This window comes from Loxodonta africana, chromosome 5 (assembly GCF_030014295.1).
Source record: "Loxodonta africana isolate mLoxAfr1 chromosome 5, mLoxAfr1.hap2, whole genome shotgun sequence".
NCBI lineage: Eukaryota > Metazoa > Chordata > Mammalia > Proboscidea > Elephantidae > Loxodonta > Loxodonta africana.
In genome coordinates, this window is record NC_087346.1 from 160,133,342 (window position 1) to 160,264,268 (window position 130,927).

The following is a 130,927-nucleotide window of genomic DNA, read 5'->3' on the forward strand; positions in this document are numbered from 1 at the left end:
GAAACCCTGTGGTGCAGTTCTATTCTTGTCCTGTGGGGCCGCTGCGAGTCGGAATCGACTCCATGGCGCACAACAGCAACAACAGCAATGAAACCATTTTTTTTTTCTGCTTGCATTCTGATTTGCTTTCTTTTGTGGGAGAGTTACAGCGAGGTGCATTCCTCTGCCTGGGCACTGCCACGGGTGTTCCTTAGCCCTGAAAGTCGCCTGTCCCCTGTGGGTCCCCAGGACGAGCAGAGACAGTTAACCAGTTGCCATCAAGACGATTCCAACTCATGACGTTGCTGGGTGGCATAATCAGTTAAGCACTTGTCTACTAACCAGAAGGTTGGTGGGTTGAATCCACCTAGAGCTGCCTCGGAAGAAAGGTCCGATCTTCCAAAAGGTCACAGCTATGAAAACCCTGTGGAGCCGTTTTGCATTATGAAAGGGTAATGTGGGTAAAACGTCAAAGATTCCTCCTTCCTTCATTTTGTCCTGCAGTCCCTCGGCTGGGATTTGCCATTCTCTAAAATGGGAGCAGTGGTGATTCAGTGGTAGGGTTCTCACCTTCCATGTGGAAGACCCAGCTTCAATTCCCAGCCAGAGTACCTCACGCACAGGCACTGCCAGTCTGTCATTGGAGGCCTGCGTGGTGCTGTGATGCTGAACAGAGTTCAGCTGAGCTTCCTGACTAAGAGGGACTAGGATGAAAGACCTGACAATCTACTTCAGAAAATCAGCCAGGGAAAACCCCCTGGATCTGTATAAACGGCGAGGGGACAGCGTCTGAACTCCTGTAACTTCACAAGGGGAAAAGAAAAAAGATCAGAGAAGTAGGGCTGATCGCTGTGAGGTAGGGGTCAGACACACCCTTTCTCTCTGCCATTTTTACCAATCCTGACCCCAGCCATCCCTCCTGCATCACTCTCTGCTTTGTTCGATAATTCGTTGCAATGGCTGCACAGAACTCACAGACCATGCTTACAATTACGGGGTTTATTAGGGAAGTAACAGTTACAATTCAGGCTCAGAAAGGCTCAGGGTACAGTGCCTTCCCAGCTGTGCCCGCAGGCACGTCTCTCCCTGGCCCTGGGCTTGTGCCCAAAGACACTTAGCTTTCTCCTTCCGTGGGCCAGGAAACCCACGATGCCGTCTCCTGCTGCCAGGTGTCTCCTGCTGGTCTCTCCTTCCTTGGGGGTGGTGAGCTTTTTCCTGCCTTTGGGGTGCTTCATTTCAAGCCCAGCCGGATGACAAAACTGACCAGTCCCCTTGGTGGGTCACGATTACTCTGTCACATAGGTGCTCCCAGTCACCTGGGTGGGAGTTACAAGACCATGGCTAGAAAGGCCACACTAAACTAGTTAATCGCACCACAGGATCACGTCAGTCTGATCCACAGCGATCATGGAGATGGCGCAGGACCAGGCAGCGTTCTATTCCGTTGTGCGTGAGCGTCGTCATGAGTTGAGGATTGACTCAATAGCAGCTAACAGAGCAACAACATAAAGCTGCTCTCACAACCAAAAAGAAGTGAAAACTAACTCATCAAGTGACTTATCAGAGAGAAGCTCCTCAGTCAAATATCTGTGGAATTAAGTAAAAGATAAATGAATGGTATAACCTCACAGAGGAGCCCTGGTGGTGCAGCGCTCAGCTGCTAACCGAAAGGTCAGCGGTTCGAACCCACCAGCCACTGTGTGGGAGAAAGACGTGGCAGTTTGCTTCCGTAAAGATTTATAGCCCAGGAAGCCCTGTGGGGTATTTCTACTCTGTCCAATAAGGTCTCTACGAGTTGGAATCGACTCTCTGACGGTGGGTTTGGTTTTTGGTTTGGATAACCTCACAGGTGCACGGGTTTTCTCCAGCCCATGCAGTCTTTCACACTGTGGTTGGTTTTTATGCTCTCTAACGGTGTTTGGACAACCCAGAGCACACCAGTCACCACCACAAATCTGTCTAAGCCTCTAGTGTGTACGGGGACCTGGACTTCGGGCCACTGGGGGAGGAAGCCACATGAACAAGACGGTGGCTGTGGAATGTGGTTAAGTGCAGCATTTAAGGTGTGCGCAGGGTTCAGAGGTCAAAGCAGCATTGGGGGGAGTTGTTTACTCTGTAGGGCCCTTGATATCTTGAAGCAAAGGTGCTGCGAACAGAGAACTCAGTGACAATTCAGTTAAATAGAAATGATGTTTTAAAAGAACTTGCAGAGGAGTCCAGGCTTCAGAAAAACTTGTTGTCCAAATACAAGGAAGGCGCAGCAGGTTATTTACTGAAAAACAAAAAGAAAAAAAAAAAAACAAACCTACTCCGACTCAGTGACCCTATAGGACACAGTAGAACCCCACGGGGTTTCCGAGGCTGTAATCTTTACAGAAGCAGACTGCTACATCTTTCTCCCTCCGAGCAGCTGGTGGGTTCACACCACTGACCTTCCAGTTAGCAGCTGAGTGTTTAACCACTGTGCCACCAGGGCTCCTCTTGACAGGAAATAGAACAAGCAACAGTTCCCAAGATTATAGTAGTTTGTTGGCAGTGGAAAAAAAACAAGTTCTTCTCCCATGATTCTCGTGCCTACAAAGGCTGTCACATGTCTGCACTTGTCAGGATTGTAAAAGTCAAGGGCAAAGTTTGCCAACTACAGGGAAAGCATGGTGTCCACGTTGATTTCTCAGCTATGGCAGCAGTGCTCCTTCTTTTAAATGTGGCTCAGTCCCTCATAGCTCTTGTTCTCTGGGCTCTGCTCTCCTGTCTCCGGGCTCGCTGTGGCTCTGAGGCTTTACCACATCCTGGCCCTGGCTAATGTAACCCCGACTGTGGGGGCACTGGTGGTTCAGGGTTAGAATTCTTACCTTCCATGCAGGAGACTTGGGTTCAATTTCCGGCCAATGTACCTCAAGTCTGTCAGTGAAAATGAACACACTGCTGTGATGCTGAACAGGCTTCAGCGGACCTTCCGGACTAACATGGACTAGGAAGAAAGGCCTGGAAATCTACTTCTAAAAATTAGTCACTGAAAACCCTGTGGGTCACAACGACCTGATCTCCAGCACCTCATGGGGATGATGCTGGACTGGGCAACACTTTGTTCTGCTGTGCCTGGGGCCGCCATAAGTCGGGGGCTGACTTGACGGTGGCTGACAACAATGGGCTCTGCTGCATGTCACGTTCACAGGGCACAAAGGCATCGCAGAGAGAGGCTGGGGAGCAGAGACCTGTGGGCCTTTGGAGCGAAGGGTCGAAAGTCCAGAGGCTGATGTTTGGGAGGGAGGTGGGAAATCCAGTGCCATGTGTGCTGGTACCCTCGCACAGGGTCATGTCAATTCTGTGCTGGAAATCCTATTGAACTAAAAATACAATTAACCTGCCTCCTGCCTCCAGCAGTCCACAGGGTCTGGCTCCCTTTCCAACCTCGTTTCCCAGCCCTCTCCCCACCCACTGAGCCCCTGCGACAATGATCTGTTTGATCTCTGAATTTGCCAATCTCGTTTCCACCTTCGGGCCTTCCTACCAGGTACTCCCTCTGCCTGGAATTCTCATGCCCAGGTCTTCTCTCCATTCACAAGTCACTTTAAATGCCGTCTCCTAGGAGGGGGTTTCCCTGACCACCCAGACAAATAACCCCAAATGCTTTGTATCTTTTTGCCCTGTACTGTTTTCTTCTAGTTATTCAAACTTTGTTGTTTGTGGTCTCCACCCTCGAGAACATACGCTTCTAAGGTTGGGAGCTCTGTCTGGCTTGATTATCACCACTGGTGTTGCCCAACTCACAGTGACCCCATGCACAAGGGAATGAAATGCCTAGTCCTGCACCATTCCTGTGATCACCTGTGGACTGGACTATTGTGATCCACAGGGTTTTCACTGGCTGATTTTCAGAAGTAGATTGCCAGGCCTTTCTTCCTAGTCTGTCACAGTCTGGAAGGTCTGCTGAAACACGTTCAGCATCATTGCAACAGGCAGGCCTTCACAGAAACACAGGTGGTGGCTGGGCGTGTCCCTAGCATAATTTTCAGCACTTAGGAAATGCTCAGTGAATAATTGCTGAATGAGAAGGTCACCGAGTGAAGGCGTGGCAGGAGCAGCACAGAGGGAAGGCTGTCCAGGAGGGCCTTTCACAGTTGTTGGGCTTAGAGAGCAAGGAGACAGCTGGTAAGAGCCAGGCTTAGGTCAAGGTTCCAACCCACTGCCTGGGCTTGGGAGTCAGTGCTATCCTATGGGATTGTCTGCGATGTTGGAGAAGTTCTGTCTGCGTTACCTAATGCGGTAGCCACTTCTCACATGCAAACCCTCGTGGCACAGTGGTTAAGTGCTATGGCTGCTAACTAAGGTGTTGGCAGTTCTGAATCCATCAGCCGCTCCTTGGAAACTCTATGGGGCAGTTCTACCCTGCCCTATAGGGCCAATAGGAGTTGGAATCGACTCGATGGCAATGTGTTTTTGTTTTTTTTTTTTTTTGCAGCTGCTGCTTCTCATTTTGAGTCGGGCCACATCAGCAAATGAAGGCCCCAGAGGCTTAACTCCACCCATGTCATTAAGGTTGACTCTACTTTGAGGAGTCAGCTCTTCCCCAGTCATATTTTGAGTGCCTTCCAGCCTGAAGGGCTCATCTTCCAGCAGTTCAAAGAGGAAGACCCTCAAGGAGATGGACTGACACAGCGGCTGCAACGACGGGCTTGAGCATAACAAGGACTGTGAGGATGGTGCAGGACTGGGCAGTGTTTCGTTCTGTTGTGCACAGGGTCACTATGCGTCAGAACCCACAATGACACCTAACAACAACAACAGTCACACGTGGCTACTGAGCACTTGAAATATAGCTACCGTCACTAAGGCACTGATGTTAAATTTGTAGTTGTCAGTTGCTGTCTGCAACCGTATGACCTCACACACGACAGAAGGGAACGTTGCCCGGTCCTGTGCCATCTTCATGGTCGTTGGTATGTTTGAGTCCGTTATTGAAGCTAGTGTGTCAATCCATCTCACGGAGGGTTTTCCTCATTTTTGTTAGCTCTCTACTTTGCCAAACGTGATGTCCTTTTCGAGGGACTGGTCTTTCCTGATGGTATGTTTGAAGCAAGCGAGCCAAAGTCTTGCGGTCCTCACTTCTAAGGAGCGTCCTGGTTGTATTTCTTCCAAGACTGATTTGTTTGTTCTTCTGGCAGTCCACGGTGTATTCATTATTCTTTGCCGACAGCACAATTTGGTTGCATCAGTTTTTCTGTCTTCCTTTTTCACTGTTCAAATGTTTCACATGTATGTGAAGCGACTGGGTCAGGCATGCCTTAGTCATCAAAGTGACATGTTTCGTTTTTAAAACTTTAAAGAAGTTTTATCTGTATCCTAGGTGTTACCCTGGTGCTGTAGCGGTTAAGAGCTCAGCTGCTAACCAAAAGGTTGCCAGTTCGAATCCACCAGGCTGTCCTTGGGGCAGCTCCAGTCTGTCCGATAGGGTCGCTATGAGTCAGAATTGACTCGACAGCAACGGGTCTAGTTTTTTTGTTAGCTGTTAGTGAGCTGAAATGACCGTTTTGAATCTGACAGTCATCTGGTCTACTCTGCTGGGAATGACAAAGTGGAAAGGTACAGCATTGCATTCACAGTAAAGAAGAACATTTCAATATCTATCCTGAAATACAACACTGTCAGTGGTAGGTCAGTATCCATACACCTACAAGGAAGATCACTCAATACGACCACCCATTATTCCAAGTTACGCACCAACCACAAATGCCAAAGATGAAGCAACTGAAGACTGTTACGAACTGCTGCAGCCTGAAATTGATTGAACGTGCAGTCAAGATGTTAAATTTCCTTAATTTTAATTAATGTAAATTTAAATTCCAATAGCCACTAGAGGCTGGTGGCTGATATGTTGGAGAGACCCAACTGGGCTGCCTACAGAACCTCTGTGCTGGGCCCCTATCCTCGAAGTGCTGGAAGCCAATGGAGCTCCGGAAAGAAGTGGCCAAGGCTCCCCTAGGGCCTGGGTGCTCTGAGCACCCCAGGTGCAGCCCCCTCCTGTTGCTCAGAGCATGGGCTCCGGCCAGTCTCACTAAAGCCCCAGCCCTTTGTGTGCATCTTATACAGATCCCCGGGTCTCCCCGTTAGCCCGCCCTCCAGTGCCCGCTGACAGACATCTGCTCCCACCCTCTCACCCCTGCAATGGACCTGAATGATTTCAAGGAGGAAAGATGTTTTTCTGATGTCGACACAGTGCGTGACCTTGACTTCCTAGTAGTTGTGATTTTGGTAGTAATTGTGACCTAATCACCCCGCCCCGCCAAAAAAAAAAAAAGCCCATTGCCGTCAAGTCAATTCTGACTTATAGCAACTCTGTAGGACAGAATAGAACTGCCCCATACAGTTTCCAAGGAGTGCCTGGTGGATGTGAACTGCCGGCATTTTGGTTAGCAGCCATAGCTCTTAACCACTACACCACCAGGGTTTCCACTGTAACCTACAGGAAGTGTGAATTCTGTAGAAAGTGAGTGTTTTATTCACCTCATCATCACCTCCAAACGTGAAAACAGCAGCATATTTTTCTAGTAGACCACTATTTGCAAGGTGTATAGGCAATCCTGGATGCTCCTATGGACTCAGGGACCCCATCCGACAGCCCCACAGACCTCTGGCTGGAACGCTGGCCTAGATGGAGGATCAGATCCAACTGCTCGCCACGGCACGTGTGGGGTCTGCTGTACGGAAAAAACTACGAGGCTGTTAACAAGTAAATACAAAAAGTTTTATTACAGCAAAAAGGCATTTTGCAAAACGGGGAGACACAGAGTCAAGAAGCCCTCAACAAAGTGTTCCAGTGCCTGCAGCATCACAGAGGTTCATGAAGAAAACCCTACAGGTCACAAGGGAGCAGCTGGAGCATTTCTGATTGGTTAACATTTACAACATTGCATGTGGCAACGTCCTGGTCCACGGACTTTGCAGGAGTTGACCTCCTTTGCAAGGGTGCCTCCAGGTGACAGGATCTGGCTGACCGTAGGTTTCCCGGAACATTTAAAAATATAGTTATTCTTAAGTACAGAATATTGTAAAACAGGGCCAGAAAAATATTTAATAGGGGGGTTTACGGGTATGGCTTAGCCATTAAAGTCACATCTTTAACCCCAGGTCTAACACCTGTATAAGGCTGAATAATCTGTTCTTAGTATCCGCCATCTCTAACCACAAATTTGAAATAAGCAGAACAAGGTGGGCAAAACTGCATTTTTCTGTAGAACTGCTGGGATCTGGGTCAGAGGTGCAGTGGAAAGTTTTACAAAAGTGGAAGGTTGCATTATAAAATTTAAAATGCAGTCTCTTAGGTCATAGTCCCAGATTACATAATTGTGCTCACGAGGAAACTGTACTTAGACCAAGAGGCAGTTGTTCAAACAGAACAACGGGATACTTCGAGGTTGAAAGTCAGGAAAGGTGTGCGTCAGGGTTGTATCGTTTCACTGCACCTATTCAATCTGTATGCTGAGCAAATAATCCAAGAAGCTGGACTATATGAAGAAGAATGGGCATCAGGATTGGAGGAAGACTCATTAACAACCTGCGTTATGCAGATGACACAGCCTTCCTTGCTGAAAGTGAAGAGGACTTGAAGCACTTACTGATGAAGATCAAAGACCACAGCCTTCAGTGTGGATTACAGCTCAACGTAAAGAAAACAAAAATCCTCACAACTGGACCAACGAGCAACATCATGATAAAGGGAGAAAAGACTGATGTTCTCCAGGATTTCACTTTATTTGGATCCACAATCAACACCCATGGAAGCAGCAGTCAAGAAACATAAAGATGCATTGCACTGGGCAAATCTGCTGCAAAAGTCCTCTTTAAAGTGTTAAATAGCAAAGGTATCTCATTAAGGACTAAGGTGCAACTGACCCAAGCCATGGTGTTTTCAGTTGCTTCATACCCAGGTGAAAGTTGGATGATGAATAAGCCAGATCGAAGAAGAATTGACGCCTTTGAATTATGGTGTAGGGCAAAGAATATTGAATATACTGTGGACCGCCAGAAGAATGAACAAGTCTGTCTTGGAGGAATTCAGCCAGAATGCTCATTGGAAGCAAAGGATGGTGAGACTTTGTCTCACATACTTTTGACGTTATATCAGGATTGACCAGTCCCTGGGAAGGACATCATGCTTGGTAGAGTAGAGGGTCAATGAAAAAGAGGAAGACTCTCAACAAGATGGACTGACACAGTGGCTTCAACGCTGGGCTCAAACATAGGAACAATTGTGAGGATGGCGCAGGACCGGGCAGTGTTCCGTTCTGTTGTACATGGGGTTGCTAAGAGTTGGAACCAACTCAATGGCACCTAACAGCATCAGGGCAAAATGGAGTAAGTTCGGTTCACAATTTGGTTAGAGGCCTTAGTTCTGTCAAATGCCTTAAATTTTTAATACTCTTTATCAGGCCCTAGGTCATCCCTCAGACTTTTCCTTCTGCTCTTGCAACAGGAAGGTCACACTAATGCCCATAGCTATAAGTCCACTTTGAATAAGTGTGATATGCATGAAGGTAAATGTCATCATGGGAGGAAGCAGACTGTCTTAGGCTGGGTTCTCTAGAGAAGCAAAACCAATAAAGTGCATAAACATATATGTATAGAGAGATTCATATCAAAGAAACGACTCACGAGGTTGTAGGGGCTGGAATGTCCTAAGTCCGTGTGTCAGGACAGAAGCTTCTCCTGATTCAGGTAGCCCCAGGGGCTGGCGGACCCAAGATCAACAGGCCAGAGAACAGAACTCTTACGCACAGGCCCTGAAGATCGACGAATCCCAAGATCAGCAAGCAAGACCAAAGGGAAGCTGCTAGCTCAACTCCCAAAAACCAGAGGTCAGCTGCAGGATCCAGAAGAGGCAAAAGCCAGAACGTCTGCTTATATTCAGATACAGGCCACGCTCCCAAGGAAACGCCCTTTCAACTAATTGGCTACTCACAGCCGATCCCATCACGAGGGTGATCACATATCAAGTCTCAAAAGGAAAGTGATGACAACATTACGCAACTGCCAGAACGCTGATAATCACGGTCCAGCCAGGTTGACCCACGACCTTAACCATCACACAGAGTGGAAGAGGGGTTGTTGATAGTTGCCGTTGAGCTGGCTCCGACTCATAGAGACCAAACGTACAACACAACACAGTGTTGCCTCGTCCTGCGCCATCCTCACGATCGTTGCTACGCTTGAGCCAATTGTTGCAGCCACTGTGTCAATCCCACTCGTTGAGTTGTTGCTGTTGTTGTTAGGTGCCATTGAGTCGGTTCCGATTCATGGTGACCCTGTGCACAACAGAACTAAACACTGCCCGGTCCTGAGCCATCCTCACAATAGATGTTATGCTTGAGCTCATTGTTGCAGCCACCGTGTCAATCCACCTCATTGAGGGTCTTCCTCTTTTCCGCTGACCCTGTACTCTGCCAAGCATGATGTCCTTCTCCAGGGACTGATCCCTCCTGACAACATGTCCAAAGTATGTAAGACGCAGTCTTGCCATCCTTGCCTCTAAGGAGCATTCTGGTCGCACTTCTTGCAAGACAGATTTGTTCATTCTTTTGGCAGTATATTCAATATTCTTCGCCAACAACACAATTCAAAGGCATCAACTCTTCCTTGGTCTTCCTTATTCATTGTCCAGCTTTCACATGCATAAGATGTGATTGAAAATACCGTGGCTTGGGTCAGGCGCACCTTAGTCTTCAGGGTGACATCTTTGCTCTTCAACACTTTGAAGAGGTCCTTTGCAGCAGATTTACCCAATGCAATGTGTCTTTTGATTTCTTGACTGCTGCTTCCATGGGTGTTGATTGTGGATCCCAGAAAAATGAAATCCTTGACAACTTCAGTCTTCTCTCCATTTATCATGATGTTGCTCATTGGTCCAGTTGTGAGGATTTTTGTTTCTTTATGTTGAGGTGTAATCCATACTGAAGGCTGTGGTCTTTGATCTTCATTAGTAAGTGCTTCAAATCCTCTTCACTTTCAGCAAGCAAGGTTGTGTCATCTGCATAACGCAGGTTGTTAATGAGTCTTCCTCCAATCCTGATGCCCCGTTCTTCTTCGTACAGTCCAGCTTCTCGTATTATTTGTTTAGCATACAGATTAAATAGGTATGGTGAAAGAATACAACCCTGATGCACACCTTTCCTGTGTTTAAACCAATCAGTATCTCCTTGTTCTGTCCAAACAAGTGCCTCTTGATCTATGTAAAGTTTCCTCATGAGCACGATTAAGTATTCTGGAATTCCCATTCTTTGCAGTGTTACCCACAGTTTGTTATGATCCACAGAGTTGAATGCCTTTGCATAGTCCATAAAATACAGGTAAACATCCTTCTGATATTCTTTGCTTTCAGCCAGGATCCATCTGACATCAGCAGTGATATCCCTGGTTCCACGTCCTCTTCTGAAACCAGCCTGAATTTCTGGCAGTTCCCTGTCGATACACTGCTGCAGCCGTTTTTGAATGATCTTCAGGAAAATATTGCTTGTGTGTGATATTAATGATATTGTTCTATAACTTCCACATTTAATTGGATCACCTTTCTTGGGAACAGGCATAAATATGGATCTCTTCCAGTCAGTGTCTGTCAGTTTGTCATACTATGGGGTCTTGTGTGTTGCTGTGATGCTGGAGGCTATGCCACTGGTATTCAGGTACCAGCAGGGTCACCCATGGAGGACAGGTTTCAGCTGAGCTTCCAGACTAAGACAGACTAGGAAGAAGGACCCGACAGTCTACTTCTGAAAAGCATTAGCCAGTGAAAACCTTATGAATAGCAGCGGAACACTGTCTGATATAGTGCTGGAAGGTGAGCCCCCCAGGTTGGAAGGCACTCAAAAGATGACTGGGGAAGAGCTGCCTCCTCAAAATAGAGTCGACCTTGAATGACGTGGCTAGAGTAAAGCTTTGGGACCTTCATTTGCTGATGTGGCATGATTCAAAATGAGAAGAGACAGCTGCAAACATCTGTTAATAATTAGAACCTGGAATGTATGAAGTATGAATCTAGGAAAATTAGAAATCATCAAAAATGAAAAGGAACGCATAAACATCGATATCCTAGGCATTAGTGAGGTGAAATGGACTGGTATTGGCCATTTTGAATCAGACAATCATATAGTCTACTATGCTGGGAATGACAACTCGAAGAGAAACGGTGTTGCATTCATCGTCAAAAAGAATGTTTCAAGATCTATCCTGAAGTACAACGCTGTCAGTGATAGGATAATATCCTATACGCCTACAAGGAAGACCAGTTAGTACAACTATTATTCAAATTTACAGACCAATCACTAGGGCCAAAGATGAAGAAATAGGAGATTTTTATCAGCTGCTAAAGTCTGAAATTGATCTAACATGCAATCAAGATGCATTGATAATTACTGGCGATTGGAATGCAAAAGTTGGAAACAAAGAAGGATCAGTAGTTGGAAAATATGGCCTTGGTGATAGAAACAATGCCGGAGATCGAATGATAGAATTTTGCAAGACCAATGACTTCTTCATTGCAAATACCTTCTTTCACCAATATAAACGGCCACTATACACATGGACCTCACCAGATGGAACACACAGAAATCAAACTGACTACATCTGTGGAAAAGGATGGTGGAAAAGCTCAATATCATCAGTCAGAACAAGGCCAGGGGCCGACTGTGGGACAGACCATCAATTGCTCATATGCAAGTTCAAGCTGAAACTGAAGAAAATCAGGGCAAGTCCACAAGAGCCAAAATATGACCTTGAGTATATCCCACCTGAATTTAGAGACCATCTCAAGAATAGGCTGATGCATTGAACACTAGTGACCGAAACCAGACGAGTTGTGGAATGACATCAAGGACATCATATGTGAAGAAAGCAAGAGGTCACTGAAAAGACAGTGAAGAAAAAAAAGACCAAGATGGGTGTCAGAGGAGACTCTGAAACTTGCTCTTGAGCGTCGAGCAGCTAAAGCAAAAGGAAGAATTGATGAAGTAAAAGAACTGAACAGAAGATTTCAAAGCGCATCTCGAGAAGACAAAGTAAAGTATTATAATGACATGTGCAAAGTGCTGGAGATGGAAAACCAAAAGGGAAGAACATGCTCGGCGTTTCTCAAGCTGAAAGAACTGAAGAAAAAATTCAAGCCTCGAGTTGCAATAGTGAAGGATTCTATGGGGAAAACATTAAACAACTCAGGAAGCATCAAAAGAAGATGGAAGGAATATACAGAGTCATTATACCAAAAAGAATTAGTCGATGTTCAGCCATTTCAAGAGGGAGCAAATGATCAGGAACCGATGGTACTGAGGGAAGAAGTCCAAGCTGCTCTGAAGGCATTGGCGAAAAACAAGGCTCCAGGAATGGATGGAATATCAATTGAGATGTTTCAACAAACAGATACAACCCTGGAGGTGCTCACTGGTCTATGCCAAGAAATATGGAAGACAGCTTCCTGGCTAACTGACTGGAAGAGATCCCTCATTGAGAGCCTCCCTCTTTTCTGCTGACCCTCTACTTTACCAAGCATGATGTTCTTCTCCAGGGACTGGTCCCTCCCGCTGATGTGGACAGCAGAGTAGAGGGAGAATTATCGAACATCATCTGAGGATCTCCATGCAGATTTCCTACCCTTGACTTAAATTTCCCGCATCTCTAGAATTGAACCTGTTTTCTTCCCCTCCCCATAACTGTGCTGCCTACCTTCCTGTTTCCTTGAAATGCAAGCCTTTTGACTTCTCCTTCTTTCTTGATCTTTGCACCTGAGAGACTGAATATACAAATGAACAGTAGCCAGACCATATGTAAAAATAGAACTTGATACACAATCTGCAGCAACCAGCCCAGGAAGCCAAATCACAATGTCTGTAGCAACAGCCCGCAAATGACCCAGATTTGATTAGTCGCTGACAGCTTCCCTAATTTTTGTCCCTGCTTCCAACTTAGGACAAACCAGAGAAAGCCGAATAAGTCCCCTAGTCAATCACATATGTTGTCCTGGTTCTAGCTACCCTGCCTGCAGCTTCCCCATGCCGACAGCTTCCGATCAAGGCACACCTGGAACCTTCTTTTTTTCTATTATAAAACTTTTCAGTTCCTCTGCCTGCTTTGAGTCTCTGCCAAATGCAAGTGGCGGTGGCAGACTGTCCGTTTTAGCAGACTCTGGATAAATAGCCTTTGTTTGTTCTCATTGGAGCCCTGGTGGCACAGTGGTTAAGAGCTTAGCTGCCCACCAAATCGAATTCACCAGCCACTCCTCGGAAACCCTATGGAGGCAGTTCTTCTCTGTCCTAAAGGGTTGTTATGAGTTGGAATTTACTCGAAAGCAAGGGGTTTGTTTTTTGGTTTTGTTCTTAATCTTCATTTATTTCCACAAATGGTAGGTCGCCAAGTTCTGTACACTGTATCTCTGTAAATATACTATGACACAAACTGTGTGTTTTTGTTTGGATTCCCTCTGTGATGGTTAAGGTATGTGCCAACTTGTCGAGGCCACGAGTCTCAGTGGTTTGGCAGACATTGTGTAATCATCCTCCATTCTGTGATCCGACGTGAGCAGCCAATCAGTTGAAAGGGGACTTTCCTTGGAGGTGTCACCTGTACCCAATATGTACGGATGTTCTGGCAAAGTTCTTTCCTGCATCCGATTCATCGTTCTCTGACCTTTGGTTCTCGGGACGTGAGCCAGTAGCCTACCGTCTAAGCTGCTGATTTGGGGTTAGTCAGCCTCTGCCACCACGTGAGTCAGGAGAAGCCTCCAGCCTGATGTCTGACCCGTTTGAGATTTGCCCCCACAATTGCAAGAGCCATTTCCTTGAAATAAATCTCTGTCTACATATATTTACACATACACGCTTCACTGGTTTTGCTCCTCTAGAGAACCCAGCCTAAGACACCCCCCAACAGAGCCTAAGGCATGGATTTGGGTGCGGGTATTCAAATCTGACCACCACCTGTCTGTCAGTTTGTTGTACTGTGGTACCTTGCAAGTTTATGTGAGGCTGGAAGCTACGCCACCAGTATTTCAAATACCAGCAGGGTCACCCATGGAGGACAAGTTACAGTCGAGCTTCCAGATTAAAATAGACTAGGAAGAAAGGCCTGACGATCTACGTCCAAAATCACCCAGTGAAAAACTTACAGATAAAAAGCAACAGAATATTGTCCAATATTGTCATGGATTGAACTGTGTCCCCCCAGAATGTGTGTTGTAAACCCTAACTCCTAGTATCTGTGGATGTGGTCCCATTTGGGACTAGGGTTTTCTTTGTTATGAGGCCATGTCAGTGTAGAGTGTGTTTTAAGCCAATCACCTTTGAGATATAAAAACAGCGGATTAGGCACAGAGAAGGAAGCACATATGGAGGGCAGATACATGCCACACGAAGATTCCCAAGGAGCCAAGGAACAGAAGAAAGCAACTGAAACCAAGGAACTGAAAAAAGACAAGGACCTTCCCCTCTAGAGCCAGTTGAAAGAGTGAAAGCCTTCCCCTAGAGTCGGTGCCCTGAGTTCAGACTTCTAGCCTCCCAAACTGTGAGAAAATAAATTTCTGTTCGTGCAAGCCACACACTTGTGGGATTTCTGTTATAGCGGCACTAGATAACTAAGACAGATATAGTGCTAAAAGATGACCCCTTAGGTTGGAAGGCACGCAAAATACACAGTGGCTGCAACAATGGACTCAAGCATACCAAGGATCATGAAGATGGCACAGGATGGAGCGGTGTTTTGTTCTGGGAAGTAACAACAACCATTAAATTGGGAGATAATCCTAGGAGGCAGGAGTGAGGAACTGGGAAGTGTGAAGCATTAAGGAAGGAAAACTAAGGAAGGATGAATTGTTGAGTTGGCTACTGCTAGGGGCACCTAGAACCCAATCCCACTGGGGGTCCTCCGTGGAACTGAGGAGAGTCACGCTGCTCAAACGTTAGTGAGCACTTGGCCGTGCTATTAATTTGGTTCAGGTTCAGCAGCTCTGGTCTGGGCCCCAGGAATCTACTTGGAAACAAACATCCCAGGGACTGTCATGCAGGTATGTCCACGGATCACACTTTGAGAAACTCTGGAGTGAAATGACATCCAGAGTCTCTGAGCCAGGACTGGGAGACCAGGCGCACGAAGAGCGCGGAGCGCGGGCGCCTCTAGGGAGAAGAGTTGGCCCGGTCGCCACCCTGGCTCCGAGCGCGGACGCGTCCTGCGTTTCCCAGGCGACGAGGTGGGCCGCGCAGCTCGATGACGTTAAGGGCGGGACGGCTAGCGCGGCCCCGCCCACAGGACGGACGGAGGCCGAGACGGGGCGATCCGCGCGCTAGGCACGTCCCAGCTCTCCAGGGTCGGTCCTGAGATCGACGGGCTTCCCTCGAGCGCCTGCTGTGTGCGCTGAGCGGTGCGAGACGCCGGGAGGACGAGATCCCGAGGAAGAGCCTAAGGTAGCCGGGGGACGTGGGGTGCGGGGAGTGTGTGCCAGCGGGGCAGGGGCTCCGCAGGTGCAAAGGCCCGGGGGGCGTGCGGGGAGGCGGGGGCTCCGCAAGTACAAAGGCCCGGGGGGCGTGCGGGGAGGCGGGGACTCCGCAGGTACAAAGGCCCGGGGGGGACGGGGAAGCGGGGGCTCCGCAGGTGTAAAGGCCCGGGGCGCGCGGGGAAGCAGGGGCTCCGCAGATACGAAGGCCCGGGGGGACGGGGAAGCGGGGGCTCCGCAGGTGCAAAGGCCCGGGGCGCGCGGGGAAGCAGGGGCTCCGCAGATACGAAGGCCCGGGGGGACGGGGAAGCGGGGGCTCCGCAGGCGCAAAGGCCCGGGGCGCGCGGGGAAGCAGGGGCTCCGCAGATACGAAGGCCCGGGGGGACGGGGAAGCGGGGGCTCCGCAGGCGCAAAGGCCCGGGGCGCGCGGGGAAGCAGGGGCTCCGCAGGTACAAAGGCCCGGGGGGGACGGGGAAGCGGGGGCTCCGCAGGCGCAAAGGCCCGGGGCGCGCGGGGAAGCAGGGGCTCCGCAGATACGAAGGCCCGGGGGGGACGGGGAAGCGGGGGCTCCGCAGGTGCAAAGGCCCGGGGCGCGCGGGGAAGCAGGGGCTCCGCAGGTAAAAAGGCCCGGGGGGGACGGGGAAGCGGGGGCTCCGCAGGCGCAAAGGCCCGGGGGGGACGGGGAAGCGGGGGCTCCGCAGGCGCAAAGGCCCGGGGCGCGCGGGGAAGCAGGGGCTCCGCAGGTACAAAGGCCCGGGGGGGACGGGGAAGCGGGGGCTCCGCAGGCGCAAAGGCCCGGGGCGCGCGGGGAAGCAGGGGCTCCGCAGATACGAAGGCCCGGGGGGACGGGGAAGCGGGGGCTCCGCAGGTGCAAAGGCCCGGGGCGCGCGGGGAAGCAGGGGCTCCGCAGGTAAAAAGGCCCGGGGGGGACGGGGAAGCGGGGGCTCCGCAGGCGCAAAGGCCCGGGGGGGACGGGGAAGCGGGGGCTCCGCAGGCGCAAAGGCCCGGGGGGGACGGGGAAGCCGGGGCTCCGCAGGCGCAAAGGCCCGGGGGGGGACGGGGAAGCGGGGGCTCCGCAGGTGCAAAGGCCCGGGGCGCGCGGGGAAGCAGGGGCTCCGCAGGTACAAAGGCCCGGGGGGGGACGGGGAAGCGGGGGCTCCGCAGGCGCAAAGGCCCGGGGCGCGCGGGGAAGCAGGGGCTCCGCAGATACGAAGGCCCGGGGGGACGGGGAGGCAGGGGCTCCGCAGGTACAAAGGCCCGGGGGGGACGGGGAAGCGGGGGCTCCGCAGGCGCAAAGGCCCGGGGGGGACGGGGAAGCGGGGGCTCCGCAGGTACAAAGGCCCGGGGGGGGACCGGGAAGCGGGGACTCCGCAGGCGCAAAGGCCCGGGGGGGGACGGGGAAGCGGGGGCTCCGCAGGTGCAAAGGCCCGGGGGGAACGGGGAGGCAGGGGCTCCGCAGGTGCAAAGGCCCGGGGGGAACGGGGAGGCAGGGGCTCCGCAGGTGCAAAGGCCCGGGGGGACGGGGAAGCGGGGGCTCCGCAGGTGCAAAGGCCCGGGGCGCGCGGGGAAGCAGGGGCTCCGCAGGTACAAAGGCCCGGGGGGACGGGGAAGCGGGGGCTCCGCAGGCGCAAAGGCCCGGGGCGCGCGGGGAAGCAGGGGCTCCGCAGATACGAAGGCCCGGGGGGACGGGGAGGCAGGGGCTCCGCAGGTACAAAGGCCCGGGGGGGACGGGGAAGCGGGGGCTCCGCAGGCGCAAAGGCCCGGGGGGGACGGGGAAGCGGGGGCTCCGCAGGTACAAAGGCCCGGGGGGGACGGGGAAGCGGGGGCTCCGCAGGCGCAAAGGCCCGGGGGGGACGGGGAAGCGGGGGCTCCGCAGGTGCAAAGGCCCGGGGGGAACGGGGAAGCAGGGGCTCCGCAGGTGCAAAGGCCCGGGGGCGTGGGGAGGCAGGGGCTCCGCAGGTACAAAGGCCCGGGGGGGGACCGGGAGGCGGGGGCTCCGCAGGCGCAAAGGCCCGGGGGGGACGGGGAAGCGGGGGCTCCGCAGGTGCAAAGGTCCGGGGGGGACGGGGAGGCGGGGGCTCCGCAGGTACAAAGGCCCGGGGGCGCGGGGAGGCGGGGGCTCCGCAGGTACAAAGGCCCGGGGGGGGACCGGGAAGCGGGGGCTCCGCAGGCGCAAAGGCCCGGGGGGGATGGGGAAGCGCGGGCTCCGCAGGTGCAAAGGCCCGGGGGGACAGGGAGGCAGGGGCTCCGCAGGTACAAAGGCCCGGGGGGGGACCGGGAAGCGGGGGCTCCGCAGGCGCAAAGGCCCGGGGGGGACGGGGAAGCGGGGGCTCCGCAGGCGCAAAGGCCCGGGGGGAACGGGGAGGCAGGGGCTCCGCAGGCGCAAAGGCCCGGGGGGAACGGGGAGGCAGGGGCTCCGCAGGCGCAAAGGCCCGGGGGGGACGGGGAAGCGGGGGCTCCGCAGGCGCAAAGGCCCGGGGGGGACGGGGAAGCGGGGGCTCCGCAGGTGCAAAGGCCCGGGGGGAACGGGGAGGCGGGGGCTCCGCAGGTGCAAAGGCCCGGGGGCGTGGGGAGGCAGGGGCTCCGCAGGTACAAAGGCCCCGGGGGGGGGACCGGGAAGCGGGGGCTCCGCAGGCGCAAAGGCCCGGGGGGGACGGGGAAGCGGGGGCTCCGCAGGTGCAAAGGCCCGGGGGAACGGGGAGGCGGGGGCTCCGCAGGTACAAAGGCCCGGGGGCGCGGGGAGGCAGGGGCTCCGCAGGTACAAAGGCCCGGGGGGGGGACCGGGAAGCGGGGGCTCCGCAGGCGCAAAGGCCCGGGGGGGACGGGGAAGCGGGGGCTCCGCAGGTGCAAAGGCCCGGGGGGACGGGGAAGCGGGGGCTCCGCAGGCGCAAAGGCCCGGGGCGGGGGGGGACGGGGAGGCAGGGGATCCGCAGGTGCAAAGGCCGGGGGTGGGGGGATGGGGAAGTGGGGGCTCCGCAGGCACGAAGGCCCGGGGGGCGCGTGGGGAGGCGGGGGCTCCGCAGGTGCAAAGGCCCGGGGGGAACGGGGAAGCGGAGGCTCCGCAGGCGCAAAGGCCCGGGGGGGACGGGGAGGAAGGGGCTCCGCAGACGCAAAGGCCCGGGAGGACAGGGAAGCGGGGGCTCCGCAGGTGCAAGGGCCCGGGAGGCGAGCGGGGAGGCGGGCGCTCCGCAGGTACAAAGGCCCGGGGCGCGGGGAGGCAGGGGCTCCGCAGGTACAAAGGCCTGGGGGGGGACGGGGAAACGGGGGCTCCACAGGTGCAAAGGCTCGGGGGGGACGAGGAAGCGGGGGCTCCGCAGGTGCAAAGGCCCGGGGCGCGCAGGGAAGCGGGGGCTCCGCAGGTGCAAAGACTTGGGGGGCACGGGGAGGCAATGACTGTGCCAAGCATTCAAACTGTTAGACTCTATCCTGGGGTCTCTAGGCAGCTGCTAACTAAGGGGCGAGTTATCAGGTCTGCATTTTAGAATCATCTATCCGTTGCCATAATAATGCTATTGGTAGCTATGCGGGTGCCAGAAGCTGTTTCGGATACGGAAGTGGATTGATTGGCCGATTGAATCATCCCAACAGCCTAGGTATGTACTAAAACCAAAACCAAACCCATTGCCATTGAGTAGATTTCGGCTGATAGCGACCCTATGGGACAGAGTGGACCTGCCCCACAAGGTTTCCAAGGAGTGGCTGGTGGATTTGAACTGCCGACCTTTTGGTTAGCAGCTCTAGTTCTTAACCACTGTTCCACCAGGTGTGTACTGGATAAGCCTTATCATGTTATTATTGGCTCTGAGGATAGAAAGGAGAAGTAACTTGCTTAGTCTGCCAGCTAGTAAACTTTGACGTTGGAATTTGAGCCCAGGAAGCCTGACTTCAGAATCTTTGATCTTCATCAGTAAGTGCTTCAAGTCCTCTTCACTTTCAGCAGGTTGTTAGTGAGTCTTCCTCCAATCCCCACGCCCGATTCTTCTTCATATAGTCCAGGTTCTCAGACTATGTGCTCAGCATACAGACTGAAAAATTTGGTGAAAGGATACAAGCCTGGAGCATGCTTTTCCTGACTTTAAACCAGGCAGTGTCCCCTTGTTCTGTCTGAGCAACTTCTTCTTGGTCTATGTGCAGGTTCCTCATGAGCACAATTAAGTGTTCCGGAACTCCCATTCTTCGCAACGTTATCCATAATTTGTTAGGATCTACACAGTCGAATGCTGGCCTACTTCCTGTGTTTATAGCTTTGCCTTTTCTAGACATCTCATATAAATGGAATAACACGTGGTCTTTTGAGAATGGTTTCTGTTACTTAGCAAAATATTTTCAAGGTTCATCTGTGTTGTAGCAGGTATCACCCGTGTTGTGGCGTGTATCAGAACATCCTTACTTTCTGTGGGTGAATAATACTGCGTTGTGTGGAGAGACCACACTTCACCCACCCATTCATCCAACGACGACCTTCTGGGCTGTTTCTCCTTTTTGGCTATTATGAATAACCCTGCTGTGAACAGTCACGCTACAGGTTCTCTGTGGGTGTACGTTTTCATTTCTCTTCGGTATAGACTTAGGAGTGGAATTACTGGGTGATGTAGTAACTCTAGGTTTAATCTTTTGAGGGACTCTCAGACTGGTTTCCACGGCGACTGCACCTTTCTACGTTCCCACCAGCGGTGGATGAGATTCCAGTTTCCCTGTGGCCTCAGCAGTGCTTGTTACCTGTCTTCAATTGCAGAACCCTAGTAGGTGTGAGGTGGTATTGCATTGTGGTTTTGATTTGCATCTTCCCAATGACCAGTGATGTTGAACACCTTTTCATGTGCATGTTGGCCGTTTGGTGATCTTCTTTGGAGAAATGTCTGTTCGAGTCATTTGCCCATCTTTTAACTGGTTTATTTGTCTTTTTATTATTGAGTTACGAGAGTCTTTGTTTTGGCATATAAGAACAGAAGCTTGTTGTCTTACACTTCTGGAAGCTAGAAGTCTGAATGCAGGGTGTTGGCAGGGCCATGCTCTCTCCAAAGGCTCTAGGGGAAGACCCTTTCTTGTCTTCCCTGGCTCCTGGTCACCCCAAGCATTCCTTGACTTGCAGACATGTGGCCGCCTTTCCCCTGCCTTGTAAGATTCTTTGTGTGGTCTGGATAAAATCCCTTATTGATATGTGATTTGCAAGTATTTTCTCCCATTGTCTGGGTTGTCTTTTCGCCTCCTGGATGTTGTTTGTTGAAGCACAAACGTTTTGAATTTTGATGAAATCCCATTTGCCCATTTTATCTTTTGTTGCTTGTGTTTTTGATGTCATATCTCAGAGAGCTTTGCCACACTCCAGATTACAAGAATTTACTTCTATATTTTCTTCTAATAGTTTAAAAGTTTTAGCTCTTACGCTTAGGCCTGCGTTCCACTTTGAGTTAATTTTCATGTCTGTTGTGTGGAAGGGGTTCAGCTTCATTTGTTTCCATGTGGAGATCCAGTTACCCCAGCAGCATTTGTTGTGTTGTACGGTAAAAACATCACAAAGGTTAGTAAAGCAAAAAGAAAATTTCATTTGGTATACATTCAAAAAGGCAAAAGTTGAGAAGCAGAGAAGCATGGTGCCAGAGCCGTGTCTGCCCGAGTCCAAGGAAATATTACAGAATAGGCAAGAATGGGAAAACAGACAAGCATGCTGCCACAGCCATGTCTGTCTGAGTCCAAGAAGCATCACAGAGTCATCAGTCTATATTAACGCTACAAAATGGACAAAACCATTGAAAGGTTCGCTTTTTCACAGATTGGCTGGAAACTGTGATCCTGTATTTTGAATTGTTCCTCTCAACAATCACTGGTACAGTCAGGAGGGTCTTCACTGGTCCAGCAAATTTCTATTCACTAAATGTTAACAGAAAAAGATAAGAGTGGAAAGTCTTTTCTGTCCTGGCTTCTGTGAAAGGTTCCCTAAAGATATTTTCCAACATTATCTTAGCTCTTGTCTTTATGTCCATATCAATCGATATCCCATCAATTCCTGGAGCCTTGTTTTTCGCCAATGCCTTCAGAGCAGCTTGGACTTCTTCCTTCAGTACCATCGGTTCCTGATCATGTGCCACCTCTTGAAATGGTTGAACGTCGACTAATTCTTTTTGGTATAATGACTCTGTGTATTCCTTCCATATTCTTTTGATACTACCTGCATTGTTTAATATTTTCCCCATAGAATCCTTCACTGTTACAGCTTGAGGCTTGAATTTTGTCTTCAGTTCTTTCAGCTTGAGAAATGCTGAGCGTGTTCTTCCCTTTTGGTTTTCCATCTCCAGCACTTTGCACATGTCATTATAATACTTTACTTTGTCTTCTCGAGAGGCCCTTTGAAATCTTCTGTTCAGTTCTTTTACTTCATCAATTCTTCCTTTTGCTTTAGCTGCTCAACATTCGAGTGCAAGTTTCAGAGTCTCCTCTGACATCCATGGTGGTCTTTTTTTTTCTTTCCTGTCTTTTCAATGACCTCTTACTTTCTTCATGGATGATGCCCTTGATGTCATTCCACAACTCGTGTGGTCTTCGGTCACTAGTGTTCAATGCGTCAAATCTATTCTTGAGATGGTCTCTAAACTCAGGTGGGATATATTCAAGGTCATATTTTGGCTCTCATGGACTTGCTCTGATTTTCTTCAGTTTCAGCTTGAACTTGCATGTGAGCAATTGATAGTCTATTCCACAGTCGGCCCCTGGCCTTGTTCTGATTGATGATATTGAGCTTTTCCACCATCCTTTCCCACAGATGTAGTCAATTTGATTTCTGTGTATTCCATCTGGCAAGATCCATGTGTATAGTGGCCGTTTATATTGGTGAAAGAAGGTATTTGCAATGAAGAAGTCATTGGTCTTGCAAAATTCTATCATTCGATCTCCGGCATTGTTTCTATCACCAAGGCCATATTTTCCAACTACTGATGCTTCTTCTTTGTTTCCAACTTTCACATTCCAGCTGCTAGTAATAGTTAATAAGGAAGACTGAAGAAGAATTGACGCCTTTGAACTGTGGTGTTGTCGAAGAATATTGAATATACCATGGACTGCCAAAAGAACGAACAAATCTGTCTTGGAAGAAGTACAACCAGAATGCTCCTTAGAAGCAAGGATGGCGAGACTGCGTCTTACATACTTTGGACATGTTGTCAGGAGGGATCAGTCCCTGGAGAAGGACATCATGCTTGGCAGAGTACAGGTTCAGCAGAAAAGAGGAAGACTCTCAACAAGGTGGATTGACACAGTGGCTGCAACAATGAGCTCAAGCGTAACAATGACTGTAAGGCTGGCTCAGGACCAGGCAGTGTTTCGTTCTGTTGTGCACAGGGTCGCTATGAGTCGGAGCCAACTCAACGGCACCTGACAGCAACAACAACATTGTCTTTATACCTCAGGGCCCAGTTGATGTGTCCTTGTGAGTACTTGTGAGCCCTTGTGAGCCCAGCTCCAGCTGGGTCACATTCTCTATGCTCAAGGACAGCGAATAATGACCCCAATATTATTTCCTAAATCATTCCCTCTTTTTGATCGGAGATTGGAGATAACACATTGATGATCAATACCTGGACTTAGTCTCACTCCTACATAGTGGCCATTGCGGGCTCTTTAAACTCACAGTGCTAGTTTTCCACTGGATACTATCTGGTTCTTCACCAGGTTAGTAAAATGTTCTTATCAGTCACATTGCCGGGAGTGAGGAGACTCGGTGGGCATCAACATTTTAGCCCAAGGCTTTTCTTTTGCCTTTTAGGTGTGTAAGACAATAGAGGATAAATTTTATTATGCCTAATACTATCAGGACGCAGACTAAGAATGTTACTTGCAGTAGTGATCTAGCCCATGTACTTATTCCTGATGGTAGCCAACCAAGTAAATCTGGTATTTGTAAGGGCGTTGTAGTATGTAACCAAGTAGCTTGCTGTCTAATGTTATATATATCTTGTTCTATTCCTGTGTTATTTATCCAAATGCAGGAAGAGGTACTTGCTGTAGCACAGACTATACTTTTCTTGGGCTAATAAAAAAAAATCTTAAGGCTATTGTATTATCACGTCACCTTGGCTGATGAGGTCAGAGATCACTGTTGTGCTTCCATCCTTCTAGCAAATTCATCTGCTATTTGTCCTGTAGTAATGGATAGATTTCTTAGAGATTTCTCTCATTCAACTCTACCATAAGTAGGAATTAAAGCTACCAACCATACCCTGAGTGTTGGACCAATGGGCTTTCTTCTGACTCTCCTTTTACAATGGGTAACAAATTAACATGACCTTTTTAATATTTACTGTGAATATCTAAAGATAATTTTAAGGTTCCCAAAGGGCATTGCCTACACATTAGCCAGGAATCTGAACAAGAGATTGCCCAAGTAAATTTACTGTCAGTTGGAACAGGTAAACTAGTTTAGACGAATCTACCACACAAAAACATATATCCGTAAAGCACACGTGTTGTCTAGAGAAAACTGAAGGTATAGAAGAATATACATGTGACAAACTAGTTTCCGTTAGAGAATTCATGATTAGCAAGATAGTACAGGATGGACTCCTGTTGGAGGTCTCCAGTTAATCTGTGTAAAACATGCCAAGTGTTCTCCCTGAGGGCAAGTGGTCCCTCCTTGGTTTACCTAGTAACAGTCGTGGGTCACTTTCTCAGAAGCAGAAGTGGAATCTAGGACAAAATGGAGTCTGAGCCATGAGGTCAATCTCTTTTGAGAACCTGGTTTCTTTAAGATACATAATTTTCTATATAGCAGTCGGGTGAGAGTTGGATTACAAACACTAGACAGGTATTTCATACAACATTGTCTTGATGACTGAGTAAACTGATTGCTGATTTACCCTAAACATGTAACTCTCAGTCAGATATTTGGAGTCAATTTCTCAAAAAAGACTGAATTCTTAAAAAAAAAAAAAAAAAAGCACAATGCTTAGAGCAAAAGGGTCTTGCTAGTTTATCTGGACAATTGTTTGACTCGAACTGGCTTCAGGAATCAGTTTTTTTCTCAAAGTTTGAGGTTTAAAAGGACACCCAAAGGCGATGGCCCTTGTGGGTTTCCCCAGTCTCCATGAAACCCAGAAATCTGCATTCCAGGAGAGTCATATACAACTCGGTCATGGCTCCCTCCTTGGGATCATGATCTTGTTATAGAATCTTTGATCAAAAATGCTCAATAAATGGTAATCAGGCACTATTTGGTTTTTAAGACCCCAGACACCATACAGCAAATCAGGAGGTAGAATGGAAACACTAAAAATAATATTAGGCCAATTGTCTGAAATAACCAATGAAGCCATGACTGTAAGGTCATGGAAACAAATCTCACGAGGTGTTCGTTTAGCTTAAGCAGCGTCACCAACTGCCTCAGCAGCGGCTGTGTTCTGCAGAACCTCAGCTTGTGTGTTCATATCAACACAGCAACAACTACCTATCAAGGTAAAAACTATCCCTTGAGAGAACTAATAGGAAATCTAATGCTATTCTCATTTGTAAAATCATGGCTCAAATTTCAGACACTTCTCGGTTACGATATTTACAGCTTTGCTAAGTTTAACAGCAAGGACTTCTAAATCGAGAGTTAAAATATCTAAACCCATTAGGTAATTCAGGAGAAAAGAGGAAAATGGTTTTCTTATATCCAGAAAGTAGAACCTTAAAGCATTTCTTATATCCAGAAAGACAGACCTTAAAACACCAGCAATATTCTCATGAAAACCCATAGGATCTTTGGTTCCTTCGTCTTGTGTAGTCAGTTTCTGTCCCGTGTGATTCTGCATTGATTGCAGTCTATGAAACCATCAACTTCTGCATGAGAGCTCCGGAAATTCTGACTGAGTGTCGTCACAGTCTTTTTTGCAAGTCCAACATAGTCCATCTTTTTGTCGAGATATGCTGGTCAAATGTTTTTAGAAAATCAGCAAAGAAAAAACTTAACCTGTGGTTGACAAAACTTAATATGGCCGTGATTAATTTATAAAAATAATCTCAATAGTGAAAGACCTGATAGAAATTAATTACAAAATAAAGGCCAAATAAAATCAATTAAAAAAAACTTTAGATAAAAATATTTCTAAATATAACCTTTAACCGTATTTTTAAAAACCTTCAGATATAACACATAATCTTGAGACATAATAAAAGTCAGGATATACTGAGAACATAGCAAGATTATCAAGCCTCTAAATACCTGAATAGTAATAAAAACAACTTCATAGGAAATATTTGAATTCCCCAGTTAAACTATTGGCTTTAATGATGCTAGATTAAAAATAAATAAATAAATAAAGTTTCAACCAAGTTAACAATAAAGAAGTAATAATAAAATTATGACAGAATATTACACATTTGCTGTCTAATATTAGGCAAAAACACAAGAGGAAATACTAACATATAAATCGTAACCCAACGAGAATGAGACACTTGTCTTGATTTAACAACACATTCCATGTAATTTATAACATGTTACGTAAACATTTTTAGCAGTTTTCCTTTATAAAAATTTTGTGACTTTCCATGAACTTTCAAACTTGTCAGGAGTTTATTATAGGTCACCATGAAGCAACACTTATTTAACCAAAGATCTCAAAATAAAAAACTTAGCTCTTTTTCCTGAAACTATGTTTTTTTTTTGTTTTTTTTTTATGTGGCATGGTTTCTGACTCAGGAATCTCTAATGAGAGACCGAAACTTTGTCTTCGAGGCAGATTACACAAAAAATAGATTAACTCTTCAACTCAGTAATCAAAGAAAATTTTGTTATTTTAACGGTGAGAAACCTAATTCTTTGTAGTATGTACTATTTAACATTAAAGTCCCTAAAAGTCTCATAAATTAAACTGCTAAACTTCAGTCAGGCAGATAAAACTTTTGACCATATCAAATAAAAGTTTTTTTTTTTTTAAATAAACTTCTTAAACATTAGTTGCATATCTCTTGGAGTACATGCCTTTAAAATGGCAAAAATGAATTGACTCATTTGCAGATGTAAATATACACATATATATACCCTTGTGGCATGAAAAGCCAAAGTATATAAATAAACTTAAATAATGATGAATATCTGTTAGCTCAATTTAACATCGATAACCTGCCATCGAGTCGATTCCGACTCATAGCCACCATATAAGACAGAGCAGAGCTGCCTCATACAGTTTCCAAGGAGCACCTGGTGGATTCGAACTGCTGACCTTTTGGTTAGCAGCCGTAGCGCTTAACCACTACACCATCAGGGTTTCCTTAACATCAATAAGTTACCTAAAAGGTCTTAGAAATTACTTTAAGCCTATATACCATAAAACATGAATAATTGAAATAAAGTTTCTTTAAATATTCCAAACTTTTACTTGACTTTTTCTATTTTTCATATTTTTTCCAATCTAATTTTAGCCCTTAAATATTTTGTCACCTGGCTTTGGAAATGACAAAGTCTCCGCTCAGCTGACCAGTTCTCTGATGTGAATATATCCTTAAGTGTCTGGCTAGGGTTGGAAACATTCTTCCAGGCCATTGCAGGTGCGTCTCATTGTGATTTCTGTTTTTTTTGCTTCTTAAAGTTCCCGTACAATAGAGAGAACTTGTTTACGGTTCTTTTATGATTGGGATTCACCCAACAACGTCTGATAACTATAGCAAAGCAACACCCTTTCTTACCTTTTTGTCTTAAAGGTGTCTCCACCTACTTGGAAAGGGTCTTTCAAAAATCTTCCCTGGAGCTATATGACCTTGGAGACTAGGGACTCGGGGCTGAGGAGCCCTGATCTCACCCCACCCTACCTACCTTTTAACTCCAGGTAGAAGATAAGATTAGGTCACTCCAATTTATTTATATATGTTTAAGTCCACCTAGGAAGTTTAAGTGACCTAGGAATTTTGAAGGCAAAAGATAACGAATTTCTTTCCCTTTTACTGTTCTGTAACTGTTACTTTTACTTTAAGACAAAACTATCCTTTTTCCTTAAATAAAATATGTTTCGTATAATATCTAGCTTAAGTTACTTAGAAAGGTTTCACTTCTAAGATTGACATACTGAACAAAAAGATCTTGGTATACTTTTCAAATAGACTGATTTATATCAAAGTTTCTCCAAGTAGCTACTAAAAGCCTAAATCAAAAGACAGACACAAAACAGTTTTTCTGGACAAGGAAAGAACTGAGGTTCTAAGACAGCCTTAAAAAACCCAACAACTATCAGCCATAGCCTCTAACCTGATACAAGACAGAAGCTTAGACACAACGCTTGCTCTAAGAGCAGAAGCAAGCTCTTAGGACAAAAGGAGACGCTGGGCAACACCACACGGAACAGGAATACGGGGATCCATGTTTCTAAAAGTGTTTAGCAATTTTTGGTAAGATTGACTCAATTCGACAGAAAGAGAAGGTTCTAAATAAAACTTATTAACTTGCCAGGGCTTCAGATGGAGGAATATTAGCCTTTTTGACAAAACCCAAGCATCAGGCAAATTTCCCTAAAGAGGAAAAGACAACACAAACGAAATTTTATTTTCCCAAAATGGTCACCAATCTTCCAAATTACTTCTCATATATTCGGTTTATGAAAAAACCAAAACCCAGTGCTGTCGAGTTGATTCCGACTCATGGTGACCCTATAGAACAGAGTAGAACTGCCCTTCAGAGTTTCCAAGAGCGCCTGGTGGATTCCAACTGCCGACCTTTTGGTCAGTAGCCGTAGCACTCAACCACGACGCCACCAGGGTTCTCATTCGGTTTATAGTGTTTTTAAATATGAACCCTAAACTGGGGTCTCAGTAGTAGGGGGAAGTCCAGGCTCATTTATCAATGATATTAAACTCTAAGCTTCAAGCTTGTGGTTTCCTTCATTTTTTTTTTACTTAATTCATTCTGCTAGCTAGAGACCTAGTTACTTATTTTAGACCTTAACTATACTAGTTCTTCCCATTGAAAAGTACTTTACAATAGCTACTGATGATTTTAATTTTAACATTGTGATTTTTCACAGAGGAACTATATCATAAAAAAGATACAGAACTACCACTCTGAATTGCATAGCACAGGCCAAGGGCTGCCACCTCCCCCTGAGAATTTCATAGCACAGGTCAGGAGCTGTCACCTCCCCCTGAGGATTTCATAGCACAGGTCAGGGGCTGTCACGTCCCCTGAGAATTTCATAGCACAGGTCAGGAGCTGTCACCTCCCCCTGAGGATTTCATAGCACAGGTCAGGAGCTGTCACGTCCCCTGAGAATTTCATAGCACAGGTCAGGAGCTGTCACGTCCCCTGAGAATTTCATAGCACAGGTCAGGAGCTGTCACGTCCCCTGAGAATTTCATAGCACAGGTCAGGAGCTGTCACCTCCCCTGAGAATCTGGCAAAATGGAGCACTGTTTTCCAGATTTTCTGAGTCACAAAAAGGCCTGAACTTTGCAGCTTATAGTGACCCAAAGCCTTTTGAAAATAAAATTACCTCTTTAACGTTTCAAACGCCCGAATCTGGACCTAAACTACAGTTCACCTAAAGAGTTACTGAATGTCACTCTTAGCCAAACAATCAAGCAAAAGTCTAAGGAATATTCTCCTTAATTAAACAACTGGTTCTTCAAACAAATATGCCGAGCAAAGAAAACATGAGAATGAGAACAAAAAAGAGTGAGCAAAGTTTTGTTTTCCGAGAGCACTCACCCTCTTGGTGTTGGAGTGACGTGGAGTGGGAACATGTGGGTCCGGAAGACAGGACCTCTCTGCAGGCTTCTGCTCTGCAGTCCAGGTCTCCTCAAGTTCGACTGGATTCGTAGCTTCAGAAATCCTTGATGGCTATGCTGTTAACTGTTGTAGGGTAAAAACATCACAAAGTTTATTGAAGCAAAAGAAAGTTTTATTCAGCATATATTCAAAAAGGCAAAAGCTATGAATTTTACAAGCATGCTGCCAGAGCCATGCCTGTCTGAGTCTAAGGAAATATTACAGAATAAACAAGAATGGGAAAATGGGCAAGCATGCTGCCACAGCCATGTCTGTCCAAGCCCAAGGAACGTTACAGAATAAACAAGAATGGGAATGAATTACTAACTTCTTCTTTGTGTTTTTCTAGTTCCCTCCTCCTTTACAGGCTCTGGCACGCACAGAAGAACAAAGTGTGACAGCTGTTTAACGTTCCTTAGCCCTCTGAAGATGGTGAGGTAGTGCCAAAGATCAGTGCGTTTGCACTATATCCCATAATAAGTGATGCCAAGGGCTGCTGAGAGGACTCCATCTTGAATATCAGCAGGCTCCATCTTGGATTCCAGATAAGCACAACCTAATTAACATGCACCGCCATTCTGAGAAGTACCCGTCCCTTGAAAGAAGCCCACTAAGTATTCACTACTCTGTTGTCTCCACTGAACCCACACAAGCCCTAGCCATGCTTCCCTTTTCGAGTCAGTCTTTTGGAGAGGCTCAGTCCCCCGCTAACTCCCTTTGCGTGACTCAAAATAAAGCTTGCTGAAGATAAACTTTGTCTTTCGCATGTATTCTTACTCAGGAAAAGACGAGGACCCTTTGTGTCAGATTGGCGATTGGTAACGGTTTTTAGAGTATAAGTTTTGCACATCTTTAATTTATTCTGAAGTATTTTATTCTTTTTGATGCTATTATAAATAGAATTTTTTCTTAATTTTATTTTTAAATTGTTTATAGTATCTGAGATATACCGTCTTTTCCATTCCTAATATATTTTTTTTTTGTGCGGCGTCCATTTTATTTTAATTTTTGTCCATTATTTTTGACTCTTAAACAACGAACTTTTGGCCTCATTGATCCTATTTTTTTTCCTTTTGGCTTTTATCTTTATTTCTTTAGACTTATTTTTTGTTTGTTTGTTTCTTTTATAATTTATTAAATGACTGCTTGACTTATTATCTTTGCCTTTTCTAACATGGGCATTCAAGACTACACATTTACTTCTAAGTACTGCTTTAGCTGTTTCACATACGTGTGAAATGTACAGTTGTTGTTCAGCACCCGTTTCTAAGCGTGTTCCAAATTCCATTCTGATTTCTTGTTTTGATCCATGAGTTCTTTGGAAGTCTGTTTCTTAATTTCCAAACGTATGGTGTTTTTGCAATTAATGTCTAATTCAGTATACAGTGTATTAGAAACTGCTCATTTGCCACGCCCCCTGCCTGCACCCATGCTCTTTACTGACCAGGAGACAGAAATGGGGAAAGTCTGGAGTCAAAGGACAGAAGAGAGGAGAGTAAATAGGGAAATAGGGAGACAGAGGGAGGACAGCAAAGAACCTAAAGAGCAATAAGCCAAAGGGAAGTATGTGTTTATGCGGGGGGCGGGGGGGGGGGAGGAGAGCTGTCCACACCCAAAGTCTCCAGTCCTCTTTCTATGTTGACCCCCATCTGCAGCCACCAATCCACTCAAAGGCCAGCCCCTGCCCCAACTGCACGTCCATTTCTGCACCTGTAAAACTGGGGTGGTCATAGATCTCCTTCTCTGCGGGGCACCGGGTAGACAGCATGAGGAAGTCCTTGTCAAAGAGCTTAGCATACTGCAGAGCATCTCAGTAGCAGGACAGTGGTCGTGCAGGGATGATGTCACTGCTATGGTTAAAAAGACTTCAGAATAGGGAAAGTTGATCACTTTTGTATTTTAGGTCAGGGGTCAGCAGAATGGCCCATGGGCCAAATCCACTGTCCACAGACAGCCTGTCTTTGTAAACAAACTGGTATTGAAGCAAGGCCACGCCTATTCATGGCTGCTCTCCTGCTACAACTGTAACGTTGAATACTGGTAGTTGTAACAGAGACCCTAAGGCGCACAGCCTAGAATATTTAGTATCTGGCCCTTTATAGCAAAAGTTTGCCAACCTCCGTCTGGGGTCTTAAATGCTAACAAGCGGCCATCTAAGATGCATCAGTTGGTCTCAACCCACCTGGATCAAAGGAGAATGAAGAACACCAAGGTCACAAGATAATTATGAGCCCAAGAGACAGAAAGAGCCACATGAACTAGAGACTTACATCATCCTGAGACCAGAAGAACTAGATGGTGTCTGGCCACAACCAATGACTGCTCTGACAGGGAGCACAGCAGAGAACCCCTGAAGGTACAGGAGAACAGTGGGATGCAGACCCCAAATTCTCACAAAAAGACCGGACTTAATGGTCTGACTGAGACTATAAGAATCCCAGCAGTCATCCCCAAATCTTCTGTTGGCCCAGGATAGGAACCATTCCTGAAGACAACTCATCAGATGTGGGGTGGTCTGGACAATGGGTTGGAGAGAGATGCTGATGAGGAGTGAGCTACTTATATCAGGTGGACACTTGAGACTGTGTTGGCATCTCCTGTCTGGAGGGGAGATGGGAGGGTAAAGAGGATTAGAAACTGGCAAAATGGTCACGAAAGGAGAGACTGGAAGGAAGGAGCAGGCTGACTCATTAGGGGGAGAGTAAATGGGAGTATGTAGTAAGGTGTATATAAGTTTACATGTGAGACACTGACTTGATTTGTAAACTTTCACTTAAAGCACAATAAAAATTATTAAAAAAAAAAAAAGTTTGCCAACCTCTGTGTTAGACCAGTAAGTCACTGCAAATGATGGACGTAGCCTGTCCGTGCAGTGCTGCTTCTCTGCTGTCCCTCTGGAATTGGAGTTTGTTTTTCTCTCATTTGTTGCACTTTACCGATGACACAGCTGTCCATGGTTTGCATGAATCACAGAGTTAAACCATTAATTCAGTGTGTGTTCTGTGCAGGTCTGCGTGAAGCGATGGTACTCACTTTGGAAGGAAAAGATGATGCTCTGCTGCCGGACTTCCCCAAGGGGCCCCTCCAGCCCTACCGAGCCCGAGCGTCCTTCAGCTGGAAGGAGCTGCTGCTCTTCTTGGAAGGCGAGGAGATGCTCCGTTTTAAAGTGAGATGTGTGCAGGATTCAGTTTAAAATCAAGTAAAGAAATGCTCGAGTTTATAATGCATAGACCGATTTAATTTATTGTGAGGTAGCCACAGCAAGGCACACAGGCAAGACCACAAGACGTTCAGTTAGGATCAGAGAATCAGGACAGTGTAGGAACACAGGGCTGTGTTCCTCTAGTGATCCACACAGCCCACAGACAAATGCTTAGTGCCCAAATCTTTAAACTCCAGACATCTACCTTTAACTAGTGGTCTTGGGAAGGAGGATTAACCAGCAGCTTGTTCTCACCGGAGATCCCTTGTAACGAGGGTCCAAGGCCACTGGTGGGGGACATAATCTCTGTCCAGAGCCTCAGTCTTGGGAGAGAGTCAGCCCCCGAAGGGACCTTCCCTCTCTACATTCTCTCAGTGAACCTGCCAAGTCCAGGGTTTACGTGTGATTTTCTCACCTTGGCTTCACGCAGTAAGGGCCAGATGATGTCACATTTAACAAAGACAAGGCTGTTACGTTGTTTCTACTTCTAAATTCAGAAAATTTCTGTTTCTAACATCACATTGCAAAAACCAAACCCTGTTGTGTCCAGTCAATTCTGACTCATAGTGACCCTACAGGACAGAGTGGGACTGCCCTATAGGGGTTCTAAGGAGTGGCTTGGTGGATTTAAACTGCTGACCTTTTGGTTAGCATCCAAGCTTTTAACCGCTGTGCCCACCAGGGCTCCTCCAAAGGGTTACAGACTAGAAAACCCTATGGGACTGTTCTACTCTGCACACATGGAGTCACTATGAGTCGGAACTGACACGACAACGACAAACAACAGTAACAACATGGCTCTTAAAGCCATGTGACCTCATGGACCTCACCCCCTTCTGGGTAAGATGAGCTCACCCTGGAGGCTTGCAGGTAGTGATACCAAGAGCCCAGCACCAGCCCTTCCCCTTTACACCTCAGGGCTGAGTGCAGTGGCAGGCACGAAGCAGACCCTCAGGGAATTGTTGAGGGGCACGGGATGAGACAGATTGTTTAAGCCCCCTGAGCCTCCAGCCCCTTGCTTTCACTGGGGAATGCCTTCCATCTCCATCCTGTGTATCTGGGTCAGCTGTGTGTCTGGTGTGGCCAGTGGCCTTGGAGAGGAGCCATGTGAGTGGGAGCAGGTGAGACTCCCTCTCCTGCCTCCCATCAGCCCCTCCTGTCTCCACATTTATAGAGAACCATCTTCTCAGCTCTCGAGAACGACCCACTCTTTGCCCAGCATCGAGGAGCCGACCTGCCTCTGGAGAAGTACCGTGAGCTGACCTTCCTACGTTGCAAGCGGGTCTTTGAGTATGATTTCCTGAGTGCTGAGGACATGCTGCAGACACCCCTGAAAATTCTGGCAATTATCCACTGTCTGGGCATGTACGACTGGTCCCTGGCTACCAAGTACTTCCTACACACGCTGGTGAGTGGGTGGCATGGGGGAGCAAGAGCCGTGCGCTGAAAAGACGCATGCTGGAACGACGAATGCTGAAAAGCTGCAAGCTTGCACGCTTCCCCAGCCAGGCATGTCACAGGGCTGAGCACAGGGAGAGGAGATGGAAAAGATCAGATGTTTGCTTACATAAAGAAAATACACCATGTGATTTACAGTGGCCTTGGGGCTTGTTATTGCTACAATTTAAATTGTAAATTTCATGGGGTGTCTTAACTCCTGGTGCTGCGGTAACAGAAACATCACAAGTGGGCAACCTAAAAGAAAAGGAATTTATTGTCTCACAGTTCTGGAGACTCAAAGTCCAAATTGTGGTCCTGGCCGAGTCGACCCCTTCTGTGGCCTACCTCCTGGTTTCTGGTGTCTACTGGCGATCCTTGGCATTCCTTGGCGTCTGTCTCCCCTCTGTGTGTGTGTCTGTTGTCATTGTTGTTAGGTGCTGTGAAGTCGGTTCTGACTCATACTGACCCTATGCACAACAGAACGAAACACTGCCCGGTCCTGCGCCATCCTTACAATCATTGTTATGCTTGAGCCCATTGTTGCAGCCACTGTGTCAATCCACCTTGTTGAGGGTCTCCCTCTTTTCTGCTGACCCTGTACTTTGCCAAGTATGATGTCCTTCTCCAGAGACTGATCCCTCCTGACAACACGTCCAAAGTACGTAAGACCCAGTCTCGCCATCCTTGCTTCTGAGGAGCATTCTGGTTGTACTTCTTCTAAGACAGATTTGTTCATCCTTTTGGCAGTCCATGGTATATTCAACATTCTTCGCCAACACCACAATTCAAAGACGTCAATTCTTCTTTGGTCTTCCTTATTCATTGTCCAGCTTTCACATGCATATGATGCGATTGAAAATACCATGGCTTGGGTCAGGTGCACCTTAGTCTTCAAGGTGACATCTTTGCTCTTCAACACTTTAAAGAGGTCCTTTGCACCAGATTTGCCCAATGCAATGTGTCTTTTGATTTCTTGACTGCTGCTTCCATGGCTGTTGATTGTGGATCCAAGTAAAATGAAATCCTTGACAACTTCAGTCTTTTCTCCGTTTATCACGATGTTGCTCATTGGTCCAGTTGTGAGGATTTTTGTTTTCTTTATGTTGAGGTGTGATCCATACTGAAGGCTGCGGTCTTTGATCTTCATTAGTAAGTGCTTCCAGTCCTTTTCACTTTTTGCAAGCAAGGTTGTGTCATCTGCATAATGCAGATTGTTAATGAGTCTTCCTCCAATCCTGATGCCTCATTCTTCTTCATATAGTCCAGCTTCTCTTATTATTTGCTCAGCATACAGATTAAATAGGTATGGTGAAAGAATACAACCCTGGCGCACACCTTTCCTGACTTTAAACCAATCAGTATCCCCTTGTTCTGTCCAAACAGCTGCCTCTTGATCTATGTAAAGTTTCCTCATGAGCACAACTAAGTGTTCTGGAATTCCCATTCTTCACAATGTTATCCATAATTTGTTATGGTCCACACAGTCGAATGCCTTTGCATAGTCAATAAAACACAGGTAAACATCCTTTTGGTATTCTCTGCTTTCAGCCAGGACCCATCTGACATCAGCAATGATATCCCTGGCTCCACGTCCTCTTCTGAAACCAGCCTGAATTTCTGGTAGTTCCGTGTCGATATATTGCTGCAGCCATTTTTGAATGATCTTCAGCAAAATTTTGCTTGTGCGTGATATCAATGATATTGTTCTATAATTTCCACATTCAGTTGGATCACCTTTCTTGGGAATAGGCATAAATATGGATCTCTTCCAGTCCATTGGTCAGGAAGCTGCCTTCCATATTTCTTGGCATGGATGAGTCAGCACCTCCAACACTGCATCTGTTTGTTGAAACATCTCAATTGATATTCCATCAATTCCTGGAGCCTTGTTTTTCGCCAATGCCTTCAGAGCAGCTTGGACTTCTTCCTTCAGTACCATCGGTTTCTGATCATATGCCACCTCTTGAAATGGTTGAACATCGACTAATTCTTTTTGATATAATGACTCTGTATATTCCTTCCGTCTTCTTTTGATGCTTCCTGCGTCATTTAATATTTTCCCCATAGAATCCTTCACTATTGCAACTCGAGGCTTGAATTTTTTCTTCAGTTCTTTCAGCTTGAGAAATGCTGAGCGTGTTCTTCCCTTCTCGTTTTCCATCTCCAGCTCTTTGCACATGTCATTATAATACTTTGTCTTCTCGAGATACCCTTTGAGATCTCCTGTTCAGTTCTTTTACTTCATCAATTCTTCCTTTTGCTTTAGCTGCTCGACGCTCAAGAGCAAGTTTCAGAGTCTCCTCTGACATCCATCTTGGTTTTTTCTTTCTTTCCTGTCTTTTCAGTGACCTCTTGCTTTCTTCATATATGAGGTCCTTGATGTCATTCCACAACTCATCTGGTCTTCGGTCACTAGTGTCCAACGTGTCAAATCTATTCTTGAGATGGTCTCTAAATTCAGATGGGATATACTCAAGGTCATATTTTGGCTCTCGTGGACCTGCTCTGATTTTCTTCAGTTTCAGCTTGAACTTGCATATGAGCAATTGATGGTCTGTTCCACAGTCAGCCCTGGCCTTGTTCTGACTGATGATATTGAGCTTTTCCATCATCTCTTTCCATAGATGTAGTCAGTTTGATTTCTGTGCATTCCATCTGGCGAGGTCCATGTGCATAGTTGCTGTTTATGTTGGTGAAAGAAGGTATTTGCAATGAAAAGAAGTTGTTGGTCTTGCAAAATTCTATCATTCGGTCTCCAGCATTGTTTCTATCACCAAGGTCATGTTTACCAACTACTGATCCTTCTTCTTTGTTTCCAACTTACACATTCCAATTGCCAGTAATTATCAGTGCATCTTGATTGCATGTTCGACCAATTTCAGACGGCAACAGCTGAAAAAAAATCTCCTATTTCTTCATCTTTGGCCCTAGTGGTTGGTCCGTAAATTTGAATAATAGTCGTATTAACTGGTCTTCTTGTAGTCGTATGGATATTATCCTATCACTGACAGCGTTGTACTTCAGGATAGATCTCGAAATGTTCTTTTTGACAACGAATGCAACACCATTCCTCTTCAAGTTGTCATTCCCAGCATAGTAGACTACATGATTGTCTGATTCAAAATGGCCAATACCAGTCCATTTCAGCTCACTAATGCCTAGGATATCAATGTTTATGTGTTCCATTTCATTTTTGATGCTTTCCAATTTTCCTAGATTCATACTTCGTACATTCCAGGTTCCAGTTATTAATGGATGTTTGCAGCTGTTTCTTCTCATTTTGAGTCATGCCACATCAGCAAATGAAGGTCCTGGAAGCTTTACTCCATCCATGTCATTCAGGTCGACTCACTTTGAGGAGGCAGCTCTTCCCCAATCATCTTTTGAGTGCCTTCCAACCTGGGGGGCTCATCTTCCAGGACTATATCAGACAATGTTCCGCTGCTATTCATAAGGTTTTCACTGGTTAATGCTTTTCAGAAGTAGACTGCCGGGTCCTTCTTCCTAGTCTTAGTCTGGAAGCTGAGCTGAAACCTGTCCTCCATGGGTGACCCTGCTGGTATCTGAATACCAGTGGCATAGCTTCCAGCATCACAGCAACATGCAAACCCTCACAGTACAGCAAACCAACAGACACCTGGGGGATATTTGGTTTCAGGTTTAAATATTACCTTGGGGCAATAGTTTCAGGGATTCGTTCAGCCCCCTTGGCTCCAGAAAGTCTGGAGTCCATGAGAATTTGAAATTCTGTTCTGCATTTTCCCCATTTTGATCAGAACTTTTCTATAGAATCTTTGATGAAAATGTTCAGTAATGGTAGCTGGGCACCATCCAGTCCTTCTGGTCTCATGGGAAAGGAGGCAGTTGTTCATGGAGGCAATTGGCCACACCTTCCATTTCCTTCTCCTATGCCTGACAGCTCCTTCTTCCTCTGTTGCTCTAGGTGAACAGAGACCAACTCTTGTCCCTCGGATGGCCGCAGTGCTTTTATTCATGTCCTCCTGGATTTTCTACTTCCAAAAACTTAGCCACTGAAGACCCTACAGGGCACAGGCCTGTCCACACACATGGGGTCGCCATGAGTTGGAATCGGCTCTTCAGCACCTGGCTTGGTTTCTTCTTTGAGTGTTTACCTGGTACTGTTGTGTTTTCAGGTTTTCTCCTCATCCATCTACAACTTGGGTACTGATAGGCACTTCATGTACATTCCGAAGATCTTCAACATGGAGGCAAGTTCAAGTTCTTGGTTTGTTCTACTGCCTGCTGTCTTAGAGAGGTCCCGGGAGGCCATGGATGTCGCATTTCATGGCATTCTTAGGCTTCTCAGCAAATAGCAGACACGCTATTCTTTACCAAACAGGGGTGTGTTGAATTCCTAGGGTTATGTGAAGTTAGCTTTTCTTATCAGAACTAAAAGATCCCTGGGTGGCAGAGTTTGCACTCGAGTACTAACTTAAAGGTCAGTGGTTTGGAGCCTCCCAGCAGCACCACGAAGAAAGGCCTGGCGATCTGCTCCCATAAAGATGATGGCCAAGAAAACCCTATGGAGCAGTTCTCTGTAACACATGGGGCCGCCATGAGCTCGAATTGTCAAAACTAAAAACCGCCCACTGCTGTAGAGTTGATCCTGACTTAGAGTGACCCCACAGGGCTTCTAAGGCTTTGAATCTCTGCGGAAGCAGACTGCTACATCATTCTCCCAAGGAGCCGCTGGTGGTTTTGAACCACCAACCTTTCTGTTAGTAGTCGATCACTTTAACTGCTGCATCGCCAGGGATGTTAACTAAAGGCCTCCATTTTCTTGTACTGGGTTGAAGAAGTACCTGCCACCAGGGAACTAGAGAGGCTAGTGTCACTTGGGGTGACCCTGTTTGAACACAGCGGAAGGTGTGGTGTCCACATAGCCCGGTGACTCTGTCTGATCACAGCAGGTTCAATAGGCAGACAGAGACTGGGTGTCGGGTCTGTGACTTAGTCTATAAGGGAAAGGTGGGGGGTCACCAGGGCAGGGCTGACCTCATGTCACTGTGTGTTCCACTGTTTAGATCTTTGGATGCTTTGCTCTGACTGAGCTGAGTCATGGGAGTAACACCAAGGGCATCCAGACGACAGCGCACTACGACCCCAGCTCCGAGGTGAGTGTGGCTTCCGAGTTCAGAGCATTGAGACCTAGGGTCTTCGTGGATAAAGGCGTCATCAACCTGAGAAGCTATCTGCACATGTGTACATGTAACGTGCAGAGTGTGATTCGTCACTCAGGAGACGGGAGCGTGGGAGACTGTGGGTGTGAGAGGCAAACCTGCCCCGGAACTTTATCCAAAATTTATCATGGTTTGGGTTTGCGCATAATTTTAGTGCTATGAGGGAGCCAAGAGTTTGTACGATGTGCTCCTTTATTTGGAGTCCCTGCATGGCGCAAAGATTTCACAGGCTTGGCTGCTAACTAAAGGGTTGGAGGTTTGAGTCCACCCAGAGGTGCCTTGGAAGAAAGACCAGGTGATCTGGTTCTTTACCATCAGCCATTGAGACCTGTGGAGCGCAGTCCTGCTCTGACACACGGGGGAGCGCAGTCCTGCTCTGACACACACAGGGGAGCGCAGTCCTGCTCTGACACACGCGGGGGAGCACAGTCCTGCTCTGACACACACGGGGGAGCGCAGTCCTGCTCTGACAAAAGGGGGAGTGCAGTCCTGCTCTGACACACGCGGGGGAGTGCAGTCTGGTCTGACACACGGGGGAGCGCAGTTCTGCTCTGACACACACGGGGGACCGCAGTCCTGCTCTGACACACATGGGGGAGCGCAGTCCTGCTCTGACACACGGGGGGGGGAGCGCAGTCCTGCTCTGACACACGCGGGGGAGCACAGTCCTGCTCTGACACACACGGGGGAGCGCAGTCCTGCTCTGACAAAAGGGGCAGTGCAGTCCTGCTCTGACACACGCGGGGGAGTGCAATCTGGTCTGACACACGGGGGAGCGCAGTTCTGCTCTGACACACACGGGGGACCGCAGTCCTGCTCTGACACACACGGGGGAGCGCAGTCCTGCTCTGACACACGGGGGGGGGAGCGCAGTCCTGCTCTGACACACGCGGGGGAGCGCAGTCCTGCTCTGACACACGCGGGGGAGCACAGTTCTGCTCTACACACTCGGGGAGCACAGTTCTGCTCTCACACACGGGGGAGCGCAGTTCTGCTCTGACACACGGGGGAGCGCAGTCCTGCTCTCACACACAGGGGAGCACAGTTCTGCTCTGACACACGGGGGAGCACAGTTCTGCTCTACACACTCGGGGAGCACAGTTCTGCTCTCACACACGGGGGAGCGCAGTTCTGCTCTGACACACACGGGGGAGCGCAGTCCTGCTCTCAAACACAGGGGAGCGCAGTCCTGCTCTGACACACGCGGGGGAGCGCACTCCTGCTCTGACACACGCGGGGGAGCACAGTTCTGCTCTACACACTCGGGGAGCACAGTTCTGCTCTCACACACAGGGGGAGCACAGTTCTGCTCTGAGAGACAGCGGAGCGTAGTTCTACTTTGACACACACGGGGGAGCGCAGTTCTGCTCTGACACACGGGGGAGCACAGTTCTGCTCTGACACACGGGGGAGCACAGTTCTGCTCTGAGAGATGGGGGAGTGTAGTTCTACTTTGACAAACGGGGGGAACACAGTTCTGCTCTCACACACATGGGAGGGCAGTTCTGCTCTGACACACAGGGGAGCGCAGCTCTGCTCTGACACACGAGGGAGCACAGTTCTCTCACACACACAGTGGGGAGCACAGTTCTGCTCTCGCACACATGAGGGAGCGCAGTTCAGCTCTGACACATGGGGGGGAGTGCAGTTCTGCTCTGACACACACGGGGGAGCGCAGCTCTGCTCTGACACACTAGGGAGCACAGTTCTCTCACACACACAGGGGGAAGCACAGTTCTGTTCTCGCACACATGGGGGAGGGCAGTTCAGCTCTGACACATGGGGGGGAGTGCAATTCTGCTCTGACACACACGGGGGAGCAGCAGTTCTGCTCTCACACACACAGGGGGAAGCACAGTTCTGTTCTCGCACACATGGGGGAGGGCAGTTCAGCTCTGACACATGGGGGGAGTGCAATTCTGCTCTGACACACACGGGGGAGCGCAGTTCTGCTCTCACACACACAGGGGGGAGCAGAGTTCTGCTCTCACACACACGGGGGAGGGCCGTTCAGCTCTGACACACGGGGGAGCGCAGCTCTGCTCTGGCACACTAGGGAGCACAGTTCTGCTCTGACACACGGGGGAGCACACTTCTGCTCTCACACACATGGGGGAGGGCAGTTCTGCTCTGACACACTGGGGAGCACAGTTCTGCTCTGACACACAGGGTGGAGTGTATTTTTGTTCTGACACACACGGGGGAGCGCAGTTCTGCTCTGACACACACGGGGGAGCGCAGTTCTGCTCTGACACACGCGGGGGAGCGCAGTTCTGCTCTGACACAGTTGGGGGAGCGCAGTTCTGCTCTGACACACTCCGGGGAGTGCTGTTCTGTTCTGACACACACGGGGAGCACAATTCTGCTCTGACCACACGGGGGAGTGCAGTTGTGCTGTGACACACACAAGGGAGCACAATTCTGCTGTGACACATGCAAGGGAGCACATTTCTGCTCCCAGATACGCGGGGGAGCGCAGTTCTGCTGTGATACACACGTGGGAGCACAGTTATGCTCCAACACACGCGGGGCAGCACACTTTTGCTCTGTCACACACGGGGGAGAACAGTTCTGCTCTGAGAGACGGGGGAGCGTAGTTCTACTTTGACACACACGGGGGAGCGCAGTTCTGCTCTGACACACGGGGGAGCGCAGTTCTGCTCTGACACACGGGGGGAACACAGTTCTGCTCTCACACACATGGGAGGGCAGTTCTGCTCTGACACACAGGGGAGCACAGCTCTGCTCTGACACACTAGGGAGCACAGTTCTCTCACACACACAGGGGGGAGCACAGTTCTGTTCTCGCACACATGGGGGAGGGCAGTTCAGCTCTGACACATGGGGGGAGCGCAGCTCTGCTCTGACACACTAGGGAGCACAGTTCTCGCAAACACAGGGGGAAGCACAGTTCTGTTCTCGCACACATGGGGGAGGGCAGTTCAGCTCTGACACATGGGGGGAGTGCAATTCTGCTCTGACACACACGGGGGAGCGCAGTTCTGCTCTCACACACACAGGGGGGAGCAGAGTTCTGCTCTCACACACACGGGGGAGGGCCGTTCAGCTCTGACACACGGGGGAGTGCAGCTCTGCTCTGACACACTAGGGAGCACAGTTCTGCTCTGACACACGGGGGGAGCGCAGTTCTGCTCTGACACACGGGGGAGCACAGTTCTGCTCTCACACACATGGGGGAGGGCAGTTCAGCTCTGACACATGGGGGGGAGTGCAATTCTGCTCTGACACACACGGGGGAGCAGCAGTTCTGCTCTCACACACACGGGGGGAGCACAGTTCTGCTCTGACACACAGGGGGAGCACAGTTCTGCTCTGACACACACGGGGGAGTGCAGTTCTGCTCTGACACAATCGGGGGAGCACAGTTCTGCTCTGACACACACGGGGGAGTGCAGTTCTGCTGTGACACACATGGGGGAGTGCAGTTCTGCTCTGACACACTCGGGGGAGCACAGTTCTGCACTGACACACGGGGGAGCGCAGTTCTGCTCTGACACACACGGGGGAGTGCAGTTCTGCTGTGACACACACGGGGGAGCACAATTCTGCTCTGACACACGCAAGAGAGCAGAGTTCTGCTCCCCCACATGTGGGGGAGTGCAGTTCTGCTCTGAAACACACGGGGGAGCATAGTTTTGCTCCGACACACGCGGGGTAGCACTGTTCTGCTCTGACACACAGGGGGGAGCACAGTTCTGCTCTGAGAGACGGGGGAGCGTAGTTCTACTTTGACACACACGGGGGAGCGCAGTTCTGCTCTGACACACGGAAGGGAACACAGTTCTGCTCTCACACACATGGGAGGGCAGTTCTGCTCTGACACACGGGGCAGCGCAGCTCTGCTCTGACACACTAGGGAGCACAGTTCTCTCACACACACAGGGGGAAGCACAGTTCTGTTCTCGCACACATGGGGGAGGGCAGCTCAGCTCTGACACATGGGGGGGAGTGCAATTCTGCTCTGACACACACGGGGGAGCGCAGTTCTGCTCTGACACACGGAAGGGAACACAGTTCTGCTCTCACACACATGGGAGGGCCGTTCTGCTCTGACACACGGGGGAGCGCAGCTCTGCTCTGACACACTAGGGAGCACAGTTCTCTCACACACACAGGGGGAAGCACAGTTCTGTTCTCGCACACATGGGGGAGGGCAGCTCAGCTCTGACACATGGGGGGGAGTGCAATTCTGCTCTGACACACATGGGGGAGCGCAGTTCTGCTCTCACACACTCGGGGGGAGCAGAGTTCTGCTCTCACACACATTGGGGAGGGCCATTGAGCTCTGACACACGGGGGAGCTCAGCTCTGCTCTGACACACTAGGGAGCGCAGTTCTGCTCTGACACACGGGGGGAGCACAGTTCTGCTCTCACACACACGGTTGAGTGCAGTTCTGCTCTGACACACTCGGGTAGCGCAGTTCTGCTGTGACACACACGGGGGAGCACAATTCTGCTCTGACACACGCAAGAGAGCACAGTTCTGCTCCCACACACGGAGGGGAGCGCAGTTCTGCTCTGACAAACACGGTGGAGCACAGTTCTGCTCTGACACACACGGGGGAGCATAGTTCTGCTCTGACACACACGGGGGGAGCACAGTTCTGCTCTGACACACACGGGGGAGCACAGTTCTGCTCTCACACACACGGTTGAGTGCAGTTCTGCTCTGACACACTCGGGGAGCGCAGTTCTGCTGTGACACACACGGGGGAGCACAATTCTGCTCTGACACACGCAAGAGAGCACAGTTCTGCTCCCACACACGTGGGGGGGCGCAGTTCTGCTCTGAAACACACGGGGGAGCATAGTTATGCTCCAACACACGCGGGGTAGCACTGTTCTGCTCTGACACACAGGGGGGAGCACAGTTCTTCTCTGAGAGACAGGGGAGCGTAGTTCTACTTTGACACACACGGGGGAGCGCAGTTCTGCTCTGACACACAGGGGGGCGCACAGTTCTGCTCTCACACATATGGGAGGGCAGTTCTGCTCTGACACATGGGGGAGCGCAGCTCTGCTCTGACACACTAGGGAGCAGAGTTCTCTCACAAACACAGGGGGGAGCACAGTTCTGCTCTCACACACACAGGGGGAGCACAGTTCTGCTCTGACACACAGGGGGAGCACAGTTCTGCTCTGACACAGACGGCGGGATGCACAGTTCTGCTCTGACACACACGGGGGAGTGCAGTTCTGCTTTGACACACACGGGGGAGTGCAGTTCTGCTCTGACACACTCGGGGGAGCACAGTTCTGCACTGACACACAGGGGAGGGCAGTTCTGCTCTGACACACACGGGGGAGTGCAGTTCTGCTGTGACACACACGGGGGAGCACAATTCTGCTCTGACACACGCAAGAGAGCACAGTTCTGCCCCCACACACGTGGGGGAGTGCAGTTCTGCTCTGAAACACACGGGGGAGCATAGTTTTGCTCCGACACACGCGGGGTAGCACTGTTCTGCTCTGACACACGGGGGAGTGCAGCTCTGCTCTGACACACTAGGGAGCACAGTTCTCTCACACACACAGGGGGGAGCACAGTTCTGTTCTCGCACACATGGGGGAGGGCAGCTCAGCTCTGACACATGGGGGGGAGTGCAATTCTGCTCTGACACACACGGGGGAGCGCAGTTCTGCTCTCACACACTCGGGGGGAGCAGAGTTCTGCTCTCACATACGGGGGAGGGCCGTTCAGCTCTGACACACGGGGGAGCTCAGCTCTGCTCTGACACACTAGGGAGCACAGTTCTGCTCTGACACACGGGGGGAGCACAGTTCTGCTCTGAGAGACGGGGGAGCGTAGTTCTACTTTGACACACACGGGGGAGCGCAGTTCTGCTCTGACACACGGGGGAGCACAGTTCTGCTCTGAGAGACGGGGGAGCGTAGTTCTACTTTGACACACACAAGGGAGCGCAGTTCTGCTCTGACACACGGGGGAGCGCAGTTCTGCTCTGACACACGGGGGGAACACAGTTCTGCTCTCACACACATGGGAGGGCAGTTCTGCTCTGACACACAGGGGAGCGCAGCTCTGCTCTGACACACTAGGGAGCACAGTTCTCTCACACACACGGGGGGGAGCACAGTTTTGCTCTCGCACACATGGGGGAGGGCAGTTCAGCTCTGACACATGGGGGGAGTGCAGTTCTGCTCTGACACACACGGGGGAGCGCAGCTCTGCTCTGACACACTAGGGAGCACAGTTCTCGCACACACGGGGAAGCACAGTTCTGTTCTCGCACACATGGGAGGGCAGTTCTGCTCTGACACACGGGGGAGCGCAGCTCTGCTCTGACACACAGGGGAGCGCAGCTCTGCTCTGACACACAGGGGAGCGCAGCTCTGCTCTGACACACTAGGGAGCACAGTTCTCTCACACACACAGGGGGAAGCACAGTTCTGTTCTCGCACACATGGGGGAGGGCAGCTCAGCTCTAAAACATGGGGGGGAGTGCAATTCTGCTCTGACACACACGGGGGAGCACAGTTCTGCTCTCACACACTCGGGGGGAGCAGAGTTCTGCTCTCACACACATGGGGGAGGGCCGTTCAGCTCTGACACACGGGGGAGCTCAGCTCTGCTCTGACACACTAGGGAGCACAGTTCTGCTCTGACACACGGGGGGAGCACAGTTCTGCTCTGACACAGACGGGGGGTGCACAGTTCTGCTCTCACACACACGGTTGAGTGCAGTTCTGCTCTGACACACTCGGGTAGCGCAGTTCTGCTATGACACACACGGGGGAGCACAATTCTGCTCTGACACACGCAAGAGAGCACAGTTCTGCTCCCACACACGTGGGGGAGTGCAGTTCTGCTCTGAAACACACGGGGGAGCATAGTTATGCTCCAACACACGCGGGGTAGCACTGTTCTGCTCTGACACACAGGGGGGAGCACAGTTCTTCTCTGAGAGACAGGGGAGCGTAGTTCTACTTTGACACACACGGGGGAGCGCAGTTCTGCTCTGACACACGGGGGAGCACAGTTCTGCTCTGAGAGACAGGGGAGCGTAGTTCTACTTTGACACACACGGGGGAGCACAATTCTGCTCTGACACCCGCAAGAGAGCACCGTTCTGCTCCCACACACGTGGGGGAGTGCAGTTCTGGTCTGAAACAGACGGGGGAGCATAGTTATGCTCGAACACACGCGGGGGAGCGCAGTTCTGCTCTGACACATATGGGAGGGCAGTTCTGCTCTGAGAGACAGGGGAGCGTAGTTCTACTTTGACACACACGGGGGAGCACAGTTCTGCTCTCACACATATGGGAGGGCAGTTCTGCTCTGACACATGGGGGAGCGCAGCTCTGCTCTGACACACTAGGGAGCAGAGTTCTCTCACAAACACAGGGGGGAGCACAGTTCTGCTCTCACACACACGGGGGGAGCACAGTTCTGCTCTCACACACACGGGGGGAGCACAGTTCTGCTCTGACACAGACGGCGGGGTGCAGAGTTCTGCTCTGACACACACGGGGGAGTGCAGTTCTGCTTTGACACACACGGGGGAGCGCAGTTCTGCTCTGACACACTCGGGGGAGCACAGTTCTGCACTGACACACAGGGGAGGGCAGTTCTGCTCTGACACACACGGGGGAGTGCAGTTCTGCTGTGACACACACGGGGGAGCACAATTCTGCTCTGACACACGCAAGAGAGCACAGTTCTGCCCCCACACACGTGGGGGAGTGCAGTTCTGCTCTGAAACACACGGGGGAGCATAGTTTTGCTCCGACACACGCGGGGTAGCACTGTTCTGCTCTGACACACAGCGGGGAGCACAGTTCTGCCCTGAGAGACGGGGGAGCGTAGTTCTACTTTGACACACACAGGGGAGCGCAGTTCTGCTCTGACACACGGGGGGGCACAGTTCTGCTCTGAGAGACGGGGGAGCGTAGTTCTACTTTGACACACACAGGGGAGCGCAGTTCTGCTGTGACACAGGGAAGCACAGTTCTGCTGTAACACACGCGGGGGAGCGCAGTTCTGCTCTGACACATGGGGGAGTACAGTTCTGCTCTGACACACACGGGGGAGCGCAGTTCTGCTCTGACACACGGGAGGGAGCACAGTTCTGCTCCGACATACGGGGGGGAGCACAGTTCTGCTCTGACAAACACGGTGGAGCACAGTTCTACTCTGACACACGGGGGGGAGCGCAGTTCTGCTCTGACATACGGGGGGGAGCACAGTTCTGCTCCGACATACGGGGGGGAGCACAGTTCTGCTCTGACAAACACGGTGGAGCACAGTTCTACTCTGACACACGGGGGGGAGCGCAGTTCTGCTCTGACACACGGGAAGGAGCACAGTTCTGCTCCGACATACGGGGGGGAGCACAGTTCTGCTCTGACAAACACGGTGGAGCACAGTTCTACTCTGACACACGGGGGGGAGCGCAGTTCTGCTCTGACACACGGGAGGGAGCACAGTTCTACTCTGACACACGGGGGGGAGCGCAGTTCTGCCCTGACACACACGGGGGAGCATAGTTCTGCTCTGACACACATGGGAGCGCACAGTTCTGCTCTGACACACACGGGGGGAGCACAGTTCTGCTCTGACACACACGGGGGAGCACAGTTCTGCTCTGACACACGGGGGGAGCATAGTTCTGCTTTGACACACACGGGGGAGCACAGTTCTGCTCTGACACACACAGGGGAGCGCAGTTCTGCTCTGCCACAGGGCAGAGAACACAGTTCTGCTCAGACACACGGGGGGAGCACAGTTCTGCACTGACACACAGGGGGGAGCACAGTTCTGCTCTCACACACACGGGGGAGCACAGTTCTGCTCACACACACAGTGGGGAGCACAGTTCTGCTCTGACACACACGGGGGGGAGCGCAGTTCTGCTCTGACACACACGGGGGGAGCACAGTTCTGCTTTGACACACACGGGGGAGCACAGTTCTGCTCTGACACACGGGGGGAGCATAGTTCTGCTTTGACACACACGGGGGAGCACAGTTCTGCTCTGACACACACGGGGGAGCACAGTTCTGCTCTGACACACGGGGGGAGCATAGTTCTGCTTTGACACACACGGGGGAGCACAGTTCTGCTCTGACACACAGGGGAGCGCAGCTCTGCTCTGACACACTAGGGAGCACAGTTCTCTCACACACACAGGGGGGAGCACAGTTCTGTTCTCGCACACATGGGGGAGGGCAGTTCAGCTCTGACACATGGGGGGAGCGCAGCTCTGCTCTGACACACTAGGGAGCACAGTTCTCGCAAACACAGGGGGAAGCACAGTTCTGTTCTCGCACACATGGGGGAGGGCAGTTCAGCTCTGACACATGGGGGGAGTGCAATTCTGCTCTGACACACACGGGGGAGCGCAGTTCTGCTCTCACACACACAGGGGGGAGCAGAGTTCTGCTCTCACACACACGGGGGAGGGCCGTTCAGCTCTGACACACGGGGGAGTGCAGCTCTGCTCTGACACACTAGGGAGCACAGTTCTGCTCTGACACACGGGGGGAGCGCAGTTCTGCTCTGACACACGGGGGAGCACAGTTCTGCTCTCACACACATGGGGGAGGGCAGTTCAGCTCTGACACATGGGGGGGAGTGCAATTCTGCTCTGACACACACGGGGGAGCAGCAGTTCTGCTCTCACACACACGGGGGGAGCACAGTTCTGCTCTGACACACAGGGGGAGCACAGTTCTGCTCTGACACACACGGGGGAGTGCAGTTCTGCTCTGACACAATCGGGGGAGCACAGTTCTGCTCTGACACACACGGGGGAGTGCAGTTCTGCTGTGACACACATGGGGGAGTGCAGTTCTGCTCTGACACACTCGGGGGAGCACAGTTCTGCACTGACACACGGGGGAGCGCAGTTCTGCTCTGACACACACGGGGGAGTGCAGTTCTGCTGTGACACACACGGGGGAGCACAATTCTGCTCTGACACACGCAAGAGAGCAGAGTTCTGCTCCCCCACATGTGGGGGAGTGCAGTTCTGCTCTGAAACACACGGGGGAGCATAGTTTTGCTCCGACACACGCGGGGTAGCACTGTTCTGCTCTGACACACAGGGGGGAGCACAGTTCTGCTCTGAGAGACGGGGGAGCGTAGTTCTACTTTGACACACACGGGGGAGCGCAGTTCTGCTCTGACACACGGAAGGGAACACAGTTCTGCTCTCACACACATGGGAGGGCAGTTCTGCTCTGACACACGGGGCAGCGCAGCTCTGCTCTGACACACTAGGGAGCACAGTTCTCTCACACACACAGGGGGAAGCACAGTTCTGTTCTCGCACACATGGGGGAGGGCAGCTCAGCTCTGACACATGGGGGGGAGTGCAATTCTGCTCTGACACACACGGGGGAGCGCAGTTCTGCTCTGACACACGGAAGGGAACACAGTTCTGCTCTCACACACATGGGAGGGCCGTTCTGCTCTGACACACGGGGGAGCGCAGCTCTGCTCTGACACACTAGGGAGCACAGTTCTCTCACACACACAGGGGGAAGCACAGTTCTGTTCTCGCACACATGGGGGAGGGCAGCTCAGCTCTGACACATGGGGGGGAGTGCAATTCTGCTCTGACACACATGGGGGAGCGCAGTTCTGCTCTCACACACTCGGGGGGAGCAGAGTTCTGCTCTCACACACATTGGGGAGGGCCATTGAGCTCTGACACACGGGGGAGCTCAGCTCTGCTCTGACACACTAGGGAGCGCAGTTCTGCTCTGACACACGGGGGGAGCACAGTTCTGCTCTCACACACACGGTTGAGTGCAGTTCTGCTCTGACACACTCGGGTAGCGCAGTTCTGCTGTGACACACACGGGGGAGCACAATTCTGCTCTGACACACGCAAGAGAGCACAGTTCTGCTCCCACACACGGAGGGGAGCGCAGTTCTGCTCTGACAAACACGGTGGAGCACAGTTCTGCTCTGACACACACGGGGGAGCATAGTTCTGCTCTGACACACACGGGGGGAGCACAGTTCTGCTCTGACACACACGGGGGAGCACAGTTCTGCTCTCACACACACGGTTGAGTGCAGTTCTGCTCTGACACACTCGGGGAGCGCAGTTCTGCTGTGACACACACGGGGGAGCACAATTCTGCTCTGACACACGCAAGAGAGCACAGTTCTGCTCCCACACACGTGGGGGGGCGCAGTTCTGCTCTGAAACACACGGGGGAGCATAGTTATGCTCCAACACACGCGGGGTAGCACTGTTCTGCTCTGACACACAGGGGGGAGCACAGTTCTTCTCTGAGAGACAGGGGAGCGTAGTTCTACTTTGACACACACGGGGGAGCGCAGTTCTGCTCTGACACACAGGGGGGCGCACAGTTCTGCTCTCACACATATGGGAGGGCAGTTCTGCTCTGACACATGGGGGAGCGCAGCTCTGCTCTGACACACTAGGGAGCAGAGTTCTCTCACAAACACAGGGGGGAGCACAGTTCTGCTCTCACACACACAGGGGGAGCACAGTTCTGCTCTGACACACAGGGGGAGCACAGTTCTGCTCTGACACAGACGGCGGGATGCACAGTTCTGCTCTGACACACACGGGGGAGTGCAGTTCTGCTTTGACACACACGGGGGAGTGCAGTTCTGCTCTGACACACTCGGGGGAGCACAGTTCTGCACTGACACACAGGGGAGGGCAGTTCTGCTCTGACACACACGGGGGAGTGCAGTTCTGCTGTGACACACACGGGGGAGCACAATTCTGCTCTGACACACGCAAGAGAGCACAGTTCTGCCCCCACACACGTGGGGGAGTGCAGTTCTGCTCTGAAACACACGGGGGAGCATAGTTTTGCTCCGACACACGCGGGGTAGCACTGTTCTGCTCTGACACACGGGGGAGTGCAGCTCTGCTCTGACACACTAGGGAGCACAGTTCTCTCACACACACAGGGGGGAGCACAGTTCTGTTCTCGCACACATGGGGGAGGGCAGCTCAGCTCTGACACATGGGGGGGAGTGCAATTCTGCTCTGACACACACGGGGGAGCGCAGTTCTGCTCTCACACACTCGGGGGGAGCAGAGTTCTGCTCTCACATACGGGGGAGGGCCGTTCAGCTCTGACACACGGGGGAGCTCAGCTCTGCTCTGACACACTAGGGAGCACAGTTCTGCTCTGACACACGGGGGGAGCACAGTTCTGCTCTGAGAGACGGGGGAGCGTAGTTCTACTTTGACACACACGGGGGAGCGCAGTTCTGCTCTGACACACGGGGGAGCACAGTTCTGCTCTGAGAGACGGGGGAGCGTAGTTCTACTTTGACACACACAAGGGAGCGCAGTTCTGCTCTGACACACGGGGGAGCGCAGTTCTGCTCTGACACACGGGGGGAACACAGTTCTGCTCTCACACACATGGGAGGGCAGTTCTGCTCTGACACACAGGGGAGCGCAGCTCTGCTCTGACACACTAGGGAGCACAGTTCTCTCACACACACGGGGGGGAGCACAGTTTTGCTCTCGCACACATGGGGGAGGGCAGTTCAGCTCTGACACATGGGGGGAGTGCAGTTCTGCTCTGACACACACGGGGGAGCGCAGCTCTGCTCTGACACACTAGGGAGCACAGTTCTCGCACACACGGGGAAGCACAGTTCTGTTCTCGCACACATGGGAGGGCAGTTCTGCTCTGACACACGGGGGAGCGCAGCTCTGCTCTGACACACAGGGGAGCGCAGCTCTGCTCTGACACACAGGGGAGCGCAGCTCTGCTCTGACACACTAGGGAGCACAGTTCTCTCACACACACAGGGGGAAGCACAGTTCTGTTCTCGCACACATGGGGGAGGGCAGCTCAGCTCTAAAACATGGGGGGGAGTGCAATTCTGCTCTGACACACACGGGGGAGCACAGTTCTGCTCTCACACACTCGGGGGGAGCAGAGTTCTGCTCTCACACACATGGGGGAGGGCCGTTCAGCTCTGACACACGGGGGAGCTCAGCTCTGCTCTGACACACTAGGGAGCACAGTTCTGCTCTGACACACGGGGGGAGCACAGTTCTGCTCTGACACAGACGGGGGGTGCACAGTTCTGCTCTCACACACACGGTTGAGTGCAGTTCTGCTCTGACACACTCGGGTAGCGCAGTTCTGCTATGACACACACGGGGGAGCACAATTCTGCTCTGACACACGCAAGAGAGCACAGTTCTGCTCCCACACACGTGGGGGAGTGCAGTTCTGCTCTGAAACACACGGGGGAGCATAGTTATGCTCCAACACACGCGGGGTAGCACTGTTCTGCTCTGACACACAGGGGGGAGCACAGTTCTTCTCTGAGAGACAGGGGAGCGTAGTTCTACTTTGACACACACGGGGGAGCGCAGTTCTGCTCTGACACACGGGGGAGCACAGTTCTGCTCTGAGAGACAGGGGAGCGTAGTTCTACTTTGACACACACGGGGGAGCACAATTCTGCTCTGACACCCGCAAGAGAGCACCGTTCTGCTCCCACACACGTGGGGGAGTGCAGTTCTGGTCTGAAACAGACGGGGGAGCATAGTTATGCTCGAACACACGCGGGGGAGCGCAGTTCTGCTCTGACACATATGGGAGGGCAGTTCTGCTCTGAGAGACAGGGGAGCGTAGTTCTACTTTGACACACACGGGGGAGCACAGTTCTGCTCTCACACATATGGGAGGGCAGTTCTGCTCTGACACATGGGGGAGCGCAGCTCTGCTCTGACACACTAGGGAGCAGAGTTCTCTCACAAACACAGGGGGGAGCACAGTTCTGCTCTCACACACACGGGGGGAGCACAGTTCTGCTCTCACACACACGGGGGGAGCACAGTTCTGCTCTGACACAGACGGCGGGGTGCAGAGTTCTGCTCTGACACACACGGGGGAGTGCAGTTCTGCTTTGACACACACGGGGGAGCGCAGTTCTGCTCTGACACACTCGGGGGAGCACAGTTCTGCACTGACACACAGGGGAGGGCAGTTCTGCTCTGACACACACGGGGGAGTGCAGTTCTGCTGTGACACACACGGGGGAGCACAATTCTGCTCTGACACACGCAAGAGAGCACAGTTCTGCCCCCACACACGTGGGGGAGTGCAGTTCTGCTCTGAAACACACGGGGGAGCATAGTTTTGCTCCGACACACGCGGGGTAGCACTGTTCTGCTCTGACACACGGGGGAGTGCAGCTCTGCTCTGACACACTAGGGAGCACAGTTCTCTCACACACACAGGGGGGAGCACAGTTCTGTTCTCGCACACATGGGGGAGGGCAGCTCAGCTCTGACACATGGGGGGGAGTGCAATTCTGCTCTGACACACACGGGGGAGCGCAGTTCTGCTCTCACACACTCGGGGGGAGCAGAGTTCTGCTCTCACATACGGGGGAGGGCCGTTCAGCTCTGACACACGGGGGAGCTCAGCTCTGCTCTGACACACTAGGGAGCACAGTTCTGCTCTGACACACGGGGGGAGCACAGTTCTGCTCTGAGAGACGGGGGAGCGTAGTTCTACTTTGACACACACGGGGGAGCGCAGTTCTGCTCTGACACACGGGGGAGCACAGTTCTGCTCTGAGAGACGGGGGAGCGTAGTTCTACTTTGACACACACAAGGGAGCGCAGTTCTGCTCTGACACACGGGGGAGCGCAGTTCTGCTCTGACACACGGGGGGAACACAGTTCTGCTCTCACACACATGGGAGGGCAGTTCTGCTCTGACACACAGGGGAGCGCAGCTCTGCTCTGACACACTAGGGAGCACAGTTCTCTCACACACACGGGGGGGAGCACAGTTTTGCTCTCGCACACATGGGGGAGGGCAGTTCAGCTCTGACACATGGGGGGAGTGCAGTTCTGCTCTGACACACACGGGGGAGCGCAGCTCTGCTCTGACACACTAGGGAGCACAGTTCTCGCACACACGGGGAAGCACAGTTCTGTTCTCGCACACATGGGAGGGCAGTTCTGCTCTGACACACGGGGGAGCGCAGCTCTGCTCTGACACACAGGGGAGCGCAGCTCTGCTCTGACACACAGGGGAGCGCAGCTCTGCTCTGACACACTAGGGAGCACAGTTCTCTCACACACACAGGGGGAAGCACAGTTCTGTTCTCGCACACATGGGGGAGGGCAGCTCAGCTCTAAAACATGGGGGGGAGTGCAATTCTGCTCTGACACACACGGGGGAGCACAGTTCTGCTCTCACACACTCGGGGGGAGCAGAGTTCTGCTCTCACACACATGGGGGAGGGCCGTTCAGCTCTGACACACGGGGGAGCTCAGCTCTGCTCTGACACACTAGGGAGCACAGTTCTGCTCTGACACACGGGGGGAGCACAGTTCTGCTCTGACACAGACGGGGGGTGCACAGTTCTGCTCTCACACACACGGTTGAGTGCAGTTCTGCTCTGACACACTCGGGTAGCGCAGTTCTGCTGTGACACACACGGGGGAGCACAATTCTGCTCTGACACACGCAAGAGAGCACAGTTCTGCTCCCACACACGTGGGGGAGTGCAGTTCTGCTCTGAAACACACGGGGGAGCATAGTTATGCTCCAACACACGCGGGGTAGCACTGTTCTGCTCTGACACACAGGGGGGAGCACAATTCTTCTCTGAGAGACAGGGGAGCGTAGTTCTACTTTGACACACACGGGGGAGCACAATTCTGCTCTGACACCCGCAAGAGAGCACCGTTCTGCTCCCACACACGTGGGGGAGTGCAGTTCTGGTCTGAAACAGACGGGGGAGCATAGTTATGCTCGAACACACGCGGGGGAGCGCAGTTCTGCTCTGACACATATGGGAGGGCAGTTCTGCTCTGAGAGACAGGGGAGCGTAGTTCTACTTTGACACACACGGGGGAGCACAGTTCTGCTCTCACACATATGGGAGGGCAGTTCTACTCTGACACATGGGGGAGCGCAGCTCTGCTCTGACACACTAGGGAGCAGAGTTCTCTCACAAACACAGGGGGGAGCACAGTTCTGCTCTCACACACACGGGGGGAGCACAGTTCTGCTCTCACACACACGGGGGGAGCACAGTTCTGCTCTGACACAGACGGCGGGGTGCAGAGTTCTGCTCTGACACACACGGGGGAGTGCAGTTCTGCTTTGACACACACGGGGGAGCGCAGTTCTGCTCTGACACACTCGGGGGAGCACAGTTCTGCACTGACACACAGGGGAGGGCAGTTCTGCTCTGACACACACGGGGGAGTGCAGTTCTGCTGTGACACACACGGGGGAGCACAATTCTGCTCTGACACACGCAAGAGAGCACAGTTCTGCCCCCACACACGTGGGGGAGTGCAGTTCTGCTCTGAAACACACGGGGGAGCATAGTTTTGCTCCGACACACGCGGGGTAGCACTGTTCTGCTCTGACACACAGCGGGGAGCACAGTTCTGCCCTGAGAGACGGGGGAGCGTAGTTCTACTTTGACACACACAGGGGAGCGCAGTTCTGCTCTGACACACGGGGGGGCACAGTTCTGCTCTGAGAGACGGGGGAGCGTAGTTCTACTTTGACACACACAGGGGAGCGCGGTTCTGCTGTGACACAGGGAAGCACAGTTCTGCTGTAACACACGCGGGGGAGCGCAGTTCTGCTCTGACACATGGGGGAGTACAGTTCTGCTCTGACACACACGGGGGAGCGCAGTTCTGCTCTGACACACGGGAGGGAGCACAGTTCTGCTCCGACATACGGGGGGGAGCACAGTTCTGCTCTGACAAACACGGTGGAGCACAGTTCTACTCTGACACACGGGGGGGAGCGCAGTTCTGCTCTGACATACGGGGGGGAGCACAGTTCTGCTCCGACATACGGGGGGGAGCACAGTTCTGCTCTGACAAACACGGTGGAGCACAGTTCTACTCTGACACACGGGGGGGAGCGCAGTTCTGCTCTGACACACACGGGGGAGCATAGTTCTGCTCTGACACACATGGGAGCGCACAGTTCTGCTCTGACACACACGGGGGGAGCACAGTTCTGCTCTGACACACACGGGGGAGCACAGTTCTGCTCTGACACACGGGGGGAGCATAGTTCTGCTTTGACACACACGGGGGAGCACAGTTCTGCTCTGACACACACAGGGGAGTGCAGTTCTGCTCTGACACATATGGGAGGGCAGTTCTGCTCTGAGAGACAGGGGAGCGTAGTTCTACTTTGACACACACGGGGGAGCACAGTTCTGCTCTCACACATATGGGAGGGCAGTTCTGCTCTGACACATGGGGGAGCGCAGCTCTGCTCTGACACACTAGGGAGCAGAGTTCTCTCACAAACACAGGGGGGAGCACAGTTCTGCTCTCACACACACGGGGGGAGCACAGTTCTGCTCTCACACACACGGGGGGAGCACAGTTCTGCTCTGACACAGACGGCGGGGTGCAGAGTTCTGCTCTGACACACACGGGGGAGTGCAGTTCTGCTTTGACACACACGGGGGAGCGCAGTTCTGCTCTGACACACTCGGGGGAGCACAGTTCTGCACTGACACACAGGGGAGGGCAGTTCTGCTCTGACACACACGGGGGAGTGCAGTTCTGCTGTGACACACACGGGGGAGCACAATTCTGCTCTGACACACGCAAGAGAGCACAGTTCTGCCCCCACACACGTGGGGGAGTGCAGTTCTGCTCTGAAACACACGGGGGAGCATAGTTTTGCTCCGACACACGCGGGGTAGCACTGTTCTGCTCTGACACACAGCGGGGAGCACAGTTCTGCCCTGAGAGACGGGGGAGCGTAGTTCTACTTTGACACACACAGGGGAGCGCAGTTCTGCTCTGACACACGGGGGGGCACAGTTCTGCTCTGAGAGACGGGGGAGCGTAGTTCTACTTTGACACACACAGGGGAGCGCAGTTCTGCTGTGACACAGGGAAGCACAGTTCTGCTGTAACACACGCGGGGGAGCGCAGTTCTGCTCTGACACATGGGGGAGTACAGTTCTGCTCTGACACACACGGGGGAGCGCAGTTCTGCTCTGACACACGGGAGGGAGCACAGTTCTGCTCCGACATACGGGGGGGAGCACAGTTCTGCTCTGACAAACACGGTGGAGCACAGTTCTACTCTGACACACGGGGGGGAGCGCAGTTCTGCTCTGACATACGGGGGGGAGCACAGTTCTGCTCCGACATACGGGGGGGAGCACAGTTCTGCTCTGACAAACACGGTGGAGCACAGTTCTACTCTGACACACGGGGGGGAGCGCAGTTCTGCTCTGACACACACGGGGGAGCATAGTTCTGCTCTGACACACATGGGAGCGCACAGTTCTGCTCTGACACACACGGGGGGAGCACAGTTCTGCTCTGACACACACGGGGGAGCACAGTTCTGCTCTGACACACGGGGGGAGCATAGTTCTGCTTTGACACACACGGGGGAGCACAGTTCTGCTCTGACACACACAGGGGAGCGCAGTTCTGCTCTGCCACAGGGCAGAGAACACAGTTCTGCTCAGACACACGGGGGGAGCACAGTTCTGCACTGACACACAGGGGGGAGCACAGTTCTGCTCTCACACACACGGGGGAGCACAGTTCTGCTCACACACACAGTGGGGAGCACAGTTCTGCTCTGACACACACGGGGGGGAGCGCAGTTCTGCTCTGACACACACGGGGGGAGCACAGTTCTGCTCTGACACACACGGGGGAGCACAGTTCTGCTCTGACACACGGGGGGAGCATAGTTCTGCTTTGACACACACGGGGGAGCACAGTTCTGCTCTGACACACACAGGGGAGCGCAGTTCTGCTCTGACACACACGGAGGAGCACAGTTCTGCTCTGACACACACCTGGGAGGGCAGTTCTGCTCTGATACACGGGGGAATGCAGCTCTGCTCTGACATACACGGGGGAGCACAGTTCTGTTCTGACATACCGGGGGATTGCAGTTCTGCGCTCACACGCACAGGGGGGAGCATAGTTCTGCTCTGACACACTCGGGGGAGTGCAATTCTGCTCTCACACACACAGCGGGGAGCACAGTTCTGTTCTGACACACGGAGGAGCGCAGTTCTGCTTTCACATGGGGGAGCGCAGTTCTTTCACACATACAGGGGGAAGGGCAGTTCTGCTCTCACACACATGCGGGAGGGCAGTTTTGCTCTCACACACACAGGGGGGAGCACAGTTCTGTTCTGACACACACACGGGAGAGCACAGTTTTGCTCTGAAACACGGGGGAGCGCAGTTCTGCTCTCACACACATGGGGAGGTCAGTTTTGCTCTCACACACACAGGGGGGAGCACAGTTCTGTTCTGACACACACACGGGAGAGCACAGTTTTGCTCTGAAACACGGGGGAGCGCAGTTCTGCTCTCACACTATACGGGGGGAGTGCAGTTCTGCTCTGACACACGGGGGAGCGGAGTTCTGCTCTCACACTATACGGGGGGAGTGCAGTTCTGCTCTGACACACGGGGGAGCGGAGTTCTGCTCTCACACATGGGGGGAGGGCAGTTCTGCTCTGACACACAGGGGGGAGCAAGGTTCTGCTCTGACACACAGGGAGGTGCACAGTTCTGCTCTGACACATGTGGGCACTGTGAGCCAGGGTCGACACCACTGCAACTCTTTTTCCCCCTGGTGTCTTTGTTTACCAGGCAGCTTAGTGGTGTTGGATTTGCAAACAGTTTGTTTTTTATGTTTTATGAAATAAAGAGGTGAGGAAGCATTCTTTTGGGCCCTGGCCCTCCTAGCTGCCCTTCTGCCTCCCTGCCTCCAGCCGGGCTTTTCCAGCCAGCGGCCTGCCTTCCCACTCCTGCCTGCCAGCCTGGGCTCCTTGGTCCCTCTCCTCGCCGGACGCAAGGCCTGTGCTCCATCTGCACCTGAGTGGCCTCTCTGTGGCATTTGCACTGTGGCCTCTGCCTTGAACATCCCTTCAGCATGACCTGTGGAGCAGCTCCTGTGAGCAGGTGCCATCCAGGCCCCGAGAGCACTAGGGATAAGCACGCAGCATCCTTGCTCTCAGAGGGGTACAGCCCAGTGAGGGAGACAGGCATGAACAGATGGGTTCATGACTTAGTGGGTGGTACATGTTATGTAAGGAGCCCTGGTGGCGCAGTGGTTAAGTGCTTGGCAGCTGATCTCGAAAGGTCAGCATTGGGAACCCACCAGCTGCTCCACAGGAGGAAGGTGTGGCAGTCAGCTTCCATAAAGATGACAGCCTGGGAAACCCTATGGGGCAGTTCTACTCTGTCCTACAGGGTTGCTAGGAGTTGGAATTGACTCAACGGCAGCGTGTTCGTCTTTTTGGTTTTGGTGGTGCTTGGCTGCTAACTGAAATGTCGGCTGTTCAAACCCACCGGCCGCTCGTTGGGAGAAGAGACCTAGTGATCTGCCTCCCTTCAGCCAAGGGTTAGAGAGACCATAAAACAAAACAAGGCTAAATGGGCACACCAGCTCAGGGGCAAGGACGAGAAGGCAGGAGGGGACTGGAAAACTGGTAATGGGGAATCCCAAGGCTGAGAAGAGGAGAGTGTTGATATGTTGTTGAATTGGCAACCAATGTCAGAAAGCAATGTGTTTATTGTTTAATGAGAAACTAATTTGCTCTGTAAACCTTCATCAAAAAGAAAAAAAAATTACACCTTGGAAACCCTATGGGGCAGCTCTACTCTGGTGTATAGGGTCACTATGAGTTGGAACTGACTTGACGACACACAACAATGTGTCATGTAGGGAGGTGAGGACGGTGTCTTAGTCTGCTGGCACTGCCGCTTCACAGTCCCAGAGTGGGTGGCTCATAAGAACAGGAATTTATTGTCTCACAGTTCTAGAGGCCTCAGCCGGGCCAAGCCCCCTCCGTCGGCTCTGGGGGAAGATCCTTCCTCGTCTCTTCCAGCTCTTACTGTTTTGAGTTGCCATTGAGTTGGCTCTGACTTACGGTGACCTTATGTACAATGGAACAAAGCATTGCCTGGTCCTACATCATCTTCATGATCGTTGGGGTGTTGAGTCCCTTGTTGCCGCCACTGCATCAGTCCATCTCGTGGAGGGTTTCCCTCATTTCTGCTGGCCTTCTGCTTTACCGACCTTGGTGTCCATTTCTAGCAACTGGTCTTTCCTGATGATGTGTCCAAAGCATATTCCTGGGTCATATGACTTAAAGAAGAAGCTTCCTATAGAAAATAATGACTATCATTTCAAGGAATGAAGCACTCACTAATGAAGGTCAAAGACCAACCACAGCCTCCGGGAGGGATTACACCTGAACATGAAGAGAACGAAAATCCTCACAACTGAAGCAACACAAAACGTCATGAAAAATGGCGAAGAAATTGAAGTTGTCAAGGGTTTCATTCTTCTTGGATCCACAATCAACACCTGTGGAAGCAGCAGTCGAGAAATCAGATGACGTGTTGTGTTGGGCAAATCTGCGTCAAAAGACCTCTTTAAAGCTTTCAAAAGAGAAGAAGTCACTCTGGGGACTGAGGTGCGCCTGCCCCAAGCCTTGGTGTTGTGAGTCACCTCGTATGCGTGTGAAAGCTGGGCAACGAATAAGGAAGAGTGAAGAAGAGGTGCGCCTGCCCCAAGCCTTGGTGTTGTGAGTCACCTCGTATGCGTGTGAAAGCTGGGCAACGAATAAGGAAGAGTGAAGAAGAGGTGCGCCTGCCCCAAGCCTTGGTGTTGTGAATCACCTCCTATGCGTGTGAAAGCTGGGCAACGAATAAGGAAGAGTGAAGAAGAGGTGCGCCTGCCCCAAGCCTTGCTGTTGTGAATCACCTCGTATGCGTGTGAAAGCTGGGCAACGAATAAGGAAGAGTGAAGAAGAGGTGCGCCTGCCCCAAGCCTTGGTGTTGTGAATCACCTCGTATGTGTGTGAAAGCTGGGCAACGAATAAGGAAGAGTGAAGAAGAGGTGCGCCTGCCCCAAGCCTTGGTGTTGTGAATCACCTCGTATGCGTGTGAAAGCTGGGCAACGAATAAGGAAGAGTGAAGAAGAGGTGCGCCTGCCCCAAGCCTTGGTGTTGTGAGTCACCTCGTATGCGTGTGAAAGCTGGGCAACGAATAAGGAAGAGTGAAGAAGAGGTGCGCCTGCCCCAAGCCTTGGTGTTGTGAATCACCTCGTGTGCGTGTGAAAGCTGGTAAACGAATAAGGAAGAGTGAAGAAGAGGTGCGCCTGCCCCAAGCCTTGCTGTTGTGAATCACCTCGTATGCGTGTGAAAGCTGGGCAACGAATAAGGAAGAGTGAAGAAGAGGTGCGCCTGCCCCAAGCCTTGGTGTTGTGAATCACCTCGTATGCGTGTGAAAGCTGGGCAACGAATAAGGAAGAGTGAAGAAGAGGTGCGCCTGCCCCAAGCCTTGGTGTTGTGAGTCACCTCGTATGCGTGTGAAAGCTGGGCAACGAATAAGGAAGAGTGAAGAAGAGGTGCGCCTGCCCCAAGCCTTGCTGTTGTGAATCACCTCGTGTGCGTGTGAAAGCTGGGCAACGAATAAGGAAGAGTGAAGAAGAGGTGCGCCTGCCCCAAGCCTTGCTGTTGTGAATCACCTCGTGTGCGTGTGAAAGCTGGGCAACGAATAAGGAAGAGTGAAGAAGAGGTGCACCTGCCCCAAGCCTTGGTGTTGTGAATCACCTCGTATGCGTGTGAAAGCTGGGCAACGAATAAGGAAGAGTGAAGAAGAGGTGCGCCTGCCCCAAGCCTTGGTGTTGTGAATCACCTCGTGTGCGTGTGAAAGCTGGGCAACGAATAAGGAAGAGTGAAGAAGAGGTGCACCTGCCCCAAGCCTTGGTGTTGTGAATCACCTCGTATGCGTGTGAAAGCTGGGCAACGAATAAGGAAGAGTGAAGAAGAGGTGCACCTGCCCCAAGCCTTGCTGTTGTGAATCACCTCGTATGCGTGTGAAAGCTGGGCAACGAATAAGGAAGAGTGAAGAAGAGGTGCGCCTGCCCCAAGCCTTGGTGTTGTGAATCACCTCGTATGCGTGTGAAAGCTGGGCAACGAATAAGGAAGAGTGAAGAAGAGGTGCGCCTGCCCCAAGCCTTGCTGTTGTGAGTCACCTCGTGTGCGTGTGAAAGCTGGGCAACGAATAAGGAAGAGTGAAGAAGAGGTGCGCCTGCCCCAAGCCTTGCTGTTGTGAATCACCTCGTGTGCGTGTGAAAGCTGGGCAACGAATAAGGAAGAGTGAAGAAGAGGTGCGCCTGCCCCAAGCCTTGGTGTTGTGAATCACCTCGTGTGCGTGTGAAAGCTGGGCAACGAATAAGGAAGAGTGAAGAAGAGGTGCACCTGCCCCAAGCCTTGGTGTTGTGAATCACCTCGTGTGCGTGTGAAAGCTGGGCAACGAATAAGGAAGAGTGAAGAAGAGGTGCGCCTGCCCCAAGCCTTGGTGTTGTGAATCACCTCGTGTGCGTGTGAAAGCTGGGCAACGAATAAGGAAGAGTGAAGAAGAGGTGCACCTGCCCCAAGCCTTGCTGTTGTGAATCACCTCGTATGCGTGTGAAAGCTGGGCAACGAATAAGGAAGAGTGAAGAAGAGGTGCACCTGCCCCAAGCCTTGCTGTTGTGAATCACCTCGTATGCGTGTGAAAGCTGGGCAACGAATAAGGAAGAGTGAAGAAGAGGTGCGCCTGCCCCAAGCCTTGGTGTTGTGAATCACCTCGTATGCGTGTGAAAGCTGGGCAACGAATAAGGAAGAGTGAAGAAGAGGTGCGCCTGCCCCAAGCCTTGCTGTTGTGAGTCACCTCGTGTGCGTGTGAAAGCTGGACAACGAATAAGGAAGAGTGAAGAAGAGGTGCGCCTGCCCCAAGCCTTGGTGTTGTGAATCACCTCGTATGCGTGTGAAAGCTGGGCAACGGATAAGGAAGAGTGAAGAAGAGGTGCGCCTGCCCCAAGCCTTGGTGTTGTGAATCACCTCGTATGCGTGTGAAAGCTGGGCAACGAATAAGGAAGAGTGAAGAAGAGGTGCGCCTGCCCCAAGCCTTGCTGTTGTGAATCACCTCGTATGCGTGTGAAAGCTGGGCAACGAATAAGGAAGAGTGAAGAAGAGGTGCGCCTGCCCCAAGCCTTGCTGTTGTGAATCACCTCGTGTGCGTGTGAAAGCTGGGCAACGAATAAGGAAGAGTGAAGAAGAGGTGCGCCTGCCCCAAGCCTTGCTGTTGTGAATCACCTCGTGTGCGTGTGAAAGCTGGGCAACGAATAAGGAAGAGTGAAGAAGAGGTGCGCCTGCCCCAAGCCTTGGTGTTGTGAATCACCTCACATGCGTGTGAAAGCTGGGCAACGGATAAGGAAGAGTGAAGAAGAGGTGCGCCTGCCCCAAGCCTTGGTGTTGTGAATCACCTCGTGTGCGTGTGAAAGCTGGGCAACGGATAAGGAAGAGTGAAGAAGAGGTGCGCCTGCCCCAAGCCTTGGTGTTGTGAATCACCTCGTGTGCGTGTGAAAGCTGGGCAACGAATAAGGAAGAGTGAAGAAGAGGTGCGCCTGCCCCAAGCCTTGCTGTTGTGAATCACCTCGTGTGCGTGTGAAAGCTGGGCAACGAATAAGGAAGAGTGAAGAAGAGGTGCGCCTGCCCCAAGCCTTGCTGTTGTGAGTCACCTCGTGTGCGTGTGAAAGCTGGGCAACGAATAAGGAAGAGTGAAGAAGAGGTGCGCCTGCCCCAAGCCTTGCTGTTGTGAATCACCTCGTGTGCGTGTGAAAGCTGGGCAACGAATAAGGAAGAGTGAAGAAGAGGTGCGCCTGCCCCAAGCCTTGGTGTTGTGAATCACCTCGTGTGCGTGTGAAAGCTGGGCAACGAATAAGGAAGAGTGAAGAAGAGGTGCGCCTGCCCCAAGCCTTGCTGTTGTGAATCACCTCGTATGCGTGTGAAAGCTGGGCAACGAATAAGGAAGAGTGAAGAAGAGGTGCACCTGCCCCAAGCCTTGGTGTTGTGAATCACCTCGTATGCGTGTGAAAGCTGGGCAACGAATAAGGAAGAGTGAAGAAGAGGTGCGCCTGCCCCAAGCCTTGGTGTTGTGAATCACCTCGTGTGCGTGTGAAAGCTGGGCAACGAATAAGGAAGAGTGAAGAAGAGGCGCGCCTGCCCCAAGCCTTGGTGTTGTGAATCACCTCGTGTGCGTGTGAAAGCTGGGCAACGAATAAGGAAGAGTGAAGAAGAGGTGCGCCTGCCCCAAGCCTTGGTGTTGTGAATCACCTCGTGTGCGTGTGAAAGCTGGGCAACGAATAAGGAAGAGTGAAGAAGAGGTGCGCCTGCCCCAAGCCTTGGTGTTGTGAATCACCTCGTGTGCGTGTGAAAGCTGGGCAACGAATAAGGAAGAGTGAAGAAGAGGTGCGCCTGCCCCAAGCCTTGGTGTTGTGAATCACCTCGTGTGCGTGTGAAAGCTGGGCAACGAATAAGGAAGAGTGAAGAAGAGGTGCACCTGCCCCAAGCCTTGGTGTTGTGAATCACCTCGTGTGCGTGTGAAAGCTGGGCAACGAATAAGGAAGAGTGAAGAAGAGGTGCGCCTGCCCCAAGCCTTGCTGTTGTGAATCACCTCGTGTGCGTGTGAAAGCTGGGCAACGAATAAGGAAGAGTGAAGAAGAGGTGCGCCTGCCCCAAGCCTTGGTGTTGTGAATCACCTCGTGTGCGTGTGAAAGCTGGACAACGAATAAGGAAGAGTGAAGAAGAGGTGCGCCTGCCCCAAGCCTTGCTGTTGTGAATCACCTCGTGTGCGTGTGAAAGCTGTACAACGAATAAGGAAGAGTGAAGAAGAGGTGCGCCTGCCCCAAGCCTTGGTGTTGTGAATCACCTCGTGTGCGTGTGAAAGCTGGACAACGAATAAGGAAGAGTGAAGAAGAGGTGCGCCTGCCCCAAGCCTTGCTGTTGTGAATCACCTCGTGTGCGTGTGAAAGCTGGGCAACGAATAAGGAAGAGTGAAGAAGAGGTGCGCCTGCCCCAAGCCTTGGTGTTGTGAATCACCTCGTATGCGTGTGAAAGCTGGGCAACGAATAAGGAAGAGTGAAGAAGAGGTGCGCCTGCCCCAAGCCTTGCTGTTGTGAATCACCTCACATGCGTGTGAAAGCTGGGCAACGAATAAGGAAGAGTGAAGAAGAGGTGCGCCTGCCCCAAGCCTTGCTGTTGTGAATCACCTCACATGTGTGTGAAAGCTGGACAACGAATAAGGAAGAGTGAAGAAGAGGTGCGCCTGCCCCAAGCCTTGCTGTTGTGAATCACCTCGTGTGCGTGTGAAAGCTGGGCAACGAATAAGGAAGAGTGAAGAAGAGGTGCGCCTGCCCCAAGCCTTGGTGTTGTGAATCACCTCGTGTGCGTGTGAAAGCTGGGCAACGAATAAGGAAGAGTGAAGAAGAGGTGCGCCTGCCCCAAGCCTTGCTGTTGTGAATCACCTCGTGTGCGTGTGAAAGCTGGGCAACGAATAAGGAAGAGTGAAGAAGAGGTGCGCCTGCCCCAAGCCTTGCTGTTGTGAATCACCTCACATGCGTGTGAAAGCTGGGCAACGAATAAGGAAGAGTGAAGAAGAGGTGCGCCTGCCCCAAGCCTTGGTGTTGTGAATCACCTCGTATGCGTGTGAAAGCTGGGCAACGAATAAGGAAGAGTGAAGAAGAGGTGCACCTGCCCCAAGCCTTGGTGTTGTGAATCACCTCGTATGCGTGTGAAAGCTGGGCAACGGATAAGGAAGAGTGAAGAAGAATTGACGCCTTTGTATTATGGTGCTGGCGAAGGATGTTGAATACGCCATGGACTGCCAAAAGAACAAACACATCTGTTTTGGAAGAAGTACAGCCAGAGTGCTCCCTAGCGGCAAGAGCTGTGAGACTTTGGTTTGCTTACTTTGGACACGTTGTCATGAATGACCAATCGCTAGAAAAGGACATCATGTTTGGTGAAGTAGAGGGTCAGCAAAAACGAGGGAAACCTCCATGAGATGAACAGTGGACCCAAACATACAACGACTATGAAGATGGTGCAGGACCGGGTAGTATTTCACTCTGTTGTACGTGAGTTCACCAAGCATCGGAGCTGACTTGATACAACCAACAACAACACCTTGGATGGTGCAAATGGTTTACGCTCAACTACGAACTGAAAGGTTGGTGGTTGGAATCCATCCAGCAGCGTCAGAGAAGAAAGGCCCGGTGATCTGCTTCTGTAAAGATGACGGCATCGGAAACCCTGTGGCGTTCAGTTCTACTGTGATGCAAGTCGGGTTCCGTGAGTGGGAATCAGTGAGTGGGAACCAACTCAACAGCAATGGGCTTTAAGCTCCACAGGAAATAAAACGCCCAGTCTTTACTCTTACCTCAAAGACTTTGACCAGAGAAAATTTAATCAAAAAGAAGTAAAAGTTCTGTGTGTGTTTCAGTTGCTAGCTCTGCCTTCTTTCCCACATACAGGAATTCATCATACACTCCCCTGACTTCAAAGCATCCAAATTTTGGGTTGGCAACATGGGGAAGACAGCTACTCACGCGGTCGTGTATGCTCAGCTGCACACGCCAGGAGGCCAGTGTCACGGGCTGCACGCCTTTGTGGTGCAGGTGGGACAGGGGCTCAGAGACGAGAGGGGTCCTCAGTACCCTGGGACGGGGCTCAGAGACGAGAGGGGTCCTCAGCATCCTGGGACGGGGGCTCAGAGACGAGAGGAGTCCTCAGTACCCTGGGACGGGGCTCAGAGACGAGAGGGGTCCTCAGCATCCTGGGATGGGGGCTCAGAGACGAGATGGGTCCTCAGCACCCTGGGACGGGGGGCTTAGAGACCAGAGGGGTCCTCAATACCTTGGGATGGGCCCTTGTGTTAGGCGAGTGGCCACATCACTGCCGTCTTTCCCTAGGCTCATGTGGCCATCTCCCCTGTCTTCCTGTTCCCATCTCCCCCTCCCTTTCTCTCTAAAGGATGACCGTCATTGGTTTTAGCACCCACCCTAATCCAGGATGCTGTCCTCATCTCAAGCTCTTTAACTCAATCCCACCTGCAAAGACCTTGTTTCCAAATATGGTCATAGTCACAGGTCCTGGTGTTAGGACGTGTCATTTTTACAGGGTACTATCCAACCCTCTGCAGCTCCTCAGAGGAAGCTCACGGCTCAGTCAGGGGGCTTTGGAACGTACTCGTTCTGGTTTCCCTGCACGTGACAACCGCGTTGTGGCTTTCTGTGGTTTTGTGCAGATCCGGGACCCAAAGACCCTGCTCCCCATGCCCGGGGTGATGGTTGGCGACATTGGCAGGAAGCTCGGGCAGAACGGGCTGGATAATGGGTGAGTGGACATGCTGGGCTCTGGGTCCGGTGCTTCCTTCGGGGGGCGCTGCCCAGGTTGCTCAGAGCTTGACTGCTGACGAGCCTCAGGTGCATCGTTGCCCCCACGATCTCACAAGGTGTGGGTGCCACTCCTCCTGCTGACCCTCAACTGCGGAGGAGCCGGGTTGACCGTGCCGGGGACACGCGCTTCACCCATGCACAGGTAGGAGATGGACCGCAAGGGCTTGCCTTACTAGCCACTGTGGGGTTGGCCCTGACTCATGGTGAACCCACGTGTGTCACGGTAGGACTGCGCTCCGTTGGGTTTTCAATGGCTGATTCTTCAGCACATCACCAGCCCTTTCTTCCGAGGCGCCTTGGGTAGACTTGAACCTCTAGCCTTCCGTTAGCAGCCAAGCACTTAAATGTTTGCGCCACCCAGGGACTCCCAGAACTAGATTACCAGTCGAGTTGATTCTGACTCATAGTGACCCTATAGGACAGAGTAGAACTGCCCCATATGGTTTCCTAACTACTGATCTTTTTCTGGTTAGCAGCTGTAGCTCTTAACCACTGCGCCACCAGCGTTTCCAGAACTAGATTAGAGTGCTGAATAGACGGCCTTCTCCCCCGGCACAGGGGAGGCGCTCCCATCATGCCAGATGCTTGCAGCCTGGGGGCCACAGCCTGTAGCCTGGGCCTGCCTCCCTTGTGAGGTCTTAGCGTCCTGAGCCTTGGTGAGCTTGGGCCTCCACACTGCTCCCTGCACCGCCCGTGTCACAGCGCCAGCTGCCCTTGGTGCTGCCCTTTTTCTAGGGACTATCACTGCTCAGAGGCGTGATCCTCACCCCACCCAGCAGACAGGGGCAGAGGACGCTGACACTGGCTGCAGACACATTGAGTCCCTGAGCCTTCACAGGTGATGTGACTTGGTAGGGTCTCCAGCCTGTGGGTGCCAGTCTGGGGTTGGACCTGGTGTGTGAGTCAGGCAGTGAGCCCCCATCCTCCTCCGAGAGGTACCTTCATCCTTTCCTGGGCCCTTCGGGCATTCATCCATTCCCCCCACCTGCTGGGTCAGAGGACGCGTGCCCAGCAGGAGGCGCCACAGCATTGAAAATTAGAGATGGTCTTTAAGCACAAACGGAAACCCTGGCAGGGCTCCTCCTCTGAATTCCACCTGGCTTTTCCATCTAAGTCAGATATTGGCGTCCTAACTGGTTTTTACGATTCAGAGATCATTTATGTTGAAAAAGTACAGTGTGGTTTGAATTTCCAAGTATATGGGACAGTGGCTGAGGGATCCGGGGCAGACGTAAGTGGAGTGAGTTGGCCTCAGCCCAATGGCTCTGGCAGCTGAGGAGTGAAGATCCTTTCCGGTGGTGTTTTCCTCGGAACTGCAGGCTGGGGCACGGCCACTGTCGTCTGCTTGCCTGAGGAGACAGTGCTTGTCTCCGGAGCCCAGGGAGGCAGTGCACGTGGTGTCTGGGAGCAGGTCTGTCCCTGTGAGCCCCCTTCCCACCCATGAGGACCCCAGGGGTCCTCGTTGCAGGTTGTCCTCCCATCTGGCTCCATCTGGCTCTTTCTGGAATGGTGTTTGTGCTACAGAAATGATGCGAAGAGAATAAGTTGATGACAGGGTGCTCTCAGCTGAACTCAAGTATGAATCTACTCAGCTTCCTCCTCGAAAAGGGCACTTCCGCCAGTGTAGCAGGGGCAGGGGTCTGGGGACCATGGTGTCAGGCGACATCTAAGTCAATTGGCATAATAAAATCTATTAGGAAAACATTCTGCATCCCACTTTGGAGAGTGGCACCTGGAGTCTTAAATGCCGGCAAGTGACCATCTAAGATGCATCAGTTGGTCTCAACCCACCTGGATCAAAGGAGAATGAAGAACACCAAAGACACAAGGTAATTAATGAGCCCAAGAGACGGAAAGGGCCACATAAACCAGAGACTACATCAGCCTGAGACCAGAAGGACTAGATGCTGTCTGGCTACAACCGATGACTGCCCTGACAGGGAACACAACAGAGAACCCCAGAGGGAGCAGGACAGCAGTGGGATGCAGACCCCAAATTCTCATAAAAAGACCAGACTTAATGGTCTGACTGAGACTAGAAGGACCCCAGTGGTCATGGCCCGCAGACCTTCTGTTAGCCCAGGACAGGATCCATTCTCAAAGCCAACTCTTCAGACAGGGATTGGACTGGACAATGGGATAGAAAAAGATGCTGGTGAGGAGTGAGCTTCTTGGATCAAGCAGGCACTTGAGACTATGTGGGCATCTCCTATCTGGAGGGGAGATGAGGGCGCAGAGGGGGTCAGAAGCTGGCGGAATGGACACGAAAAGAGAGAGTGGAGGGAAAGAGTGGGCTGTCTCATTAGGGACAGAGCAATTAGGAGTATATAGCAAGGTGTATATAAATTTTTGTATGAGAAACTGACTTGATTTGTAAACTTTCACTTAAAGGACAATAAAAATTAAAAAAAAAAAAAGGTGCTTCCAGCGAGCAGAATCTAGCAGGCAGGGGTGCTGCTGGGCTTTCCCGTGGGAAGCCAGAACTCACTAGGCGTTTGCACCAAGGCCAAAAAAAAAAAAAACAATAAACCCATTGCCGTCGAGTCAATTTCAACTCATAGCGCCCTTATAGGACAGAGTAAAACTGCACCATTGGTTTCCAGGGAGCATCTGGTGGATTCGAACTGTCCACCTTTTGGTTAGCAGCCATAGCTCTGAGGCCAGGGACATTCTGAGTGTGGGACCTGGGCCATCCTTCCTGAGCCGAGCCTCGGTGGCTGTCACAGTGCAAACCTGCGAGTTCCTGTCTGGCCGGCTCTGCGTGCCCCGCGCCTGGGCTGAGGAGGGCGGCAGCAGCTCAGCTGGCTGTGTACTGGAGGCTGAGCTGCCTCTGCCTGGAACCAGCGGAATCCCTCACTGACAGCACTCTCTCCTCTGCCTCCCTAAGGGCTTGTGAGGGACGTTGCAGCCCTGGGGTCCTTGCTGTGCCCTGGATGCAGGGAGAGGTGGTGGACCTTCCCCTCAGGGCTGCTCCAGGACTGGGCCTTCATGGGGGTAGTGCCCGCCCCCCAAAGGGTCGTGTCTCACCCCACCCTGTATTTATTAAGTGACTGGTATGTCCTGGGCACTATGGCCCCCTTATCAAAACGTGCATAAGACCCCCAGGAAACAGCCGAACAGAAGCCAGTGGCCAAGTGAGGAACATGGACTGCTGATGGTCACCGCAGAATGGGGTGGCTCTAGGAGTGCTGAGGGACCCTACATCCTCTGTGGAGTAGGTAGCATCATCTTGGTGGGCTTCCTGGAGGAGGTGGTGCCACCTGGATGTTCATGTGGGAAAGTGGGGCTCTCTGGGCAGTGTGAGATCCAAGGGCTGGCAGGAAGCGGGGGCAGAGGTGGTGGAGTGAGTTGTAGGGAAGTCGGGCTGATCACAGGAAGAGATGTGACCAGGAGATAGCAGCTTGCACTAGTTATTTGTTGGGGTTGACACATCACACCATGCAGAGGGTGATCCCACAGCAGGAGGTCTACTGGAGGCAAGGGATACAGGGAGCCCCACAAGGGGAGGAGGAAGGAAACCCCGGGGAGAGGAGAGGTGGCTGAGATGTGCCTCCATGGTGTCCCTGTGTGGGTCGTCCTAGTGTCTTAGGGAGAGGAGAGAGGGGCTGACGTTTGCCTATATTGTGTCCGTGTGTGGGTCCCTAAGAGTGCCCCGGAGCAGCAGTGCTGAGAGCTTATAACCATAGGGTTTTAGCTTATTTAAGGCCAGCAGGTGTTGGGCGCAGTTTTGTGGGGTATGAAAAGCAGGCTGGCTCCAAGTGGCTAAAAATTTGAGTTTGTGTACAAATTTGAGTTTGGCACCAGTAGGCTTTTTTGGGCTCACAGGCCTCAGCTGGCTGTGAACAGGTACACAATCTGGGGCCGTGCTGAGGCCGTTTGAGGCTCCCTGTGTAACAGGTGTGCCAGGCCTGCAGCTCAGAGAGGAGAGCAGTGCTGTTGGGGAGTGGGTGGGTGAGGCGGGGGACCTTCCACCTTGTTCCAAAGGGCTTACATTCCATGGGGATGGAGCAGCAGGTGGGAAGGGTGCCTGGCCCCGGGAGGAGACAGGTGGGAGAGGCAGAGTGTGGAGAAAAAGCCAGAAGGGAGCTTGTGGCAGGAGCTCACGGGAGAGAGAGGCAGGCAGCTCTGGGCGTTGCTTCCAGGTGGAGGTGAGAGGCAGGAGCAGGGCCGTCCTGGGACTCAGTCAGGACTGGTGACTTGAGGAGGGTGCGGTCCAGGAGCTGAGTTGAAGGATGGGCAGGTGGCAGGGAGGGCGAGCAGACGGCCTCCTCCCCGGCCTGGTGCTGCCGTTCTCTGCAGATGAGCTCGGAAGACATCTTCGGTTGTTAGCACAGAAACCAGGCTGCTGCCACGCAGCGGATTCCGATTCATGGCGACCCCGTGTGTGCAGAGTAGAACTGCTCCGTGAGTTTTCATGGCTGTAGCCTTTCAGGGACAGATTGCCAGGCCTGTCTTCCAAGGTGTCTTTGGGTGGGTTTGAGCTGCCAACCATTCAGCTAGTAGCCTGGTGCTTCATTCTTTGCTCCTCCCAGGGACTCCTCTTAATACATGGCCAGTCCGTAATGACAGAGCCGTAGGTCTGTCCTCTACTGCCCACAAAAAACGAATGTGCTTGCTATTGAAAAACTGATACAGCAAGACAAGTTCTTGTGTTTGACTTAAGGGTTTAAAATTTCAGCTCCACTGTGGAACCTGGGAGGTCCCCCTAATACTCACAGGTGCTGCTGAATGAGCCCCCCACCATGGAACCTGGGGGTGTCTCCCCCAGTGCTCATGGGGCACTGCTGACTGAGCCCCCCACCATGGAGCCTGGGAGGGTCTCCCCCCATGCTCACAGGGCAGTGCTGACTGAGCCCCCCACCATGGAACCTGGGAGGGTCTCCCCCCATGCTCACAGGGCAGTGCTGACTGAGCCCCCCTACCATGGAGCCTGGGAGGGTCTCCCCCGATACTCACAGGGCAGTGCTGACTGAGCCCCCCTACCATGGAGCCTGGGAGGGTCTCCCCCGATGCTCACAGGGTACTGCTGACTGAGCCCCCCACCATGGAACCTGGGAGGGTCTCCCCCCATGCTCACAGGGCAGTGCTGACTGAGCCCCCCTACCATGGAACCTGGGGGTGTCTCCTCCAATGCTCACGGGGCAGTGCTGACTGAGCCCTCCACCGTGGAACCTGGGGACCTCCCCCCCATGCTCACTGGTACAGCAAGGCAAAGTCTCGTGTTTAACTTGAGGGTTTAAACTCCAGCTTGCCGACTTTATCGCGTAATTGTGGGTTCTGGTATGGGATCGAAGGTGGTGATTCAGAGGCTACACGCCTCCGAGGAGCTGAGTCCCCATCTCCCCTGGTGGATAACTGCCCCCTAAGTGTTCTCGGTGGTGAGTTCTCCCTGGCACGTATTCCCAGAGCACGCCCGGCCACCCTGAGACTTAGCCCACGGAATGAAGAACGTGCCTTTGGTAATTAGCGATGTATGGCCAGGCTTGCTTCACCTGGAACCCCACCACACACGCCACTAGTTTTTTTTTTTTTTTACTTACTTTTTTATATGGAAAGATTTGTTATTTCCTGTCCCCTGGTGTGTTCTGTCTCTGTGGGGTCATATTACCTTCTAAGTGACCCTTTGGTTTCATTTACTGGGTTTCAAGGGGAAAGACAGAGCTCCTGGGCTAGTCTCTGGTCTAACCAGGGTCTTGCTGTGTCTCTGAACAGCTTCGCCATGTTCCACAAGGTTCGGATTCCTCGCCGGGACCTTCTGAACCGCACAGGGGACGTCACCCCCGAAGGCACCTATGTCACTCCATTTAAGGTACTGGCGTTTCCAGGGAGGGTTGTGGGTGAAGCAAAGGCTTGGAGACAGTGCTTCTAGGTGTGGCTGAGCCCCCCACTGTGGCACCTAGGAGGGCCTCCCCCTGATGCTCATGGGGTGCCGGTGACTGAGCCCCCCACTGTGGGACCTGGGAGGGCCCCCCTCAACAGTCACGGGATGCCGGTGGCTGAGCCCCCCACTGAGGGACCTGGGAGGGCTCCCCCCTCAACACTCACGGTGTGCTGGTGGCTGAGACCTCCCACTGTGGGACCTGGCAGGGCCCCCCCTCGACACACACGTGGTGCCTGTGGCTGAGACCTCCCTGTCATTTAACCTGGAACAGGCCCCGTCCTCCGACCCTCACGGGGCATTCCCCCTGCCTGACTGATGGAGACCCCCAGGGTTTGCTGTGCGGGGGTGCTCTCTCTTGGCTTTAGTTCCAGTGGACAGGGAAGGAACTTCTGGGGCCAGGCACACCTCTGATACTAGTGGTCAGGGGTGAACTCAGGGCACTGCAGAAGTTGACAACCCTGCTGCTGGGTGACCCATGGGCATTCTTTCCTCCCACACCTTTAGGATGACAACCGGGGAGGCTGCCCCCTTCTCGCAGTGTGCCCCCAAGAACTTAAAGGTTAAGCCTGACCAGAAGGGCTGCCTGCGGCCTGCCCATGACTGGGGCTGACAGACAGTGCTCACTAGTGTCTGGGGCTCACCCCCCTACATTCACTGAGGGACTGTGGTGGGCCAGGCCCTTCCCAGGGACAGCCTAAGATGGAGTAGCTGACCATGATCACCCTTGGAGTTACGGACTCAATGGGACCACACGCCAAGGGGGCCCCTTCGAAGTGACCACAGGCCGAGCAGTGCCCTTCCAAAGAAAGAGCTCCTGGAGTGTCTACTGCCCGGAGCAGAGCACGGCAGGAAGAACAGGAAGTTAGAACAAGCATGACACGTGTGCGTAAGGAGCTAGAGAAGAAGTTAGCAGTACAAGAAGTCATTTAAAACTGGGGTTATTAGCATACCCACCGCCGAGGAGCCGACTGCACTCATAGCGACCCTGGAGAACAGAGCAGGATCGCCCCACAGGGTTTCGAAGGCTGTAGTCTTTATAGAAGCAGACTGCCACGTCTTTCTCCTGTGGAGCTGCTGGTGGGTTTGAACCACCGACCTTTCGGTTAGCAGCCAAGCTCTTAACGACTGCGTCACCAGGGCTCCTCAAACAAAATAGTTGAAAAACAGAACTCAGTAAATGAGATATGTGTAGTGGAAGCAGGAATTAGTGATTGTAAAACCATGTTGACGGCGCTTACCAGAGACTGCAGGGAAGAAGAGACTGCAGAGATGATGGAGATAAGTTTCTCTAAATTAAGAAAGGAAGACCTCTGCTTGAAGGGATCGATGGGTACCAAATAAGGAAAAGCCCATACTGAGACACACTAAGGAAATTTAATTTTCAAAGGTAGAAATTTTCAAAGGTAGAAAATTCTGGAAGCTTCCAGAGAAAGAGAAGATCCAGTTCCACTGGGACAAAAATCAGTATAACAACAGATTTCTCAGGTACAACTCTAGGTGCAAGAAGACAGTGAGCTAATACTTGAAACTGTTGAAGGAAATAGCTTTATATTTGTGTTTTAAAATTATTTTTAAAATCCACTTAAACGATCAGTCTTAGGTGAGAGCATAATAAAAATATTGTCAGGCATGCAGAGCTTTGGAAGACTGCCACGTGAATACCATGGTGGAAATACCTCTGAAGGAGGGTTCAAATAATTCAAGAAACAGGCCTGGGAGAACAGCCAGAGGTGTGGGAGAACAGCCAGAGGTGTGGGAGACAAACCAGCTGCCACTGAGTAGACCCCAACTCATGGTGACCAAGGGATAAACCCAGGAGAAACAGCCAGAGCTGTGGGAGATAAACCAGCTGCCATCGAGTAGAACACGATTCACGGTGACCCTCTGTGTGTCAGAGTAGAATCGTGCTCCGTAAAGCTTTCAGTGGCTGATTTTTTAGAACTCAGTTGCCAGGCTTTTCTTCTGAGGTACTTGTGGGTGGACTTAAACCTCCAACCTTTCAGTGAGCTGCTGAGCTCATTAACTGTTTACACCACCCAGGGACTCCATGGGAACTAAGGCTGAGAAGTCACTTGGGAAGGTTTATTGTTGTATTAAACAAAACTATATGCATTCATACATATATACGTACGTATATGTATATATACACACATACACACCCCCGCACAAGGGGTCTGACAGTGTGGGCTGGTGGTTTTGTCTCTTTGGGGGAAGGTATTAGCAAGTTTAAGAGGCCAGTGGGGACATGATCATGGACATAGACCTGAAGGGCAACCACAATAAGAACGACAGTAGAAGCAGGACTTTCGACCCAACAGGAGAAAACGTTATCTAGCCAACAGAAACGAGAAATGGGGGGTGGACACTGTCTTAGGCTCCAAGAGCCACCGTAATACAGAAACCGCACGCGGGCAGCTTTAAAGCAGAGAAGTCTGTTTTCTCACAGTTCTGGAGGCCTAAAGTCCAAACCGGGGTCTCCACCATGTGGAGTTCTTCCTTGTCAGTAGCCTTGGGCGTTCCTGGGTTCCTTGGCTTGTAGACAGTCCTCACGTGGCGTCTGATTCCCCCGTGTGTGTCGCTGTGTCCCATCTGCCCTTTGCGTAACTCAGAAGGGATATAGAACCCACCCTACTTGAGGACGGCCTAATTCATAACAAAGTAGACGCTGTTTCCAGAGAGGATCGTATTTATAGATATTATGTCGTTGTTGGGTGCCGTGGAGTCAGTTTCAACTCATAGCAGCCCCGTGTGAGAGCAGACCTGCCCCGTAGGCTTTCCAAGGCAGCTGGTTTGTCTCCCATACCTCTGGCAGTAAGCCTTACGGAAGCAGGTCACCAGGTCTTTTCTCCGTCTGAGCAGCTGGTAGGTTCACACTGCCAACCTTTCAGTTAGCAGCTGAGCACTTAACCACTGGGTTGTGCCACTAGGGCTCCTTTTATACGTATGTTGTTGTTGTTAAAAAAAAAAAAAAATTTTTTTTTTTTTTTGTTGTTGTTGTTAGGTGCCGTGGATTCAGTTCCTACTCATAGCGGCCCTATGTACCACAGAACAAAACACTGTCAGGTCCTGCTCCGTCCTTACAATCATTATGCTTGAGCCCATTGTTGCAGCCACTGTGTCAATCCACCTCCTCTAGGGTCTTCTTATTTTCCGCTGACCCCATACTCTGCCAAGCATGATGTCCTTCTCCAGGGACTAATCCCTTCTGACAACATGTCCAAAGTATGTAAGACGCAGTCTCGCCATCCTTGCCTCTAAGGAGCATTCTGGCCGCACTTCTTCCAAGACATATTTGTTCATTCTTTTGGCAGTCCATGGTATATTGAATATTCTTTGCCAACACCACAATTCAAAGGCGTCAATTCTTCTTTGGTCTTCCTTATTCATTGTCCAGCTTTCACATGCATATGATGAATTGAAAATACCATGGCTTGGGTCAGGCACACCTTAGTCTTCAAGGTGACATCTTTGCTTTTCAACACTTTAAAGAGGCCTTTTGCAGCAGATTTACCCAAGGCAATACGTTGTTTGATTTCTTGACTGCTGCTTCCAGGGGTGCTGGTTATGGATCCAAGTAAAATGAAATTCTTGACAACTTCAGCCTTTTCTCCATTATATCATGATGTGGCTTATTGGTCCAGTTGTGAGGATTTTTGTTTTCTTATGTTAAGGTGTAATCCATACTGAAGACTGTGGTCTTTTTTTTTTTTTTGAACTTTACATGAAAGTTTACAAATCAAGTCAGTCTGTCACACAAAAATTTATATACACCTCGCTACATAACACCCAATTGCTCTCCTCTAATGAGACAGCCCGCTCCCTCCCTCCACTCTCTTTTCGTGTCCATTTCACCGGCTTCTAACCCCCTCTACCCTTTTATTTGCCCTCCAGGGAGGAGATGCCAACATAGTCTCAGGTGTTCACCTGATCCAAGAAGCTCACTCCTCACCAGCATCCCTCTCCAACCCATTGTCCAGTCCACTGTCCGTCTGAGGAGTTGGCTTGGGGAATGGTTCCTGTCCTGGGCCGACAGAAGGTCTGGGGGCCATGACCACTGGGGTCCTTCTAGTCTCAGTCAGACCATTAAGTCTGATCTTTTTATGAGAATTTGGGGTCTGCATCTCACTGCTCTCCTGCTAAGGCTGTGGTCTTTGATCTTCATTAGTAAGTGCTTCAAGTCCCCTTTATTTTCAGCAATCAAAGTTGTGTCATCTGTATAATGCAGGTTGTTAATGAGTCTTCCTCCAATCCTGATGCCCCGTTCTTCTTAGAGCCCAGCTTCTGGGATTATTTGCTCAGCATACAGATTGAACAGGTATGGTGAAAAGATACAACCCTGACCCAAACCTTTCCTGACTTTAAACCACTCAGTATCCACTTGTTCTCTCTGAACAACTGTCTCTTGATCTATGTATACATTCCTCATGAGCACAATTAAGTGTTCTGGAATTCCCATTCTTCACAATGTTATCCATAATTTGTTATGATCCACACAGTTGAATGCCTTTGCATAGTCAATAAAACATAGGTAAACATCCTTCTGGTATTCTCTGCTTTCAGCCAGGATCCATCTGACATCAGCAATGATATCCCTGGTTCCACGTCTTCATCTGAAACCAGCCTGAATTTCTGGCAGTTCCCTGTCGATATACTGCTGCAGCTGCTTTTGTATGATCTTCAGTAAAATGTTGCTTGCGTGTGATATTAATGATACCCAGTGCCGTCGAGTTGATTCCGACTTGAAATTGTTCTATAATTTCCACATCCAGTTGGATCACCTTTCTTGGGAATAGGCATAAATACGGATCTCTTCCAGTCACTAGGCCAGGAAGCTGTCTTCCATATTTCTTGGCATAGACGAGTGAGCACCTCCAGCACTGCATCTGTTTGTTGAAACATCTCAGTTGATATTCCATCAATTCCTGGAGCCTTGTTTTTTGCCAATGCCTTCAGAGCAGCTTGGACTTCTTCCTTTGGTATCGTTGGTTCCTGATCACATGCCACCTCTTGAAATGGTTGAATATTGACTAATTCTTTTTGGCATAGTGACTCTCTGTATTCTTTCCATCTTCTTTTGATGCTTCCTGTGTCATTTAATATTTTCCCCATAGAATCCTTCACTATTGCAACTCGAGGTTTGAATTTTTTCTTCAGTTCCTTCAGCTTAAGAAACACCAAGCGTGTTCTTCCCTTTTGGTTTTCTATCTCCAGCTCTTTGCACATGTCATTATAATACTTGACTTCAAAGGGCAGCTCAAGAAGACAAATTAAATATTATAATGACATGTGCAAAGAGCTTGAGTTTTATAGGTATAGGGGCCAGAGTTTCATAGTTTTGGGGGACACAATTCAATCTATAACAGGCAGCAAAAACAAATACCAAAACGGCGGTAGCACAGATGGAAAATATGAGACCAAACCCTACTCCAACAGCAGTCACAACAGACGCAAGAGAGTTCTGAGCTCTCATTGAAAGGATGGAACCATTGGATTGGGTTAGAAAACCTGAAAACAAGATACAAAAGTGTGTTGTCGACAAGACACCGAATGACACAGAAGAGTTGAAAGTAAAAGGATGGGGAAAGATATACCAGGTAAATACGAACCAAAATAATTTAAGACAAAAAATGCCATAAGAGGGAAAGAAGGTTGTTACGTACGCACAAAAGAATAATTGAACCAGAAAGTATATCCATCATAAGCTTGTGTCCACGTCACGGTTCAGCCTCAAAATACACCAGGCAACCGCAGACCAATCTACAGGAAGATACAGATAAAGCAACAGCTGTAGCCAGAGAGGTCATCACAGCCCATCCAGAAACCAGTGGATCACGCGGGCAGACATATCAGAAGCCTAGATAAAACAGTCAGTTCATGCTATCCGATCAGTGGCTGTCAAAATCTTCTGTCTCAGGACTTGTTTATATTCTTAAAAATTATTGATGATCCCAAAGAACTTCTGCTTATGTAGGTTGTGTAGGTGTATTCTGGCTGTGCTTCTTTAAAGACAGATTGGTTTGTTCTTCTGGCAGTCCATGGTATATTCAATATTCTTCACCAACATCATAATTCAAAGGCGTCAGTTCTTTGGTCTTTTTTATTTATTGTCCAGCTTTTGCACGCATACGTTGTTGCTGTTAGGTGCTGTCCATTCGGTTCTGGCTCATAGTGACCCCATGTACAACAGAGCGAAACACTGCCTAGTCCTGCACCATCCTAACAATCGTTGTCATGCTTGAGCCCATTGTTGCAGCCACTGTGTCAGTCCATCTCGTTGAGGGTCTTCCTCTTTTTCGCTGACCCTCTACCTTGCCAAGCATGATGTCCTTCTCCCGGGACTGATCCCTCCTGATGACATATTCAGAAGTCTCATCATCCTCACTTCTAAGGAGCATTCTGGCTGTAATTCTTCCAGGACAGATTTATTTGTTCTTCTGGCAGTCCATGGTATATTCAATATCCTTCGCCAACACCACAATTCAAATTATCAATGCTTCTTGGCTCTCCCTTATTCGTCGTCCAGCTTCTGCATGCTGATGAGGCGACTGAAAACACCACAGCTTGGGTCAGGCGCACCTTCGTCCTCAAAGTGACAGCTTTACTTTTTAACAATTTAAAGAGGTCTTTGGAGCAGATTTACCCAATGCAATACTTTGTTGGATTTCTTGACTCCATGGACATTGATTGTAGATCCAAGTAAAATGAAATCCTTGACAACTTCAATCTTTTCTCCATTTATCATGATGTTGCTCATTGGTCCAGTTGTGAGGATTTTTGTTTTCTTTATGTTGAGGTGTAATCCACACTGAAGGCTGTGGTCTTTGATCTTCATTAGTAAGTGCTTCAGGTCCTCTTCACTTTCAGCAAGCGAGGTTGTGTCATCTGCATAACGCAGGTTGTTAACGAGTCTTCCTCCAATCCTGATGCCCCGTTCTTCTTCATATAGTCCAGCTTCTCGGATTATTTGCTGAGCATACAGACTGAATAGGTATGGTGAAAAGATACAACCCTGGCGCACACCTTTCCTGATTTTAATATCACACAGTATCCTCTTGTTCTATTCAAACCACTGCCTCTTTGTCTATGTACAGGTTCCTTGTGAGCACAGTTAAGTGTTCTAGGATTCCTAGTCTTCGAAATGTTATTTGCCATATTAGAAATTTTAAAAAGTTAACTGATTTAAAAATAACAATAATAAACCCAATATGCATTATTATAAATAATATAGTTTAATTATGATTCCAAAAACAAAACAAAATATTGAGAAGAGTGGTATAGTTTTATATTCTTACAAAGCTCTTTGATTTCTGTTCTAAGAGAAGATAGGGGGATTCTTGTATCTTACTTGGTTGAGATATGGTGGTTTGGTTGAAGTACATGAAGAAATCTCAATTTTTACCCATAGAATCCTTCAATATTACAACTCATGGCTTGAATTTTCTCTTCAGTTCTTTCAGCTTCAGAAATGTCAAGCATGTTCTTCCCTTTTGGTTGTCTAACTCCAGCTCTTTGCACATTTCATTATAACACTTTGTCTTCTTGAGCTGCCCTTTGCAGTCATCTGTTCAGCTCTTTTCCTTCATCATTTCTTTCTTTTGCTTTAGCTACTCTGCCTTTAAGGGAAAGTTTCAGAGTCTCTTCTGACATCCATTTTGGTCTTTGCTTTCTTTCCTTCATCTTTAATGTCCTTTTACTTTCTTCATGTGTGATGTCATCCTCAGCATGTCTGGTCTTAGGTCATTAGTGTTCAGTGCGTCAAAGCACCACGGGGTGACTAAGAGCAGGACCTTGGCTTGGTCCTTCCACGTCTGTGCAGCGTGGACACCTGATCACTGCTGAACAAGGAACATGGGCGTGCCTCCATGTCCACCCTGCTGTGTCTGCGGTCACCTAGGCGTCCTCGCTCATGGTGCCCACTGCTTTGCCCCCAGGATGACAGGCGGCGCTTCGGAGCCTCCCTGGGCAGCTTGTCTTTTGGCCGTGTCTCCATCATGGGGATGTCCATCATCAACTTGAAACTGGCCCTGTGCATCACAATCCGATTCTCGGCCACTCGACGCCAGTTTGGACCAACCGATGCAGACGAAATACCCATCCTCGAGTATCAGATGCAGGTATGGTGTTTCCACTGTGGTTTCATTTTCTCTTCATCACATGTGCAGATGTAATTCTTTTAAATAGTTGGAATTTGGTTGCTGAAAGTTGATCAAACCTCTTAAGGCAGTTAGCAGGGCAGTTAACAGGACACATAACAGGGCAGGTAAGGTAAGAGAACAGGTAATAGGACAGGTAAGAGGGCAGGTAATAGGACAGATAAGAGGACAGGTAGGAGGGCAGGTAAGAGGAGGGGTAACAGGACATGTAGGAGGACAGGTAACAGGGCAGGTAGGAGGACAGGTAACAGGGCAGGTAGGAGGACAGGTAACAGGACAGGTAACAACACGGCAGTTAACAGGACAGATAGGAGGATAGTTAACAACAGGATAAGTAAGAGGATAGTAACAGGACAGGTAAGAGGACAGGTAACACCACAATTAATAGGAAGGCAGATTCAGAGCAGCAGGACTGTTAGTGAATTTTTTTTTATTAAAAATTAAACATGAACTAGCAAAAATGAGGAAAATGAAAAGGAGTGAGTCTTGGTGAGGCTTTGGGGTGACGGTCATGTCTGGTGGCAGGGGTCAGCATTGTGTGTCCACAGCCACGCTCTCTGACGCGTTCATCCTGTGCCTAAGAAATTCTCCTGGGGAGCTCAGAGATGTGATGTCAAGCGCAAGGGCCTTTGGTCCTGCCGGTCTGCAAAGGTCAGCCGCTGAGCTGATTGAGGGGCAGCGGGTGGTGACGTGGGGCCGTGCAGACGTCACTAAGTGGGAAGGGGGACATGCTTGTTTATCTGAGGAATGTTCGGGTGGTGCTTACCTACAGCCTGTCACCTGTGTCACCTGTCCTTTTGTGCGTACCATCAGCCACCATGAAGGTGTGTTAGAATCACTGTTCCCAGTTTACAGGTGGGGGAGCCCACGATCAAATAGTGGCTGAAATCAAAGTTCAGGAGCTAAATCAAGCTACACGCACACACAGTGCGTTGGAGTGGAATTTGAGGAGACTGTGGCAGAGCTGCTGCTGTGACTCTTAGCATCTCTTCCTGTGGCTGCAGACCTGTCTTACAGTGAGCACCAGTAAAGGAAAGCACTCGGACATCCATGCCTGTGCAGCGCACACCCTGGCCCACCCCACTGCCGATCCCAGGCCACAGGGTAGGCCAGCGGTTAGGAGCCCACTCAGGCCATGGTGCTGGGCTCCTAATCTCAGCTGCCACCCCCCACTGGCTGTGTGCCCTCGGACAAGTGACGAGACTTCTCTGTGCTTGAGTTTTCTCCACTGTAAACTGGAGCTAATTAGAATAATAATAATGCCTCTTGGTAGGGTAAAGGATTCAATGAAAAGAGCACGTGACACAATGCCTGACACACAGTAAGCACTCAGTAGATGGATGGTGGTGATGAGGGTGTCCCAGGTTCCTGGCAGGCTTATTCCTCTTCTCCAGCCGTCAGCCCATTTGCCCACCCACCCATCCAGCATTCCCTCCCTCCATCCTTCACTCCATCCACACATCCCTCTATGCGCCCCATCCACCCACCCATCCATCCATCTACAATCCATCCATCCATCCATCTGTCCACCCGTCCATCCATCCATCCATTCATGTATTCATCTATCCCTCCATCCCTCCCTCCGTCCCTCTATCCAACCATCCATCCATCCATCCATCCTTCCCTCCGTCCACACTCCCACCCATCCATCCATCCATCCATCCATCATCCACCCATTCACCCATCCATACATCCATATATCCATGCATCCCTCCCTCTCTCCCTCTGTCCGTCCGTCCATCCATCCATCCATCTACTCACTCACCTCAGGTGAGAGGCTGTTGGGATGAAGGTTTCGTGAAGGCACAGAAAGGCCTGTGTGTGCTCTGCAGTGTGGAGTGGAGCCCATGGATGCTCCCCCGCCACACGCACTCTCTTTTCTGGCCTCCAACTATCTCCAAGGTGGCCAGTCCTTTGTGAGGCTATGTGATGTGTTTACGCGAGTGTCTGTCTGTCCTAGCAATGGCGCCTGCTTCCATACCTGGCGGCCACCTATGCCTTAGACCATTTCTACAAGTCTCTCTTTCTGGACCTTACGGAGTTCCAGCGAGGCCTCCAAACTCAGGACCGGAGTGCCAGACAGGTGAGCCTTTGTGACTCCTCTCAGCATATGTGCGGTTATTTCCCTCACCAGGGCCAAGTGACCAAGATGTAGCCTTTATTCAAGACAAAATGAGGCATCAGCTTGCAGGGATCAAGCCGGAGACACGCTCTGCCAGTGGATTTCCACACACTTGGCCTCGGCTTCCCCTGTGGTTTAGACAGTGTAGGCACTTATCCATGTCCCGTCTTTCAGGGATGGGCTGACTCGTCCCCTAAACCCCGTCTGTGAGTTCAGCTGCTGTTCTCCTTTTGAGAACAGGATGGTTTTGCAAAGCCTCGATAAGCTGCCCGGGAGCAGATTTCATGATTCCAAGCCTTGTGTAAACAGCAGACAAAGGTCTGAATCCAGATGACAGAATCTGAGTCGACGGCCCGGCGTCCGTGCCAGGCATCTGCGTCGGATTCCCCGAGATCAGTTGCTGTGTGAGAAGCAGTCCTGTGATTGCTGACCCCTGGAGACCTGGCCGGGGGAGCAGTGTGAATCAAAAGAAATGCCTTTCACAACAGACTACAGATACGGGGTTATGTACAACGCCCCAAATAGCCTGTAACCAATTGCCACACGTTGGACTCTTGGCATAAACACCCAGGAGTGAGGGGCGGAGGGCGTGTGGGAACGACAGCAGTGTTCCTGGCAGAGCAAGACGGGAGGCCACCGAGATCTGAGGAGCAAACGTGTTGGGGAGAAGGAAGGGGTTAAACGCCTGTTTTTCCCTCAGATGATTCACTGTGGCTTTGCCGGCTGACGTGTGGATTGCTCTCCTGTTAATAACGTTATACAGTGCAATCACATGCTATCCTTTCTGAAGGCGGTGACTTAATCAGGCCACAGCAGGACCTCAGAGTAGCCTCTCATTCGAAGTTGAAAACACTTAGCGAAATGGGTCATTTTATCTAGCAACCATATGTGTGCCTTTGTCGTTCTCATCAGACATTCAGCAGGAGCAAAAGGCTATTCATAAAACGTACATCAGGTACGAGGCAGTCCTGGGTGGTAAAAACAGTGAACACGCTCAGCTGCTAACGGAAAGGCTGGCGGCTCCAACCCACCCAGAGGTGCCGCGGAAGACAGGCCTGGTCATCTGCTCCCGAAAAGTCACAGCCTTGAGAACCCTACAAAGCAGTTCTACTCTGTACACATGGGGTAGCCGTGAGTCAGAATCAACTCAACAGCGGCTGTTTTTTTTTTTAAGCAAGTATGTTTGTGTTTGTGTGTCTCTTAATTGTTTTGATTAAATAGCAAGTAGAAGCAAAAGATCCTTTATAAAACATACATAAGGTGCAGGGTGGCCATGCGGTGAACACCCCTTGCCCCCCTCCGGTTTACAAGGTAAACAGATGTCACTGCCTTTAACGGCCCTCCCAGCCATTCCCTCCCCTGCTCAGAGGGAAGCCCCATCTTGAATGTTGTGTTTGGTTCCCTTGCTTTTCTTTACAGTTGTACCACATACGTTTGTGACTGTGAGCAGTCTATCAGTCTTATGTTTGTGAGCTTCACACAAGCTGAATCACAAATTGCCTTCTTCTGCAACTTGCTCGTGTGATAAGCCTTGAGGCCCAGAGGTCTCTGCTGTTCAGAGCTGTGATCGTTTATTTCCATTGCTGAGAAAACTGAGTGTGCCTCAGTTTCCCCTTCTTGGATGAGCCCTCAGTCCTTAAACTAGACTTGGTTTCTTTGTTTGGAATTGACCTGGTGGCACAGTGGTTAAGTGCTTGGCTGCTAGCCAAAATGTTAGTGGTTCAAACCCACCAGCCTCTCTCCAGGAGAAACACGTAGCAGTCTGCTTCCGTAAAAACTACAGCCTTGGAAACTCTATGGGGCAGTTCTGCTCTGTCCTATAGGGTCGCTATGGGCTGGAATCGACTTGACAGCAGCGAGTTTGGCTTGGTTTTGCGTCAAGGACTTGAGGGGTCACAGTCATTTGATGCTAGCATTGAAACAGACTGCTGTCTTTTGGTGTCAACAGTCTCTTCTCTACTGTTCTTGGTTCCCCTTCCCAAAGGCAGAGCTTGGGCGGGAGATCCACGCCTTGTCATCAGCCGGCAAGCCACTGGCCTCATGGATGGTCCAGCGAGGAATCCAGGAATGCCGAGAGGCTTGCGGAGGACACGGATACCTGGCCGGTAGGTTTCCCACCCTGGTCCTACCCTTTGACTCTAGAGCAGGGCTTAGCAAGCTCCGGCCCGAGGGCCAGATCCACCTGGCCCCGTTTTGTTTCACTGGCTCCCAGCCACGCCCATTCCTGTGCCTATGACCTGGTGCTGCTTCTGCTCCACAGCAGCAGAGACCACGTGGCCAGAAAGCCTAAAATACTTGCTCTCTGGCCTTTACGGAATACGTTGGCCGACCCTGCTCTGGACAGAGCCCTGCGCGTTCTGATGCCTAATGATTCTTGGTTGAAAATCGGGGAAAATGATGAAGTATGGAGAAGCTAAGAATCAGCCCACTGAAACCCACACGAAATAGATCACCTGTTCATCCCAGTGATAACTTCTTGATGAATAACTTGGCAGTAACAGTCTCAGCACCAAGTTTTATTTTGATGAAAAAATTCTTAAGGTTAGAGAAAGAGACTTAGTGTTATCAGCAGTGACTACTATTCAGGCAGCTGGTGTATGGTTCAGAGAAGAGGCAGCCAAATAGCCTGGGTTCGAATCCCAGCTCGGCCATCCACTAGCTGGGCAACTGTGGGCTAGTTACTTAACCTCTCTGTGCTTTGGTTTCCTTATGTATAAGACGGGAATAATAATAGAATACCTACGTCATAAATTCGTGCAAGGATTAAGCACGTTCGTTCATGTGACACGCTTAGCGTAGTGTCTGGCACACAGCACACGCCCAGCAACTGCTATCTGTAGTCATTGTTATTCCCGTCATCATCTGCAGCTTGCCTGAAATACTCTCTGTGTGCTAATCTTAAATAATCAATTTGTTAAAACTTGGTTACTCAAAGAAGGCCTACACACACACACACCCACACACACCACAAACAACAGAATTGGCACCAACCCAGCTGACAGTTTATACCCGTGGGAGCTTGTTGGCCTCTTGCCAAGTTTGCGAGCGTCTCCGTGGCACTCTCTAGATGATTCGGTACTTCTAGCGTCTATCCCAGTTATTTTCCGAGAGAGGGCCAAGCCCCTGGTGGAACGCCGGCAGTGATGGGGTGCTTTCGCTCCAGCATGGGGCAGACAGCTGTGGGCCTCTCGTGCTCCCCGTTTGGTCTCTCTTTGTTACTAATGGTTGACGTGTGAGTAAGCACAGCTGATATGTGATTTCTGTATATATAGTTTTGTCTCTGTGCAGGGTTCTTAATAATTTTTATTCATTTTACTCACAGAGATGCTCTAAGTCGTTTAGCCTAGTCCCTGTCTTCTAAGTAGAATAAGGAAGTTGAGTCTTGCAGACAACAAAAATGACTTCATCGGGATTCAGTACAGATCGAAACACTGGGCGAGACCACTAAGACTGATGACAGCAGGGGTCAAAGTGAAGCCTTGGCTGTGGTTTAAAGTATCAGCTGAACCTCTCCTCTAGGTCCGTCTTCATGCTCAGTGGTATGGGGGAGACGTCACGGCCAGCCAGGGGAAGAAGATCAGGGTGGGATAGGTGACCACAAGCCCCGTGCAAACTGGCAGCCTGGCTGCTGCGGGCCATCTTACGCCCTCTTTGGCCCATAAATGGCAAGTATGAGTGTGAGAACACACTGGGTCGGGGGAGGAAGACCGAGCGGTGAGTGTCTGGGAAGCATACCTTATACAGCACACGGAGGAATTAGGGTCATTTAACTGGCAGGAGGAGCCCCTGGGTGGTACAAATGGTTAACACACTTAGCTGCTCACCAGAAGGTTGGAAGTTCAAGTCCCCCCTCAAAGTGTCTCGGAAGAAAGGCCTGGCAACCTACTTGTGAAAAACCAGCCACTGAAAGCCTTGTCGAGCACGGTTCTGCTCTGACACGCATGGGGCCGCCATCAGTCAGAATCAGCTTGGTGGTAACTTTTTCTTCTGGTTACCCTGGATCTTTTTTCCTCGATACACCACCTACTATATACCACCCGGAGCCCTGGTAGCATAGTTATTAAGAGCTATGGCTGCTAACCAAAGGTTCAGCAGTTCAAATCTCCTAGCCACTCCGTGGAAACCCTACGGGGCAGTTCTACGGTGTCGTACAGGGTTGCTGTGGGTTTGGAATCAGCTTGATGGCACACAGCAACAGCATGTACCGCACAAGGGGCCATTGTGGCTCAGCGGTAGATTTCTTGCCTCCCACGCAGGAGACCCGGGTTCGATTCCTGGCCAACGCACCTCACACGCAGCCACCACTCGTCTATCAGTGGAGGGTTGTGCGTTGCCATGAGTGCTTCCCGACCAAGACAGACTAGGAAGAAAGGCCTGGTGATCTTCTGAAAATCACTCAAAGTCAGCCTCTGGGTCACAGTTACACGCTGACCTCCACTGAGTTGTCATGAGTCAGAGCGAACTTGGCGGAAACTGGCAGGAGAGACAACAGAAAAGCAAGGGTCGTCTTCAGAGATTTGAAAGAAGGGCTCATTCAGTTTAGGATGACAGGGAAGACAGGCTGGTGGGTGAAAATTACAAGGAGTCAGGTGGTCATCGGAGGATCACTAGAAACTGGGACAGTGAGACCTGTCCAACAGCCAAACCGGCAGCCCGCTGAGGTGGCCCGCTCCCCCACCCCGGAGAGCATTCCAGTGTCCGCCGGGCCTTCGCACGCTAGCGAGAGCTGCAGGGTAACCTTGCGGTGAGGAGGATGATGGCCAGTATTCCCTGCCTGCAGCTGCCTGCCCGTGCCATGCTCGAGTTTCCCTTAAGCCACCAGCCCCCTATTTCAGAGCTCTGGAGGCCCCCAGCTAGTTGAGTTGGCTTGAAGCCAGGTCAAAGGGGCCCATCCTGGGTTGGGCTGGGACAGGACTTGTAAACGCTCAGAGGTGACGTAGTAGCCTTCCAGTGCACTTCTGAAATGAGGAAAACCTGGCCCCATTGCAGTGAACCGTCTGGGTGAGCTCCGAGACGACAACGACCCCAACTGCACCTATGAAGGAGACAACAATGTCCTACTGCAGCAGACCAGCAACTACCTGCTGGGCCTCCTGGACGACAGGACCCGAGGTGAGGCTGGCAGCACAGGCCTGAGAGCTCGCAAGGGAGCCCTCCTCTAGCCCTCGGGGTTTGTTCTGCCCTATGAAGGCGCTCCGTATGTTTGCAGGAAGGAAAATGGGTTACTAATGACTGATGGGCAACTTCTCAATGGGGCACCGGGGTAGGGTGGGGGAGGATGCCAGGGCAGACCCCAGCTTGTGGGGTGCGCGGGACAGCCTGCCGTCTGCTCTGGGACTCTCTGTGGTTTGAGGTCTTCCCATCTCTCACAAACCTCCCTGGGCTGTGCGTCCTAGATGGAGCTCGCTTTGAAAGCCCCCTGAAGACTGTAGACTTCCTGGAAGGCTACCCAGGCATCCTCAGCCAGAGGTTCACCTGCCCCAGTGTGGGAGATGGCTGGGACACCACAGGTGAGTAGGCTCTGGGGGCTGTGGGCGGAGGCCTCTGCTCGCTCGTCCCTGTCACCAACACCAGCAGGCACCCCGTGTCACAGGTAGAAGCTTTGGTGGCCAGCTCAGTCACTTAGGCTGCTGTACCAGAACACCACACGTGGGGGCCCTGAAAGCACAGAAATTTGTTCTCACAGTTCTGGAGGCTACAAGTCCGAATCAGGGCCTCTGCCATGTGGATTCCTTCCTTGTCAGCAGACCCGGGCAATCCTCACATGGCGTCTGTCTTCCTCGTGTGTCTGTGTCTGGGTCTGTGCTGCTCTGTTTATAACTCAGAAGCGATTAGGGTTCGGACCCACCCTACACGGATAGGATCTGATCAATATAACAAAAACCCTGGATTTCCAAACCTATTCACAGGTACCCTTTAAAAGCCCTTGAGCTGATTCAAACTCCTAGCAACCCTACAGGACAGAGTAGATCTGCCCCACAGGGTTTCCGAGGCTGTAATCTTTACAGAAACAGGCTGCCACATATTTCTTCCGCGGAGCCGCTGGGGGGTTCAAACTGCCGACCTTTTGGTTAGCAGCTGAGCGCGTTAACTGTTAGCACCACCAGGGACTCTACTTCTATGTTATTTGCGTGTCGTTGTTGTTGTTAGGCGTTGTTGAGTTGGTTCTGACTTATAGTGACCCTGTGCGCAACAGAACAAAACACTGCGCCAGCACAGTTGTTGCTACGTTTGGGCCCATTGTTTCAGCCACTGTGTTACTCCACCTCGTTGAGGGTCTTCCTCTTTTCCTCTGACCCTTTACTGTACCAAGCATGATGTTCTTCTCCAGGGACTGGTCTCTCCTGATAACGTGTCCAGAGTATTTGAGAGTAAGTCTCACCATCCTTGCTTCTAAGGAGCATTCTGGCTGTACTTCTTCTAAGACATATTTGTTCGTTCTTTTGGCAGTCCGTGGTGTGTTCAATATTCTTCGCCAACACCACAATTCAAAGGCATCAATTCTTACTCAGTCTTCCTTATTCATTGTCTAGCTTTCTCGTATGAGATGAATGAAGACACCGTGGCTTGAGTCAGGTGCACCTTAGTCCTCAAGGTTTCATGTGATTCACGTGATAGGTCTACATACTGATTGAGCCCTACTGTGTGCAGTTCCAGGTGCTGGGATGTGCCTGGGAATGAGGCTGGGTCCCCGCTCTCTAGTGGGGCTTTGCAGTCTAGATGCAGGGTGGGGGCAGCAAACAACTTCATCACTAGGACCTTGTCACAGAGTAGCAGCCTCTCAGGGAACCACAGTGGGCTGGTGTCAGCGTGGACGCCGGGCAGCGCGGATGGTTTGTGTTCTCCTAACCGAGAGGTTAAGGAGTCCGGGTGGTGCCGTGGTTAAAATGATTGACTGCTAACCAAAAGGTCAGCAGTTCAAGACCACTGGCAGCTCGGTGGGAGAAAGATGGGGCAATCTGCTTCCGTAGAGATTTACAGCCTTGGAAACCCTATGGAGGCGCAGTGAGTCCAAATTAGCCTGGAGGCAGCAGGTTTGCTTTTTTTTTTTTTAACTGAAAGGTTGGCAATTTGAACCCACCGAGTGGTGCTGTGGAAGAAAGACCTGGCCGTCTGCTTCCATAAAGATTACAGCCTAGGAAACCCTTTGGGGCGTTCACCTGTGTGCCAGGGGGGTCCCTGTGAGTTGGAGTCAACTCGACAGCAACAGGCCCGGTTTGACGGTGGTTTTTGGGTGTGATGAACACGCGGGATGGCAGGGATGGCCTCTCTGGGGCCTGGAGGGGGTCACACCTGTCAGTTTATCTCTGAAAGGAACAGACTGGCCATGGGGAGAGAGGGAAGGATGTACCTGGAGGCTGGCCACGGGGAGAGGGAATGATGCTCGAGGGGGGGTCACAGCCCCGAGGGGACAAGCCGGGCCTGCTCAGGAGACCGAGGAAGGCCAGCCTGGGTGGCACGGAGTGGTCACAGTGGCACAAGACAGGCACCAACAGCAAGCTTGAGCGGGGCCCTGAGCCCTGGGGGAGCTCGGCTTTCACCCTGTGCGGTGGGAAAGCAGGGCCGTGACAAGCCGACTGACGTTTGTGTCGTTTGTCACGGTGGTTCATGTTTTGTAACTGATGCCGCACTATTTGGCCTACGGGTCGACTGCCATTCCTGATGACTCTGTGTGCTACAAGGGTAGGCATGTGCTGGACTGGAGATTTTCAGCTGTGATCTTTATGGAAACAGACCTCCAGGCCCTTCTTCTGAGGTGCCCGAGGGTGGTTAGCAGCCAAGCCCTGCTACTGGGCAGGGGGGTTGCTTTGCTCTCTCTGGAAGTGGATTGCAGGTGAGAGACGCTGGTAGCTTGGGCAGGATGGGTGTGATTGAGTTTGTCACTAGCCCACAGGGGGGCAGAAGTCAGAGAAAGGCAGCGCTTCTCCCCCCTCCCCCACCTGCAGAAAGCAGTTCTCTTCCCAGTTGCTTTGTTTCTCTTGCTCCCCACGTTCTAAGTTTTTCTGACGTAACCCCTTTCTGACACCTGGTAACTGCCTCTTCAAAGTGCTGATAGAAAGTGGAAACACGCCTGAAGCCCATCACTGGGGAGCTTGTGGTCTCCCGAGCCGCAGAGACGCTCTGTGGAACGCGGTTGTCGTCCTCACATCAGCCCACCCGTCGGCCCCTGACACGATGCCGGTGCTGGAGCTGAGAGTAAATGGGTGGCTGTGTCGGTGGCGACAGCCATCCGAGGCCCTTCCCGGTGCTGGGACAGTGGAGGCAGGTGGGATTCCCGTGTCCCAGCAGAGGGAGAACTGCCAAGTCAGCGTCCCCTGTTTTCCTGGAAGCGCCCTAAGCTTTGCAAGCTGCAACAAAGTGAAACGTTTTCTAGGGGGGAAAACGCAAGTGCTGGTCATTGGTCATTCGATGGGGCGGTTTGGCGTTGCCCACTGGCACTGTTCTCCACGTGGTGGGGGCTCTCGAGGGCATTCGATCATCAAAGCCCAGACCTCGGGGCCGAACTCACCACCTGTGTCTACTCCGAGCTCTCGGTGGAAACACCATGGATGACAGGCAACGCTCAAGCACGGTAGGACAGGTTGTTGGTGGTGCATGGAGTTGACTCTGACTCATGATGACCCCACATGTGCAGAGTACAACTGCCACATAGGGTTTTCAAGGCTGGCCTTTCAGAAGCAGATTGCCAGGCCTTTCTTCCAAGGCACCTGTGGGTGGGTACAGATGCCAACCTTTCGGCTAGCTTGAGTGTTTGACCGTCTGAGCTGCCCAGGGACACCTCTGTAGGGCAGTGGACACAGAACCTTCCAGGGCTGCGTTTGTCTGTTTGAGATGAAGACGGCCATCAGGCCTCATAGCCCGACTCCTGCCGGGAAGCTGGCACGTAGAGGGGGCCGGAAGGAGATTTTCCATCGCTCCTCTTGGTATTGCACAGACCTGGGCCCGAGGGCGAGTTTCCGGTGGGTCCTGCGCCTGAGGGTCTGACTCCCTGTGAGGGCGTAGGCTCCAGTCCTTGGCTTGGGCCCACGATCTGAATCACTGAGTTCACAGAGTTCACAACTCTGAGACGTGTGTGGGTAGGGGTCACGTGGCGTAGGGGGGCATGTGGGCCAGGTGGTGGGGTCACGTGGTGTGGAGGGCCATGTGGTCCAGGCGGTGGGGTCATGAGGCTTGGGGGGCATGTGGTCCAGGCGGTGAGGTCATCTGGTGGGTGTGGGGTCATGTGGTGTGGGGGGGCATGTGGTCCAGGTGGTGTCACGTGGTGGGGGGTGGGGTCCAGGTGGTGGGGTTATGTGGTGGAGGTGGGGTCACGTGGTGTGGGCAAGGGCTGTGTGGTACAGGTGGTGGGGTCATGTGGTCTGGGCGAGGGCCACGTGGCACAGGTGGTGGGGTCACGTGTGGTGGCTGTGTGGCACAGGTGATAGGGTCACGTGGTGTAGGGGGGCCAGTGTGGTACAGGTAATGGGGTCACGTGGTTTGGTTGGGGCCATGTGGTACGGTGGTATGGTCGGGTCACGTGGTATGAACAGTTGGGTTACGTACAGGGGTTGGGGTCACGTGGTGCAGGGCAGCAGATGGAGGCGTGCCTGGCATGGGTGTGCCGTGGGGTTAGCAGCGGGGTGGGCGGGCATGCTGACCAGATTGGCAGGCCCAAGTGGCCGTCAGGTGGGAGGGCTGAGGATGGAGAGGGGCAGGACAGTGGGAGGTGAGGATGGCCTGGCAGCCTGGGAGCTCAGGCCTGAGTGCGTGGCGTCCGAGCTGCTGGAATGACAGACTACGCAGAAGCCACAGGCCCAGGCGTGACAGGAGGGCAATGACTGCAAGGGGTGGGGAACCCCAGTGTGGAGGAGGCAGGCAGCTCCAGGAGAGCCAGTGCAGCTGAGGCAGGGTGTGGCCCGGTTGGGGGCAGGGCCACAGGGACCCGCAAGGGGCCCAGGAGTCCTTGGATGTGGCCACCGAGGGCCTCTGCCACCAGATGTCCAGGAAGGTCACGGGGAAAACATGGTCGCATCACTCCTGTTCTTGAGCTTCTGAAGGGAAACCCTGTTCAAAAATCACGCGTTCATTGGGCTCCTTTCTTATTTGAAGCACCCAGCAAAATCTAAGAGGCCACCTATGGTGAGTGATGTGGGCACAGCCCCGCGGGAGTGATTGTGAGATGTGTGTCCTCCCCACAGGGAAGGGCGGGGGCAGAGGGTGGGCAGAGCCTCAGAATACCTTGCAGGCCTGCCTGGGTTGGCTAAGAGGAATTAGTTTGAGCAGTCCCTGGCTGAAACTAGTTCCTTGGGTTTTGTAGCCCTGTAAATAAACCACAAAATAGTCCATCAATTCCCTGGAGCCTTGTTTTTCGCCAGTGCCTTCAGAGCAGCTTGGACTTCTTCCTTCAGTACCATCGGTTCCTGGTCATATGCCACCTCTTGAAATGGCTGAACATCGACTAATTCTTTTTGTTGTAATGACTCTGTGTATTCCTTCCATCTTCTTTTGAGGCTTCCTGCATCATCGTTTAATATTTTCCCCATAGAATCCTTCACTATTGCAACTCAGGGCTTGAATTTTTTCTTCAGTTCTTTCAGCTTCAAGAAACGCAAAGTGTGTTCTTCCCTTTTGGTTTTCCATCTTCAGGTCTTTGCACATGTCATTATAATACTTTACTTTGTCTTCTTGAGCCACCCTTTGAAATCTTCTTTTCGGTTCTTTTACTTCATCAATTCTTCCTTTTGCTTTAGCTGCTCGATGTTCGTGAGCAAGTTTCAGAGTCTCCTCTGACATCCATCTTGGTCATTCCTTCCTTTCCTGTCTTTTCAACGACCTCTTGCTTTCTTCATGGATGATGCCCTTGATGTCATTCCACAACTCGTCTGGTCTTCGGTCACTAGTGTTCAATGCGTCAAATCTATCCTTCAGATGGTCTCTAAATTCAGGTGGGATAAACTCAAGGTCATATTTTGGCTCTCGTGGACTTGCTCTGAATTTCTTCAGTTTCAGCTTGAACTTGCATATGAGCAATTGATGGTCTGTTCCACAGTCGGCCCCTGGCCTTGTTCTGACTGATGATATTGAGCTTTTCCATCATCTCACAGATGTAGTCAATTTGATTTCTGTGTGTTCCATCTGGCTAGGTCCACATGTATAGTGGCCGTTTATGTTTTGAAAGAAGGTGTTTGCAATGAAGAAGTCATTGGTCTTGCAAAATTCTATCATTTGATCTCCGGCATTGTTTCTACCAGGAAGGCCATATTTTCCAACTACTGATCCTTCTTCTTTGTTTCCAGCTTTTGCATTCCAATCACCAGTAATTATCAATGCATCTTGATTGCATGTTCGATCAATTTCAGACTGCAGCAGCTGATAAAAATCTCCCGTTTCTTCATCTTTGGCCCTAGTGGTTGGTGTGTAAATTTGAATAATAGTCGTATTAACTGGTCTTCCCTCGTAGGCGTGTGGATATTATCCTATCACTGACAGCGTTGTACTTCAGGATAGGTGCTGAGCAAATAATCCGAGAAGCTGGACTATATGAAGAAGAACGGGGCATCAGGATTGGAGGAAGACTCATTAACAACCTGCGTTATGCAGATGACACAACCTTGCTTGCTCAAAGTGAAGAGGATTTGAAGCACTTACTGATGAAGATCAAAGACCACAGCCTTCAGTATGGATTGCACCTCAACGTAAAGAAAACAAAAATCCTCACAACTGGACCAATGAGCAACATCATGACAAACAGAGAAAAGATTGAAGTTGTCAAGGATTTCATTTTACTTGGATCTACAATCAACAGCCGTGGAAGCAACAGTCAAGAAATCAAAAGACGCATTGCATTGGGCAAATCTGCTGCAAAAGACCTCTTCAAAGTGTTGAACAGCAAAGATGTCACCTTGAAGACTAAGGTGCGCCTGACCCAAGCCATGGTATTTTCAATCACATCATATACATATGAAAGCTGGACAATGAATAAGGAAGACCGAAGAAGAGTTGATGCCTTTGAATTGCGGTGTTGGCGAAGAATATTGAATATCCCATGGACTGCCAAAAGAACGAACAAATCTGTCTTGGATGAAGTGCGGCCAGAATGCTCCTTAGAAGCAAGGTTGGTGAGACTGCGTCTTACACACTTTGGACATGTTGTCAGGAGGGATCAGTCCCTGGAGAAGGACATCATGCTTGGCAAAGTACAGGGTCAGCAGAAAAGAAGAAGACCCTCAACGAGGTGGATTGACACAGTGGCTACAACAATGAGCTCAAGTGTAACAATGATTGTAAGGATGGTGCAGGACCGGGCAGTGTTTTGTTCTGTTGTGCGTGGGGTCACTATGAGTCAGAACCAACTGGAGGGCACCTAACAACAACAACAACAAATAAACCGCAGAAACTGTGACTCAGCAACGCCCACCTCCCATCTCTGCATTAATGGTCGGTCCTTCTGGGCAGTGTCAAGGGCACGATGTGGTCTTCAGAGACCCTCAGGGCACACACTTGTGAGCACACATTTGTGGTGTCACACTGGTGTTTCAGCATTGACGTGGTCTTTGGGGTGACATCCTGAAGGTGGAGCCCAGGGTGGGGCAAATAGTTCATGCGCTCAGCTGCTAACCCAAAGGCTGGAAATTTGAATTCACCAAGAAATGCCTCAGAAGAAAGGCCTGGCTGTCTGCTCCTAGACAATCAGCCCCTGTACTGAAAACCCTGTGGGGCACAGTTCTGTTCTGATACACGTGGGGTCGCTGTGAGTCCAGTTGGCTCACGGCAGCTGGCTCTGGTCTTAGGACCAGAAAACCCTGTGGGGCACAGTCCTACTCTAACACACGTGGGTTGCCATGGGTCGGAGTTGACAGTATGGCAACTTGTTTGGTTTCTTCTTTCAAGAGTGACCCCTGGCTCGCCTTGCAGGCCTGCAGGGGGTGCCCACCTGGAGTCCCCCCTTCCCGCCAGCCTCCAGAGAACAACTGTGCAGAGGAACCCACGTTGCACCCTGCCCAGGGCCCGGAGCCTGGGTTCATGGCCAGCCCCCTTAGTGCCGTGTGGAGCCTGATCTCAGTCTCCTCGTCTGTGAAATGGGTTTCTCAGCTGCCCCCTGAGGATTACGCTATGTGGCACCTGTGGAATGGTCCATGTGTGTGACAGGAAGCAGCAAATGGCGGGTGTCTTCCTCCTGGTGAGGGCCCCTCCGCCCCAAACTGCTGCGGCCAGGCCCGGTTTCCTTCCCAGGTGCTCTCAGGTCAGGACTCCTCCCTGTGCCTCTGCCTTGGCACCCGCCCTGTGCCTGATAGAGGGGTGGGTGAGAGCCTGGACTCAGAGCCAAGGGCCAGGTCCAGACCCGCCCTTCCTCGCTCGCTGTCTCCTCGCTCGCTGTCTCCTCGCTCGCTGTCTCCTCGCTTGCTGTCCCCTCACTCACTGTCCACTCACTCACTGGCACTCACAAATGTTCCCCACTCACTGTCCCCTACTGTCCCTCACTGTCCCCTCGCTCACTGTCCCCTCACACACTGTCCCTCATTGCCCCTCGCTATCCCCTCACTGTCCCTCACTCACTGTCCCCTAGCTTACTGTCCCCTCACTCACTGTCCGCTCACTCACTGTTCCCTCACTGTCCCCTTGCTCACCGTCCCTCACTGTCCCCTCACTCACTGTCCCTGACTCACTGTCCCCTCACTCACTGCCCCTCACTGTCCCCTTGATCACTGTCCCTCACTGTCCCCTCACTGTCCCTCACTGCCCCTCAGTGTCCCCTTGCTCACTGTCCCCTTGCTCACTGTCCCTCACTCACTGTCCCCTCACTCACTTGCCCCTCACTGTCCCCTTGCTCACTGTCCCCTCACTGTCCCTCACTCACAGTCCCTCACTCACTGTCCCTTCACTCACTGTCCCCTTACTGCCCCTCACTGTCCCCTTGCTCACTGTCCCTCTCTCACTGTCCCCTCCATCACTGTCCCTCACTCACTGTCCCCTTGCTCACTGTCCCTCACTGTCCCTCACTCACTGTCCACTCGCTCACTGTCCCCTTGCTCACTGTCCCCTCGCTCACTGTCCCTCACTCTCTGTCCCCTCACTGCCCCTCACTGTCCCTCACTCACTGTCCCCTCACTCACTGCCCCTCACTGTCCCCTTGCTCACTGTCCCTCACTCACTGTCACTCACTGTCCCTCACTGTCACCTCGCTCACTGTCCCCTCATTGTTCCCTCACTCATTGTCTCTCACTGTCCCTCACTATCCCCTCACTCACTGTCCCTCACTCACTGTCCCCTCACTCATTGTCCCCTCACTGTCCCTCACTGCCCCCTCACTTACTGTCCCCTCACTGTCCCTCACTCACTGTCCTTCACTGCCCCCTCACTGTCCCTTACGGTCCCCTCACTCACTGTCCCCTCTCTCAGTGTCCCTCTCTCACTGCCCCTCACTCACTGTCCCCTCACTCACTGTCCCTCACTGTCCCTCACTGTCCCCTCACTGTCCCCTCACTGTCCCCTCACTCACTGTCCCCTCTCTCACTGTCCATCACTCACTGTCCCTCACTGTCCCCTCACTGTCCCTCACTCACTGCCCCCTTGCTCACACGTGTCTGTCCCACAGTGTCCTCGTCCCTGGCATGTACAACGTGGCACTGCTTGATGGGGTCATTGCTTGTGAACATCTGAGTTAGTGTGCCTCAGGGTCTCAAGACCTGGGAGGCTCTACAAAGTACCATAATCAATGCCACCACAGCTGGTTGGGGAGAAGGAGGGGACCCTCGATGTGGGGTACAGCCACCCTGGGGTTCTTCATATCTGTGTGCCCTGTCTGACCTCTAGTCTCTGCCCTCTTCTGTTTCCCGGATCCCCCTTCTCTCCCTGTTAGGCCTCATGGGGGAGGAACAAGGTGAGGCGGAGGCAGATCCCAGCCCAGTGGCCCATCAGCCCACCCACCCTCTGCACTGGGAGCCAGACGGCCAAAGTGGGAAAGGTCCCCCTTCCTCTCCCCAGGTGGCTTTCACCTGCTGGGGAAGTCCTGACACCTGTACAGACCCTGGTGACACTGAGGGGACAGCGCCCCATCTTACCTGGGTGGAGCAATCAGGTACCAGCCAGAAAGTGTCGGTCATGATAACCTGAGCTCAAGTTAGCCCAGGGCCCAGCAGCCTCTGTGGTCCTGGACAGCGTGGCTGCCTCGGCACAGCCTGGCGCAGAGTTGGGAAATGCCCACCCACATGACTGCAGCCATCCGGGGCAGCGACTTTGCTCCCCGTACCTTGGTTTCCTTATCTGTAGCCCCCGCCCTGCACGCTTGTCACCAAGGTTAGTCACGTGCCACATGCAGGGCAGCGTCTGCGTAGGGTACTTGCTTGACACCTGCTGGGCGCCATGTTGTCACTGTTTTCCTTCTGTTTTTTGTCTCGAAGTCTCCCTGGAGGCATACAGGTGGCTGGTCTGTTACCTGCTGCAAGAGAGCGCTCGAGAACTGAGCCGTCAGAGGAGCTTGGGAAGCAGTGACTTTGACGCGAGGAACAACTCTCAGGTATACACCAAAAACCCAAACCCGCTGCCTTGGAGTCGGTTCTGACTCAGCGACCCGATAGGACAGAGTAGGACTGCCCATAGGGTTTCCAGCTGCCGGCCTTCTGGTTAGCAGCAGGGTGCTTAACTGCTGCGTCACCAGAGCTCCGCCCTCAGGTGTGCTTGTGCCTAAAAGTTGCTTTTTATTAGTGTTTGCTCCCCATTTCTGTGCTGCTGTGTCCTCAGTACGTCAGGTGTCCTGGCGGCTCCACCCTCTGGTGTCTGGGACCTTGGGGAGTCACGTGACCTCCTCGCACCTCGGTTTGCTGGTCTGTGAAATGGGGACGGTGACACCTGCCTTGCTGACTGGGGCAGGGATGGTGGGCACTGTGTTTGGAGAGTGTGATGGTAGCCCATCACACACACCAACCATTCCAAAACAGCCGTATCACGCCTGTGGTTATTGAAATTGAAACGTTGGGCTGTGTGAGCCGTCGGATGTAGTGGGCTCTGGGCCAGGACCCCAACACTCCCTAGTGACCACCGGGCGGTGGGAAGTTCCCAGGGCTCCCCTAATTCATGGAGGTCACCTGTTGCCTGTGCTTATTGTCATTGCTGTGCTAATGGAGGCACCGTTGGTGTGAACAGTCCAGGGAAGGCTCTGGAATGCAAGCTGGTCCTCACAAGATGGTTTCGCATTCTCGGAGCCATGGTGCAGAAATGGCCTGTTGCAGAGCACCCTGTTATGGCCTGCACGCCGGGTTATCCTTCTGGGATTGGAGATGGAGCCACACCTCTGGGCTATGCACCAGGGCATCTGTTTCCAGCTGTGCCTGAGTCCGCGGGAGCTGCCTGGAAGGTCACGGCCAAGCCCACCGTGCTGCCCTTTAGCCCGCGGTCCAGGTGTCGCATCCGGTCGCCACCTCTGTGTTCACGACTGTCAACCCTGCTCGCTAAGTCAAACTTTCTGGCCAGGATCCAGGCCACCAGCAAAAGCTTGACTCATATACAGCCAGCGAATGGATGGAGCAACGCTTCCCTCCACAGAATAGAGACAGAGCAAGGTCAGCTTCGACTGTGAGCGCTGGTCCCCGTGGCTGGCGAGTCACTCCCCACAGCCAACGCAGGGCTGATGGTCTGAGTGCTGCAGGTGAGACCCCATTCCCTCCCCCGGGAACAGATACAGAGGTGAGGCTGGTGTGGGTGAGATGCCATGTGACTCACACGTCTGCGCAGAGCAAGTTTCCTGTGTACCCAGAACAGGGCAGGCCCCTGAGAAGGACAAGAAACTGGGAGAGAGAGAGGCTCAGTTCTGGTTTGGTGGCCCAGGGAAGAGGCAGAGGGGCAACAGCAGACCGGCCTCCCAACGATGACCAGTAAATATGACATTTCTCGAGAGAGAAAATGAAGAAGAGGAATGTGTGTGGGGCGAGCGCCAGCTGTCCGCCCGCGTGACTTCACAGCCTTGTGAGTGTTGAGCTCGGTCATGCGAGGAGCGATTCACGTTTAGAGCTTTGTTAAAGAGCCACATCCTGACGTTTCCGTCACTGCAATGCAGGGAAGGACAGGGGTAGGCGGCCAGCGCTGGGGTCGGGCTCAGCCGGACAGGAGGTCACAGAGGTTATGGGGAGCCGAGGAGCACCAAGTGGAGTAGAGTCTGTGCGATGAAGAGCAAAGTCCCCAAGAGGGACTGTCCTTGTCTGGGCCTGGGTTAGATCACAGAGGATGCTCACGGGGAGCCGTGGGCCGCTCTGCCAGCCGAGAGAGCTCTCTGGGCTGGGCCGTAAGGGCTCCGAGTGAGACGCGGCTCCCTCCCGTCGTCGGAGCAGAAGGCCCGCGAGAAGGCAGCTCAGAGGAGGTTTACACAAGCCCGGTGTGGGACAAGCAAGTTAAACATGTCTGAATGGCTAAAGACACTATAAACAGAGACAAAAGACAAACAACAGATGGAGAAAGTCCCGCAGGACCCCTGGTTTGGAAAGAGGGTCTACAAATTGATGGAAAAAAGCAGCACTCAGCCTGGCTGGAAAACCAGCTGCTGCTCAGAGTCGCCAGCGCCCAGCACGAGATGCCACGGACGCGCACATCACCCTGTGTCCTGGGGCCGCCACCTTGGAGCCCCATGGCCAGGGGGCTTCCAGCAGCAGGAGCCCGTGCTGTCACAGTCTGGAGGCTGGGAGTCTGAGGTCCATATGTCTTTAGGACCAAGCTCCCTCCAGAGGCTCTAGCGGGGGATCCTTCCCTGTTTGCTCCGGGTGCTGGTGGCCCCAGGTGCTCCTTGGCGTGTGGCTGCCTCAGGCCAGTCTCTGCCTCCGTCTTCACACGGTGTCTCCCCTCTCTTTATGAGGACACCCATCATTGGATTAGGGCCCTCCCCAGTCCACTATGACCTTATAACTTAATTACATCTGCAAAGATCCTGTTTCCAAAACGGTCACGTTCACGGGTTCCGTGCTTAGGACTTCAGTATATCTTTTTGAAAGGAGCCTTGGTGGCACAGTGGTTAAGTGCTCCCACTGCTAACCGAAAGTTTGGTAGTTTGAACCCGCCCAGCGGCTCCCTGGGAGAAAGACCCTGCGATCTGCACCTGTAAAGGTTACAGCCTAGAAAGCCCGATGGGGCAGCTCTACTCTGTCACATAGGGTTGCTATGAGTTGGAATCGACTTTACAGCGCACAACAACAGCACATCGTTTTTGGGGTGCCGTTCGCCCCACAACATAGAGTAAAGCAGCGGCACCGACTGGCACCCTGGCCTGGGAAGCAGCCGCTCTTGTATAAGGTCGGTGGAGGGTGAGGTTTGCTGTGTCCTTGTGGGAAAGTTACTGCATGTTTGTGCTGAAATAAGGGGTGCGCTTGCTCTCTGGCAGGGGACCTTGGTCAACTTTACCCCCTCCTGCCAGTTTCCTGCTGGGACTGGGCACCTGCCTGAGCAGATACACAGGAGGCTCTTCAAAAAGAAAAAGGTTCTCATGTCACTTCCAAGTCCTCAGACAGGTGTGCGGGAGAAGCCTCCCCTGGCCGCCCTCAGCCACGTTCCTGCCTGTGCTGGCCCATCACCAGCGTCTCCGCACCCCTGCAGAGGTTTTTGTGCATAAGGAGGTGACAAGAAGCCTTCCTTCTCCAGCCACACACAAGGCTCCTTCCACAGGTCGGCTCACGCACCTCCCTGACAGATAAATACGTGGGGCCAAGAGCAGGGCCTGGGGCCTTGGTTGGCAGTGGTGCCTGCTGACTCCAGAGCCTTGTTCCTGGCCTCTCGGGCACTGCTGATGTCTGCACTGGGTGGCTGGGGCTCACTTTTTGCCTCAAGTGTCCACTACCTATCAACAGTGCAAAGTCCCCAGAAAGTAAAAGGGTGGAGTGCCCCTGATCTAACTTGGTTTATCATATCCTTGTCAGGCTGGAGGCTTGTGGGGGTGGGGGCAGTAAGAGAGGGAAGCCTTTGGGGTGGGGCCCATGGGGGCGAGGTGGGACCACCCCCAACTTCACATGTGGGCTTGGCCTGGCTCCGTCCTCTCTCTCTTCCTCGAATCCCCAAGTTTTAATGCTGTGAAAATGACAGCTGGTCCTTAGCTACATTGAGCCCAAACGTGCCTCGTTAAAGTCCTCCCTGGGGACAAATGCCTCCTCTCTGAAGGGTCAGCTGGGACTTTTCACAGAGACCCCAGCCTCCCCAATGTCAGGGGCAGATGGCACTTTCAGGAGCAGTGAGCTCATGGGGAAGGGGCAGTGCTGTGGGTACTCCTGGCTGACACGCAGTCGTTGGAGATTCACAGGACAGCCAGAAGAGGAGTGAAGAAGATGATCTTCTGGAGTCCCAGGGCGGTGCAAACAGTAAGTGGGCTCTGATGCTAATGAAAAGTTGGTGGTTTAAACCCACCCAGAGGTACCTCAGGAGAAAGGCCTGGTGACCTGCTTCTCAAAAATCAGCCATTTGAAAGCCCTGTGGAGCACAGTTCTCTGACAGTCACGGGGTCACCAGGAGTCAGGGAGATGGCTTGAGAGCAACTGCAGCAACGCCCCAGGCACCCCTGCCTCCTGCTCCCACCCCAGCCCCTGGGTCCCGGGTCACAGCAGCTGTGCAGACACCACCCACCCCCTTTTCCAGATGGGAGCCCCATGTGAGAGAGGCCACGGGATCTCCCACCGGCTTAGTGCACACCTGCCCAGCTGGGCTCTGACCAGGGTAGTCCTTTTTCAGACTCTATTTTTTTTTTCTAGTTGTAAAAATACATGTAACGCAGCATTTGCCAACTCTACATTTTTGGGGTGTATAATTTAGTGGCTTCAGCTACATTAACCGTATCTTGCAACCATTACACATAATTGTTGCCAAGTTTCCTGTCACATCATGTTTTTGAAATGTGTTTATCCTGCCCTGCCATGTCCAGATGCTCCTTCCGTTCATGGCATTGTCCCCTGAGCTCCTACCACTGCGTCCCTGGTCACGGTGTGTGTGGTTTCTCGGGTGCACCACTGCGTCCCTGGTCACGGTGTGTGTGGTTTCTCGGGTGCACCACTGCGTCCCTGGTCACGGTGTGTGTGGTTTCTCGGGTGCACCACTGCGTCCCTGGTCACGGTGTGTGTGGTTTCTCGGGTGTACCACTGCGTCCATGGTCACGGTGTGTGTGGTTTCTCGGGTGTACCGCTGCGTCCCTGGTCACGGTGTGTGTGGTTTCTCGGGTGCACCACTGCGTCCCTGGTCACGGTGTGTGTGGTTTCTCGGGTGTACCACCGCGTCCCTGGTCACGGTGTGTGTGGTTTCTCGGGTGCACCACCGCGTCCCTGGTCACGGTGTGTGTGGTTTCTCGGGTGTACCACCGTGTCCCTGGTCACGGTGTGTGTGGTTTCTCGGGTGCACCACCGTGTCCCTGGTCACGGTGTGTGTGGTTTCTCGGGTGCACCACCGCGTCCCTGGTCATGGTGTGTGTGGTTTCTCGGGTGTACCACTGCATCCCTGGTCACGGTGTGTTTGGTTTCTCGGGTGTACCACTGCGTCCCTGGTCACGGTGTGTGTGGTTTCTCGGGTGTACCACTGCGTCCCTGGTTACGGTGCATGTGGTTTCTCGGGTGTACCACTGCGTCCCTGGTCACGGTGTGTGTGGTTTCTCAGGTGTACCACTGCGTCCCTGGTCACATGTCCTTGTGTGGTTTCTCAGGTGTACCACTGCCGCTCCCTGGCCCTGGCCTTCATGGAATTCGCCGTGGCCCAGCGGTTTCACGACTTCACGCACAGCCCCAGCGTACCACCCTCGTTGCGGGGTGTGCTGGGCCGACTCAGTGCGCTGTATGTGCTGTGGTCCCTGCACTCCCACCTGGCTTCTCTCTACCAAGGTGAGGTCGCCCCCGCCCTGGCACTGCCCCTGGGAACCCACACCCCTCTGGACACCCACTGTGACCTCTCCCCCAAAGAAACCTCTCACCCAACACTTCTCTCCAGAACTGCCCCAGGTGGGAATTGTGGGTTCCCTCTGGCTTTTTTTTTTTTGGGAAGCACTGTTTCTCTTGTGTGGCCTTGACAGATTCACTGCCCAGGTGTTTACTGAGCCCTGATCCCTGCTGGGGAGGTGTGAGCAGACAAGGAACATCTCAGGGCAGACACCACAGTAACAAGGGACAGAGGTGCCCAGGACAGGACTGAGAGGTCCCTGCTTCCATCCTATGTGTGTCTCCTGGACGCCTTGGAAGCCAGTTTCCTGTTCCACTCAGAGAGGTCTCCTGTGTGCTGGGTTCTAGAAAGAGCAGTGTGTCCTCCAGCCCCCAGGCCCCTCAGGTTGGGAGGCAGATGGCATGTGGGTGGGCATGAGGTCAGGCTGCTGGGGGCCTGGAGGGCTTCCTCAAGGAGGTGATGCCAGCAGGTTTCCCCCAAGGAGCCTTTTTAGACATGTTTTCCTTAGTTGCCCCACCCCCGATGTTTGTGCCTGTGGATGCACTCAGCACGTCCATGCTTCACAAACAGCAAGGGTTTTGCCCCGAAAACCACTGTTCTCCCACTGAGGCACCGTGAGCGTAGGCTAACAGGAAGGTATGAGGCACCCAGGCAGGGGACCCCCAGTGCAGAGGCAGGAACTGCGGATCTCTAGGAAACAACACGGTTTTCTCAACAAAAATGGTAAGAAAAGTAGGTTCTATAACAGCCCCATCCTCAGCGTGCAGTCCTCTGTCCTTGGACGGAGGAGAACAAACCCGTGTCACGCAGGACAATCTGCTGCGGGGCGGGAGGGAGCCCATGGAGGCGGCCCCTCAGCCCCCAGAGAACACATACACCTTGCTCCATGTGCCCCGGTGCACTGGCCCTCGTTCTGGCCCATGTGCCACCCTGGCTCCCGCCCATGCCCCCAGTAGAGTAGGCCCCACCTCACTTATTCCTTGGACCCAGCAGGCATCACCCAGGCACCCTCCTTGAGCCCTGGCAGGGGCGAGCCCTGGGCAGCCCACATGTCTCCTCACCTCAGGATGGGCGCTGACTCATCCTCTCTGCCTCTTCACCACCCTCCTTGGGGCGAAGCCAGAGTTCAACCCTTATTGCTGTCTCCTGGCACCTGGCCCTGTGCCTGCCTGCTCCACGCTCAGGGCTGAGTGGGGCAAGCACTGTGAGAACCCACCTTGTGCCCAGTGTGACCTTCAGGCAGGTCCTTCCGGGCCAGGTCAGCAGCCAGGGACACTCTGCACTGGACAATGGGCCCCCATAGGACAGACAGGGGTGCTATTAGCATCCCAGACCCCGGCATAACCAACACTGATCAACCCACATACAGGCGGCTACTTTTCTGGGGAGCACGCAGGTAAAATGATGGAGACAGCGATCTTGGACCTGTGTTCCCAGGTAAGCTGTGGTCACCTGAGTTCCTGGGTAAGCTGTGGTCACCTGTGTTCCCGGGTAAGCTGTGGTCACCTGTGTGCTGATATGTTCCCTCCTTTGCTTCCTGCACATCGTTTGCATTCAGCATTGTGAAAAACAGGAGAATGATAATATGACTCAGTCAGAAATTTCGACAGGATGGGGACTTTCCGGGGATGCCCTAGAATCTACCTGTGTCCAGCTCACTGACACACGGGTGGCGTGTCCATGGCTCTTCCCTGCTGCACTTCCAGTCGCTCAGCCTCAACTCAAACCGGGTTCACGGGGTACCCTGGTGTGCTGTATTCTTTCACTGTGTTACCCAGGAAACCAGCCCTCCCCACCCGTGCTCTCGTAGCACTGTCTACAGAACTTTCTAGAGTGATGCTAGCGTCCAGTATGGTAGCCATGGGCCATATGTGGCCATCAATGGTGGAAACGTGGTGAGCGTGACTGAGGAGCAACATTGTTCATTTTCGCTCATTTAAATTTAACCTAACGAGCCACCGGGGCCGTGGCTGCCATCCTGGACAGAGCTACTGTAAGTCTGAGAGCTGTTGCTGTACCTCGGGCAACAGAAAATGATCCCTGCCACTCATGTCAACGGCCTCAGGAGACTGACACAACACTTACCTCCGCCTCTAATTCCCCCTCTTAGTGTCCTCCACAGTGACGTAGTCAAAGGTGAGCCCTTGCCCAGGGGTCCTGGTTTCCACACCCATCAATGCACCTATGCAGTTCTGGGTTAGGGCATGTTTGCACAACCACAGGCACACACGTGGACATGTGTATGGACAGTCACCGTGCACATGTCACATGTGTGTACATTCGCAGTGTATACGTATGGTTGCATGAGTGCATAATTATATTGTACATACAATCACATGTATATACAATCGCAGTGCACGTGCATGGTCACATCCACGCAGAGCCACGGTACACACGCACATTCACATGAGCTCACGGCTGCGGTGCACACACAAGGTTACACGCGTGCATGGCTGCACTGCACACGCATGGTCATGTGTGCGTGGTCGCATTGCACATGCACAGTCACGTGTGCACAATTGCAGTGCACAGTGGCCACAAGCGTGTACATCTGCAGTACACGTGCACAGTCATATGATGCATGGCTCCGGTGCACACACATGTTCTCCTGTCTGCACAGCTGCAGTGCACACACACAGTCACATGTATGCACAATTGCAGTGCACATGCATGGTCACATTCACTTAAAGAAAAACCTGTGGCAGTGAGGGGTTTTCCTCTTATGTCACACGGAGGTGAATTGCTGTTCATAACAGGCAGAACAGCCGTTTCCCCGGCTCTCACCGCCCCACTAGGCCATGTGGCTGATGCAGGCAGACGGCCGTGCTGCGTCCTTCTAACATGCTCCATGTCTCACTCCTGTCCGCCACCTGCAGGCCCAGGTCCTCTTTCTCCTTCAGGGAGGCCCGGCCGGAGAGAGGGAGCCAGCTCCCCTTTAGACCAGCAGCCTATGGGCAGGCTGCCATTCCTTCACGCCTTGTCTGTGAACACTCTTGAGCTTCCGCGGCAGAGTTGAGTGATTGCCACAGAGACGGTGCAGCTATAAAAATTACCCCCTGCCCTTTAGGGGGCACGTTGCTGACCCCTGGTCTGACAGAGACTGGGAACCCAGTCCTGCAAATGGGTCCTGGTGGACAGCGCTGACCTCTGAGGGCAGAGGGTGGGCGCTCTTCAGGGCGAGTGGACTTGTGTTCTCAAGAGCAGTGCCGAGCTGTGGAGGCAGACTTGCTTCCTCTGCCCGCCGTGGCTGGCCGCTCCCTCCTAACCTCCAGCCTCAAAGCTACCCCCATCCAGGGGTCCAGTCAGTGCAGCCCCCTCACTGGAAAATAGTTCTATTAAGGAAAGAATTCTCTTTGCCTTGCAAGAAAGCCCTTGGGAGTCTACTGATATGAATTCCACTTGTTGTGTTGAAAAGTACTTTGTGTAAGGAATAAGGGAATGATGTGTTACGACTCCCCCAGGTGCTCACACATGCCTTCGGGGTGACCCTTCTCCTGTGTGAATCGCGCTGCACTGCGCCAGCAGCTCCTGGCTAGTCGGCGAGACGCGCTCTGCAGACGGTTGCTGGTTAGTGAGCCGTAGCGCTGTCACTAAGAGCGGGCCCTGCCACGGTGAAGGCCACATGGTGCCATAGGGCAGTACAAACCCAGTGTCCCATGGCCCGGGCCAGCAGAAAGATGGCACGTCAGGATCAGGGCCTTTTGCCCGGTCCTGGCAGCAGCCGGCCATGGTCTGTTACCGTGGTCCCCATGGCGACTCCCGTTGCTAAGCGTGTGGGCTTTGTTGTCAAGCAGCTGAAAGGTGATGCGGTTGCCCTGGTGGACGTGCTGGCCCCTCCCGACTTTGTCCTGGATGCACCGATTGGCAGGGCTGATGGCGAGGTGAGGAGAAACTGCCAGCTCAAGCTGGGTGTGGGGGGCGGCACGTGCAGCCCGTGGGTGCTGGGTGGGGGTGGCGTGTGCAGCCTGGGTGCTGAGCGGGAGCGGCCATGCAGCTGGTGGGTGTTGGGGGGGGCGGCGCGTGCAGCCTGGGTGCTGGGTGGGGGCGGCGCATGCAGCCTGGGTGCTGGGTGGGGGCGGTGTGTGCAGCCTGGGTGCTGGGTGGGGGTGGCGTGTGCAGCCTGGGTGCTGAACGGGAGCGGCCATGCAGCTGGTGGGTGTTGGGGGGGGCGGCGCGTGCAGCCTGGGTGCTGGGTGGGGGCGGCGCATGCAGCCTGGGTGCTGGGTGGGAGCCGCAGCTTCGCCCAGGGGCCGAAAGGCTTGCTGCAGGGCCTGGGGTGACCAGAGGTTCCAGATGCCCCCGGGCGTTGTCACGCTCGGGGGCAGCTTGCCGACAGCGGTCAGTGCCAGGAGTGGTCTAGAGATGGGGTGTGTGCTCCGTCCTTCACCACCCCGCCAAGGTGAGCTGCCTTCCCCCAGCCTAGTTTCAGATATAAACTAGGGTCCCCCAGTCCAGGCCAATAGAAAGTACAAGGGAACAGCGCCATATGCCTGCTCTAGTGACAGGTTTGCCTCCGTGAAATGGGGAGTGGTGACACTGCCCAGCCCTCAGAGATCAATCCGAGCCTAGGCAGAGTCCTTCTTCTTACACCCTCCCCTTCCCCAGTGGCTCTCTCCGGTCCTGGTTTTCTGTTCATCCCCACAGTGTGGCCCGGAATTCCAGCCACACAACCCAGTACCTCACACCCAGCATGATCCAACAACACCTGGGTGCCCCACCTCCCCCCCCCCCGCCCCACTTCTTCTCTGATTTCCTCATCACACTCCTCTGGGGTATCACGCCCTCCAGCCCCTCTCTGTCCCTGCAGCCTGGAGCCTCCAGCAGGTCTGTGCACTCTGACCCTGCCCGAGCTGTCAGCCAGGCCTCCTTCCTCACACAGCTGAGCTCCCCCAGTGGCCTCCCATCCCCCACCCTCACCCTGGTGCTCCAGAGTGAGTTTTTAAAAAGCGGATCGGCTCAGGGTGGTCCGCTATAGAGCCCTCCACCAGCATCCCGCACATTTGAGGGAACACCCAGGTTCCTCCCCACACCCACCAGCTGCCGGCCCGCCCGGCGCAGCCTGACTGTCCAGCGCCATTCTTTACCATGCCTCCTCCCACCCCAGCTCCAGATTCATCCTGTTCTGACACTCAGGCTCATTCCTGCCCCAGGGCATTTGCACCTGCTGCTCCGCTGCCTGGAGCACTCTCCCTCCATTCCAGTCCAAACCAGATGCCATCTCCTCAGAGAGGCCTTATGCAGCCACAGCCAGCACATTCCACCCTGCTGTCACACCGCCTGTCCTGTGGTGTGGCCTGTGCGTCTCAGTTACCTGGTCCTGCTGTAAGAGACACACCGCCAGTGGGTGGCTTAAACAGAGCAGACGTTTCTTTTCTCGTTCGGGAGCTACAAGTGTGAATTGAGGGCTCTGACTCTAGGGGAAGGCTCTGTCTGTCGACTCTGGAGGAAAGTCCTTGTCTCTTCAGCCTCTGCTCCTTGGCTCCTTAGTGATCTTCCGGTGATATCTCTCTTCCCCCATCTCCGCTTCTATTACTTAATCTGCTCTTTTATATCTCGAAAGAGACTGATTTAAGACACACCGTACACAAATACGGCTAACTAACACAACAAAGAAAACCCATTCCCAAATGGGATTATAACCACTATGACCCACTGCCGTAGAGTCGATTCCGACTCATAGTGACACTACAGGACAGAGCAGAACTGCCCCATAGGGTTTCCAAGGCTGTTGTCCTTATGGAAGCAGGCTGCCACGACTTTCTCTTGCCGGGTGGCTGGCAGGTTCGAACCGTTGACCTTTCACTTAGCACTTGATCACTTTAACCTCTGTGCCACCAGGCCTCCTTATGACCACTATAGGGGTCAGGATTTACAACACATATTTTCGAGGGACACAATTTGGTCCATAACACTGTATGTGACCTCTGCTGGGCACTGATGCCCAAGCCTTGGCACCAGGCCCTGTCACCCTGTTTACTTGACATCTCCATGATGGAGGGCCCAGTGGCAAGAGGACCCTCTGGTGCCAGGTTCAACAGTTAAACCCCAAGATGTGAGGGACATCTCCCGACAGGCTGGTTTATAGAGTGCACATGCCCCGGCTTCTCAGGGACTGCTGTGTTAACCAGGTGCCGCCAGGTAAGGAGCTCATCGTCACCCAGCCGGCGCAGCTGCAGCGGGTTATTTGACAGTCGTGAAAGGAGGCGTAATGTGCCGGGCTGTGAAATGTAATCTCTACCTTGTGACCTGTGGGAAAGAAGCCTGAATCCAGGTCTCCTTGGGAGCCAAAAGCAGCAGAGTTTTGGAGGAGGAACTGATGAGTGTGTTTAACAGGTGCAGAAAGGTGGTTTCTTAACAGTACAACCTGTCATCATCAGCTGACGCAGTCGAGGCTGCAGCTGGCAGAACAGGCGCCTCTCGTGCTGGGTGGTGCGGGGCATGTCCCTCTCGTGGCCTGTGATTCTCATGACCCCCACGACCCCCATGAGTCAGGAACTGCTCCCCCGCTGAGTTTCCAATGCGGCAGCTCAGGCAGAAAGCAGTGAGGGTTCCCGTCGTACATCGAGGTCAGTCCACTGAGCTGCTGGCGGGGCAGGGAGAGAGACAGCGGCGTGTGCCCAGCGGGCTGGTGGGCACCCAGGGACCACACGGCATGGACACGCTGCCCTCCTAGCCCGACACGCCGCCCTCCTAGCCCAACACGCTGCCCTCCTGCCGCCTGGCTGTACCCACCCGTGCCAGCCCTCAAATGCGGACGCGAGAGCACAGATTCCAGAACACAAGGCACGCAGACCTGCCCAAATTCCATGACACTGCAGTTTTATTACAAATCAGAACGTCTGCCTTCTGCCATCATTCCCTGAGAAAAGGCCAAGGGGCTGCTTTTCATCATAAGCAGGCTTTATGGTATTTTATAAGTGCATTTCCCCATTTTTTTAACCAAAAAAGCAAAAAGTTTATATGAAACCTAAACTGTTAAGGTTTTCCTAGCAGGTGACAATGCAGCGTTTCCCGTTTCTAGGAGAAACTTTGGGGGTGGTGCGCACGCCGTCGAGGGGCCCCGGGTCATCTGGTCGCTGTCCTTCCTCTCATGCACCTGTTGTCTGCAGCTCTACCGGAACCTCTGGGCCGCCGTCCTTCAGGAGAGCAAGGTGCTCGAGCGGGCCTCATGGTGGCCCGAGTTTTCTGCCAAGAAGCCCGTCGTCGGGAGTTTGAAACCAAAGCTGTAGCGAAGCCGGCATGCGTCCTGGCCAAACTGCTGGTCGAGACCCGGGTGTCAGATTCTGGTAGTTCCAGAAAACCCCGGGAAAGGCCAACACTTTCTGGATGTCCCCTGCATTTATACTGGCTGCGTGTCTCCTCGAACCCTGACCAGAGACTCGTGTGCCCTGGGGCTGGCCATGCTTGGGAGCACATTAACTGGGGATCGTGGCTCACAGTAGAAATAAATTTCGGAAGATCAAGTGGACTATGTCTTTTTAAAAATTTTTAAACATTCTTTATAATCAGAACTTTACACATTCTAAGAAACTTAAAGATCAAGTCTTCTGATGGGCTATGTTTTTTTGATAGTTAGAGCTTTGCAAATTCTAAGAAAAAAAATAAAAGATCAAGTCTTCCTGATGAGCTTTTGGGTTGATTTTGATAATTAGAACTTTGCACATTCTATTTTCAGGCACAGATGCCAACTGTAAAATAGGCTGCTCACATTTAGGGATTTTTCTACCAGCGGATCTTTTTTACGAGGCTCTGCCGCCCCCAGGACAAGTGATACCAATACGGTCCTTTAACAGCAGCCTCATCCCACGGCACGAAGTCCCCTCTCCTGGCTGGGCGGTCAACGCAAGCTTCCCCAGGCAGCATGTGCAGCTCCACCTCGGCACCGTGTTCCCACGGCCTCCCTCCCTGAGGGCACAGGTGCCAATAATAAACCTGGGGAGTGCCAGGTGTGGAGAGAGACACCAGTCACAGCAGACCGGCCCGGCTGGCTGCTGGCCCCCAAGCACTCCTGGGGGGCCCCGTGGGTGTCCGCCATCCCCCGTCCTCCTTCCTGGAGCCCCAGCCCTGCCCCATTTCTCTCTGCCCACACGAGGCAGCCCTTTGTCAGGGAGCTGGCCCCCAGGTCCAGGCTGGGCCACCTGGCCCGAGTGTCTTGGCCTGTCCAGTTCTCTGCCCAGCTGTGCGTTGGGGTGCGTCCAGACCGAGGGTACGGGGATGTTGTATCTTAGGACGTTGTATCTTAGGACGTGCTGGGGCCTCTCGCCGTCACCGGATGGCCTTGGGGAAGCTTCGTGCCGTTTGGATGCTGCCACCATGAGCAAAGAACCCTCAGGTCAGAGCCAACTTGGGCAAGGCCGGGACAGCTGTGGGGACCCTGGACACAGAGAAAGCAGCACAGCTGCCGGCGAGGCTACCCTGAGGCTGAACACCCTCTGGCCTTGCAGGCCGGTGAGCTGGACATGACAGAGCCCATCCTGAGCCCCGGCGTCTGACTTGGCCTGGGTGGGGGCTGCTTGGCCCTGCAGAGCCCCCTAGAAGAGCCCAGCCAGGCTGCACCATCAGCCTCTGGCCTGGAAAGTCCTGTGATGTTGGGGCTGCCCGGTGACCCAGGGACATTCCTGGCTTGCTCTCCAGCCCCATGGGTGGCCCTGGCTGTCAATGAAACTTCCATTAGGGCTTTTTCTCAGGCTCAGAACTTTGATCCTGTATCCCCAGAGGTCAGCAGGGGTGTGGTCTGAGGCTTGGTGTTCCGCCCACTTCCAGGACTCCTGCCCGAGGCCTTAAGTCCCTTCAAGTGGGAGGACGACCTCAGGCGGTCTCCATCCTGCCGGGCGCCCAGGTGTGGCCAAGAAAGTGACTCCATCAGCTTGGGGATGCTTCGAGGATGAAAGGACCCCATTCCTGAGTGGTCCCTGAGGATTGGTAGTGACTGTGTAAGGCAGTGACTCAGTTTACCCGCTTGCTTGTGGGCTGCCAGGCGGGGCTCACTCCTGGGTGGCTCCATCTCAGCTGTTGACGCTGGTTGAGGACTGCAGTTTGCCTCACTTCCGGTTCTGTTCACGATCCCCTTTGCATTCTCCTGAGTGAGAGGCAGCTGCGGTGCACTGAACTGTTTGCTTTACAGAGAGAACCTGCTTTTGGTCTTAGTGGGACAGGACGCTTGGGGCACAGAACTGAGGCTCTGTCACCTTCCTGGGGTTGGTTCTGGGGTGCATCTGCTCAGTTTGCTAGAACCCTTGCCATCGCTTGGCATTTTTCATCTCCAGGTTTATGAAAATAAAACGATTTTTCAGGAACGTTTTTCTGTGTCATCTGCCTTAAAGATCCTGGTCACCTGTCTTTTCTGTCCACCAGAGGATGTTGTAGGGCAGTGAATAGTGCAGACAGGCTGTGGAGTTGGGCTCAGGCTCCAATCTTTCCTGACTTTGTCACTTGCCCTGTGGCCTTGGTCCTATTTTCCTGTCTGTCCCTTTCCCTGCCCACCTGTGACCTGTGCCCCAGGAGGAACTGGTGGGCATGCTGCCTCCACCATGCCTGCCAAGACCCTCTGTCTGCCTGGCACTGACTGGCTGTGGTCAGTCCCTGGGTCAGAACCAGGTCTGAATTGTCCAGCTCCCAGCACTGAGCACACGCAGAGGGAGTACATGGCCAGTGCTGAATGAATGAGTGAATGAACAAACAAGTGAGTGAATGAAGAAGTGAATGAGTGAGCGAACAAATGCGTGTTCCAGATGGGGAAACTGATGTGCAGAGAGCTGACATGGCCAGCCTGCAGCCCCTGAGAGGAAGGAGAGGGGCCACAGTCACCCCTTACCGCCACTGGGAAGGAGCCCCCAGGCTCAGGTCTGGGGCCCTCCTCGCCCTAACATCCTGTGAGTCACAGACATGACCACAGTGCACAAAAAGGACACGAAGGATCAGTCTCACTGCCTTGTTTCCTGTTGGATGTTTTGCAGCAAACTCTTCCTTCTAGTACATTCCTTCTGTCCGTGCTCCTTGCAAACACTCCTAGCCTAGATGCTGAGACTGGGCTAAGGTTCACGGAGACCCCCAGAGAGTACTAGAGACCACACAACAAAACGTGGTGATTCTCATGGAGTGTTTGTATGTGTGTGTATGTGTGCATGTACACACCTGTGTATGTCACAGATTCAAAAGGACAACGAACCGTGTTAGGGAAGAGAACACAAAGCATATGTGGGGTATTTTATCCTCACGAGGACTTTCAAAGCCCCGTGGACCTCCGCTTGGTGGTCCCACAGTGTGCTTCCAGCCACGCATCAGACGGGAGGCCGTGGGAACAGCATAAGATGCCCCCATTCAGAACCAGCAAAAAGATCTCAGGGCAGGCAGCTGGTTCAAAGACCCACTAACAGAAGGGGCCTTGGCAGAGGTGGGGACAGGGGTCGCATCCCTCCAGGGCCCCGTCTGTAGCCAAGGTGGTGATGATGGTGGTAGTGAGGACCACAGCTCTGTGGGTGTGCAACCCCCAGGCCTGCCTGGCTGCCCAGGGTGTGAGATGAGAGCTGAGACAGCTGGAGGGCAAAAAGAGCTCTCTGTGGGGATGCAGGAGGAGGGCGGGCTTCCTGCCCAGCTGTTAGCCTCAGATCTGTCTGGCCTGTGTTTACTCGCTGTCTTCCAGCAGCCAGACTGGAGAAACCTCCACAGCCAGCACCCGGGGAGCCATGATTCCCCACCCCTGCTCCTCTCAGCTCCAAGACCACAGCACTTTCAACAAATCCCAGCGCCCACCCAGACGGTGCTGTCTTGAAGCAACCTCAAAACTCTAGGGTGATGAGCCCTGAACGCCTTGCAGGAGAGGGCTGTGATGGCCAGCACCCACCACCCTCTTCCCAGCCCTCCTCTGTCCAGCCAGCCCCTTCTCCACCCCTGCAGACGCTGGCCCTCCTCCCAGACCCTCCCTCCTCCTCCCAGACCCTGCCCCCTCCTCCCATCCCCGCCTCATCCTCCCAACCCCGGCCCCTCTTCTCAGGCCCTCCTCCGTTCTATCAGACCCTCCCCATCTTCCCAAACCTTCCCCCATCCCCTCAGCCCCTCCCCCATCCTCAGTCCCTCCCTCATCCTCCCTGACCCCTGGCCCTCCCGCCCCTTCCCATCATCCCAGCCTGCCCCCATAGCCATCCGGCCCCACCCCCTCATTCACCCGGCCCTCCTCCAACAGCTAACCATTTATTCAGTGAGTACACAGCAGCACTTGCTGTGCGCTGGGCTCTGAACAGGTGAGCACTCTCAGGTCTCACCTGTGCTTTGAGGGTTTGAGGGGATGGTTCTGTGGGAAAAGCAGATAGACCCAGCTGACTGATTGTGTGACCTTGGTCATATGACCTTGGTCCTTGGGAGTCAGCATCAGTGAGTCCTCCTGCGTGGCCAGGTGTGCGGGGCGCTGCCTGGAGCTGGGGACCAGAAGGGGGTGGGCTGGGAGGGGCCGCCAAGTCCAGCAGGGTCGGTGCAGAAGACCCAGGATGGGCTGTGTGCAGGGCGGTGCTCAGCTACTCTCTGCAGCTCCCTAGCTCCCTCCCCCGAGCCTGTGAGGAAGGCAAGCTGCAGCCCGGTTGGGAAGCCAGCTCTGCCCACTGCCCCCAGGCCGCTGTCCCTCTGGACCTCTGATCTCCCTGAACCCAGCTCCTGGAGGGGCCTCAAACCCCAGGGGGTTCCATTCCTATGAGGGGGACCCCTCGGAAAGCACTTCTCACCCCAAAGTCAGGTTCCACCCCGCACTCTCCTGGTGCTCCTGGATGCAGGCTGCATGGGTCCCTCAGCAGGGCTGCTCAGGCCTGCAGCAGCCCACCCCAGGTGTGGGGCGCTCTCCACCTCATTGACAGGAGCACACTGTGAGGCCACGGGCTCCTCAGCCTGACCTCAAAGCTGCCCCCCCCTCCATCACGAGGCATGGGCACCAGGGCCACTGAGCAAGCCCAGGACTTCAGTGAGCCTCTTGGGAAGAGAGGCCTCCCTTGGGATGGCCTAGTAATCACTGCGGTCCTCACGGGGTCTGCACTTAAGGAGCACCGACTGTATGCTGAGACTCTGCCAGACCCCTCACCTACATGCCCTGTGGATGCCCCCATTGCTGAGTGACTTCCCCGAGCTCACACAGCAGCATGGAGGCTAGCCCACCAGTCTCCCCACCCTGGGGCCTGCCCACTGGGCCGCTTTCGCAGGGCTTGGGTGGAGAGGAATGAAAAGGGCAGTCAGGGCTGCATGGGAACCCCGTCCAGCCCTTGGCACACAGTGAGGGTACACAGGCAGTGTCCACCCCCAGGGATCCTGGAGAGACGGCCACTGGAGGCCAAATAGGTCACCGTTCCAGGTGAATTTGCATTTCCTAAGAAAACAATTTAAAAACCTTCAGTCAGCTCACTGACATCACTTGGCCCTTCTTCCCGATGCAGCCACTCAGATTCCTCCCAATTTCACACCCAGCTCACAGCTCCGCCGCCCCCTCCCCTCGGCCCACTGCCACCACAGCCTCTGAGCTGTGGCTCTGCCCAGCCTCTGGGCCTCGTCCTCCCCGTCTACGGGCCTCATCCCCCACATTCTCACCCTCCAAATTCTCCCCCCAGGCTTCTTAGCCCCTTCTGCCACCTGCTGTTCCCTCTGCCTGGAACGCCCTCCTGTCCACCCTTCCCTGGACTCCGTCACCACTCTGCCCCCTTCCCCTGGCACTCCACAGGGACTCAGTTACACACCGGCTGAGTGTCAGCAGCTGGGGTGGCTTCGGGCACCTGGTGAAGGCCGTCAAGTCAATTCCTAATCGTGGCAATGATCCCACGTGTGCCGAGTAGAACTGCTCCACAGGGTTTTCTAGGCTGTGATCTAGATTGCCAGGTCTTTCTTCTGAGGTGCCTCTGGGTGGGTTCGAACAGCCAACCCTTTAGCTAGTAGTTGGGTACTTAATTGTTCGCACCACCCAGGGGCCCCTCGGTGACGGCAGCCAACTGTGATTCCGCACTGTGTTGGCTTTGTACCTGAGCAGAAGTGGTGATCTATTTTCCAATGGAACCCCTCCCACACTGCATCAGAAACCCTAACCTGATACACCATCATAGCACCTCACCCGGAGCCCTGGTGGCGTGGTGGTTAGGAGCTCAGCTGCCAGCCAAAAGGTCAGCAGTTTGAATCCACCAGCCACTTCTTGGAAACCCTACGGGGCAGTTCTACTCTTACCTATAGGGTCACTGTGAGTCAGGAACTGACTCGATGGCAACGGGTAGCACCTCACAGACTGCCCCCCTGAGGAGGGGGGTGTTCAGTGTCCACAGAGAGGGGATTCTGGGGGCCAAATCCCAAGTCCAGCTCTGCTTCTGGCCACTTCCCTTCACTTTGTGATTTCTAGAAGACAAAGGAAGCTCTGATGAAGTGCTTCATGTTTGGGCAGCAGTTCAGACGTGTGGGCCCCCACCTAGTTGACCCAGCAGGCCCTGCCTTCATCTGCCTTCATCCTCCTCTCTCTCCACTCCCCACTCCCTACGGCCGGATGTCTGTTCCAGCTCCACTGTGCCCCCTCCCCCCTCCCACACACACACTCTGTGGGTCTTCTGGCTTCTCACCAGGGCTTTCACCCCTACTCTTCCTTTTCAGTGGTTTGGCCTAGAGGCCTCCTCCTCCAGGAAGTCTCCCCTGAGTGTGCACCCCACTCTGGCTGCTAGGTGCCCACCCCATAGCTCTGCCTGTTATTGTTGTCAATTCCAACTCACAGAGACCCCATGTGACAGTGTAGGACCGCCCCATAGGGTTAATGTCTACAGGAGCAGATCGCCAGGCCTGCCTCCCGCGGAGCTGCTGAGTGTGTTCAAACTGCCAATCTTTCAGTTAGCAGCTGGACATTTAACCGTTGAGCCACCAGGGCTCCTTATACCCCGCCCAGCACTTCCCTTTCTCTGGTATTAACAGACATCTGGAGTGCTTGCTCCGAGCCAGGCACCCTTTAGAGGGAGGGCCTGGTAACTCACCCTCACACCCCGCTGCCCCCATTGTTATTGTCTGTTTGCAGACAAGAGAGCTGATGTGCCATTGGGTAACTCTCCCAATGTCACAGGCTAGCAGGGTGGGGTCAGGATTCAAACCAGGGAGTTGGCTCTCTTGATCTGCACTGGCCTGGCCTGCCCACTGCCCATCTCCCCGGGGCCCGAGCCTCCAGGCGGGGCTGCGTCTGCCTCCCTGTGTGGCTTCGAGTCCCCGCTGAGCCCACAGCCCACAGCAGAGTGGGGCTCAGTCATGTTCTGTGATGCCCAGCCGCCCCCACCCACATGACATCATTAGGTAAGAGTCTCAGTGAATGCTCAGGTGCCAACCAAAAGGTTGGAGGTTCGAGCCCACCCAGAGACACTTCAGAGGAAAGGCCTGGTGATTTACTTCCCAAAAATCAGCCACTGAAAACCCTTCGGAGCAGAGTTCTACTCTGACACACGTGGGGGTCGTCATGAGTCCGAGTTGGCGGCCACTGTTTTTCTCTGCTTTGCAGGTGGGGAGACTGAGGCACAGACAGCTGCAGTATCCCTGTGTTAGCAGCAACCTGTCAGAACCGGAATCAGCAGTGCTCCTGAACGTGGGTTGGCAGTGCCAGCAGGTCCCACAGGCTCAGCTTTGCCTTTCTCACCTGAAGGAGATACCCCGAATGTGCATGATTAAGTGAGCTAAGCCGTACAAGGCAGAGTGTCCTGACTTTACCCTCACCTGGGTATCTGTTTCCATCTGAGGCCTGGTGCATCCAGCTAGCCCTCAGGTGCCCTGACGCCGTCTGCCTGGGTCCGCACATGGAGCCACAGCGTACCAGGCGTGTAGGATGCTTGGCAAGGACCATGTCTGTGGAGATGCCCCGTGCACGGCCGGCCCCTGCCGCTGGTGGTTTCTAACCCCTTCGCTCTCCACCTGGGGGACCCCAGGCTCCAGGATCTCACCTCCTTCTCCCTCCCCCCTGCCTCTCAGGCCTGGAAGGTCTCTGCCCCCTCCCGGTGCCCCTGGGGCAAACCTCTCTCAGGCCTCAGTCTGCCCTCCTCCTTTTCTGTGGCTCAAAGGAAACCTCTTATTTAAGGATTTTTTAAATCAGAGTTACACACGCACGTTCTTTAAGGAGCTTCATGGTTCCTGAGGTTTGTTACAAGAGCTGCGTCCCCACCCCCATCCCCGCCATCTCTCCTCAGAGGTGAACACTCCCTTTTTTTTTTTTGAACAATTCTTTTGGTATCTGCCTTTCTGTTCCTAAACGTCATTTTCGAATTGCTGCTTCTTGATTTTTCAGCTTAGGCAACATCTATTGCTTTCTTACGGAGGGGGAGGTGTTCACTTTCTCTCATCCCTTGCCCCACCCTGCCTTCCTCCCATCGCCCCCTTGCCCCCCAAACATGACGACAGTGTGACTTGTGTTAGACCCACACGATTCTGTGAACATTACTCACATGGGCTCCATGCAGCGTCGTAGGATAACTTTTCCTTTCTTAACATCTGTCACGGGCTGAATTAGGTGGTCCCCCAAAATGTGTGTCAACTTGGTTAGGCCATGATTCCCAGTATTGTGTGGTCGTCCTCCATTCTGTGACTGTAATTTTATGTTGAGAGGATTAGGGTGGGATTGTAACACCAGCCTCACTCAGGTCACCTCCCTGATCCAAGGTAAAGGGAGTTTCCCTGGGGTGTAGCCTGCATCACCTTTCATCTCTCAAGATAAAAGGAAAAGGAAGCAAGCAGAGTTGGGGACCTCATACCACCAAGAAAGCAGCACCAGGAGGAGAGCAGGTCCTTTGGGCGTGGGATCTCCGCGCCCGAGCAGCTCCTTTACCAGGGGAAGCTTGAGGACAAGGACCTTCTGCCAGAGCCGTCACAGCGAGAAAGCCTTCCCCTGGAGCCGAAGGCCTGAATTTGGACTTGTAACCTACTAGACTGTGAAAGAAAGAATAAATTTCTCTTTGTTAAAGCCCTCTACTTGTGGTATTTCTGTTACAGCAGCACTAGATGACTAAGACAACATCTTACCCCCTAAAGTTATCAATTCTTATTTTATTTCAATTTATTTCATGTGTTATTGTTGTTAGGTATAGCCAAGTTGGTTCTGACTGATAGCGACCCTATGCACAACAGAACTAAACAGTGCCCAGTCCTGCTCCATCCTCACAATGGCTATGTTTGAGCCCATTGTTGCAGCCACTGTCAGTCCATCTCGTTGAGGGTCTTCCTTTTTTTTGATGACCCTCTACTTTACCAAGCATGAGGTCCTTCTTGAGGGACTGGTCCTTCCTGATAACATCTCCAATGTATGTGAGACAAAGTCTTGCCATCCTTGCTTCTAAGGAGCATTCTGGCTGTACTTCTTCCAAGACAGATTTGTTCATTCCTCTGGCAGTCCATGGTCTATTCAGTATTCTTCGCCAACACCACAATTCAAAGGCATCAATTCTTCTTCCTTATTCATTGTCCAACTTTCACATGCACGTGAGGCGATTGAAAACACCATGGCTTAGGTCACGTGCACCTTTGCCCTCAAGGTGACATCTTTGCTTTTTAACACTTTAAAGAGGTCTTTTGCTGAAGGCCATGTAGTTATAGTTTATTCAACCAAAAACTTTGCCTATCGTCTAAATCTCCGGTTAAGACCTCCGGACGCATCAGACATTCCATATCAAAGACCACAGCCTTCAGTGTGGATTATACCTCACTGTAAAGAAAACAAAAGACCTCACAACTGGACCAATGAGCAACATCATGATAAACGGAGAAAAGACGGAAGCTGTCAAGGATTTCATTTTACTTGGATCCACAATCAACAGCCATGGAAGCAGCAGTTGAGAAATCAAAAGACCCATTGCATTGGGTAAACCTGCTGCAAAGGACCTCTTCAAAGTGTTGAAAAGCAAAGATGTGACCTTGAGGATGAAAGTGTGCCTGACCCAGGCCATGGTGTTTTCGATCGCCTCATATGCATGTGAAAGCTGGACAATGAATAAGGAAGGTCGAAGAAGAATTGATGCCTTTGAATTGTGGCATTAGTGAAGAATATTTGAATATACAGTGGACTGCCAAAAGAATGAACAAATCTGTCTTGGAAGAAGTACAACCAGAATGCTCCTTAGAAGCAAGGATGGCGAGACTACATCTCACGTACTTTGTACATATTATCAGGAGGGATCAGTTCCTGGAGAAGGACACCATGCTTGAGTAGACAGTCAGTGGAAACGAGGAAGACCCTCAAGGAGATGGACTGACACAGTGGCTGCAACAATGGGCTCAAGTGTAACAACGATTGTGAGGATGGCACAGGACCGGTGTTTCGTTCTGTTGTGCGTGGGGTCGCTATGAGTCGGAACCGACTTGATGCCACCTAACAACAATGGCCTCTAAGTGTTCAGGTGCAAGGAAGAGTCACAGGTCTCTCACTGTAAATCAAGAGCTAGAAATGATTAGACACTCGGCTGCTAACCGAAAGGTAGGTGGTTCCAATCCAGTGGCGGTGAAGGCAGTTCTACTCTGTCCTGTAGGGCCGCTGAGTTGGAACCGACTTGAAGGCACACAACAACAACAGCACTTTGTAACTTTGCCTTCCCTGAATGATCTCATTTCATCCTGTCTCAGTCATCTAGTGCTGCTGTAACAGAAATATCAGAAGTGAACGGCTTTAACAAAGAGAAATTTATTCTCTCATAGTCTAGTAGGCTAGAAGTCTGAATTCAGGGGGCCAGCTCCGGGGAAGGCTTTCTCTGTGTCGGCTCTGGGGGCAGGTCCTTCTCATCAATCTTCCCCTGGACTAGGAGCTTCTCAGTGCAGGGACCCCAGGTCCAAAGGGTGAACTGTTCTCCTGGCTCCTGTTTCTTGCTGGTATGCTGTCACCCTGTCTCTCTGTTCGCTTCTACCTTTTATATCTCAAAAGAGATTGACTTGAGACAAATCCTAATCTTGTAGATTCAGTCCTGCCTTATTAACATGACTGTCTCTAATCCTGCCTCATTAACATCGTAGAGCTAGGATTTACAACACGTAGGAAAATCACACAGTACTGGGAATTGTGGCCTAGCCAAGTTGACAGATATTTTGGGGAACACAATTCAATCTATAATACATCCTAACAAGACCCTCTCAGCTGTGCACCATCTGTGTTCCCGGCTTGAGTCCACGTCCAGGCTGCTCGAGGTGAAAAGAGAGCTGCTCATGTGGGCACAGGAGCCCAAGGTCAGCAAGGAAGAGACCTGTGGCCATCCCGAGCCTCACAACCACCCTGTGAGGAAGGGCAGCTGCCCTGCTTCACCGGCACAGACAGAGCCACGTGGCCAAGTCAGAGCTGGGGTGGCAGAGGCGAGGTGGGAATGCAGGTCGGTTAGGACCCAAGCTTTCACTAGGCACCTGGGCCAAGTGTCAGGGATGAAAAGACACATCAAAGAGACCCAGTCCTCGGGGGCTGACGTAAATCAATGGCAGAGAGGAACAAAGAGGGCAGCCCTGCCTAAAGGGTCAGGAAAGGCTTCCCAGAGGAGGCGGCATTTGTCCTGGGGAGGAGGGGATGTGCATTCTGACAGTGGGTTCCCGGAGGCCTGCAGGCATAGCCATGTTTGTGCACCCCTCAGATTCCGGGGCCCCCTCCTGGGCTCCCAAAGCTGCCGCTGGCCAAGCAGAGCACCAGTCCCCCACCCACAGCTGCCTCTCCCAGACCTGGTTTTAGACCCAGTTCAGCTCCAAAAGCTCTAAAAGCAAACCCATTGTTAAGATATCGGCTAACTTGGATCCCAGCCACAAACAGGCCCCCTTCTTCGACACCAGAATAGTAAACAGCTCTATTTGTGGATGGCACCAGCCCTCAGATGACCAGGGTACATCAGTGCTTCCTACCCAAATATAGGATAAAAATGCAGCCAGAGGCACGATGCGATTATTCTCGTAAAAAGTCATCTTCCTGTTGGGCCACAGCAGGGTGCCAGGCTTGCAGGAGGAGGCAGACCTCAGCGAGAGCTGCCACCCTACTCGGCAAGGGGACGGTGCCTGAAAGAGTGTGTTACCGCTATCAGTACTTTACCGGTTTACAAAGCCACTGGATGGGGGAGCTGGAAGGAGCTTTCTGGACACCTTAATATTAACAATAAAAACAGCGCCTAGCTATTTAAGGGCTTGGTAGACAGTCAGCGAAAAAAAGGCAGACCCTCAATAAGATGGATCGACACAGTGGATGCAACAATGGGCTCAAACATAGCAAGGATTGTGAGGATGGCGCAGGACTAGGCAGTGTTTCCTTCCATTGTACACGGGGTCACTATGAGTTGGAACTGACCCGATGGCACCTAACAGCAGCAACAACAGTTATTTATTGGGGTGGTGCAGGTGGTGTGTGCTTGACTACTAACCTAAAGGTCGGCGGTTTGAACTTACCCAGTGGCACCTCGGGAGGAAGGCCTGGCAATTGCTTCTGTAAATATCACAGCCAAGAAAACCCTATGGAGCAGTTCTACTCTGTAGCACATGGGGTCGCCATGAGTCAGACTCGACTCCACAGTAACGGGTTAATTAATTATTTCTTGCGAACTTGCTATGTGCAGGTACCTTGCTGAGGGCTTCGCCTGCATTCTCTCAGCCCACCTAACAACTGCAAGAGAGAGGAGGATTTTACCTTTTAGATAAGCAAATTGATTGAATTGTGTCCTCCCAAAATATCTGTCAACTTGACTCGGTCAGGATTGCCTTGTATGATTGTATGATTGTCTACCATTGTAACCTCTGATGGAATTTCCCCATGTGTTGTAAATCCTACCACTATGATGTAACACGACAGATTAGTGGCAGTTATACTGATGAGGTCTACAAGGTGAGATAGTGTCTTAAGCTAATCTCTTTTGAGATATAAAAGAGAGAAGCGAGCAGAGAGACATGGGTACTTCACACCGCCAAGACACGGGTACTTCCCACCAGTGCTGGGAGCAGAGCGCGTCCTTTGGACCTGAGGTTCCTGCCCTGAGAAGCTGCCAGACCAAGGGAGGACTGATTCATCACAAGGACCTTCCTTCAGAGTCGACAGAGAGAGAGAGCGTTTCCCTGGAGCCAGGGCCCTGAATTCAGACTTCTAGCCTACGGGACTGTGACAGAATAAACTTCTCTTTGTTAAAGTCATCTACTTGTGGTATTTCTGTTATAGCAGCACTGCATGACTAAGACAAGGGGTAAGTGACATGTCTGCCCAACTAGCAAGGAGAAGGTTTGGGATTTGAATTTGGGTCCCTTGATCCCCAGTGGTCACAGGTTCACTTTCTCCCTGACATTGCTGCTTCATCTTGCCAGCCCTCCACATCTCATTCATTCTCAAAGGCTACCTCTTCCAGGAAGCACACCCTGCCTGTTCTGCCAGGGCAGGGGTCACATTGAAAGGCGGTCCCTGCCAGACTGAGAGCTCATGCGTGTGGTTCTTTCAATTATCTCTGAAGCCTAGCCCCGACAACTCACGCAGGGAGGGTTTGCAGGTGCAGGCTCAGAAGGATCAATAAGCAAAACAGACTTTCAGTCTATAGGAAAGGAAACAGGCCCAAGGGGAGGACCGGTGGGCAGTATCGTGCAGTGGTCAGGGCCTTAGAGCCCAGGCTCAGGGACGCAGATTTCGGTTCACACACTGGCACCTGTTAGACGTGCCTGTGTGGCGCCTCAGCTTTGCCATGTGTTATGGATTGAATTGCGTCCCCCCAAAAGAGGTTTTGGGACTCTCACCCCTGTGCCTGTGGAGGTAAACCCGTCTGGGATCAGGATTATCTTTGTTCCGTGAATGTGGCCACATCAGTGTAGTGTGTGTCCCAAGTCCAGTCACTTCTGAGTGGTATAAACAGCAGCAAAGACACTGTGCTGGCTGTGTGTTGACTGGCTGGGCACGATTCTCAGCGGTTTGGCAGTTATGACATAGTTGGGCAGCTTTTTAATGATGCGATCACCCCCGTCATGAGATCTGGTATAATGTGGTCACCGCCATGATGAGATCTGTTGTGAGCAGCCAGTCAGTTGAAGGGGAGTTTCCTTAGGCATGTGGCCTGCATCCAGTATAAATGGACTTTCTGACAAGGCTCGAGAGCTTCTGCTCGCTCTGAACCCTACGGCGGGGTCCTGTTCATCTGACCTCCGGTTCTTGGGACTTGAGCTAGCAGCTTACCTGCTGTCTTACCTGCCAATCTTGGAATTTGTCAGCCTCCACAGCCTGTGAGCCAAGGGCCTGCTGTCTGCCCAGCCCATCCTGTATTTGCTGGCACCTGTGGCTCCGTGAGTCAGGAGGAGCCGCCAGCCTGACCCACAGACTTGGGACTTTCCAGCCTCTACAACCGAGTGAGCCATTTCCTTGGTATAAATCTCTGTATATAATTATGCCCTGCACTGGTTTTGCTTCTCTAGAGAACCCAGCCTAAGACAGACACTGAGGCAAGAAGAACAAATGAGGAGAGACATGCCACGTGAAGATCCCAAGGAACCAAGGAATGTCGGGGCTGCAGAAGCTGAAAGAGAGAGGGACCTTCCCCCAGAGCCCGCAGAGAGAGAGGGCGAGCCAGTACCCTGGAGGTGGACTTCTAGCCTCCTGGACTGAGAAAATAAATTTCTCTTCTTCAAAGCCACCCGCTTGTGGCATTTCTGTTACTGCAGCACTCGGAGACTAAGACTCCGTGTGTGTGTTACAGGGACGCCAAGCATGCTCCCACCCCAGGGCTAGTGCGAGTGTTAAACTGAAGCTCAGGCCCCTTGAGCACTTAGCATGTGCCCCAAAGCCAGCGCCCCACAAATGTTTCTCTTTATTGGCCTGAGAAAATAGACCTCAAGTGCATGGCAAACGAGGGGAAAAGCAGATGTAGCTCCTCGTTTTATCTCCATGTGCCCCAGGTGTGATTTCATGGATCTATCAGGGACTGCTGACCACAGAGAGAATCCACGGGAAGTCCACGACCAGCGACTAGAGAATCCACAGGCCTCACTGAGCAGCCAGCCTGCACCACACGTGCTGTGTACGTGGGGGGGAGCGCGTGGGCACGCTCTGGGCATACGTGTCGGCAGTGGGCACAGGAGTCTGCATGAGGAGACATGATGCGAGGTTGGGCCGATCCACGCTGTTATGTGTGTCAAGTCATAGCGACCGTATATGACAGAGTGGAACGCCCAGTAGGGTTCAAAACACCTCTGGAGATGAAATAACGTCAGTGAGGGGGAAGTCCACAAAGACGCATCAGGCCCACACTCAACAGATGGTCCACCCGGAGCTGGCAACCCTCTGAGTGTGTGCCATCTGCACACTCAGGTGTGATATCTGTGCACATGCTGCCCATGTACAATCGTGTCTGTTTTGTGCACACTTTGTGTGTGCATGTATGCACCCATGTATAGTGTGTGTACGCACACTATGCATATATGTTGTGTGTGCATGCTCGTGTGCACTGTGCATGCTCTCATGTGTGCTGTGTGCACTCACATGTGTGCTGTGTATGTACTCCTCTGGCTGTGTGTCCATGCACTTGTGTGTGCAGTGTGTGTATTCACATACTGTGTGCACACTCACATATGCAGTGTGTGCACTCAGGTGTGCTGTGTGTGCATGTATGTGTGCTTTGTGTGGGATTCACGTACCATGTGTGCACCTTCATGTATGCTGTGTGTGTGAACACTCAGATGCTGTGTGCACTCACATGTGCTGTGCGTCTGTGCACTCACGTGTGCTGTGCATCTGTGCACTCACGTGTGCTGTGCGTCTGTGCACTCACGTGTGCTGTGTGTATCTGTGCACTCACGTGTGCTGTGTGTCTGTGCACTCACATGTGCTGTGTGTCTGTGCACTCACATGTGTTGTGTGTGTCTGTGCACTTGTGTGCTTTGAGTGTGGTAAACTTGCATCACAAGGCCCTCCTGACTGAGATGTCCCTGAAGGCTGGCGGGGGCCTAAGGGGAAGCTTGGTCACTGCCATGTGGGTGCAAGGATGGCAGGCCACCAGAGAGGACATGCTTCCCCATCTTTGGAGGGTACCAGCGCTCAGGGAAACCAGTGGCCATGTTTCTCTCATCCCCACTCCCATCCTCGCTTCCTCCCCTCCTCCCCGCGTCTTCACACCCCTGGGCATCTTGGCATGCCTTGACGTGGATTTGTGGCTTTGGTTTGGAGTGATGAGGCAAGAATGGACCCCAGATCTTTAGAGTTACAGTGACTAGAGGGGTTCCCAAGTCCCAAGCAGAGTAGTTTGCTGAGCAGCTACGAGTGCCAGGCTGGCTCTAGGGGTCCAGTGTGATTTAAACCAGCACCATGGCTCCTGGGCTGACGTTTTAGCAGAGTCGCCATCCAAAAGAGTGAGCAGAACCAGGAGTGCCCTGAGGAGCAGGCCTGGCCTGGCCGGGCTTCCTGCAGCAGTGAGGTGATGAGCTTGGACAGTGTATGGGGTCCTGAGGCCGCTGTAACAGATGACCCGGACTTCACGGCTTAAACAACACACCTTTATTCTCCTGCCGTTCTGGAGGCCAGGGTCTGAGCTGGGTCTCACAGGGCTAAAGTCAAGGTGCCGCCAGGCAGGTTCCTTCTGGAGGCCCCAGGGGCTCTGTTTCCTCACCTTTTCCAGCTTCTAGAAGTCGCCTGCATTCTTTGGCCCCCTTTTTGCACCACTCCAGCCTCTTGCTCCGGTCATCACAATTTCTGCTACTTTTCCTCGGACGCTCCTGCCTCCCTCTTATAAGGGTCCCTGAGATGCACTGAAGGAGACCTGGTGGTGCAGTGGTTAAGTGTTTGGCTGCTAACCGAAAGGTCAGTGATTTGAACCCACCAGCTGCTCCATAGGAGAAAGATGTGGCAATTTGCTTCCATAAAGATCACAGCCTTGGAAACCCTGTGGAGCAGTTCTACTCTGTCCTACAGGGTCACTGTAACGGATTAAATTGTGTCCCCCCCAAAATTTGTGTGTCAACTTGGCTAGTCCATGATTGCCAGTATTGTGTGATTGTCTACCATTTTGTGATCTGATGTGATTTTCCTAGGTGTTGTGAATCCTCCCTCTGTGATGTTAATGAGGTGGGATTAGTGGCAGTTATGTTAATGAGGCAGGACTCAATCTACAAGATTAGGTTGTGTTTTAAGTCAGCCTCTGTTGAGATAGAAGCCAGTAGAGAGACATGGGGGACCTCATACCACCAAGAAAGTACAGCCAGGAGCAGAGTGTGTCCTTTGGACTCAGGGTCCCCATGCTGAGAAGCTCCTAGACCAGGGGAAGATTCATGACAAGGACTTACCCCCAGAGCTGAAAGAGAGAGAAAGCCTTCCCTGGGAGCTGGCAACCTGAATTTGGACTTCTAGCTGCCTAAACTATGAAAAATAAACCTCTGTTTGTTGAAGCCACCCACTTGTGGTATTTCTGTTATTGCAGCACTAGATGACTAAGATAGTTGCTATGAGTTGAAATTACTCGATGGCAATGGGTTTTTGGTTTGGTGATGCTCTGGGCCCAGGATGACCCTGGATTGTCTCCCGTCGCAAGATCCTTCACTTTGTGCATCTGCACGGTCCTTTTTGCCATGGAAGTCACATATGCACAGGTCCCAGGGTGAGGACAGGGACACCGTTTTTCAGCTGTACACAGAGAGGATAGTTGGTGGGAATGAAACCAGCCCAGGGAGCCTGGGAGAACATTCCAGACAGAGGCCAGAGGGTGGAGAGAGTAAGGGGGAGTGGAAGGTGTTGGGAGCAAGGCTCATTGCCCCCAGACGAAGTGCCAGGACAGGACCAGCTATGAGCAGGGTGCTGGGCATCAGCCACCTGTGGGCAGGGAGGGGTGCAGTGGAGGCAGGAGACCGTGTACAGACACAGGCTGTGCTAGGTTGGCTGGTGGCCCCGACCCTGATTTCCTCCACAACCCCAGGCTTGCCGGCTGGGCCTCGGACCTGCCCATTCCAGGAACGCCCATCTTTGCTCATCGAGGCTCGAGATCCACCAGTCCCCTGAGGGGTGAGGGAGGGGCCCGGGAAGGATGATGCTGTGACTGCAGGCCTGCCACTCCCATGCGCCCCCCACCGCATGACCCCGGCCCGGCCCCACAGCTTGGGCCACAATACTTGTTCCTGCTGCAGCTACAGCCACAGCTGTCTGCTCTCGCCCAGCCTGGGCGGCTCAGGGGCCCTGCCTTGGTCACCTGGAGACAGGGTTTGAATAGTGGCCCTAATGAGGCCCCCCTATGACCTGGAGCAAGGCCTCTGGGCCTCGGTTGCTGCTTCTGTAAAATGGGAGCATTTGGACACAGGGCCTGGAGTACTCTTTCCGAACCTGTGCTCACAGGCTCCAGGCATTTATCCAGGACCCGTGGAGGGTCCACCTTTCGCCAGGCCCTCCAGAGGCAGCCAGATGAGACTCAGGCCACCGGGAGGGCCGTATGGAGAGTGTCTTTCAGTAGCTCCCGCCTGCTTACCCAGGTCTGGTAGGGATCCATGCATGCCCCCAGAGCGTGTTACTGAGCCCGGGTGGAGGAGGGGCTTGAGGCTGAGGGCCCCCAGGGAGGCAAGGAGGAGGTCAGGAAGTGATGGTGGCACGCGGGCAGACAGAAGGACTGAGGCCGTGGCGACTGCTCAGCTCTCTGGGTCTCAGCACCACCATCGCCAGCTGCCGGAGTCGGCCTCTGACTCTGACTCAAGCGACCCCGTGTGTGTCGGAGTAGAACCGTGCTCCACGGGGTTTTCAGTGGCTGATTTTTCAGAAGTAGATGGCCAGGTCTTTCTTCTGAGGTGCCTCTGGATTGACTGGACCCGAGCCCATTACCCGTTTGCACCACCCGGGAGCCAGGCAGTGTCCACCCAGGCCCAGCTGTGGAGCCCCCCCACCCCTGTAGAGAGGGGCCCAACTGGATGCTGGGATTACCTGGCTACCTTCATCTCCCAGGGCCCAGGTGTGCCCTGCTGCCCACCATCTGTGAGTCCTGGCGATGATACAGCAGTGGTAACACACCTCCTATGTCCTGTGTCTCCCAACACCCAGCCCTGGGGTCCTCAGTCAGTGTGGGTGGGAGTGGGGGCCAAGCTGAGGAGGGGGCACTGACAGGGTGCCTTCACCCCCACTGTCCACCTGGTCTCACCACCACCCTGCAGGGGCTGTGGCGGATCATTCCTTCCTTCCCCCCTGCACTCAGCAAACATGCCCTCCTCCACACCAGACGCCGGGGGCAGCAGCTGCAGAGGGGTGGTGAGGAAAGGCTCTGTGGAGCAAGCGGCACACGTCTGCAGGTAGAAAGCCTAGGCTCAGAGGCCGGACGTCTGAGGTCCCACCATGGTCAGGACCGCGGCACTGTATCTAGGGGGGAGGGCATGGCTGCAGCCTGGCTCGGATGTTCCTCTGAGCAGGAGAGGCTCGTTGACACCTGTTTATGGTGTTACAAGGCACACAGGTGCGGGCAGGCGGCCACCCCAGCAGCCAGCATTGCATCAGAGACTGAGGATTGCACAATGACCTGGACAGCTGGCAAGCTCCTGGGAAGGTTATTTTTCACCGAGTGAAGCTGGGGAACAGCCAGGGGGGCTAACTGCCTGGCTTGGGCAGCTTCAGGAGAGAGAGGCCTTGAACCCCATGGAGCTGGCACCCACCACTGCAGGCCTGGCCCAATGTGGGTGAGCCAATCGCCCCAGCAC

The 130,927-nt window shown here is 52.5% G+C and overlaps 2 protein-coding genes across 6 annotated transcripts; both read left to right on the forward strand.

The window, feature by feature from the left end:
* Window positions 1-15,263: 15,263 nt before the first annotated feature.
* Window positions 15,264-112,385, forward strand: ACOX3 (acyl-CoA oxidase 3, pristanoyl). 5 transcript variants are annotated; one of them, XR_010322176.1, is made up of 19 exons: window positions 15,264-15,416; window positions 32,180-32,337; window positions 33,548-33,781; window positions 37,968-38,042; window positions 38,859-38,948; window positions 66,385-66,528; window positions 67,158-67,246; window positions 73,021-73,117; window positions 81,121-81,303; window positions 83,303-83,425; window positions 85,449-85,569; window positions 88,454-88,576; window positions 88,861-88,974; window positions 98,845-98,960; window positions 104,100-104,274; window positions 105,699-105,766; window positions 108,121-108,210; window positions 110,458-110,662; window positions 111,439-111,547. XR_010322176.1 is itself a non-coding variant. In XM_064286188.1 (18 exons), exons 2-18 carry the CDS (start codon window positions 32,194-32,196, stop codon window positions 111,556-111,558), a joined length of 2,106 nt encoding a protein of 701 aa, XP_064142258.1. In that variant the 5' UTR covers window positions 15,265-15,416; window positions 32,180-32,193; the 3' UTR covers window positions 111,559-112,385. The 5 variants fall into 5 exon arrangements, 3 of the variants coding, with proteins under 3 accessions (XP_064142258.1, XP_064142259.1, XP_064142260.1); XR_010322177.1 differs by having other exon boundaries at window positions 15,265-15,416; window positions 108,124-108,210; XM_064286188.1 differs by lacking the exon at window positions 110,458-110,662 and having other exon boundaries at window positions 15,265-15,416; window positions 111,439-112,385.
* LOC135231471 (proline-rich protein 36) lies at window positions 97,124-98,829 on the forward strand (the record flags this gene model as incomplete). The annotated part of the gene is made up of 1 exon (XM_064286258.1): window positions 97,124-98,829. A coding segment is annotated over one exon (981 nt), but the record flags the coding sequence as incomplete, so codon positions are not given.
* Window positions 112,386-130,927: the final 18,542 nt, after the last annotated feature.

Excerpts from the sequence above, each read along its gene's own strand:
- ACOX3 (XM_064286188.1), top strand. The coding sequence starts at position 32,194 with ATGGTACTCACTTTGGAAGGAAAAGATGATGCTCTGCTGCCGGACTTC. Across the intron at positions 66,529-67,157 it reads TGCACGCCTTTGTGGTGCAG|ATCCGGGACCCAAAGACCCT; the intron begins GTGGGACAGGGG and ends GGTTTTGTGCAG. Across the intron at positions 108,211-111,438 it reads TTGGCAGGGCTGATGGCGAG|CTCTACCGGAACCTCTGGGC; the intron begins GTGAGGAGAAAC and ends TGTTGTCTGCAG.